General features: G+C 37.4%; 3 pseudogenes; 2 read left to right on the top strand and 1 right to left on the bottom strand.

The window, feature by feature from the left end:
* The first annotated feature begins 6,642 nt into the window (after window positions 1–6,642).
* On the top strand, window positions 6,643–110,165 carry LOC127186445 (vomeronasal type-2 receptor 116-like; annotated as a pseudogene).
* Window positions 9,789–10,591, top strand: LOC127186446 (transcription factor BTF3-like; annotated as a pseudogene).
* On the bottom strand, window positions 60,225–77,912 carry LOC127186444 (vomeronasal type-2 receptor 116-like; annotated as a pseudogene).
* Window positions 110,166–128,284: the final 18,119 nt, after the last annotated feature.

Here is a 128,284-nt window from a genome sequence, read left to right as displayed (position 1 = left end):
CAAAGGATGAAATGTGAAATTCCAACACTGGAAAAGCTTATGGCAGATAATCTTAAGTAGGTAGGCACCCTGAGCTATACAGCCAAGACTGCCATCAATGTGACCCCTTGAGGTTAATACCAGCACTCACATTGCAGAAAAAGAGGACCAAACGACATCATCCAACCAAGTCCAAGTGGCACACATGCAAAAACAGCATACAGACTGGGAAAACACCTTCACCCTCTGTACATCTGACAAATGACTAAAATCCAAAATATAAAGAGCTCAAGAAATTAAACAGCACCAACCAAAGAACCCAAATAAAAATGGGGCCCTATATCTGTGAATTAAAAATATTTTGTGAGTGACAATTGAGACATTAAGTTGAGGAGTAGACTCACTAATCTCTTTTTGTTCTATCTTCCCTGTACATTTATTATTCCCCCTTCTTTCCTTTCAACCACTTTCTCCAAACATGAGGTCAATGTCCAGTATGCTGCAAGGAATGCATCCTGTGAGGTCTGGTCCAGTGTCAGTGTGTAGTTCGTTTGTTCTGAAAGCATATATTTTCTCACAAGAATTATACAGTCCTAAAGTTATAAGTGTATAAAAGGTGTGCATGATGCACAGAACAATTAGGGCTGGATTTCTATTCTTTGTATGAGCAGGAAAAGATGACATCTTTAGATCTTCATTCATGCTACATGAAGAATGGCATATAATATTGAATATAGATATAAAATAAGTTATAGATACAGTGGTATAGAATTCAAATGTAAGAAGATTCTTCACACACACTATATATAATTTAGATTATGTAAATATAACCTAAAATGAGTTATTGTAGCCATGTAAATCAATTATAATACAAGGTTTATTTCCAATGCTTTGAAAGTGATTTCAAGCTGTTTAGGAGAAATAAGTTATACAAATTAAATGTTTAGATTAAATCATGGTCATGTCAACTGCTAGATTACTTTTATCACAAGGATATACATCTTAGGCACAGCAGATAGATATGACTCTATAAAAAGACAAGGTCTTCAAAACCCAGAGACACGCAGAATTTGGCATTTAAAAATGTTATTTTAATTTAAAGATTCATTGACAATGAGACAGGTTCACTCCTGGCAACACCAGCCTACCTCAAAGAAGATGATGAGCATCAAACAGATCCTTATGGAGATGGCTTCAGATGTGCAAACTAGCCATTGAGGAAAGGGTCTTCATTTCTACTACAGAAAGAATTCTGCCAAAAAAAAAAAAAAAAAAAAAAAAAAAAAAAAAAAAAAAAAAAAAGGACAAGCTTGGATACAGGCAGATTCGATGGCCTAATTCTGCCAAGATGGAATAAACAAGTCCTCAATAGTTCCTCCCTCACAAATGTGTCTGTCAGATATATTGAGCCAGAAGGCTGAGTAAGGTGCTCCAACATCATATAGACTTTTGGGTGACTATTCAGGTAGAAAACTATCTCTTTTCACTTAGAAAGCTACTAACATGCATTCCCAGCATACTCAGATGATCAAGTTTACTCCTTCTCAAGTCTCTGAGGGAGCTGGAGACCAGGTAGCTTAGTTTACAATGAACCTTATTTGTTTAGGGGTTAAGATGTTGTTTATGTCTAGATAGGTGTTCTACATTGATAATGAAATTTGTGATGAAGATTGATTTACATTCAGAAATTTAGATGCACCAAGATAGGAAAGATATCTTCTTCAAGACAGTCAAATACAAATAGCCAAAACACTAAGAATAAACATTTATATATTCTTGATTATATCATGGTATTTCTTGTCATAGGTAATCTCTTGTATGTATGTATATATATCTATAAAATAATATAAATGTATATGTATATCTATAAAATAATATAAATGTATATGTACAAAAATAAAATAATTAAAATACATATTAAAAATAAAAAGGAAAATATGGGATTATCATTATCATTTGTAACCAGTCTTTTCAAAAAAATACCATTACATGTTTCCACTATTGTATCTTTCAAAAAAAGAACACCAACAACAAAAGAAATGGAGCTCAAAAGTAAACAGAAAATTCTCAACAGAGGAATATCAAATGTCTCATAACACTTAAAGAAATGTGCAATATCCTTAGTCACCAAAGAAATGCAAATCAAAATGATTCTGAGATGCCATCTTATACCCATCAGAATGGCTAAGATCAAAAACTCAAGTTACAGCACATGATGGCAAGGATGTGGAGAAAAGGGAACTCTTCTTCTTTGTTGGTGGGAATGCAAACTTGTACAACCACTATCTGGCGCTTTCTCAGAAAACTGGGAATAGGGCTACATCAAGAACCAGCCATTCCACTCCTTGGAATATACCCAAAAGTGCTCCACCACACAACAAGGACATATGCTCAACCATGTTCATAACAGCCCTATTTGTAATAACCAAAAGCTGGAAACAACCTACATGTCCCTCAGTTGAAGAATGGCTAAAGAAACTGTAGTACAATTCCACTATGGAATACTACGCAGCTACTAAGAACAAGGAAATCTTGAAATTTGCAGGTCAATGGAGAGAACTAGAGACAATCATGCTGAGTGAGGTAACTCAGACCCAGACAGACACACATGGCATATTCCCACTCATAAGAGGATGTTAGCCACTTAGTTCATGTTAATCACATTACAATACAGAGACTGATGTGGACCTAGATCCCTTGCTAAGATGTAGTAGATAGGCCACAAGTCTTCATGTGGGTCCCACAATATGTGGAGTACAGACTACTTCTACCATGGCAGAGTGACCTTGCCAGGCCACAGATTAAGACTTTACAGGTAGTACAGAGGACACTAGATAAGCTGAGGTCAAAAGATAGAGGAGGAGGGCTAGCCTTGCTAAGAATTATGGGAAGAAGGGAAAGTGGACAATGGAGGAGGTGAGATCAGGAGGGGCTGAAGGAGGGCACGTAAAGAATTCAGTCTGCAAAACAATAAGATAATTAATATTGCTAATCCCACTACATGAGAATAACTCTGAGACTGACTGAGATATGAAAGTTTATGCACAATGTTTCATGTTAGTCACAGGTTCTCTGTGGCTTTTAATTAAAGGTCATTCTTAGTATGGCATGAAGGAAGATTTGCAGATGTCTTACTTCTGCTCATACAATGAGCAGAGAACCATCCTTAATTGCTCTGTTCATCCTGTAAACCTCATATGATTACAATGTTAGAACTATATAATGCTTGTGATATGTTATGTTTTCAGAACAAAAGAACTGGTCACTGACACTGGATCAGATCTGAGATGGTTCATTCCTCTCAGCAAGCTGGATGCTGACACCCTGCCCCCCCCCCCATGTTCCAGTCCCAGGCACCTCAGTTACTGTTACTCATCAGAACAGAACAGTATTGTAAAAAGTTTTTGATCTCAATTGGTCTAGCAGTTCAGACTGTCCCACACAGGACTCCTATTAAGTCTACAATTTCACAACTTTTGAAAATGGCCCACATTTCTATCCCTGGCTTACTTAACCATTTTCCACAGTATAGTTTTGGCGGGGAAGCCTGCAAAGGAACTTTTTGCCCTAAGTCTGTCTGAAGAAACCTTAAGAGAATGAAGTCCCATTTCCTCTAAGGGGGGGGGGGTGGCTGGATAGTTTTCTGTTTACTCTCTTGGTATACAGATGCTTATTTTCATTGGGAGTTGGTTATAAGTATTGTTGATGTTTTACAGAGTGGTAACTAGGTTTGACTCAGGGATGTATCTCCTTTCCTTTATCTTTCTTTTGTAGGTAAGGAGGTAGGAGTTGAAAAGAAAGAAAGTGGGATGTAGAAATATAGAGGGAGGATAGAGCAAAAGGTAGATTATTGACTCTACTCCTCATCTCAAGGCCCTAATTGTTACTCACAAATAAAGTTAATTTTTAATTCAATGTCATTGAATTTTGTGTATTACTGCAAATCATTCTCATGTCAAAAAGTAGTCTAATTTTTTCACAATAATGTATATTCTAGGTCTAATAGATAGATATGATTCTATAGATATATAAGGTAAAATAGTTAAATAAGGTCCTCAAAAACCTCAGAGACCTACAAAATATGGCAATTAAAGTTGATTTTTTTATAATTGTAAAGATTCTCTGACAATAAGACAAGTTAACTCCTGTCAACACCCAGCCTGCCTGAAAGAAAAAGATGAGCATCAAAGAACCTCCTTATGGAGTTGACTTGAAATGTGGCAAACCAGCCATTGGGCAAAATATTCTCTTTTCTGTCAGACAGAATTCTGCCTAAAAATGGGTAAGCTTAGATGTAGGCAGAGTCGATGGCCAAACTCTGACAAGACAGGGTAAGCAAGTCCTCAATAGTTCCTGCCTCACAAATATACTTGTCAGATATATTGGGCCAGAAGGTTGAAGATGATACTCCAACATTATAGAGAGTATTGGATGACTGTTAAGGCAGAAGCTGCTAACCTGTACTCCAAGTTCACTCAGGTAGTTAAGTTTTATCCCTTCTCAAGTCTCTAATGGGTTTTAAGACCAGATAGTTTAGACTTTCAATTAAGCTTAGTAAATTAGGGTTTGGGAGATTTTTAGATCAACATAGATGTTAAAAGTTAACAGAGACGAACTAGGATAGATATTAATCTTCATTCAGAAATTAAGATCCAACAAGATAGGAAAGATGTTTACTTCAAGTTTGCCAAATACAAACAGCCAAGTCACTACGAGTGTAACATTTACATAATTCCTGATTGTCCCATGGTCCTTCCTGCTGTATGTAGTTTATTTTGCTCATGTGTAATAATATAAATGTATATATTAAAAAGATACATAATAAAATATAAAAAAGAAGCTTAAGTTTAAAAAATTAAAATAAATATGTACCTGGAAAATACCAAATTGTCAGAGTCTTACTGTAACAGAGTGTGTCTGTGTAACAGGTATATAAGTGCGTGTGTGTACGTGTGTGTCTGTACATATTAACATATGAATAATACATGAAGTTTTATTTGAGAATAGAAATGCGTAAAGGAATAGGGATGGGGTGACAAGTTTAGCCAGTATGTAGAAAAATACAGAAGAAAATACCAGTTCTTTCAGAAATTTAACACATTAAAACACACAAATAACATAGAACCAAAAGGAGGATGTTTGAAGTGAAGAATGAACCACTAGTAGGATTAATAGCAGATATAGGTGACAGATATAAATGACAACTAAGTACCTGACACATGTGAGTGACTGTTCCATAATAAATCATACTAAATTGTATAAATTTTAAAAAGGGAATAATTGTTATACACTCAAGCTGGATACTATGCTCCACATAAAGTACTTGAAATTTCACTTGCCAACTTAAAAGATGAATTTCTTTTCTGTCTTCCTAGAAAACACCGGTTTTAGCACACCAGGAGAGCTCATCACAGAACCACCGGTCATGTATTAGTTAAATGATGTTTCTTAACTATAAAACAAGACACAGAGAAAAATAAAAACCTCGTGTTCTCATCTCAAATGCTAAATATGATATATTGGCACACAAACCCTAGAATTTTCTGCATTCGTCCTGCTTTTCTTGTAATCCATATGCGCTACAAGAAGCTCATGAGCATGAAATCATCAGTAGATGAGTAGAACAACTACATAAGAGTTTGCAGATTAAACACAGTGTTGCTTCCCAGATGCTATTTGCTTCTAAGATACTCAGGACAATAGTCTTAACAGCCACGACTGGAATGTAAAATGAGAAAAAGCAAGTTAGTGAATAAAGATAATGTGCAAGAAGTGGGTCAGCACATGGTATTAGATGTGAAAAGGGAAGATGTGGGAGGGACATAGCAATTCTGAATTCAGTTATTCAGCTTACATTCTCATGAACAATAATTGGTTGGGAGGAGTGAATAGTATTTACAGTATTTGACAGAAGGTACACAGATCTGATGTTTCTCTAGATCTTGCTGGACCTTATATATCATCCCTTAATTTGTAAACAAACTCTGGTGATGAACTAGATAATTTTGGTTGTAGAAATATGAGTAGATTTCTGTATTTGACCAATTTATTGATGTTCAATACAATGGAAGCAAAGGCTTTGTATGGATAATCTGTATCAGTGCAAAGGGCAACAGAGTCCCCAATATGCTTGCATTTTGAGTCTCAATTGCTGTAAATTGGTACACCCTCTCTTTGATTTTCACTTTACAATACAATTACCAATGAGTCCCCAAAGATCAGAGTGTTGTGAATCCTTCCATAACCATTTCTGCATTTCTGTTGATCATCTGATGCAATACACTGAGATCATTTATAGTATTCACATAATCATTTTGTTAGGACATTCCAAGGAACAAATTTTAACAAAAGACTTTTCTCCCAGGGGCTTTAAATTCTAAAATATGACTGATTTCATGGGAGCTGAGACTGAACGGTTCACATGTCTATTTACCTACCCATGCTTTTCCTACGAACTGTGGACATCAGATACATAACCCCAGGGAAGAGGGTCTTGAAAATTCCTCCAGGAATCAGGATCAATGTGAAAAACAAGGAAAAAAGACCATGCAGATAGAGTCCCTTTGTCCATAGTAATAAAAGCAGGTCAAAAACATAGGTGCTCATTTGATGTGCAGATGGCAGTTCAGATTCCACATTGCCCAGCTTTAAGGCAGGACAAATATGTGTGCTTTGATTTTTCTTTTTATGTTACTGAACGTCCCCCTTCTCCTGGCCACTTTTATTCATCCTAGGTGCTATTGGAGGATGGAGTTAAATGAAGATACAGAAAGAGACTCGGTGAAGAATTGTATCTACATTTTTCAACTAAGTGGTGTTCCAATAGACAAAGAGCATTGGAACAAGTATCTGAATATATTGTAAGTGCTTTTTAAATTTTTCATGTAAATAATCTGAGACATACTTCATGAGGTATCTGATAAGGATTATAGCAATACTTTGAGTCTTCTGTCCTGTATTCACAGCCTTCATACCAAGGGAGAACTCTCACTTCTTTACAGACATATTGCTTTTTTTCTACTTTTCATGAGTGTTCTGATTTTATTTCTGTTAGGCACGTCCTTTAAAGCAGTACTCTGATTGAAAAAACAACTCTCACAATAACCCATAAAAGACAATCCTCCTAATCATAGTTTCCATTGTACCATTACCAGTGATGTATGACTGAAATCAATTCCATATATTTCAACAAGTTTTTCCTAAGTAACCTACAGTAAATGGCTATACAGTCTGCTGTATCTCTAGTGCATGTACTGATTGAAGTGTTTCTGTTAGTAGTGTTTATGGTACACATAGATCTTGAGAGCTTCCACATAGATACATGTGGTTACACTATGGTTACTGAAGATGTATTGAGAATGGAAGTAAGAGGTCAGGTAACAGTGAACTGTGTTCCTGTTGCTCCCATATTTAACTTGTATAGTTGTACAAACACTAGCTTTTATATATAACCAAGGCTAGTTCCATACACTTTACATAGAGTAAAGAAATTATACTTGGACTGTAAAAACATATATTTGGATTCTTTGAAAAGTGTGGCTATCACTCGTGGTGACTGTGTATATCCCTTTTTGCTTGCCTGAGTGACAGTTGTGTCATATGATAGTTCACAACATTTGAGAACAGACAGAGAAATTACCTACAGGTTCAATTTTGCCATTATGTAATAGCCATGCATCTTCCCTTTTATGTCTGAATTGTTTATTTTCTGAGACTTACATCATGTTTATCTCTTTCATTTCTCTTGCAGTAATTTTACTATGCATAGCTGAATGTTTTAGAGATATGGGATTCATACAAAGTTATTGGATTTCCCAGAGTTGTTTTGAAACACAGAACATTGGACAACTAGGCAATTAATAGAACATCAGTAATTGATGTTTCCCAACTTTTTTGTAGGATATAGTGATTGAAAGCACAAGCTCTGAATCTACATTCCTTTTGCTGTTACTGAAATTCTCAATGATAAATATTCTGTGTAGAGGTAAAGAATATTCTAAGAGCCTCTTTATAGATAAAAACACCACAGAGGTGGAATTTCTAAGTGGAACCTGATTGTATTTAACTCTGAGTGAATCATTCAAAAGGATATATTATGTTTGATGTATATTGGTCAGATAGGACTTGACAATGAAGAGAAAGGAGTTATTTTTTCCACTAGACATAGACAAGATATGCTATTATTTTGCCAACTGAAGTGTTGCCTGTTTTTATTAAAAAAATAAAAATTTCACACTTTTTTATATTGTACTTTATAAACATCAATTATTGGCATTTACAAAGCTCACTGCAATTTCTCAATGTTCCTTGCTCTCAGGAGGGAGGTAGAGTTAAGTTAGTGTTACCAGAATGGTGGTTAAAAAGTTTTTTGAGACAGTTTTTCAGTGATGTCTTGGCTGTTCTGGATGCATTTAATAGAAAATGCTGTTTTCAAACTAACAACAATGTGACTGCATCTGCCTCCCTGAATGCTGGCTTTACAAGGCCTGTACTATATCACACCTAGCTAAAGATGTTTTCTTGGAAAAAATTATGTAACCAAGATATACTCAGTGTGAGTAAATCACATATGTGTGTAACCAAAAAATAGTTGAATGACAATGGAGTAGTGGTTTGTGCTCTTAATCTCTGACCTCAGTACCTGAAGCAAGTGTATGCATGTGCATTTGATCAGAATAGTCAAGAGCAAAGTATAATTTTTAAAAACTGTGGATTGAATTATCCTATTATGGCCTAAAAATTTCATTGCTCCTGTCCACACAAACATGTGTATACATACTTATTTTATCAATTATTATTTAGTTATATGGATTAATATAACAATAAAATTTACAAAATGATTTTATTTCTCCAGTAGTCAAACTGGAAAAAAAACCACAGGAGATGGTGATGGAGTTGAGGTTATTTGTTAAATATATTGGCACCAATTAAAAATAAATTTGAGTACAGGAACCCAATGTAGCCTCTGAGAAGGGCTACTGTGCACTCATAATTCCTCCTTTCAATGCCTTGGCTAATTCTATTAATTTTCATGATAAAACTCAAACACCTCACAATCACATATATTTTTATATTTCTCAATAATTTCAAATTAAAGATTTCTTCAGAATTTCTCTTTGGTCAAAGCCGATGCTCATGTCCTTACCTTGTGAGACAGCAAACAAAAACAAGAGATGGAACCAGTATCTGTGGAAGATGTCAATTTCACATATTATATATGAGAGACACACTCTCAGGAGTGTTTAAATCTTTTCTAATTCTCAATTTCTTATATCACTGCAATCTCACAACACGGGGCATCTGTTTCAATCTTTGGAGGTGGCAAGCAATACTGTGCAATAAAGGATATTTTTGTATTCATTACAAATGGATAGTTGTATATCCGTATACATAATAAGCATTGTATCCTTTTACAGCACAACAACAAGAATCCAGCGATTTGCTTTTGCAATGGTTTTTTCCATGGATGAAGTCAACAGGAACCCTGGTCTTTTACCAAATATCTCTCTGTTTGATGACAGTTATTCGGTTGTATGACACTGTCACAATTAAACAGTCACATTCGTATGAACATAAACAATGATAGGTTTTACCATAATATGACTGTAAAAGACAGTCAGTGTGTACAGTAGTACTTACAGGACCAAGCTGGGAAACAACTGCAATATTGCAGATATACATGGACCTCTATGTAAGTTATTAGGTGAGAGTTTTTGAAGTAGAAATTTCAGAAAAAAAAAAAACAAACAAACAAACTCTTTTGGTACCACTCAGAGATTCTAGGAAGAGTTTAAAAAGGACAATGGGCCTTATCTCAGCTGGTCTGCCCGAGACCCCCTGAGCGCGAACCCTAGTCCCCCGCGCGGCCCCATTTCCACTCCGACAAGATGAAAGAAACGATCATGAACCAGGAAAAACTCGCCAAGCTGCAGGCACAAGTGCGCATTGGTGGGAAAGGAACTGCTCGCAGAAAGAAGAAGGTGGTTCACAGAACAGCCACAGCAGATGATAAAAAACTGCAGTTCTCCTTAAAGAAGTTGGGGGTAAACAATATCTCTGGTATTGAAGAGGTGAACATGTTTACAAACCAAGGGACAGTGATCCATTTTAACAACCCTAAAGTTCAGGCATCTCTGGCAGCAAACACCTTCACTATTACGGGCCACGCTGAGACAAAGCAGCTGACAGAAATGCTCCCCAGCATCCTCAACCAGCTTGGTGCAGACAGTCTGACTAGTTTAAGGAGACTGGCTGAAGCTCTGCCCAAACAATCTGTGGATGGAAAAGCACCACTTGCTACTGGAGAGGATGGATGATGAGGTTCCAGATCTGGTGGAGAATTTTGATGAGGCTTCTAAGAACGAGGCAAACTGAATTGAGGCAGCTTCTGAAGAAGGTGACACTTGCAGAAGTTATAGGAGCTGCTATTTTATATCATGACTGCTTTTTAAAATTCTTTTGTTTATGGATCTGATAAAATCTAGATCTCTAATATTTTTAAGCCCAAGCCCCCTGGACACTGCAGCTCTTTTCAGTTTTTGCTTATACACAATTCATTCTTTGCGGCAAACTAAGCTGAAGAAGCCTGGGAATAAAGTTTGGAAAAGGTTAATAAAAAAAAAAAAAAAAAAAATAAAAAAAATAAAAAGGACAATGGCTTCATGATTTTATCAATCTATTTGTTCAAGGGCCTTAATATTAGAGACATCCTAGGTCTTCCACATGTCCTTGTTTAAATTGAGATTATAGAAAACAATAACTAATGGGCTTCTATAGAAATCTTTAAAGAAAAATGTGTTTATAAGTTCTTAGGTATGCATGCTGCCTCATGCTGCTACCTGTGTCCTAGGTCCTTCGGCTTACATTTGGACCTTTCCATCCTGTCCTGAGTGATCATGAACAATTTCCCCATCTATATCAGATGGCCCCTAAGGACATATCTTTATCCCTGGCCATGGTCTCCTTCATACTTTACTTCAGATGGAACTGGGTTGGACTAGTCATCTCAGACAATGATCAGGGTATGTAATTTCTTTCATATTTGAGAAGAGAGATGGAAAAAACACACTCTGCTTTGCCTTTGTAAACATGATCCCTATCAACATGGAGTTATATATGTCAAGAGCAGAAATGTATTACAACCAAATCATGACATCTACAACAAATGCTGTCATCATTTATGGTGATAGTGACAATACAACAGCTTTGAGTTTAAGATTGTGGGGATCTCTAGGAATAAAGAGAATATGATGACCACCTCACAGTGGGATGCCACTATAAGTAAGAGTGACTACACACTTAACTCATTTCATGGGACTCTTACTTTTGCACACCATTGTCCAGATATTTGAATTTTCAAAAATTTTGTCCAGACATTGAACCCTGTAAAATATTCTGACAAATATCTGGCAAGCCTGGAGTGGATGAACTTTAACTGTGAAGTATTGGCATCTAACTGTAACACAATGAAGAACTGCTTGTCCAATGCCACATTGGAATGGCTAATGGAACAGACTATTGACATGGCCTTTAGTGATAGCAGTTATGACATATACAATGCTGTGTATGTCGTGGCCCATGCTACTCATGAATTTTTATTTCAATATGTATATCATCAGCAAATAGGCCCATTGGGTGACTCCAAGCATCTGTGCTTTAAGGTACTGTTTCTTCTATTGCATAATATTTGGTTCAATCATAGACACACTTTTATAAGTCTCTCACATGCACAATCTGAGTCGAGTAGACCTGATATGTAAAGCATGATAGGATGGAAGAGGAAGAGACAGGCTAAGTGGAAGATATAAGTGAGGGGATAAAAATTGGAGATAATCTGAATAAATTATTTAAAGAAAATACAAATAAAAAATGCAAACTGTAAAGGCACTTTGCTTATAATGCCTATTGACTTTGGTACAAAGAACCTTAATATCATCACACTGGTCCAAAAACTAGGAATATAATCAGTGTGTGCTAATTAATCCTCTTCATGATGAGAAGATAAACCCTTCTTCATTGACTGTCAAATATGTTGTAATTATTATACGGGATGATTTCCCAAAGTTTTTAGAAATGATTCACCACCAACCCCCATAGGTACTAGGATCCTTACTTAGATATGTGAGAATTATTATGCAGGCAATAGTACTGGTATTCAATTCAATACATACATGGTTTTTCATATGTGGTATATTATACTTATTATTTTATATATGTATGTGTTTCCTGTTGCTGTAGATCTTCTTGTATATTTGTGTTGCTGTTGCTGTGAACAGATGTTTCTATTCCATCTGCTTATCTTTCCAATTATCTGTGGAAGTGAACATAAAAGTTTGTAGGTAGCAATGTCTTACTGTATGTGTGTTTGTGTCTGTCTTTATCTTTCTGTATATATTTGTCAATGAATGTGTTGTGACGTGACTAAGTGTGTATTTTTGTGTTTTTGTCAATGTGCTTGCATCTAAGTATATCTGTGTTGTTTTGTATGTGCCTGTGTCAACTGATGTGTCTGGCTTTATACCTGCCCCTCTGTGTATGTTAGATGTGACCAAAATTTATCTGTGTGTCAATGTTACTCCATGTAGTAGTTTTCTTAATCTGTTTTTCTTCTCTGAGTACTTGTCAGGGCATATGTTTAAATGCATATGAATATGTTTTGTATTCTTCTATGTCTATAGATCTTTCTACTTGTGTGTACTTGTATGTTTATAAGTTTGGGGGCATTTATGTTTATTTATTTATACATAATTGTGTTCCTGTATTGTGTGTATAATTTGTGTGATTATGAACCTCTCTACAGGTACAAATGTGCGTGTGTGTGTGTGTGTGTGTGTGTGTGTGTGTGTGTGTGTGTGTTCTTCAAGTATGTCTCTGTGTTTGGTAGTATACTCTTGAGAGCTATAAAATTCTAGGAACATTATGGTAATTTTTAAATTCAATAAACTTATTTATTCTCTTTACACCCTGAGGGTAGCCTCTTCCATCGGATCTTCTGAGTCATACTCTCCATCCACACCACCTCACTACTCATCATAAAAGAGGATCCCTCTTAGCCACTCACCCAAGCTCATCAAGTTGCATCAGGACTTCATTTTCTCTTCCCTGTGGCCTGGTTAGGCATCCCCAACAGAGTGTCGTGAAAAAAGAGATGTCAACTGATTCCTAATCTGAGACATCCCTCACTCTCCTTATTATGGCACACACATGAAGCCTGAGCTTCCCGTTTGCTTTATCTGGGTAGTGGTCCTAGGCCCTGTCTATGTATGGTCCTTAGCAGGTGTTTTAATCTCCACAAGCCGCTCAAGGCCCTGGCTAGTAACTATTTTGGCCTACTTGTGGATCTCTGTTACTTCTATATCTATCTTTACACCAACTTTTCCATAAGACTCCATGCACTTTAATCTGTGTTTGCCTGTGAATCTCAGCATCTGTTTCCATCCAATTCTGGGTGTAGGTTCTCAGAGGAGAGCTTTTCTAGGCTCCCCTATGCAAGCATAGCAGAGAATCATTAATAGTTCCAGGGTTTGGCTTTCTCTTAAGGGATGGGTCATCCATGTGTCCAGGTATTGTTTGGAAATCCCCTCAGTCCAACCATTATCTTATCCTTGCATGTTATAGGCAGGTTAAATTTGGGGCTGAAGTTTTGTTGGATTGACTGGTGTTCCGTTCCCTCCAAAAACAGTCCTATCTAGTCTCCATGACCTTTCCTACCAGTATTCTGACCTAGACTCACTCCCATATCCTACCAGAAACACAGTATGTCTTAGGTCTCCATTTTGTCACAGAGATTTTAATTTTATTTATCCAGTTCCTTTCATTTGTTTTTTGCTCCTGGATACTTTTTTTGCATTTGCATTTAAGATAAAGTCATATTATACTGTCTGACTTCAAGAAGGGAATATGCACTACAGTATTCAATTTAAATTTCAGTTTTATGACATTCTGAAGACTATCCACTTCACCAATCCAGTTGGGGACAGAGTAAATATGAACCAAAGAGAAAACTGCAGAAGGAATGTGACATTTTCTATATTTCCAATTTGCAACAAGGTCTTGGAATTAAGGTGATGATTGGAAGTTTCAGCCCATATTTTTCACATGGTCAACAGTTCCACTTATCTGCAGAGATGATGAAGTGGGAAACAGGAAGTACAAAGGTAGGTTTGAAGATAGTGTGCTGATTTACTCTACACAGCAGTAAACACTGTCGAGTATGTACCTTCTAAATTAGTGAAATAGAGTGTCAGATAAAGAATCAAAAGATGTCACCTTATACTATGCTTCTAATTTTTGCTTTGTTGATGTGATATATTTATTAGTTCTTTGAACATTCTATAATTCCATACAGTTACTTGTATCATACCAGAGCTGTTTCTATTTTTAAATATAACTGGAACACTCTATTTTATCACCATTTTATATTACTTGTTCTAAAGTGAGCAATAGTTTGTTTGTATCAGTCTTATCACTATATCATGATTTCTCTACTTATGTTGGATCTCTGGCACAGGTGTAAAAGATATTGAGGTTTTCTTAAGAATGGAGTAAGAGGAATATATAAATCATCCATTTAATATGCAATACTGTTTAACTATTTTTACAATGAGCTTCTAGACACTAAATGTTTCTATATATGAATTAAATTTTCATGACCCATGCTAACTTTTTAACATTCATAACTTTACTCAATTAATTTTTTATTTAATGCATTTATGAATGGTTTGTCTGTATACATGTCTATGCAATACTGGCACATGTAATGCATATGGATTCCAATAAGTGATTCAGATTCCTGGGAACTCAAGCAGATTTTTGCCAGACAATGGGTTTTCAAAGTCAAACTTGAGTCCTCTTCATGAGTAATAATTATTACTGAAAATGAGCTATCTCTCCAACCCTAAGTAATAACACTGAAGAAATTTCTCACCTGAAGAGGGTTGTTTAACACTTTTAATTGTAGCATAGTTCATTCTACCAATAGTGGGCTATCTAGTTTAATTCTCAATATGGGGTGGGTTGATAGTAATATAAATGTAGCTTTAAGAAAAGAAACTTCACATGATGTGTGCTCTGTATATTACAATTATTAATTTTTGATATGGGGGTGTTGTGGTATTTATTTCAAATTACCCTGTTTCAAAGTTCATTGAAATTTAAAAGAGTTTACTTCAGGAATATCTTCAATTTTGACATCAAGTGATATGTAATATTTATCAGAAAATGTAAAACTTACAGTAAATTATTCTCCTCAGTGTGATGAGAAAATTCTATCTAAGGTAAAAGAATAAATATCCCAGGCACAGGTGTACACTGGCATTTTCTCCAAAGCCAGAAACACTCAGCCCTGCACTCTGTATTGCCACACAGTCTCCAACTGAACTGTGGGCTGTAAAACACTAGTGGTCTATGTCTGCTCTCCCATGAGAGACCTCAAGGTGTACACCATTGATTAATTTGTCCTCAGGTCAACAGGCTAATCCAAGGAGTTCCCAGGTTTAAGCAGACACAGGCAAATGAAAGGTTCCTAAACTTTAGCCAAAATCTAGCTTTTTGTCTTTGACCAAGCAGTGGTCTGCAAGGCATCAGTGTTTGGGCCTTCTTGCCCAAAGGACTGTCAACAATGTGGAACATCAGTGAAACTGTCCTCAGACTCTCAGTCCAATCCATAGAGAATTCCTGGATCTGACCTAGGTCAGAAAAAGTATCCCTGATACATGTTGGTGAGGAGTCTCCAAATATAGTCACTCACATATGAGTTGCTCTTAAGGGCTAGTGAAGGAAAACAGAAACCACAGTCATACACCACACAAAGCAAGATGACTCTTTAGCCAGCATGACATCAAAAATTATAAAAGCCAAAATAACATAGCATTTCAAAACCCAGTTATCCCAAAACAATCAGCCCTGGAAACCCTAAATTCACTGAAAAAAAAATGACTTCTGATCCTGAGGCCTATTGAGAGGAAATTAAGACATAACTGAAAGAAATTCAGGAAAATACAAACAATCAGGTGAAGGAAATTAATAAAACAGTCCAGAACGTGAAGATGAAAATGGAAACAATAATAAAAAGCACTAATTGAGGAAAGCCCGGAAAGAGAATTTAGAGAGGAAAAGAGAACCTGCAGAGATAAGCAGCCCCAACACAATACAAGAGAGGGAGGTAAGAATCTCAGGTGTAGAAAATACAATGGAATAATCTGATGAAACCACCAAAGAAAATATTTTAAAATTCCTGACAGAAGACATCCAAGTAATCATGGACACAATAAAAAGATGAAAGCTGAGGATAATAGGGATTGAGGAAAGAGAAGATGCCAGGCTCCAAGCCAGGAAAACATTTTCACAAAATAATAGAAGAAAACTTCCACAATTTAAAGGTAGAGATGCATATAAATATACAAGAAGGCTACATTGTACCTAATAGAGTAGACTCTAAAAGAAAGTCCTGCCACATAACACAAAGTGCATGGAAAAAAGAAAAACATATGAAAAGCACCAAGAGGAAAGGGCCAAATAACCTACAATTTCAAACCTATCAGAATCACATCTTTGTTTTCATCAGAGTTCATAAAAGCCAGAAGGGCCTAGGCAGAGAACTTACAACCCCTAAAAATCTACAGATGACAGTACTGATTACTATACCCAACAAAATTTTCAGTAACTTTAGATGAAGAAAATAAGATATTCCATGACAAAAGTAAACAAAAACTGTGCCTATATAAAAATCCAGTTCTCCAGAAGACAATAGTTGGAAAACTCAAAGTAAAAAAGTCTAACTAAACCAAGGAAAAAATAGGCAATAGATAACTTCACTTTAGCAAAACAGAAACCACACAAACACACTATCACAACCAACATCAAATAAGAAGACATAAAATTCACTGGTCATGAATATCTCTAAACATCAATGGTTTCAATTCTGCACTAAAAGTAACAGACTAATAGAATTGATGCATATAACCAGACCAAATATTCTCCTGCATTCAAGAAACTTATCTCAGGCAAAAATATAGAATTACCTCACAGTAAAGGTTGTAAAAAGTTCTTCCAAGAGAACAGACAGAAGAAAAACGCCGAAGTAGCCATTCTAAATATCTAGTAAAATAGACTTTCAACCAAAATTAATCAAAGGAGATGAAGAAGCACATCTCATACTCATCAAAGGAATACTCAACTAAGATGAAATCAGGATCCAGAACATCTATGCCCTAAGCACAAGTGCACCTACATTTGTAAAAAGAAATAATAAAGCTTAAACCACACATCTATCACCACACACTAATAGTGGGAAACATCAACACCCCTGCTATAACCAAAGGATAAGTCAATGAAACAGAAGCTAAAGCAAGACATAATGTCATTATCTGATGTCATGTATCACATGCACCTAACAGATATCTATAGAACGTCCATCCAAACACAAAAGATTATACCTTTTCTAAAGACCTCATGGAACCTTTTTCATAACTGACCATGCAATAGGTCACAAACAAGCCTCAACAAATACAAGAAGATTGAAATAATACAGGGAATACTATCAGAACGCCATGCACTATAGCTGGACCAGTACCACAACAGAGATATCAAAATGCCTACACACACATGGAAACGGAAGGACATTCTGCTTAATGACAAGTAGGTCATGGAAGCAATAGAGAAATTATGAACTTCTAAAAATTCAATGAAAATAAAAGTACAACCTACTCGATTTGATGGGACACATTGAAAGCATTGCTAAGTAGAAAATTCATAGCACTGAGTACCTTCATAAAGAGATTAGAAACATATCATACAGGCAACATAATTAGACACCTGGAGATCCTAGAAAAATAGAATCAGAAAATCCCAAGATGAGTAGATGGCTGGAAACTATCAAACTTGTGACTGAAATCAATAAACTATCATCAAAGATAACAATTTACAGAATCAACAAAACAAGAATTTGTTCCTTGAGAAAATCAGCAAGGCAGACAAAGTCAATAAAATGCAGAAAGGAGCTATTCAAATCAACAAAATCAGAAATGAAAAGGGAGACATAACTATTGACACTGGAAAAAAATCAAAAGAATTCTTAGGTCTTGCTTCAAAAGCCTATATGCCATGAAATATAAAATATGAATGAAATGTATGTTTTTCTTGAAAGACTCCAATTGCCAATGTTGAATCAAAATCAGGTAAACCAACTAAATAATCCTATTTCTTCTGAAGAAATAAATAAGTACCATATATCTCCCAACAACAACAAAAGAGACCAGGGCCATATGGTCTTAGCAAAGAATTCTATGCGATTTCAAAGAACTATTACCAGTACTCTTCAAACACTCCAGTAAATAGAAATCAAAGGAACATTATCAAACTCATTCTATAAGGTCACAGTCACCTTGATACCTAAGCTCAAAAAGACCCAATAAAGAAAGAGTATTTCAGACCAATTTTTCTCATGAACATCATTGAAAACTACTTAATAAAGTACTCTCAGACCAAATCCAAAACAACACCCAAATGTCATTCTCCATGAACAAATAGGCTTCATCCCAAGCATGGAGGTATGGATATTGATCAATGCAATACATTATATTAACAAGCTGAAAGAAAAAAACACATGATCAGCTCCACAGATACCAAAAAAGCATTTGACAAAATCCAGCATACACACATGTTTAAAATTAAAGAGAGATCATGAATACAAGGCCAACATTTAACTTAATGGTGATAAGCTCAAAGAAATTCTATTAAAATCAAGGACTAGACAAGGCTGTCCACTCTCTCCATATCTTGTCAATATAGTACTTGAAGTTCTAGGTAGAGAAAAAATAAAACAAAATGAGAGCAAGGAGATATACTTTGAAAAAGAAGTTAAGTTATCAATATTTGACAGTAATAATATACTTTACATAATGGACCAGAAAAATCCATGAAGAATACTACTATAGCTGATAAAAAGGTTTAGAAAAATTATTAGATACAAGGTTTATTAAAAAACATCTGTAACCCTTTTGTATATAAATAGCAAAGGGCTGAGAGAGAAACTGGGGAAACGATGTACTTTACAATAGTGACAAAGAACGTAAAGAACCTTTGTGGAATTCTAACCAAGCAATTGAATGAAACTTGTGTTAAAAAATCTTCAAGTCTCTAAGAAAGAAATTAAACAAGTTCTCAGAAGATGGTAAAACCGCCTAAGCTCATGGATCAAGAGGATCAACAAAGCAGAAATTGTCACATGAGAAATAGCAATATACAGATCCACACAGCCCCTATAAAAATATCTACACAATTCTTTACAGATATAGAAATACCAATTCTCAACTTCATGTTCAAAACCAAAAAGACATGAAAGCTAAAACAATAATGTACGATAAAATGTCTTCAGGAGGAAACTCCATCTGTGATATAAAGCTGCACTTCAGAGCAACAATAATAAAAATGGCATGGAACTGGCATAGAAGTGAGATAGTTGATCAAGGATTTGAATTGAAGACACAGGGGGAAAAAAACGCATATACTATGGACACATGGTTTTAGACAAAGAAGCCAAAACAATATAGGAGAAAAATGATAGCATTTTCAAAAAATTTTCCAGGTCTAACTGAATGTCTAGATGTAGAGAAATGTAAATAGGTCCTTATTTATCACCCAGTATGAAAACAAAGTCCAAGTGGATTCAAGACCTCAACATAAAACCAGAAACATTAAATTGTTAAAAAAAAAATGGGGAAGAGCTTAGAAATCATTGGCACAAGAGACAAGTTCCTGGACAGAATACCATGAGCATAGGTTCTAATATCAAAAATTAATAAGTGGAACCTCATGTAAGTCAAAGGATATTGTCAACAGAACAAAACAACATCCAATAATCTGGGAAGATATTTTTACCAACTCTACATCTCACCAAGGGATATTATCTGAAGTATTTAAAGAACTCAAAAAATTAAACACCAGCAAACCAAATAACCAAATTAATAAATGTGTTACACAGTTAAACAGAGAATTGTCAGCCGATGAGATTTGAATGGCTGAGAAACATCTATAAATAATCAATGTTCTTAGTAATCAGGAAGAGGTAAATGTAATCACATCTGCCATTCCATCTTACAATTATCATGATGGGTAAATTAAAAAACTGAAGTGGCAGCACATGCTGGCAAGGATGTGAGGAAATGGAAATGCTCTTCCATTGCTGGTGGAAGTGTAAACATGGACAAACCACCATGAAAATCAATCTGGTCCTTTCTCAGAAAATTTGGAGTAGTTATACTTAAAGGCCTTGCTATACCACTCCTGGGCATATAGGCAAAAGACGATCGTCCATACAACAAAGACATTTGCTCAACTATGTTCATAATAGCTTTAGGGTCTGGAAACAACCTATACGCCCCTCAACCAAAGATTGTATAAAGAAACTGGGGTACATTTACACAATGGAATACTAAGCAGCTATTAAAACCAAGGAAATTTTGAAATTTTTGGGAAAAAGAGATAGAATTGGAAATGATCATCCAAAGTGAGATAACTGAAACCCAGAAAGACAGCCATGGTATAAAAGAAGATATCAGCTCAACATTGATGTCCTCTGAGGGACTCCACCCAGCAGTGGATCAGCACATATGGTTGAACCTGATGCTGAACACCTGGTGGAGTGCAGAAAGTGGTATGTAATTACAGGGAGATGGAAGAACCTACAGGGTTCAGGAACTCCACAAGGAGACCATCAAGGTTCAGGGATTTGGACCCAAGAGGGCCTGTGCAAACTGTTGCACCTACCAAGTAAATGTATGGAGTAAACCTAGACGAGATTCCCCCCACTGTTCAGATATATTCCATGGACAGCAAATTGTCCACAGTCATGTGTATATCAGCATCTGCCTCTGACGTGAACTCTAGTGGCCAGGATTTGAGCACTTCCTTTTGGCGGAGAGGCCCTGCAGCACACAAAGAAAGGGTCAGCAAGTTGTCTGTATGAGATCTGATATGTTGTGCCTATATGGTGATTGAGGCGGTCCCTTTATGTCAGAGGTCTAGGGGAGAGGGAGATTGGAAGAGGGAGTGTGGGAACATGAAGAAATAAGTGATTGATAATATTCAGACAGTCATAGGCGAGGGGAAGAATGGGAAAATGGGGGGAGGGAAGAATGGGAGGATACAAGGGATGCGATAAACATTGAGATGTAACAAGTATAATTAATTTTTAAAAAATTTTTTAAATAAAATAAAGGTATAATTCATGTAAAAATATTCAGTATGTATTCTAAATAAATGTTATCAACTAGCCAATGGTCAGAATATTCTCCACAGTTGAGTGGAGAGTGTGATATGACTTTCTCACGTACTATGGTGCCTCACATTTGACCATGTCCCCTGGAGAGGGAGACCTGGTGGCACTCAGAGGAAGGACAGCAGGTAGCCAAGAAGAGACTTGATACCCTATGAGAATATATAGGGGGAGGTAATCCCCCTCAGGAACAGTCATAGGGGAGGGGAATAATGGGAAAATGGGGTGCGGGAGGAATGGGAGGATACAAGGGATGGGATAAACATTGAGATGTAACAAGAATAAATTAATAAAAAAAAGAAAAATTTAATTTTTTGTAATTTGGCATTAAGGACAACACCTCCTGCATGAATGCTCATCACAGAGCTTCATCCTACATTGAGATATATTTTTAACTACATATGTACTACTGGCAAGATGTATTTCTTTGTATTATTAATTCTTTGGACATCAGTTTAGTTTTACTTGTTTTTGTTTTTGGCAAAATAACATGTTATGTTGAATCTCTTTAATATAACAATAAAATAAAATTTAAACTAGGTAATACAAAAGTAATAATTATAAATGAATTCCCAAAGAACCAAGAACACAAATCACCTCTGTGAGTATAAAATGAGATCTTGAATACTAGGATACAAGAAGACACTGAGTGAATAGTTGAAAGACGAATGCAATGATGATACAACATATTGTTTTTAAAAAACTACAATACATAATGGAACAAAATATATCAAATAAAAACATCAGTATTCTCACCAAGGGAGTATTTCAAGTTGAAGACTGGATGCAAAGGCTTCAAGACAAGATATATGAAGTAGAATACTCAAAGTCTGATGAAAATAAAACAATAAAGAAGAATCAAATAGAAGACAGGAAGGGCATACGATGAACATATCAAATTTACAAACCATGGGCACAATAGAAGAAACAAAACAGACTAAAGGCATCTGCATGATACCCAGTAAAATGTAGCTTTAACTTTCTTAAATAAAACATGATCTCTGACCATATAGAGAGAGCACTTATTTTAACACTAAACCTTTAACACCAGAAAAGAGCCAGCATTTTGTTGTTGTTGTTGTTGTTCTTTGATTGATTGGATTCTTGGTTGGTTTTGTTTTTCTAGAAAGAGTTTCTCTGCATAGCCTTGGTAGTCCAAGTCTCATTTAGTGGAGCATGCTGGTCTCAGACTCAGCAATTGCATTGCCTCTGCCTACCTGAGTTCAAGAATTAAATGCATATACCACCACAAAGAAGAGCCAGCCCTTTGTTTTGTACCAACAAGAGGATATGGAATGCTTCTATATTGAAGCCCTATTTATACAAGAGACCATATGAAGATTTACAGATTCCACTATGGAGGCTCTTAAAGAAGGAGAGTAACAGTAATACATGACAGACATTTAGAGACATAACTGTCAAGCCCAGTTACTATGAACAGTATATTGATATCTCATAAAAGAAGAAAACAGGCCAAAGTTCAATAACGAACACAATTATAGAAATTCATGTCCACTGAAACAGCACAATAAATGACACTTTAATAACTCCTTCATACTTATAAGTAAGATGGATACAAGCTGCCAAAGATACATAAATAAAACACTAGAACAGCAGAAAGAAAAACAGCTATTAGAAATGACTTGAAAGTCTGATAACAACACATAGAAATGATTAAAATAATTGTAAATAATAACTGAATTGTAGTAATCACATTCTCTAATTGAAACACGAAGACAAAAAAAATGACTTATGACAAAGACATGTTTATTGCCTCCATGACAAAGTCAGAAACTCATTCACATACATGAAGAGACGCATTCTAAAGAATAGTGGAAATGCATTGTAATGAAGTGTAATACAAATATTAGAAAATAATCTCTATGACAGATGAGTACGGAATAATTGTGGACTAAACACCTACCAATGAACTCAGCAACAAAAGAAAAAAATCGCTCACTTAGGAGGACTTGAATTCATTCCAGCAATGAAAGCATGGCTCAACATATATAGATCAATTAAAGTTAATCCATCACATAAATCATCTCAATCATAGAATCACATTTTTCCCACAATAAAGAACAAAAGATTCAAAGTGAGAAGACAGAAATGGATCAGTTATCCAATGCAGTCCCCAATTTCAATGTTCATTGTCATGCAAGGGACCTTCAAGTTCAATATTTTAACTTATTTTCTTCGATTTAAATTAAGCAATGTTGATTCAAGTGACCCCTGTTTTTCCAGGCCCTGTGGAGCCTGTTCACCTCAGGAAACACTCCCCCCTCCAGCTCAGTACACAGATTTCAGTACTTCCTCACCACAAATAAATCAGTATTTGTGAACTCAGATTTTTCTTTTTCACACTCAGCTTGTCAAATTTACACTGTTTATTTATTGGAGGTCATGCTTGGTATCTGAGACTCTGGGACAAATTTCCCTTGTTGCATAAGTCTCTTAGTCTTATACTGGTAATCTGGTGTGCGATTAGACACTGACCCTAAGCAAAGTGAGAAAAAACAGTTGATTTGGCTCAGCAATTACTGTCAAGGGAAGACAAGGCAGGAATCTGTGGATTGAAACTAAGTCTAAACCCTGAAAAAACTCTGCACACTGGCATATTCTGCTTTATTTCTCATAGAACTCTACCTAGCAAGAGCACTTCCCACAGTAGGATGGACACTTATGCATAAATTACCACTGAGTTAAATGCCTCACAGATATACAGCCTAGTCTGATGGAAATAATTTCTCAAGTTTGGAAGCAATGTCATTTTTCATCAATTTCTTTCCATATTTGTTTATAGAATAAGTTTATTCATAACTCAACAAGCTAATATAATACATATGGAAGAAGTAGGTAAAAACTCTGACAATGACATGTGTCTAATTTTCCTCAGATATTGCCCTGTGTGTGTAGTGCTGACTGTGGTCCTGGATTCAGAAAATTCTGGAAAAAGGGAATGGCTGCCTGCTGTTTTGAATGCAGTCCATGCCCAGAAAACGTAATTTCTAATTAGACAAGTGAGTATTGGGGTTATGTAGAAACCTTCCAGTTTATCATCATCTCCTACCCATTCTGAGATACTTAACTTGTTGAAAAACCAACTGCCCAAATAATACAGATAACTTTCCTAAGTGGGTTTTTGTAGAAATACAAATACTAACAATTCTCTGAATAACAGCAATCAATATACCCTTATGTTTTTATCAACTCTGTGACCCATTTTCAATTGATGGAAGATCACATTTTCTCAAAGAAAGAATTTTGATAATCAAACTTTAGTTTGAATGAATTTTATAGATTTCTTAGAGATAAATCTGTTCTTAAGCTTTATGTAGGTTAGAATCCAGTCACAGATCTTTAAAAATATTTATTTATTCTCTTTGTGTGTGTGTGTGTGTGTGTGTGTGCGCGCGCGCGCACGCGTGTGTGTCCCTACATGATTTGCACACACCACATATATACAGGATCTCATGTAGAATAGAATAGGCCATCAGACAGACTGGACCCTGCCATGTCACTGTTGGGTACTAAACACAAGTAAGTTGTCTGTTAGATTAATATAGAGGGAAAATATTTCTCTTACAATTATGAGAATCTAAGAATGAGATGTAAAATAATGAGTAATGTTGAAATACTCATTTTCAAGTATCTGATGTTATATAAATCAAAGCATGTGGGGAAAAATCTTCAGATATGATGTAGGAAATATGAGGATTCTTGTAATCAATAATTTATATACAGCATCCAATTAATAGTGTAATGATGTGGTAGGTTAGATAGATTTATACAGAATTAAGTTCAAAATATTAAAATGTTATTGCTACCTACACAGAGTGTATTAGTCTAATAATTATTTGTGTAGAGGTGACTAAATGCAAATAGACAATGGATAATTTTTCATGTCTATTGCCTGTCATCTTATATAACTAAATGAAAGTTCTTAAAGGGAACTAGTGGCAATCTAAATGACCCAGAAGTTAAATATCTTGCCACTATGCTGATAAACTGAATTCATGCCTAGGATCCATGTAGGGAGAGTAAGTAAGTCCTAGAACATGGCTTCTTACATACATGCATTTCAGCACACAATATTCTCTAAAATAAACTATGTGTAGTAAAATTGTTTTAAATGTAAAAACGAGTAATACTAGAGGCTATTTACATTAATGAATAATACAAATGTTACACAAAATTATATTTATGAATTTAATTAGGTTTATGTTTTGGGGGAGGGGATGCATGTAACAAACACAGATGTAGGTGAGAGGTTACAAAAACACAGATGGACAAAGTAACATGAAGATTTGAAACACCTGATGTAAGTGTTGGAATTTGAATGCAGGTTTTCTGAAATATAAGTATATTCTCTTTACGGCAGAGCCAACTAGCTAAGGTGTATAAACACATTAACTAATTACATCTATCTATACATGCATTGCACTAGATAAAACTAATGAACTACATGGAAGCACATCATTATTCTCTGCAATTGTCCAATAATTGGGTGAAATTTTAATCGTATATATTATCGTTGCCATTCGGGATCTTGTAACTTATAAATGAAGTACTATAGGGTAACAAAAAAAATCTTGGTTACAAGTATTGGAATACTTGTGTTATCTTGGTCATGTTGTTTATCAATGTGTATTTTGTCTTGCATACACTTACAGAATCTGGGTTCCATAGAGTTTAAAAGAAGGGAGGAGGAAGGGGATGAGTGCTTCCGAACAAAATGAAATCAAGATGAAAGGTTTGAGTGCTTGGGGAGTATAGAGTTTTCTACTTTCAGTGTTATTGCTGGTGCTTCTCATTAACAGGTATCAGGAGTCTTGGTTCCTAAGGCCAGATAAGCATACAACTGAGTAATTATTTAATATTTTTGCAGTTTTCAATTATTTTCTTTTAATTTTATTTTATTAATTTATTCATATTATATCTCAATGGTTATCCCCTCCCTTGTATCCTCCCATTCCTCCCTCACTCCCATTTTCCCCTTACTCCCCTCCCTTATGACTGTGACTGAGGGGGACTTCCTCCCCCCTGTATATGCTCATAGGGTATCAAGTCTCTTCCTGGTAGCCTGCTATCCTTCCTCTGAGTGCCACCAGGTCTCCCCATCCAGGGGACGTGGTCAAATATGAGGCACCAGAGTATGTGTGAAAGTCATACCCCACTCTCCACTCAACTGTGGAGAATGTCCTGTCCGTTGGCTAGATCTGGGTAGGGGTTAAAATAGGATTTATTCACAACTGACTCAAAATTCCTTTTTAAGGTCTTTTTGAAATTTTACTTTTTTCAACAATCAACATTTAATAATTCTGTAGAATTATTGCTATGGTTGAATAATTATACTTTGGAGTGCCTTGTTCTGAATATCAAAAACTATTTTTTATGTATAATTTACTGTTAATTTTTTATTAGTTTATTCATATTACATCTCGATTGTTAGCCCTTCCCCTGTTTCCTCACATTCTTCCCTCCCTCCCATTTCTCCCCTTCTCCCCTCCCCTATGTCTGTGACTGAGGGAGACCTCCTCCCCCTATATATGCTCTCAGAATATCAAGTCTCTTCTTGGTAACTAGCTATCCTTCCTCTGAGTGCCACCAGGTCTTCCCATCCGGGGGACATGGTCAGAGAAGGGGCAGCAGAGTTCATGTGAGAGTCAGATCTCACTCTCCACTCAACGGTGGAGAGTCGGCTAGGTCTTGGTAGGGGTTCGAAGCTTACTGCCTATATTCTCCTTGGCTGGTGCCTTAGTTTGAGGAGGACCCCAGGATCCAGATCTGCCTGTCATAAAGTTCTTCTTGTAGGTTTCCAGGACCCTGTGGGTCCTACCATTTCCTCTTTTTTCCATTCTACTCTTGCCTAAAGTCTCAATCAGATATCCTCTCCTCTGACCCACTTTCTTGGTAAGTAAAGATTTTCGTGGTACGAATCCCTTGGACTAGTGTTTTAATATAAGTGAGTATATACCGTTTGTCTCTTTTTGCTTCTGGGTGAACTCACTCATTATGATAATTTCTAGTTCAATCCATTTGTCCACAAATTTCGGGAATTCCTCGTTTTTAATAGCTGAGTAGTATTCCATCGTGTAAATATACCACAGTTTCTTAGTCCATTCTTCTACTGAGGGACACTTAGGCTGTTTCCATGTTCTGGCTATTATGTATAGAGCAGCTATGAACATGGTTGAACATATGTCCCAGTTATGTGGTAGGGCATTTTCTGGGTATATTCCAAGGAGTGGGATGGCTGGGTCTTGAGGAAGCCCTATTCCCATTTTTCTGAGAAAGCACCAGATAGCTTTCCAACGTGGTTGTACTAGTTTGCATTCCCACCAGCAATGAAGGAGTGTTCCTCTCTCTCCACATCCTCACCAACATGTGGTGTCATTTGAGTTTTTGATCTTAGCCATTCTGATGGGTGTAAGATCGAATCTCAGTGTCGTTTTGATTTGCATTTCTCTGATGAATAACGAGGACAAACATTTCTTTAAGTGTTTCTCGGCCATTTGATATTCCTCTGTTGAGAATTCTCTGTTAAGTTCCAAGCCCCATTTCACAATTGGGTTGTTTGGTTTTGTGGTGTTTAATTTCTTGAGTTCTTTATATATTTTGGATATTAAACCTTTGTCAGATGAAGGGTTGGTGAAGATCTTTTCCCATTCTGTAGGCTGTTGCTTTGTTCTCTTGCCTTACAGAAGCTTCTCAGCCTCATGAGGTCCCATTTATTAATTGTCGACATTAAGGCCTGGGTTGTTGGTGTTCTGTTCAGGAAGTTGTTTCCTGTGCCTATGTGTCCCAGGCTCTTCCCCACTTTTTCCTCTAACTGAATTAATGTCTCTGGTTTTAAGTTGAGGTTTTTAATCCACTTGGACTTGAGTTTTGTGCACGGTGACAAATAAAGGTCTAATTGCATTTTTCTACATGTAGACATCCAGTTAGACCAGCACCATTTGTTGAAGATGCTATCCTTTTTCCATTGAATAGATTTGGCTTCTTTGTCAAAAATCAAGTGAGCAAATGTGTGTGGATTTATCTCTGGGTCTTCAATTCGATTCCATTGACCCACCAGTCTATTGCTTTGCCAGTACCATGCTGTTTTAATTACTGTTGCTCTGTAGTACAGCTTGAGATCAGATATGGAGATTCCTCCAGAGGATCTTTTGTTGTATTGGATTGTTTTTGTTATTCTGGGTTTTTTATTTCTTCATATAAATTTGAGAATTGATCTTTCAATATCTTCAAAGTATTTTGTAGGTATTTTGATAGGGATTGCGTTGAATCTGTAAATTGCTTTTGGTAAGATGGCCATTTTTACTATGTTGATTCTCCCGATCCACGAACAAGGTAAATCCCTTCATCTTCTCATGTCATCTTCAATCTCTTTCTTCAGAGGTTTGAAGTTTTTTTCGAATAAGTTCTTCACTTGCTTGGTTAGAGTTACTCCTAGATATTTTATATTGTTTGTGGCTATTGTGAAGGGAGTAGTTTTCCTAATTTCTTCCTCTGCCTGTTTGTCATTTCTATACAGGAAAGCTACTGACTTTTTTGAGTTTATTTTGTATTCTGCCAATTTGCTGAAGGTTTTTATCAGCTGTAGGAGTTCTCTGGTGAAATTTTGCGGGTCACTTATATACACTATCATAGCATCTGCAAATAAGGATAATTTGACTTCTTCCTTTACCATTTGGATCCCCTTGATCTCCTTTTGCTGTCTTATTGCTCTGGCTAGAACTTCGAGAACTATGTTGAAGAGATAATGGGACAGGGGGCAGCCTTGTCTGGTTCCCGATTTTAGAGGAATTTCCTTGAGTATCTCTCCATTTAATTTAATGTTGGCTGTTGGTTTGCTGTATATGGCCTTTATTATGTTTAGATAAGTGCCTTGTATTCCCGATCTCTCCAGAACTTTGAACATAAATGGGTGTTGGATTTTGTCAAATGCTTTTTCTGCATCTAAAGAGATGATCTTTTAGTTTCTTTATATGGTGGATTACATTGATGGATTTCCGTATGTTCAACCATCCCTGCAGGCCTGGAATGAAGCCTACCTGTTCATGGTGAATGATGTCTTTGATATGCTGTTGTACTCGCTTTGCGAGAATTTTGTTGAGTATTTTTGCATCAATGTTCATAGAAGAAATTGGTCTGAAATTCTCTTTTTTTGTTGGGTCTTTGTGAGGTTTAGGTATCAATGTGACTGTGGCCTCATAAAAGGAATTTGGTAATATTCCGTCCATTTTCATCTTTTGGAATAGCTTGAATAGTATCGGTATTAGCTCCTCTTTGAAGGTCTGGTAGAATTCTGAACTGAAACCATCTGGCCCTGGGCTTTTTTTGGTTGGGAAATTATCAATGGTTGCTTCTATTTCTATAGGTGAAATAGGGCTATTTAATTTGTTTATCTGGACTTGGTTCAATTTCCGCAAATGGAATCGGTCAAGAAATTTGTCCATTTCTGTTAAATTTTCGAATTTTGTGACATAAATGCCTTTAAAGTAGGTTCTTATAATTCTTTGTATTTCTTCGGTGTCTTTTGTTATGTCTCCCTATTCATTTCTAATTATGTTAATTTGGATAGTGTTTCTCTGTCTTTTAGTTAGATTGGCTAACCCTTTGTCTATCTTGTTAATTTTCTCAAAGAGCCAGCTCTTGGTTTTGTTGATTCTTTGGATTGTTCTCTTTGTTTCTAATTTATTGATTTCAGCCCTGAGTTTGATTATTCTAGGTGTCTACTCCTCCTGGGTGTTTCTGCTTCTTTTTTTCTAGAGCTTCCAGATGTGTTCTTAGGTTGTTTATGTGGGATGATTCCTTTTTCTTTTTGAAGGAGCTTAGTGCTATGAATTTTCCTCTTAGCACTGCTTTCAATGTGTCCCACAAATTTGGGTATGTTGTTCCATCATTTTCATTGAATTTCAGGAAGTCTTTTATTTCTTCTCTTATTTCTTCTGTGACCCATGTGTCATTAAGTAGAAAGTTGTTTAGGTTCCACGTGTTAGTATGCTTTTTATTATTTCTATTGTTGTTGAAGTCCAGCCTTAGACCATGGTGATCTGATAAGATACGAGGTATTATTTCAGTCTTCTTGTATCTGTTGAAGTTTGCTTCGTGACCAACTATGTGATCAATTTTAGAGTATGTTCCATGGGGTGCTGAGAAAAAGGTGTAATCCTTTGCATTTGGATGGAAAGTTCTGTAGATATCTGTTATATCCATTTGATTCATGACATTGGTTAATGAAGTTATTTCCTGGCTTATTTTTTGATTCAAAGACCTATCCTTGAGTGAAAGAGGGGTGTTGAAGTCTCCCACTATTAATGTGTGGGTATCAATGAGTGGGGCAAGCTTTGTTAATAACTCTTTTCAAATATGGGAGCTGTTGTATTCGGAGCATAGATGTTCAAAATTGTGATGTCTTCTTGGTTGACTTTACCTTTGACGAGTACAAAGTGACCATCCTCATCTCGTTTGATTAATTTTGGTTGAAAGTCTATTTTATTAGATATTAGAATGGCTACCCCAGCTTGCTTCTTGTGACCATTTGCTTGGAATATTTTTCCCCAACCTTTTACTCTGAGGCAATGTCTGTCCTTGTGGTTGAGATGTGTTTCTTGAATGCAGAAGAATGTTGGGTCATGTTTATGCATCCACCCCATTAGTCTGTGTCTCTTTATTGGAGAATTGAGACCACAATTATTCCGTACTCATCTGTCATAGAGATTATTTTCTAATATTTTTTCTTTGTTCTGTATATTTTGTGTTGTTATTATTATGTGGTGGGGAGATTTTCTATTCAGATCTATTCTATTTGGTGTTCTGTATGCCTCTTGTATGCTCATATGCATCTCCTTCTTCAAATTGGGGAACTTTTCTTCTATTATTCTATTAAAGATGTTTTCTTGGCTGTGGAGTCGGTTGCCTTCTCTTTCCCCTTCCCCTATTATTCTCAAGTTTCGTCTTTTCATGGTGTCCTTGATTTCTTGAATGCTCTGTGTCAGTCACTTTTCAGATTTAGAATTTCCTGTGATGGGTGTTGCCAGTTCTGCGATTGTATCTTCAAGACCCGATATTCGTTCTTCCATTTCTTGCAATCTGTTAGATAAGGCCACCTCTGAGATGCTTGCTTTATTTTCTAATGCTTTCCAATCACGTTTTTCTTCTGTGTGTTCCTTTATGATAGCTTCCATCCTTATCTTCAGGTCTTGAACTGTTTTAATGATTTCCTTCATCTGGTTATTTGTATTTTTCTGAAATTCTTCAAATGCCTCTTTATATAACTCTTTTAAATCCTCAGCCCTCTTGTTTGCCTCCTCCTGCATTTGTTTACAGATTTTATTTGTTTCTTCCCTTATCATCTTACTTACTAAAGATTTGAGGTCATTTTCTTGTATATCAATTGTTGTTGGGTTTTCCAGGTTGTTTTCCTTGGGATTGCTGGGATCTGTAGATGCCAACCTGTTTTGGTTTTTGTTAGTGTTCTTTTGCTGTCCTCTTGTCATTTTGGTGACTCTGGTGTTGGAGGGTGGTTTGTAGTGACCTTCCCTGTTTGAGAGTGGATAGTTGATGCCTGATTATAGGTAGGATACCCTTGCCTGTGGGTGTCAAGGAGTATTTCCCTGGACAAGGCAGATGATTCAGGTTCTACTCCTGGGGATTTTTCTAAACACCTTAGGCTCCAAGCTGAGTCTTGCAAAGTAGGTTTCTGTTTGGGCCTTTTCACCTTACTGCTGTAATTCAGACGAGATGTGTTTCTTGAATGCAGAATAATGTTGGATCTTGTTTATGTATCCATTCGGTTAGTCTGTGTCTTTTTATTAGAGAATTCAGACCATTGATATTGAGAGATATAAATGACAAGTGACCTTTAAGTCTTTTAATTTTTATGTTTGTTACAGTAGAGAGTTTGTGTGGTTGTGTTTTTATAATGGTGTAGTTATTTATTTCCTGTGTGGTTTTGGTTGTGGGTTGTCCCTTTGGGGTGGAGTTTTCATTCTAGTAACTTTTGTCAAACCGAATTTGTGGATAGGTACTGTTTGAATTTGTTTTTGTCATGGAATATTTTGTTTTCTCCATCAATGTTTATTTATAGTTTTACTGGGTAAAGTAGTCTGGTCTGGCACCTGTGGTCTCTTAGGGTTTGCAGAACTTCTGTCCAAGCCCTCTGGCTTTTATGGTCTCTGCTGAGAAGCCAGGTGTAATTCTGATAGGTTTGCCATTGTATGTTACTTGGCATATTTCCTTGCCACTTTTAATATTTTTCTTATTTCTGTACATTTTGTGGTTTTTTATTATGTGGTGGGAAGATTTTCTTTTCTGGTCTATTCTATTTGGTGTTGTATTTATTTGCCTCATGATTGTTTATATGCATCTCCTTCTTTAAATTGGGGAAATTTCCTTCTATGATATTGTTGAAGATATTTTCTGGGCCTTGGAGTCAGGTGTCTTGTTCCCTCAATGCATATTATTCTTAGATTTCATCTTTTCGTGGTAGCCTTGATTTCTTGAATATTTTGTGTCAGGAATTTTTTAGACTTAGTATTTTCTTTGATGGTTGTTGGAATTCAATGATTTTATCTTCTAGTCCCAAGATTTGTTCCTCCATTTCTTGGATTCTGTTAGATAAGCTTGCCTATGTGTTGCTTATGTCTCTAAGGTCTCTCATTCCCATTTTTCTTCAGTCTGTGCTTTTATCACTGTTTCTATTTTCATCTTCTGATATTGAACTGTTTTTTTATTTCCTTCATCTGATTGTGTTTTCCTGAATATTATCCAGTGCCTCTCTATAGGTCTCTTTTATGTCTTCCACCTATTTGGATGTGTCTTCCTGCATTGATTACAGATTTTGTTCATTTCCTCCATTATCATCTTCATAACTAAGGATTTGAGGTCATTTTCTTGTATTTAACTTGTGTTTGACTTCTCAGGGTGCTTTCTTTGGGATAGCTTGGATCTGGAAATGCCAAGTTATTTTGGTTTTGGTTGTTTGCATTCTTACGTTGTCCTTTAGTCATCTTGCAATCTCTGTTGTTTGGTGGTAGCTTCTGGTGTCCTTCACTGATCATTGAGAGTGGATAGTTGATGAGTGACTATAGGTCACGTGCCCTTGCTTGTAAGAATCAGGGAGTTCTTCCCTGGAACCAGCAGCTGACCTGGTTTCTGCTCTGGGAGACTTTGATCTACACTTTAAGCTCCTGACTAGATAAGAAGAGGTAGGATTCTGCTTGATCCTGTTCATGATACTGAGGGAATTCAGACCAGCTTTGTTGGGGGCCACTGTTTAATTTTCTGTCCTGACTCCTCTGGGCAGTATAGCCTCTCCCAAACACGGGGGAGTCCCTTTTGGGCCATGATGACTCTAAGGGCCAGTTTTATCTGCCCAATTGTCCGGGCCTGGACCGCTGAGTCCTGCAGTCAGATTTCTGCATGATCCAGTCTAGATAGTGGACCAGTCTAGATTGCACATCTTTGGTGGTTCAGTTTCACTGAGCCGTAGCCACAACTCAGACCTCCTTCCAGACACTCAGGGCAGTCCAGCTTCTCCCACGAGTGTGCGAGTCCCTGTCAGGCTGTGAAGACTGTCCTGGCTGAGTTCTATTAGCCCAATTTTTCAGGCTCTGTCCAGTGAGGCTGGTTGCCAGCCTCAAGCTGGACCCACCCAGACCATGCATGCTGTTGCTGGACACATGGGACTCTCCGTGGATTGGCGTGGGATGGGCACGGTATCAGGAGACAGACTCACCTGATTCCCTGAGACTTCTCCAGTCCAGGAGCTCCAGTATTCCACTGTTCCACACACTGTGCCTGGGCTAGAGAAGCCAGACACCATCTGCAGGCCAAGGATCCACATAGAAATCATATTGACTTGCTCTTCCCAGCTTGCTCAGCCTGCTTTCTAATCCTGTAATTGTTTTAAGTGTTCAGCAGAATCAAGCAAGTACGTAAAGATGATTTAATGAACAATTGAATGTAATCTAAGACTCTTCCACCTCTCTCACTAGTCACCTCCATCTTCCAGTTTTATTTTCTTATCCTCAAATTCTAATCCTCCATCAGTCCTCAAAAATGAAAAAATAAAACTGAATATTTCAAAAAAAATATATTTCATTGCATAAAATTTTTACTTAAACCCCTTTTTAAATGTAAATAGGGTTACATGAGGTTAAAGAGATGGCACACGGGTTAATAGCACTGGGTGGACTTCTAGACATCCGGATTTCAATTCCCAGCAAGCTCATGGTGGCTTACAACAATCTGCAATGAGATCTGGTGCCCTCTTCTGGACTGCAGGCGTACTTATAATCAGAACACTATATACATAAAAAAAATAAATCTTTAATAAATATCTGATTAGATTCAGAAGAGTCATTCCAGGATTTAGATTGGAGGGGGTATCAACAATATATACCTGTGGAGATGGCTATCACTCTGGAATACAGCTGGATTCCAAAAGGCACAGAGGAGTGCAGAGGAGAGGTGAGAACAGTTAGGATAGTTCTTCTTCACTTATCAGCTCAATACCAAGTCAGAGGAAAATGATATCCTGGTACTCTAGCTAAGACAACGCACCAGCAAGGGACATGGAGCCTGAAGAGGTCAACCTCCATTTAGAATGCATGCTTAGTAGTGAGTGGGGAACAGAAACAAACCCCAAAATACTTTGAACCAAAATTTACCATTCTTTCATGATGTGAGGGGAAAAGAGCAAGCAGAAATTGCAGGAATGTCCAAGTAATTCATAGCAACACCATGCATGAGAGCCAACCTCTGACACTATTAAGAACACTCTGTTATACTCAAAACAGGAGCCTATCATAGCTGTCCATTAAAGGATCAACCAAAAATCATTTGAAATTAATACTGAGACTTACATTGAAACGTGTGAAAGAGCAGAGTTTGAGGAAAAGTAGAAGGAAAGAAGGCCTTGGAGGGAACACTAGCTCCACAAGAAGAACAACAGAGCCAAATAATATGTGCCAAATGGGGTTTGATGAGACTGCAACATCAAACAGGGCCATGTATGGACTATACTTATGCCTGAAAATGGCTGAAGGTATTGGGATATGGGTGAGAGGTGAAACCAGTATTTAGAAAAACACAGAAGAAAATACCACAGTTATTTCACAAATTGAGCAAGCACAAACTCACAAATGACATAGAATCAAAAGGACGATTTTGAGCTGAAGAATGAAAGCAGTAGAAAGATTAATACTAGATATGGATGACACAGAAAAATACTTGTTAGTTACCTGACATATGTGAATTACTTTTCCAAAAGGTATCCCACTAAATGGTAAGAAGTTTTAAATAAGTAATACACACTGAAACTGGAAATTTCACTTGCCAGCTTAAAAGATTTTTTTTTCTGTCTTCCTAGGAAAGCCTTCTCTGCTCACTTTCCTTTCTATCCATTATCTTAGCTCTCCAGGAGAGTTCACACAGAACTACAGGTCCTGTATGAGTTATGTTTCTTAACTATACAGCAAGACACAGAAAAATACACAAATGTGTTCTCATCTCAAATGCTAAGTATGCTATATCAGCACACAATCCTGACAATTTTTTGCGCTTCTCCTGCTTTTCTTGAACTGCATATGTATTTCAAGAAGCTCATGAGCATGAAATCATGAGCAGATTAATAGAAAAATTACATGAGGGTTTACAGATTAAACACAGTGTTGTTTCACAGATGTTATTTGCTTCTGAGATACTCAAGACAATACTTCTTTAGAGCCATGACTGGAATGAAAAATGAGAAAAGCAATTTAGTAAATCAAAAATAATGTGGAAGAAGTGGGTCAGCATACAGCATTGAGTTTGAAAATGGAGAATCTGGAAAGGAGATAATGATTTAGAACTCAAATATTTAGCTTACATCGTCATGAACAAGGGTTGGTTGGGTGTAGGACTGCTTGGTATTTATTAAGAGTTGGAACAAGGTAAACCCGCTCTGATTCTATGAGGAACTGGATAATTTTAGATATAGCAATACTGAGTAGATTTCTATATTTGACATGTTTATTGTTTTTCAAGACAATGGAAGCAAAGATTTTGCTTTGATAATCTGTACGGGTGGGAAGTATAGCATAGTCCCCAATATGCTTGCTTTTTTGAGTCTCAATTGCTCTAAATATGTTCAGACTCTTTCTGGATTGGATTTTACAATACAATTCCCAGTGTGTCCACATAAATTGGAGTGTTGTGAGCCCTTCTTTAGCCATTTCTGCATGGCTCACTGCTGACCATCTGACACAATACACTGGGATCATTTATAATTGTATTCACACAATCATCATCTTAGGACATTCCAAGGAACAAATTTGAACAAAAGACTTTTGTCCCAGTGGTTTTCAATTTAAAAGCAAGAGTGATTTCATGGAACCTGTGACTGAACTATTCATATATTTATTTACTTACACATGCTCAAACTATGGTCTGTGCACATCAGTTGCACCCCAGGGAGAAGGGTTTTGAAAATTTCTCCAGGAATCAGGATCAAAGTGAAAAACAATTAAAGAAGAACATACAGCTAAGTCTCTTTGACCAGAGAAATCAAAGCAAATCGAAAAACAAAGGTGGATTCCATATTGCCCAGCTTTAAGGCAGGACAAATATGTATGGTTAGATTTTCCTTTCTTGCTATTGAACATCCCTTTTCTTCTGGCCAGTTTCATTCATCCTAGGTGCTATTGGAGAATGAAGTTGAAGGAAGATAAAGAACTGGACTTGGGAGCAAATTGTGTCGTCTTCCTTCAACCCACCTCTGAGACAATAGGCAGAGAGCATTGGAACAAATATATAAATAACTTGTAAGTGCTTTTAAAATCTTCCATGTAAATATCCTGACACATTTCTAGTGGGGTATTTGATGAGGATCATAGCAATACTTTGAGTCTTCAGTCCTATTCTCACAGCCTGCATACCAAGAGTGAATTATCACTTCTTTACAGACACTTTGCTCTTTTTCTACTTTTAACTCTTTTCAGGAGCATTCTGATTTCATTTCTGTCAGGCACCTCATTTAAAGCTGTAGGCTGACTGAAAAAATCCCTCACAGTGACCCAACATATATAGTCCTCCATAGTTTCCAGTTTACCATAGCCAGGGATGTATGACTGAAAGCAATCCCATATATTTCAACAAGTTTTATCCTAAGTACATTACAGTAGATGACTATACATTCTGCTGTATCTCCTAGTACATGTAGTGTTTGTAGTGTTTGTGTTAGTAGTGTTTGTGCTACACGTAGCTCTTGAGAGCTTCCACATAGATACAAAGACACTCTCTCCAATTCCTTGTATGTGCTCACACTATGGTTTCTGAAGCTGTATTGAAAATGGAAGTAAGAGATCAAGTTAATGGGAACTATGTTCCTGTTGCTCCGTACTTCATTTATATAGATGTACAAACACTAGCTTTTATAAATAACCAAAGTAAGTTCTTCACACTCTTGGACTGTAAGGATATATTTGGATTCTTTGAAAAGTGAGGCTATCACTCATACTGTTTACAGTTTACATTCCTTTTTTGTTTGCCTGAGTGGCAGTTGTGTCATGTGATAGGTGGCAACACTTGAGAACAGACAGAGAAACTACTTATTAATTCAATTTTGCCATTATTTAATAGCCATACATCTTCTCGCTTTATGCATGAATTGCTTATTTACTGAGACTTATGTCGTATTTATCTCTTTCATTTCTCTTTCAGTAATTTTGCTATGCATAGCTGAATGTTTTAGAAATACAGGATTCATGAAAAGTTTCTGGATTTCTCAGTTGTTTCAAACACAGAATATTGGACAACTAGGCTACACATACACCTTAAATAATTGATGTTTCCCAACATTTGTTGTAGGATATAGTGATTGAAAGCAAAAATCCTTAATCTGAATTTCTTTTTCTGTTACTGAAATTGCCAAAGATATGTGCTCTGTATAAGTAAAGAATATTCTAACAGAGATTATTTAAAAAAAAAACACCATAGAGATACAATTTTTAAATGACAACTGACTGTATTTAATTCTGAGTGAATCATTCATAATGATGTAGTAAGTTTAATGTATATTGGTCAGATAGGACTTGACATGGAAGAGACAGGAATTATTTTTTCTCATAAACAAAACTACAATATGCTATGTTTTTACACCAATCAATGTGTTGCCTGTTCTATTTTAAAATTAACATTCTCACACATTTTTGTATTTTATTTTATAAACATAAATTATGGCATTTACAAAGCTACTGGAATATCTGAATGTTCCTTGCTCTCAGTAGGGAGATAGAGTTATGTTAGCGTTACCAGAGAGTTGGTCAAAATAATGTTTTTTGAGTATTTTTTGGCAATGTCTTGGCTGTTCTGCATTCATTTAATAGAAAATGATGTCTTCAATCTAACAGTATTCTGACTGCATATGCCTTCCTGAGTGCTGCCATTACAAGGCATGTACCACAACACCTAGCTAAGGATGTCTTCTAGGAGAAAAATTACGTTACGAGGATATGCTCAGTGTATGTCACATGTGTGTATAAACAGAAAATAGGTGAACTATAATTGGATGGATGGCTTGTGATCTTATTCTCTGATTTCAGTATCTGACACAAGTGTGTGCATGTGCATTTGAGTCAGAATAGTCTAGAGCAATGTATAAATTTTTAAAATCATGGATACTTTGTATCTTATTAGATCACCATGGTTTAAGGCTGGACTTCCACAACAGAAATAACAAAAACCCTACAAGCACATGGAAACTAAACAACTCACTACTTAATGACACCAGGGTCAGGGAATAAATGAAGAAGAAATAAAGGACTTCCTGAAACTCAATGGAAATGAAGAAACAACATTCCCAAATTTGTGTGATACATTGAAGACAGTGCTAAGAGGAAAATTCATAGTACTAAGTGCCTTTAGAAAGAAAGTGGGAACATCCCACATAAACAACTTAACTACACATCTGGAAGCCCTAGAATATAAAGAAGCAGGAACACCCAAGAGGAGCAGATGTCTTGAAAAAAATCAAACTAGTGTCTGAAATCAATAAATTAGAAACAAAGAGAACAATTCAAAGAATCAAGAAAACCAGGATCTGGTTCTTTGAGAAAAATCAACAAGATAAACAAACCATTAGCAAAACTAACTAAAAGAGAAACACTATCCAAATCCACAAAATCAGAAATGAAAAGAGAGACATAATAACAGACACTGAAGATATACAAAGAATCATATGATCCTACTTTAAAGGCATATATGCCAATTTTCAAAATCTAAGGGAAATGGACAATTTTCTTGAATGATTCCATTTGCAAAAATTAAATAGCCCTATTTAGCCTATAGAAATAAAAGCAACATTGATAGTCTCCCAACCAAAAAAAAAAGCCCAGGGCCAGATGGTTTTAGTGCAAAATTCTACAAGTCCTTTAAAGAGAAGATGATACTGATATTCTTCAAGCTACTGCAAAAGATAGACAGATGGAACAAAATTTTTTCTATGGCCACAGTCATGTTGATACCTAAACGTCACAAAGACCCAACAAAAAAAGAGAATTTCAGACCAATTATGATAATTGACACAAAAATACTCAATAAAATACCTGCAAAATGAATACAAGAATGTTTCAAAGATGTCACGCACCATGACCAAGTAGGCTTCATTCTAAGCATGCAGGGATAGTTTAACATATGGAAATCCATCAACATAACCCACCATATAAACAAACTTAAAGAGAAAAACCACATGAAAATCTTCTTAGATTTAGAGAAACATTTGACAAAATCCAACACCCATTCTTGTTTAAATTTTTGGAGAGATTGGGGATACAAGGCACATACCTAAACATAATAAAGGCTATATACATTAAGCCAACATCAAATTAAATGTAGGGATGCTCAAGGAAATTCCTCTAAAATTGGGGACCAGACAAGCTGCCCACTATCTCCATATCTCTTCAGTATAATTCTTGAAGTTCTAGCCAGAGTAATAAGACAACACAGGGAGATCAAGGTCATTCAAATGGGAAAGGAGGAAGTCAAATTAGCCCTCCTGCAGATGATAATATACTGTACATAAGTGAGGCTCAGAACTCCACCAGAGAACTCCTACAGCTGATAAACACCTTCAGTAAATTGGCTGGATATAAAATTAACTGAAAAAAAGTCAGTAGCCTTCCTATATACAAATGACAATCATGAAGAGGAAGAAATTAGGAAAACCACACCATTCACATTAGCCACAAGCAATATAAAATATCTAGCAGTTAATCCAAGCAAGTAAGTGAAGGACTTGTTTGAAAAAAAACTTTAAATCCCTGAAGAAAGAGATTGAAGATGACATGAAAAGATGGAGGGATCTCCCTTGTTCATGGATAGGGAGAATTAACATAGTATAAATTATAATAGCCATCTTACCAAAAGCAATTTAAAGATTCAATGCAATCCCTATCAAAATATCGATACAATATTTTAAAGACCTTGAAAGATCAATTCTCAACTTCATATTGAAAAACAAAAAATCTGAATAGCTAAAACAATCAAGTAGAATAAAAGATCCTCCATAGAAATCTGCATTCCTGATCTCAAGCTGTACTATAGAGAAACAGCATGATACTTGCACAGCATTAGGCTACTTGATCAATGGAATTGAATGAAAGATCCAGAAATGAATCTGCACCCATGTGGTCGCTTGATTTTTGACAAAAAAGCCAAATCTATTCAATTGAAAAGTGATAGCATCTTCAAGAAATGGTGCTGATCTAACTGGATGTCTACATGTAAAACAATTCAATTACACCCATGTCTGTCAACATGCACAAAACTCAAGTCCAAGTAGATTAAAGAACTCAACGTAAAGCCAGAAACACTAAATCTGTTAGAGGAAAAATTGTGGAAGAGCCTGGAACACACTGACACAGAAGACATCTTCTTGAACATAACACCAATAGCCTAGGCCTTAAGGTCAACAATTAACAAATGGGATCTTATGAGGCTGAGAAGTTTCTGTAAGGCAGGAGACAATGTCAACAGTACGAAGAGACAGTCTGCACATCGGATAAAGATCTTCACCCACCCAACATCTGATGAAAGTCTAATTTCCAAAATGTATAAAGAACTCAAGAATTTAACACCACCAAACCAAATAACCCAATTAAGAAGTTGAACTCAGAACTAAATAGAAAATTCTGAATGGAGGAATATCGAATGGCTGAGAAACACTTAAAGAAATGCTCAACATCTTTAGTCATCAGAGAAATGCAAATCAAAATGACTCTGAAATTCCATGTTACATCCATCAGAATGGCTAAGATCAAAAATTCTAAGTGACACTTCATGCTGACAAGGATGTGGAGAAAGAGGAATACTCCTTCATTGCTGATGGGAATGTATACATCTTCAAACACCTTGGAAGTCTATCTGGCATTTTCTCAGAAAACTGGGAATAGGGCTTCCTCAAGACCCAGCTATTCTACTCCTTGGAATATACCCAGACGTTACTCCACCTCACAACCGGGACATATGCTCAACCATGTTCATAGCAGCCTTATTCATAATAACCAGAATCTTGAAACAGTCCAAAAGCCCATCAGTGGAAGAATTAATAAAGAAATTGTGGTACATTTACACTATGGAATACTACTCAGCTATAAAAAACAAGGAAATCCAGAAATTTTTGGAGAAATGGAGGAAATTAGAAATGATCATATGGCTTCTTCTTCCTCGGGAAACACCAAATGGTGGATGATGCTGGTGCAGCGGGAGGGCCCAGAAGACCCAGGGGCCCAAGATTAGGAGAACATGTGGTTTCTGCAGAGGATCTGCAGTGGTCTTAGTGGCTCCGGTCATGACAAAGGCCGTGGCCATGGTCGAGGCCATGGGGCTCGTGGAGGTAAAGCCGAAGACAAGAAGTGGATCCCCATCACCATGCTGGGCCGCCTGGTTAACGACATGAAGAGCAAGTTCTTGGAGGAGATTTATCTGGTCTCCCTGCCCATTAATGAATCCAAGATTATTGATTTTTTTCCTGGGTGCATCCCTAAAGGATGAGGTTCTCAAGATCATGCCAGTGAGGAAGCAGACACGGGTTGCCCAGCAGACCAGGTTCAAGGCCTTTGGCACTGTTGCGGACTACAATGATCAAGTTGGTCTTGGTGTCAAGTGCTCCAAGGAGGTAGCCACTGCTCTCCAAGGGGTCATCATCTTGGCCAAGCTCTCCATCATTCCTGTACAGAGATGTTACTTGTGGAACAAGATTGGCAAGCCACATACTGTTCCATGCAAGATGAAAGGCCTCTATGGCTCTGTTTTGGTGTGTCTCATCCCTGCTCCTAGAGGAACTGGCATTGTCGCAGCTCCTATGCCCAAGAAGCTACTGATGAAGGCCAGTATTGATGACTGCTACACATCATCCAGGGGCTGTACTGCCACCCTGGACAACTTTGCCAAGGCCACTTTTCATGCAATTTCCAGGACCTACAGCTACGTGACAGCCAATCCCTGGAAAAAACTATGTTTACCAACTCTCCTTATCAGGAATTCACTGATCATCTTGTGAAAACCCACACCAGTGTGTCTGTTCAGAGGACCCAGGCTCCAACTGTAGCTACCACATAAAGGTTTTTACAAGAAAATAAAGTGAATTAATTCTGTTAAAAAGAAAGAGAAATGATCATACTGAGTGAGTTAACCCAAAAACAGAAAGACTCACATAGTATATGCTCACTTATAATTGCATTCTAGACCAAAGTGTCCCATAAATGTCTTCACTTACCAGGAGATTGGGACAGATATGAGGACATCCTTCTGGGACTCTAGGTAAGTGAAACATAGGAGATGGTGAAATAGAAGGATCCAGAGGATCTGAGAAACCCACAAGAAAAACATCGTAATGGGTGGATCAGGACCCAGGGGTGTCTGCTCAAACTATTGTACTAACCAAGGACAATACACGTAGTAGCCCTGAACCCCTACTCTGATCTAGCCAATGGACAGGACATCTTCCACAGTTATGTGGAGAGCAGGGACTAACTCTGACATGATCTCTGGTGCCCCATATTTGCTGACCTCCCCTTGGTGGGGTGGCATTCAAAAAAAGAATAAGCAGACTACCAAAATGAGACATGTTAGCCTGCAACCATAAAGTGGGAGAGGATATCCCCATCGAACACTGACCTAAGGGAGGGTATTAAGGTGAGGGTGGAAGGGTAGGAGGAATGGGAGGATAAGAGATGGGTGAACAATTGAATTGTAATCTGAATAAAATTTTTAAAAAAGAAAAGAATAAAGAAAAGAAAAATGTTCTACTTGTAGGTTTCTAGGACCCTCTGGATCCTTCTACTTTGCTATTCTCCCATGCTTCTCTCATCTAGAGTCCCAATAGGATGTTCTCCCCTCTGTCCCAGTTTCCTGGTAAGTGAAGGCTTTCGTGGGACTTGCCCCTTGGGCTAGTATGCAGATATAAGTGAGTATATACCATTTGAGTCTTTCTGCTTCTGGGTTACCTCACTCATTATGATCATTTCTAGCTCAATCCATTTATCCACAAATTTCGGGAATTCCTTGTTTTTAATAGCTGAGTAGTATTCCATAGCATATATGTACCACAGTTTCTTTATCCATTCTTCTACTGATGGACACTTAGGCTGTTTCCATGTTCTGGCTATTATGAAAAAGGCTGCTATGAACATGGTTGAGCAAATTTTCCTGTTGTGTGCTGCAGCGCTTCTGGGTATATTCCAAGGAGTGGAATAGCTGGGTCTTGAGGAAGCCCTATTCCCATTTTTCTGAGATAGCACCAGATAGTTTTCCAAAGTGGCTGTACTAGTTTGCATTCCCACCAGCAAAGAAGGAGTGTTCCTCTCTCCCCACATTATGATAGACAGATTTGGGCCCAGGAGTCTCACTCAAATTAAGGGACCAGCCAAGGACAATACCCAGATCTAACCAATGGTCAGAACATTCTCCACAGTTGAGTGGAGAGTGGGATATGACTTTCTCACATACTCTGGTGCCTCACATTTGACCATGTCTCCTGGAGGGGGAGACCTGGTGGCACTCAGAGGAAGGACAGCAGGTTACGAAGAAGAGACTTGATACCCTATGAGCATATACACGGGGAAGTAATCCCCCTCAGGAACAGTCATAGGGGAGGGAAATAATCGGAAAATGGGAGGGAACGAAGAATGATAGGATACAAGGGATGGGATAACCATTGAGATGTAACAAGAATAAATTAATTATAAAAATTTTTTAAAAGGAAAAGAAAAATGGACAAAGTCTCTATAACAATTGAGTTCTTCTACCCACTGTGTACCACTAAACTCTCTCCAGCTCCCAATGTTCTTATGCACCACATATACAAGTGTTGCATGAACATGCATGCAGACAAAAGACCCATACAGATATAAAAGAAAATACATAGTTATAATTCAAAGAATATCTAATATGTATAACAAAATGGGAATTGATTATTAGAGGTGATGACAATTTAGGGTTTCTTTGTAAAATGGTATACACAAAATTATAAAATAAAAATTATTTACTGTTTTTAAATGACTTTGTATTTGTCTTTACTCCATCCTTACAATCAGGCTGAGGCTCCTGAACATCTCTTTCATAGGTTCTCCGTAAGTGAGGAAATCGCTATATAGTAATAATAATGGTAACTCAGGAATATTGCATTTTTATAGCAAATAATATCAATGTATGTTCAGACATCGTATTTTAGTCATATTCAAAACAAAACTTGCTCTGATAAAATACTGTTTGCATCGCCTGTTTAAAATCCTTAGGGAATTAATAAAAATGTCACATCAAAATAGGGAAAAAAAGAAACATGGTATAGGAGGCTAGAAACAGGTTCTTTATATGACAGTTCATTTCATTTCACCACATTACAAGAGAGCATAAATGCAAGTCAGTACATTATGTCAAACTTACTTGCTATGAATTTTACTCTTAGCACTGCCTTCAATGGGTGCCACAAATTTGGACATGTTGTTCCTTCATTTTCATTGAATTGCAGTAAGTCTTCTATTTCTTTCTTTATTTCTTCTCTGACCCAGGTGTCATCAATTAGAGAGTTGTTAATTTCCATATGCGTGGAGGCTTTTTATTGTTTCTGTTGTTGTTAAAGTCCAGTCTCAGACCATGGTGATCTGATAGGATACAAGGTATTATTTCAATCTTCTTGAATCTGTTGAGGCTTGCTTTGTGATCTATTATGTGGTTAATTTTGGAGAAGGTTCTGCGGGGTGCTGAGAAGGAGAAATAATCCTTTGTGGTTGGGTGAAAAGTTCTGTAGATATCTGTTAGATCCATTTGATTCATGACATTGGTTAATGTGGTTACTTCTCAGTTTAGTTTTTGTTTCAATGACCTATGCTTCAGTGAAAGTGGGGCGTTGGAGTCTCCCAATACTAATGTGGGGGGACGACGTGTGGTTTGAGCTTTATTAATAGGTCTTTTATAAATGTGGGTGCCCTTGTATTGGGAGCATAGATGTTCAGAATTGTGATGTCGTGATGTCATCTTCTTTGACTTTACCTTTGATGAGTATAAAGTGTCCTTCTTCATCATTTTTGATTAATTTTGTTCTAAAGTCTAATTTGTTAGATATTAAAATGGCTACACCAGCTAGCTTCTTGTGTCCATTTGTTTGGAATACTTTTCCTCAGCCTTTTACCCAGAGGTAATACCTATCCTTGTGGCTGAGATGTGTTTGTAGGATGCAGAAGAATATTGGGTCTTGGCTTATACATCCATTCGATTAGTCTGTGTCTTTTTATGGAAGAAGTGAGACCATTAATATTAAGAGATATTAGTGACCAGTGACTGTTAAGTCCCATGACTTTGATGCTGGTTGCAGTACAGTACTTATGTGGTAGTTTTTGCAACAGTATAGTTATCTAAATCCCATATAGTTTCGGTTGTAGTTGGTCACTTTGGTTTGGAATTGTCTTTCTATTAACTTCTGTAAGGCCGCATTAGTGGTTAGGAACTGTTTGAATTTGTTTTTATCATGGAAAATCTTGTTTTCTCCATCAATATTTATTGAGAGTTTTGCTGGGTAGAGTAGTCTTGCCTGGAACCTATGGTCTCTTAGGGTTTGCAGGACCTCTGTCCAGGTCTTTCTGGCGTTTATGGTTTCTGTTGAGAAGTCAGGTGTAATTCTGATAGGTTTGCCATTAAATGTTAATTGGCCCTTTTCCCTTGCTGCTTTTAATATTTTTCTTTATTATGTATATTTTGTGTCTTGAATATTATTTGGTGGGAGGATTTTCTTTTCTGGTCTATTTTATTTGGTGTTCTATAGGCCTCTTGTACATTTATTTGCACCTGCTTCCTTAGATTGGGGAAATTTTCTTCTATGATTTTGTTGAAGATATTTTCAAGTCCTTGGTGCTGGACATCTTCTCTTTCCTCAACTCCTATTATCCTCAGATTTTGTCTTTTCATGCAGTCCTTTATTTCTTGGATGTTTTGTGTCTGAACTTCATATGGAAAAACAAAAAACCCAGAATAGCTAAAACAATCTTGTACAATAAAAGGTGCTCCGGAGGAATCTCCATACCTGATCTCAAACTGTACTATAAAGCAATAGTAATTAAAACAGCATGGTACTGGCACAGCAACAGGCTGGTTGATCAGTGGAATCGAATAGAAGACCCAGATATGAATCCACACACATATGGTCACTTGATTTTTGACAAAGAAGCCAAATCCATTCAATGGAAAAAGGATAGCATCTTCAACAAATGGTGCTGGTCTAACTGGAGGTCTATGTGTAAAAAAAAATGAAACTGGACCCATATTTGTCACCTTGCACAAAACTCAAATCCAAGTGGATTAAAGACCTCAACATAAAACCAGAGACACTAAGTCACTTAGAAAAAAAAGTGGGAAAGAGCGTGGAACATATTGGCACAGGAGACAACTTCCTGAACAGAACACCAACGGCCCAGGCCTTAATGTCAACCATTAATAAATGGGACCTCATGAGGCTGAGAAGCTTCTGTAAGGCAGGAGACACTGTCAAGAGAACAAAGTGACAGCCTACAGACTGGGAAAAAATCTTCACCAACCCTACATCTGACAAAGGTCTAATATCCAAAATATATAAAGAACTCAAGAAATTAAACACCACCAAACCGAATAACCCAATTGAGAAATGGGGCTTGGAACTAAACAGAGAATTCTCAACAGAGGAGTATCAAATGGCTGAGAAACACTTAAAGAAATGCTCAACCTCCTTAATCATCAGGGAAATGCAAATCAAAACAACTCTGAGATTCCATCTTACACCCATCAGCATGACTAAGATAAAAAATTCAAGCGACACCATATGCTGTGGAGGATGTGGGGAGAGAGTAACACTTCTTCATTGCTGGTGGGAATGCAAACTAGTACAGCCACTTTGGAAATCTATCTGGTGCTATCTCAGAAAACTGTGTCAGGAACTTTTCAAATTTAGCATTTTCTTCAATGTTTATTTCAAGTTCTGCCATAGAATCTTACACTGCCAAGATTCGTTCCTCCATCTCTTGAATTCTGTTAGAGAAGCTTAGGTCTGTATTACTTGCATGCTTCTCTGAGTTTGTTTGTTCCCGTCTTTCTTCTGTCTGTGTTTTTATCATTGTTTCCATTTTCATCTTCAGATCTTGAACCGCTTTTTTGATTTCCTTCATCTGATGATTGTGTTTTCTTGAATTTCTTCCAGTGACTTTCTCTGGGCTTTCAGATCTTGAATTGTTTTATTGATTTCAATCATCTGGCTGTTTGTCTTTTCCTGGGTTTCTTCCACTTCCTCTCTATACGCCTTTTATTGTCTTTAATTTGTTTGGTTGCATCTTCCTGCATTTGTTTCCGATATTATTCGTTTGCTCCGTTATCATCTTCATTACTATGGATTGGAGGTCATTTTCTTGTATTTCAATTGTTTTTTAATTCTTAGGGTTGTTTTTATTGGGATAGTTGGGCTCTGGAGATGCCATATTTTTTTTTGTTTGTTTTGTTTTTGTTGTTTAAGGTTTTGCGTTGACCTCTAGTCATTTTGATGTCTCTGAAGTTGGGGCCCTGATCCATCCTCTCTTTTCCTCCTGGGCCAACAGGCCCACTGCGCATCCAGAGAGGGAGACAGAGGGTGGGCACGTGTGACATGCCCACAGGCATGCCAGCTTGGCAGTGGAAAGCCTTAAAGCTGTGGCTGGAGGTGTGACTGCAGCTGCCTGTGACCTTGTGTGTGCCCTGGGTCTCTCCGAGGTCTGGTGTGCTTGATCTACATTGTCCGTTCCACATGGGCCAGCGTGCCAGCAGTTGGTCAGGGAGAAAGACAGGGGACGCAATTGATGCAAACACCTTTGTCTCAGAGTTGTGGTTTTGTGCTCACATTGCAGTGGTTTCCAGACCCTGAGGCTTTCTCAGGACTTGCAGGGTTTTCCAAGATCAAAACCACCTGTTTTCTTGTGTTTTTCCTGGGCTAGTAGGCCCAGTCTGGAGTTACACTGCCCACAGTTCAGTCTCAGATACCTAGTTCCTGGTTATCACTGACAGGAAGCTGTTCAGATTTTGGGCAGTGTGCACCCTTCCTCCAGGTTCTTAGAATAGACCATCTGTGTGTACCATTTTAGCGCTGTATCTGGGGGGGGGGATATCCACAGCTGCTTGGTCCCCTGTGATGGGCCTCGGTTTCTCTGTGGACTGGTAGGCTCAGATCCACATTCCTTGTTCCCCCTGGGGCAACGGGCCCACAAATGGTCTAAGAGGAAAACAGGGGGCACAGGTGAGGGTAACACCCTCGGCTCTGGTTTTAGGTTTTGCATTCCTGCTCACCTGTACACTGGCCCCTGGAAATTTCTCGGGAATAGTGAGTTGGTCTTGCATCAGATTTCCCCTTTGTCTTGATTTTTTTCCCAGGCCAGTAGTTCCAACCAGGAGATACATGGCCCACAATTCAGTCTCAGATACAAAGCTCCCGTTTAACAATGGCAGGCACACGTCCCACTGCTGGGAAGAATGCACCCTTCCTCTAAATTCTTAGAACAGACCAGACAAGCTGTAGGCACATCTTTAGAACTACAGCTGGTGGGTGTATCCCCACCTGCCTGGTCTCCTGTCGAGCTCTGGTACTCTTTGCAGACTGGTGAGCCCAGAAACATATTCTCTGATCCCCCTGGACTTAGTATGGTTCAGATCTTCCAGACACCGTGCCAATCACACCTACAGGCAGGCCACCACACTAATCACCTCAGTAGGCAGGGCCTTGTCTTTGCTTCTGTTTACCCACTTGGGTGGCTGCAGGCCTGGCGCCTGCTCCTCAGGACAATCCATGCTCTCTGCACGGGCTCTGCAACTTTCTGTGGGTTCCCAGAAATACGCTCTGTTCCACTGGGCCTAATATTGTCCAGATTTTCCAGGCACCACTCCAATCACCTCAGCCAGCAGGACCTTCCATGCTCTAAGCTACCCACTTGAGAGTCTGCAGCCACAGCGGCTGCTCGCCAGTCCTGGGTCTCACTGTGAACCCCCAGAAGCATGCTGTCTGTTTCTCCTGGACCTGTCACTGTCCAGATCTTCAAGACTCTACGGTAAACACCTCAGTAGGTAAGGGCCTTGCCAGCGATCTCTGTTACGCCTTTGAGTGTCTGCAGGCACGGTGAGTGCTCTCTAGGTGGTCCGTGCTTGACGCAGGTTATGGTCACACTGTGGACCCCCAGAAGTTTGCTTTCTGTTCCCCCTAGACCTATTTCTGTCCAGCTCTTCTGGAATCCCCGGCAATCGCCTCAGTAGGTGGGGTCTTGCCAGAGATCTGCACTACCCGTTTGAGTGTCAGCAGGCCTGGCAGCTGCTCTCTAAGGGGTCTATGTGCAGGTTCAGGGTCACACTGTGGACCCCCAGAAGTTCGCTTTCTGATCCCCCTGGACCTGATACTGTCCAGTTCTTGCAGACACTGTGCTAAACCCCTCTGCAGGCTGGATCTTGCCTGTATCCCCTGCTACCTGTTTGTGCAGCTGCCGCTGCTGCAGCAGCTCCTTACCAGTTGGTCCGTGCTCTCTGTGCATTCTGGGATGTGCAGGATTTCTGTAGTTTATTTATGTTGGACAGTGGAATTCTCCCACTGTGGTGGAGTCAGAAGCTTAGTGTTCCTGGTTTAGAAAATAGTCCAAATCTCTGACTCGATTACTCCGGTTTCTAAACAAGGTCCACCCAGCTTGCCACCGTCTTGGATCTCTCCCATATTTTCAATATGGCTAATTTGATTGTTTTTATTTTATTTTTTTAGTCCTTAATGTATTAGATATTAGTACTCTCCCAGATGTTGGATTGGTGAATATCTTTCTCAATCTGTTGACTGCTGTTTCAGTCTGTTGATAGTGTCCTTTGCATTAGAGAAAATTTGCATTTTTAAGAAGTCCCATTCATGTATTATTGATATTACAGCCTGGTATTCTTATCAAGAAGTTTTCTCCTGTGTCAGGGAGTTCAAAGCTCTTCCCCACTTTCAATTCTAATAGATTTAATGTCTCTGTTATTAGATTGAAGTCTTTGATCCAAACAGGCCTTGAGTTTTGTATAAAGTGATATGTATGGATCTATTTCAATATTTTTTACACGTAAACATCCAGTTAAACCAGCACGATTTGTTGAGGATGCTTTCTTTGTTCAATTGTATGGTTTTGGCTTCTTTGTCAAAAAACCAACTGCCTTTAGTTTTGTAGATTTATTTCTGGGTCTTCAGTCTTATTCCATGGATCAACCAGTCTGTTTCTGTGCTGGTATCATTGCAGTTTTTATGACTATTTCTCTGTAGTATAGCCTGAAGTCAGGGATAGAGGTACTTCCAGAAGTTCTTATATTTTATAGGATTTTTGGCTATTCCGGATTTTTTCTTTTTCCATATGAAGTTTAAGATACTTGTTTCAAGGTCTGTAAACAATGGTAATTTCATTGAATCTGTAGATTGTTTTTGGTAAGATAGCCATTTGGTATGGATCCTTCCAATCCATGTGCATGGGACATCGTTCCATCTTCTGATATCTTCTTCAGGATTTCCTTCAGGGTTTCGACATTCTTATTATACAGCCCTTTGACTTTCTTGGTTAGTGTTACACCAAGATATTTTTTAGTATTTGTGGCTCTTGTGAATGGTGTAATTTTTTAAAAATTTCTTTCTCATCCCTTTTTTTCATTTGTGTACAGGGGGGGGGATATTGATACTTTTGAAATAATCTTGCCTACAGCCACTTTGATGATGGTGCTTGTCAGACTTAGGAGTTTTCTGGTGGTACTTTTGGGTCACTTATGCATACTATCCTATCTACAGTGAATAAAAATGTGTTGACTTTTCCCTATGTGATTTGTATTCCCCTGATATCCTTTAGCTGTCTTACTGCTCTAGCTAGAACTTTAGGTACTATATTGAAGACATATGGTAAGAGTAGACACTCTTGTCATTGATTTTACTGAATTTGCTTGGAGTTTCTCTTCATTTAATTTGAGGCTTCCTGTATGTAGCCTTCATTATGTTTATGTATGGGCTCTTTATTCCCCATATCTCTAAAACTTTAATCAAGAAGTGGTGTTGGATTTTATTAAATCCCTTTAATGCATCTAATGAAATGATTGTGTGGGTTTTTTCTTTCAATTGGTTATATGGTGAATTACATAGATATACTTCAGTATGATGAACCATACCTCTATCACTGAGGTGAAACCTACTTGATCATGGTGAATGGTGTATTTGGTGTGTTCTTCAGTTTAGTTTAAGGGTATTTTACTGATTATTTTGTGTGAAAATGCTCATGAGTGAAATTAGTGTGAAGTTCTCCTTTCTTGAATCTTCTTGTGCTTTAGGTATTATGGTGACAGTAACTCATTAGAATGATTTTGGCAATGCTGCTTCTGTTTCTGTTTCATGGAATCATTTGAGGAGTACTGGTATTAGCTCTTCTTTGAATGTCAGGTAGAATTCTGCACTAAAATCATCTGGCCTTGGGCTTTTTTTGAGGGGGTAAGAGAATTTTAATGACTGCCTCTATTTCCTTAAGGGTTGTTGGACTGTTTAAACTGTTTACCTGATTTTGATTCAACTTTAGTACATGAAATTTATCCAGAAAAGAATCTATTTCCTTTAGATTTTCCAGTGTTATGGAATACAGGCGTTTGAACTGACACTTCATAATTCTTAGTGTTTTCTTAGTGTTTGATTTTATGTCTACCTTTTCATTTCCAAGTTTTTTAATTTGGATACTCTCCCTCTACCTTTTAGCTAGTTTGGGTAAGGGTTTTGTCTATCTTGCTGATTTCATCAAAAAACACGTTCTTGATTTCACTGATTCTTTGTATTGTTTTATTTTTTCTAATTCATTGACTCCAGCCCTGAGTTTGATTATTTCCAGTCTCCTCCTCCTCTTTTCTGTGTCTCATTCTATTTCCTTTAGGGCTTTCAGGTGTGCTGTTAATTTGATAATATGGGTTCTCTCCCTTCTTTATGTAGGTGCTTAGTGCGATGAACTTTCCTTTTTATCAATGCTTTCATTGTTTCTGATGGCTTTGGGTATGTTGTGACTTCAATTTTAATTGAATTTGAGAAAGTCTTTAATTTCTTTATTCCCTCCTGGACCCAGTGTTCATGAATTAGAGTTTTACAGATTCCATGGGTCTTTTGGTTTTCTGTTGTTTCTATTGTTGGGTTCCAGCTGTAATTCATGGCGTTCTGATAACATGCAATTAGTCATTTCAATTTTCTTGTATCTGCTGAAGCTTGTTTATGAGAAAGTATATAGTTGATTTTGGAGAAAGTTCCATTGGGGGTGCAAAAGGGAAGGTATATTCTTTTGTTTTTAGGTAATTCATGCCATCTGTTAGTTTCCTTATTTCTTAGTTTAGTTTCTGTCTTGATCTGTGTATTGGTGAGAGTGAGGTGTTTAAGTCTCCCAGTATTCAGTTTGTTTTTTTGATTAAGCCTCATTAATGTTTCTTTCATGAATGTGGGTAGCCTTGCCTTTAGTGCATAGATGTTTTGAATTGAGACATCATCTTGGTGCATTTTTCTGTTGATGAGAATGAAGTGTCCCCCTCATCTCTTTTGATTAATTTTGGTTGAAAATGTCTTTTATTAGATATTAGAATGTCCACTCCAGCTTACATCTTGGGTTTGTTTGCTTGGAAAGCCTTTTTCCAGCCCTTTCCTCTGAGGTAATGTCCATTTGTTTTGCTGAGGTGTGTTTGGAGAGTTGAGGCCATTGATGCTGAGTGATATTAATAACCAGTAGTTATTAATTCCTGTTATTTTGATGATGCTGATAGGATATGTGTAAGTGCTTCCTTTCTTTTGGTTTTGTGGATGTGGTGTCATTTATTTTGTGTGTGTGTGTTTTCCTGGTTGTCTTTAGCCTCCTTGAGTTGGAGTTTTCCTTATAGTATTCTGTGGGGCTTAATTTGTGGCTATGTACTGCTTAAACTTTGTGTTTTTCATGAAATACCCTGTGTTCTCCATTTCTGGTGATTGAAAGTTTTGTTGGGAATAGCAGTCTAGGTTAGCATCCATGGGCTGCAAGATTTCTGTTCGAACCTTTCTAGCTTTTAGAGTCTCTGTCGACAAATTGAGTGTAATTTTCACAGGTATGCCATTGTAAGTTACTTGTTCCCTTGTAGATTTTAATATCATTTATTTGTTCCATAGATTTAGCATTTTATTATTACGCCATGGAAGGGTATTATTATCTGTTCCAATCTATGTGGTCTTCTTTAAGCATCTTGTATGTTTCTAGGCATTTATTTCTTTAGGTTGACAAAATTTTCTTCTATGCTTTTGTTGAAAATTTTTTCTGGGATTTGGAGCTGGGAGTCTTCTCCTTCTTCTAATACTATCATTCTTAGGTTTGGTCTTTTCATAATGTTCCAGCTTTCTTGGATGATTTTTGTCATGACCTTTTTAGATTTAACATTGTCTTTTACTGATGTTTCGATTTCTTCAATTGTACATTCTACATCTGAGAATTTTTTTTTATCCACGTCATGTGTTATGTTGGTGATACATGGATCTGTTGTTCCTGTTCTCTTCCCTAGGTATTCCTTCCTCAGATTACCTTTGATTGTGGTTTTTTTTATTGCTTTTTAGGTTCATTTCTGGATCTTGACCTGTTATACTTATTTCTTTCTCCCTTTTGATTGTATTTTCCTGCATTTCTTTATGGGTTTATTCTGCTCCCTCATCTGTTCAATGCATTTTCCTGTATTTCTTCTCCTCCTTTAAAAGTTCTTTTCATTTTCATAAGCTCAGATTTGCAGTCATTTTCTTGTGCTTCAGGTGTAACAGTATCTTCTGGGCTTGTTGTGGTATGGAAGCTTGTTTCCTGTGGTGTCACATCACCTTGGGTTTTGTTGATTTTGTTATTATGCTGACCTCTAGCCATCAGGTTGTCTCTAGTGTTAGCAGCCCTGGTGTTCCCTGTGTTGTTCTTGTCCCAGGTATGTTTGGCAGGTCGTGAGTCATGAGCAGAGAGAGCTCGAAGGTACATATTCCTTGGCATGATAGGCTTTCTCATGATGACAGAAAATGGAGGTTGGGTCCATATGCTGCTCACATTTACTGGCTCAGATGTCTCACTGCTATTTGTATTCCTGTTGGGTCAGGCAGATGGAATCACCAGAGAGGGTTGTAACCTGAATGTTGCTAGGGCCAGACACAAGTCTCCTTGGTATGAGGGACAATGTAGCCTTGATCTCAAAAACAGATCACCTCTGCTGGCTCTATTTGCTCTCTGCTCTCTGTGTCCCGGTGGGTCAAGCAAATGAAGTCAGCATTAGAGAGGGCTTTGTGGTGCCTCTTGCTCACTTGACACCGGCCTCCTCTGGATGTATGGCAAAGGGGTACGTGTCCTGCCAACAGCTCTGCTCTGCTGGCTCTGGTGGTTAACTGCTGTCTATGTCCTAGGTGGGTCAGAAAGATGGAGTCAGTAGCAAGGAGGGCTCTAAGCTGAGTGTTGCTCAGGCTAGACACAGGCCTCTTTGGGATCTCTGTCCAATTTCTTTTTTAAAAAAGATTTATTTATTTGTCATTATGAATACAGTCCTCGGCACCTTCAGGCAGGAAAAGTGTATCAGATCACATGATAGATGGCTGTGAGCTACAATATGATTGATAGGCATTGAATTCAGGACTTGTGGAAGAATAGTCAGTGCTCTTAACCTCTGAGCCATCTCTTAGCTCTCTCTCCAATTTCTTCAGGAGGGCACTTAGTGCTATGAACTTTCCCTGTAGCATTGCTTTCATGTTGTCCTATAAGTTTGTGGATGTTCTTTTTTATTTTAATATAATTATAGAAGTCTTTAATTTCTTTATTTCTTCCATGACTCAGAGGTCATTCAGCCAGGTGTTGTTCAGTTTCCATGAGTGTGCAGTCTTTTCATTATTTCTGTTATTGTTGATGCCTACCATTAATCCATGGTGATCTGATAAAGAATAGGTCAATTCAATTTTCTTGTATTAGTTATAGTTTGTATTGTGACTGACTATATGGTTGATTTTGGAGAAGATTTTGTGTGATGCTGAGAAAAAAATATTCTCTTTTGTGTGTGGGTGAGACATTCTATAGACATTTACTAGGCCCATATGACTCATGACTTCTGTTAGTTTTATTATTTCTCTATTTAGTTTCTGTTTCTTTTTTAAAATTTTATTTGTGTATTTTTTGTACAGTATCCTGGCTGTATTTATGTCTGCCTGACAGAAGAGGATATGAGATTTCATTATAGATGGTTGTGAGCCACTATGTGGTTGCTGGGAATTGAACTCAGGACCATTGGAAGAACAGACAATGCTCTTGATCTCTTAACCATCGCTACAAAATCTTAGTTTCTGTTTCAATGATCTGTCTATTGGTATAAATGGGATATTGAATCTCCCACTATTGATGTGTGGGGAACAGTGTGTGATTTAAACTTTAATAATATTTCTTTTACAACTGTGGGTATGCTTGTATTGGGGAGCATAGATGTTCAGGATTGATATTCTCTCTTGGTGAATTTTTCCTCTCATAAGGATGAAGTGTCCTTTCCCATTTTTTTTATTATTATTTTGGTTCACGTCTTCTTTATTAGCTATCAACATGGCTATTTTAGCTGCTTCTTTGGTTTGTTTGCTTGGAAAACCTTTTCCCAACTCCTTACTTTGACGTAATTCCTCTCTTTGTTGATGGCATATATTTCTTATATGCTCACAATGACAGATCCTGTTTAAATATCCATTCTTTTGTCCCTTGTCTTTTTATTGGAGACTTGTGTCTATTGATGTTGATAGATTTCATTGTGCAATGGTTGTTAGTTCCTTTTACTCTGGTGTTGATGGTGATAGTATGTTTATGTGCTTGTCTTCTTTTGGTTTTGCTGTTAGGAAGTTATTTCTATCCTCTGTTTTCTTGGATCAAGTTGACCTTGTTGGGTTGGAGCTTTTCTTCTATTATCTTCTGTAGGAAGGGTTTGTGCAAAGATATGGTTTAAAGTTTGTTTGGTCATGGAATAAGTGATTTTTCCCCTCTATCATGATTGAAAGCTTGGCTGGTAATAGTAGTATGTGATAACATGTATGGTCTCTTAGTTTCTGTGTAACATCTTTCAGGCCCCTTCTGGCTTTCATAGTCTCTGTTGAGAAGTCAGGTTTGAGTCTGATAGGCCTGCCTTTATATGCTACTTTGTCTTTTTCCCTTGCCAACTTGAATATTTTTTCTTTGTTCCCTAGATTTAATATTTTGATTATTATGTGGCAATTGTAATTTTCTTTGTGTCTAGTATACTTGGTATTTTGTAAGCCTCTTATATGTTTAATGATATCTCTTTATTTAAATTGGGTAAGTTTTCTTCTATGGTGTTCTTGGAAAATTTTCTGGTCCTTGGTGTGTAGAATATTTCTTCTATTCCAATTATTCTTATATTTCATCTTTTGCTGCTGTCTTTTTTTTTGGAGTTTTTCTTGTGAGGATTTTTTGTATTTAATATTTTCTTTGACAGATGTCTCACTTTTTTCAATTGTATCTTCCATGCTTGAGATTCTGTCCTTCATCTGCTTTATTCTGTTGTTCATGCTTACCCCTGTGACTGCTGTTCTCTTCTTAAAATTTCCATCTCCAGGATTTTCAGATTTGTGCTTGCTTTATTGGTTCTATTTCCATTTTCTTGTCTTGAGCCATTTTATTCATTTCCTTCACCTGTCTGATTGTATTTTCCTGTAGGTCTTTGATGGCCTCTATTTATTTGATTGTATTTTCCTGCATTTCTTTGAGATTTTTATTCATTAAGTCTTTAAATGCCTCTAACAACTTCACAAGCATAGATTTAAGGTCACTTTCTTATGTTTCAGCTACATTATGATATCCAGTGTCTCTCTCTTTTTTTTGTTCCTGTCAAGCCATATTGACCTGGTTTTGTTGATTCTGTTCCTACACTAGACTTTGCCATCTGGTTGTCCATGGCATTGGCTGTGTTCCTAGAACCTGCTGTGTTTCTCAGGCCTTTGTGCTTCATTGGTGTTCTGATGGTCTCAAGATAGGTAGTAGAACCATCATATGTGTGTTGGGAATCAAATTCTACTATTGCTGAAGATCAGCCAGTGCTCTTAACTACTAAATCATCTCACTCGCTCCTCTAGAAGATCTTTGAAAAGAATGTGAACCAGTTATTCTCAATTTATTCTATAATTAGACCATTTTTATCCAAAGCTAGTATTAAACTGATAAGAAAGCAAGAAAGATATACAATAAGGAAGAATATTATAGATTTGATTTCCTAATGGACATCGGCAAATAAATAAAATAAAACACTTTTAATGTATTTTAGAAACACATCACCATATACCAGTTTCAAAAAGGTAATGGACTGTGAAGGAGTTAAAGGTAAAGATGGCTTAGATGTTTAGAATAAAAATGAGAAATAAGCACATAGTCACTAGAATTAGCTACATCTGCACATTTGATATCACCATAATTCCAAGAGTGGTTTTATATACTGATAGAAAATTGGTTTTTCCTGCTGACATTTGGCATTGGGTTATAAAATGGGGTCCTATGTTCTTAACAACTTTGTATGTAGCTCATTATGCCTTGACCAGGTATAGAATAATCTTTATAAAAAGTCATATCAAATGCAAAGAAATCAGATTCCTTGAGAATAAAAACATATACGAAAAGAAAGCATGACACTATTATGAAATTCCTTTAAGGACACCAGAAAAGTGTATATATTGACACAAAATTTCTATATTAAATATCAAATCTTGTCATTAACACACATAATTGATATAGGAAATACTGTTTTTGGATACTGTTGTAAAATTAATCAAATATTTGAATGAACTAAGTGGAGGAACGTATATATTAAGATTTCATCATCAAACTAAACTAGTAACACAAAAGTAATAGTGGAGAACAAAAAAGTGTAGCATAAATTTCCACATGAAAACAGGATGGATTAGAATCAGTAATTTCTCTCTTTTCTCCCCATTTTACATTCTTAGGTTTGGAGATAGGGGTTGAAAAGAAAGAAGGGTGAATACAGAAATATACAGAGAAGACAGAACAATAAGATTAGTGAATCTACTCTTCAACTTAATGCCTCTATTGTCACTCAAAAGGTTATTCTTAATTCTCTTGTATAGAATTTTGTAGATAGATACAAAATAAGATTAATTCTAGATATAGTTGTATAGAATTCAAATGTAAGTTTATTCTTCACACATTATATTTAAATATTTCTACTCTAATATAAGGTATTGTCCCCATATAACTCAATTATAATACCAGGTTTACTTTCATAATTTGAAAGTGCTAATTCAAGCTGTTTAGGACAAATCAGTTATACAAGTTAATTGTTAGCTGACCACATCATGGTCATATAAATCACTAATCAACTTTTATCACAAGAATATACATTTTAGGTGTAACAGATAGATATGATTCTATAGAAATATAACATAAGATAGTTAGATAAGGTCTTCAAAAACCTCAGACACATGCAGAATATGGTATTTAAAATGTGTTTGTTATTTTAAAGATTCACTGACAATAAGACATGTTAACTCCTGGCAAAACTCAGCCTACTTCACAGAGGATGTTGAGCATCAAAGAACCTTATGGAGATGGCTTCAAATGTGGCAAACAAGCCACTGAGCAAAATGTTGTCATTTCTACCATAGACAGAATTATGCTTTAAAAACAGGTAAACTTAGATGCAGGTAGAGTTGCCTGCCCAACTCTGCCAGGACAGGGTAAACAAGTCCTCAATAGTCCCTGCCTCACAAATATGTATGTCAGATATATTCAGCCAGAAGGTTGAAAAAGATGCTCCAATGTAGTAGAGTTTGGGTGACTATTCAAGTATAAAACTATCTCTGTCATCTTAACATTTGGAAATCTACTAACATGCACTCCCGATATACTCAGGTAATCAAGTTTATTCCTTTTCAAGTCTCTGATGGAATTCAAGAGCAAATAGCTTAGTTTTAAAATGAAGTTTAGTTGTTTAGGGGTTAAGATGTTTTTATGTCTAGATAGAGGTTTTAAGTTGATAATGACAAGATGTAATGGAGATTGATTTACACTCAAAATTTTAGATGCACCAAGATAGGAAAGATGTTTTCTTCAAAGCTGTCAAATACAAATAGCGAAAACACCAAGAATGTAACATTTGTATAATTCCTGATTGTTTCACGATTCTTCTTGCTCTAGGTATTTTAATGTGTATCTGTGTAATAATATGAATGTATATGTGAAATATAATAAGTAAATAAAAAATCAAAAAAAGAAACAAAGAAAAAACCAGGAAGGTTGCAAAATCCAATTATCCTAAATGATTACCTAAATAAACCCATGCTATAAAACGGATAATTCTAAATTTATTTTTTATTATTCAGAGGGTGAAAATCAATTTGCTTTTGAAGATGTTATGTAAGAAACACAGGAGGTAGAATTTAAAAAGGTCTTTCTTCCTAGCATGTTTTGTCCCTGATGTGACAAAGTGAGTTCCTTTCTGGCCTTAATAATATGATGTAGCATTTAGGGGCAAAGATGATGCCCAAGAGTGATGCACTGGAAGCCAAGATAGAGAAGACTTCCATAGCCACCTTGACCTTTCCCTTGGTGCTGTGGTAGACAGGGAGGAAGATGATCCAGACACTGCAGAACATCAGCATGCTGAAAGCCAGGAACTTGGCTTCATTGAATGTATCGGGCAGATCTCTGGACAAGAAAGCCATAAGGTAGCTCCCTAGGGCAAGTGCTCCCAGGTATCCAAGGATGCAGTGGAAGGTAATAGCTGATCCTTTCTTGCAAATGATGATGATATGTTTGTGTTCTGAGTAAGCATCTTTATCAATAAAGGAAAGAGAAGTTGACAGCCAAATTTCACAGGGGACAATTTGGATCAAGGTGCAGATGGCAATAATAATATTAGGGGCCCTTGATATCAGCAACCATCTCCTAACTCTTCCTGGAGCAGTGATCTTGAAAGCTATAAGTACAGTGATAGTTTTGGCCAACACAGTAGAAAGAGCCACACTGAAGAGGAGTCCAAAAATGTATTGCTGCAGCATACAGGTGGCTGTGGTAGGATGGCCAATGAAGAGGAAGGGACAGAGAAAACAGAGTCAAAGTGATGAGCAGGATGTAACTGAGATGCCGCTTGTTGGCCTTGACAATGGGAGTGTGTCTGTGTTTCAGAAACACACAAAGAACAATAGTGGTGAGTGAGGAGAAGCTCAGGGATATGAAGCTGAGTGTCTTCCCCAAGGCCTCATCATAGCAAGAAATATCACAGTTTTCTGTAAGCATTGGTGCCTCTCTTTAGTTGTATAGTGAGTTTCTGGACACTTCACACACTGATTCATATCTGCCAAAATTGAAATTGATAGTGATTTTACATTCAGCTTTCTCGTTTTATGTAATGCCACTTGCCAGGTGTATTATACTGCACTGTTATTTGAACCATCTTGGTTTGTGTGAATAAAATACACACAGTAGGAAATCACACTATACCCAGAATACTTTCTATTCCATACCTCTATAGCAAGAAAAGCTTTCCATCATCATAGATGGAAAGAACAAGATATTTCATGACAAAGTCAAATTTAAACAATATCTGTATACAAATATATGCCTACACAGAGGATCCTAGCAGAATACTAAATTAAAGGAAAAGTTCAATAAGAATAAGAGAATAGCCAGAAGAAAAGGTATAGGTGACAACAATCACAAGAACAGAGACCCCATGCTGCACCGAAGGCCAAGTTTGTCACCTGAAGACTTGCCCCCAACCTGAGCACACACTCTCAAATCAGTTGTCAGGCATTCAGGCCTTAAAAACTTGAAGACCAAAAGAGAAACAAAAGCCAAGGACAAAAACACCATGTAATAATGGCAAACTCAGAAATCAGCACTGAGACCTACAATCACCTCAAACCTAGATTTCTTATTTGCAGTGTGAGAACACTATCAACAAATAGCCAAAGACATATGGCACCACCGGGTCCCAACTATCCTATAACAACAAGACTTCAATATTTCAGTGCAGGTGAAGCACAAGAAAATAACCTTAAGATCAACTTTACAAATATGATTCAGGCTCATAAAGAAGGAAAAAAACACTCTCTTAAATAAGTTAAGGAAAGAGAAAGAAAAAATTGGAGGAAATCAATAAATTCCTTAAAGAAAGCCATGGAATCCAACAAACACACAAACAAACAAAGAAACAAACAGGTGAATGAAACTGTTCCCCGCCTGAAAATTGAAATAGAAGCCCTGAAAACACAAACTGAATGAATTCTGGAATGGAAAATCTCGGTATGCAAAAAGGAGCTACATATGCAATCATCAGGAACAGAATTCTAGAGATAGAAGAAAGAATCTCCGAGGCTGATAATACAATGATAGAAGATTCATTGATCAAAGAAAATGGTACATCTAAAAAGTTCTTTACACAAAACCATCCAGGACATTTGGTTCATTATGGGAGACCAACCTATAAATAATAGATGTAGGAGACTTACAATAATTCCAGCTAGATAGTCTGAAAATATATTTGATAAAATTAAAGAAAAAATTTCCAAACTTAAAAAGGACATGCCTATAAAGGTAGAAGTTTATAGAATACCAAATATATAGAACCAGAAATGGAAGACTTCAGGCAAAATAATAACCAAAACACTAAATGTACAGAACAAAGAAAGAATATTAAAAGCAACAAGAGAAGAAGGCCAAGCTACATATAAAGGAAGATCTATTAGAATTATACTCAACCTTTCAACAGAGATTCTGAACCAGAAGTACCTGGACAGATATCTTTAAGGCTCTAAGAGTCCACAGATGCCAACGTAGACTACTATACCTAGCAAAACTTTCAATCACCACAGAGAAAGAACATGAGATATTTCATGACAAAGTCAAATTTAAGCAATATCTATGTACAAATCCAGTCTTACAGAAGATAGTAAAGGATACACGCCAACACAAGGAGTAAATTGCACCCTAACAAAACCCAAAGAAGGGAAACCCACACACACACACGCACGCGCACACACACACACCACCACCACCACCACCACCACCACCACCACCATCACCACCACCACAACCACCAGCAGTAGCAGCAGCAACAACAGCAACACTACCAAAATAACAGGAATTAATCATAATGGACCATTAACATCCACTATCAATGGACTGAATTTCCCAATAAAAAGCATAGGCTAACATAATGGATACAAAAATATTACCCATCCTTCCACTGCAGGGAAGAAAGAGACCTCAACATCAAAGACAGATGTTACCTCAGAGTAAAGGGTTGGAAAATTTTTTCCAAGAAAATGGACCTAAGATACAGGCCGGTGTTGCTATTCTAATATCTAACAACATAGACTTCAAACAAAATTTAATCAAAGAGATGGCGGACATTCCACAAACATTAAAGAGAATTTTCACCAATGTGGTGTCTCAAATCTGAACATATATTTCTCAAATGAAAGGGCACTCATATTTGTAAATTAAACCCTACTATAGGTTAAAGCACACATTAAACTTCACACACATAGGGGAGGGGAATAAGTGGAAAATGGGAAGGAGGAAAGAATGGGAGGATACAAGGGATGGGATAACTATTGAGATATAACAAGAACAAATTAATACAAATTAAAAAGAAACTTCACACACATTAATATTGGAAGACTGATATATGCCATTCTCACCAATGGGTAGGTCACCTTGACTGATGACTTTCTGAATAGAACATTGAGAGTCAGCAGTGGCACAAACTTTGACAATGGGATCTCATGACAATGAAAGGTTTCCATAAGGCAAAGGACATGACTAATAAGACATAATGATAGCCCGTGGAATGGGGAAAAGATTTTCACCAACTTCTCAGTCAATAGAGGGTGAATATCCAAGCTATATGATGAAATAAAGAAAACTAGACATCAGCCAACCAAATAATCCGATTAAAAGTTAGGGTCAGGAACCTGAAAGTGAATAGCTCAGAGACTTAAGGTAGCACCAAACCCTTCTGATAAAAATCAAATGAAATGATTCTGAATGATATTCTGCTGTACTCATAGATTCAAGCCTAGTTCAATCATCATCACAGAGACTTCCTCCATCAGCTGATGGGAGCAGAGGCAGAAACTCCCAACCAACATTATGGGGAAGTTGGGGAATTGCACATTAGAAGAAGAGGAAATTATTCTGACCATTGGCTAGATCTGGGAAGGGGTTTAAAGTTTACCTCCTGTATTGTCCTTGGCTGGTGCCTTAGTTTGAGCGGGACCCCTGGGCCCAAATCTGCCTATCATATTGTTCTACTTGTAGATTTCTAGGACCCTCTGGATCCTTTTATTTTGCTGTTCTCCCATGTCACGTACTCTGGTGCCTCACATTTGACCATGTCCCCTGGAGGGGGAGACCTGGTGGCACTCAGAGGAAGGACAGCAAGTAGCCAAGAAGAGACTTGATACCCTATGAGAATATATAGGGGGACGTAATCCCCCTCAGGAACAGTCATAGGGGAGGGGAATAATGGGAAAATGGGGGGGGGGGGAGGAATGGGAGGATACAAGGGATGGGATAAACATTGAGATGTAACAAGAATAAATTAATAAAAAAAAAAGATAAAAAAAAGAAGAAGAAGAGGAAATACTATAGGATCCAGAGGGCTGAGGTCACCAGGTGAACATGACTCCCAGAATCAACTAAACAGGGCTCATAGAGACTCACTGGAACTGAAGCAGCAATCTTGGTGCCTGCATGGTCTGTGCTACACCCTCTCCATACATGCTGTAGTATTTTTAAATTTTGGGTTTTTATGGGATTTCGAACAGTGGAAGTGGCAGTGACCTTGACTCTTCTGCCTGCTTGTGAACCCTTTTTTACTCTAGAGGGTTGCCTTGGTGAGCCTTGATATGACAGTTTGTGTCTAGCCTTAGTGCATCTAACTTGGTTGACATCACTGGAAAATCTGCCATTTTCTGAAAGGAACCAGAAGTCCAGTGGATTTGGAGAAGAGGGGAGGTAGGTATGGTGACTGGGATGAGGGGATGGTGAGGAGACTATGTTGGGGATATATTGTATAACACAGAGAATTATTATTAAACTAAAGTATAAAAATAAAATCATGACATGCTCACAAGAGTATGTTTATCAGGACATAAAATGTGAATGCTTAAATAAGAATGTACTCCTTTTACAGCCCATATATTTATACTTTGCCTTCCATTTGTGGAAGTATTTGGAAGTAGTGGAAAAGTAGTTGTGACTTTTTTGGGACATTTGTGTCTATGGAAGGGCTTTTAAGGATCTTTCTAGTCACAGTATGTATTTTCTGTCTCCTGTGTTTGCATCAGCATGTGAGCTCTGAACTGCTCCAATCATCATGCTTTATTAGTTAATTTCCATGTGAAGAACCATCATGACCAACACAACTTATTGATGAAAGGCTATAACTCACAGGAGTATAGTTCTAGATGAAGTTCATGGAGAGATGAAGGAATTAAAGGACATGAGAAAATAGCTGAGTTTATATATGATCTATAAACATGAGTTAGAGGAGAGAGAGAGAGAGAGAGAGAGAGAGAGAGAGAGAGAGAGAGAGAGAGAAACAGAAACAGAGAGAGAGAACAAAGTCACATCTCCTATTTATTACAAATTTCTCCACTACTGTAGAGCAAGTATTCAAACAGTTAAGCCAACAGTTGAGCATATGGGGTCTGGTCTCATTCAAGGTATCAACATGTACTCTAACTGTATGAAACTGTAAGCCAACTAAATGCTTTCTTTTACAAGTTTCTTGGTCAAAGTACTTTGTCATAGCAATAGAAAATAAACTAAGGTAAAATGCATGCTGAAATGAAGCATACCTCTCTGGTAATCTAGTGTGGTTTTCTGTAGGCAGACACATCCACATGTATAGTGGTTAAAGAATATAAAGCAGGTATGAATCTCAATGTCAAGAGTGTATTATTTCTCTGGGAAGAATGAACTTTATGTAACCTATGATTTTCTAAAAGATGGAAGGAAGAGGACTATCTTCACTGAAGTGAGCTGGTTGCAGGTCACTTACAGATGTTTTCCATATGCTTAGGCATTACAGATGATTAACAGGTGGGGATACTTTCTGTATGACTGACAATTACCTGTCTCATTGGATATCTCATTCTCTGGGCAAGGAGTGCAGTCAAAGCAGCAGGCAGTCTTCCCCTCCTTGTGGGTTTTCCTGAGTCCAGGATGATAGCTCTCAGTGCATAGAGACCGCGGAATCTGAGAATAAAGTGAGTGATAACAAACGGTCAGGTATTTATGGGATTTGCCACAGAATGTTCACAAGCATTATACAATTCTAACATTATAATTGTATGATGTGTGTGAGATGTACAGAGCAATTGAGTCTGGTTCCCTTCTCATTGTATGAGCAGAAGTAAGATATCTGCATATGTTCTTTCATGCCATACTAAGAATAGTGTCTAATGATAAGTCATAGAGAATCTATCACCAACATGAGGCTTTGTCTATGCACAGACATTTTTATCTCAGCCAGTCTCAGAGTTATTCTCATGTAGTGGGTTTAGCAATATATGTTTCTTGCTTTTTCTTCAGTTTGAATTCTTTTTATCCCAACTGCAGGCTAATCCCTCATCACCTCCTGATCCCACCCCCTCCATACTCCCATCATGCTGTTTTGTTTTGACAGGGTCCTCAAGCCATAAGATCAATGCACCATTAATTAAAACCTTCCAAGCTGGGGTAAAAATAAATCCTCTGTCAGATGATCTGTGAAAATGATTAAAGTCATTCTGAAAAAGGTATGGTATTATGATATTAAAGAAATGAAAAGCTTGGAAAATAAATAGTTCATCCATAAAAATTAGGTAGTAAGACAATTTTTCATATTGGTGGTCATTATGTGTCTATGAGTGGGTCCTGTATAAGCAAGCAATGGTCACAACTTGCTGGCTATAAATTTCAAATTTATATACTGGTGAAAATACTGAGGTGAGATGCAACTCACCTTTGTTAATCCTGTGGCCCACTGTATCATATGATTAGATAAGGACAATTTTTGGCCATCTGGAGCATTTGGAGAAAATGTTCCTACTTTCACATTTAGCCCAAGACATTTTGGGAAATTCCAGAAGTTGATAATGTCATACTCTGCATGTGACTTCTTTTTCCAACCCATGACTACATGGTCCCCTGCATGACTGATGAGTTGTGTGTTCTTTATAAAAGGATGAAGCTAAAAGAGATACATGTACTTATGTTACACAACCTCCAGAGAAGTATAACAGAGATAGAATCAGGGAGGGTCTCTTCTTGGTTTTAATCTTGATATGAAAAGCACCTTTAATATAGATATTAATTGCTTTCAACAAATGATACCAAAAGATAACGGGAGCATCACTGTCCTTCTGAAATGTTCAAATCAGTTTAATTAGAAATGGTAGGAGCAAACACTATTAAATCATGAATATGTATGGAGAAAACTCTCAGCATCTTTAAAAATATAGTTATATACAATTAAAATTTGAAAATATTTAATGTTTCACTCTGTAAAATGAATGATTTCGTGAGTGATCATTTACATAACATAAGCATTTAGAAGAGTTCAGGTGCATTGTGATAATTCTTTGTCTCTCGTCTCTTGTGTAATTGAAATTTTCATATTGAATATTTTACACAGAATATATTGTATGACCCATTGTAATACAACTCTCTATTGAATTGAACATATTTCTCCTTACAGTCTCTCTTGAAGATTTTCAACAAAATAATCTAAAATATGTATGGCCTAGTTTGAGTGAATTTTTAAACCTGTAGAACGTCATGTTGCCAATGTCACAATTGAGCTGAAGTGACGTTACCTGCCAGGGGAAGAATACCATCTCTTTTCCTTTTCCATGTGTTTGAAATTGTACTTGATTGAGAGTCATCTCATGCACACTGTGGGCCACGGCATACAGAGCATTGTACACATTGTAACTCTCCTCACTCATGGCCATGTCAAACATGTTCCCAGGTAAGAATCCCAAAGAGGCATTAGGCAGACAGTTGTCTACAATTTTACAACCTTTCCTAAAAAACAAGCAATTGAAGAATGAGTGCCATAATGCATGAAGATAAATGTCTTCTGGGAATTTGGAAGGATTGGCTGTCTGTATAAAATCTCTAAAATGAATAATCCCCTCACTATGGTGTGAAAAAATAAGGGCCCCATGTAATGAATATAATATGAAATGTTCATCAAATTTTGAATGATCCCAGTGTGAGTTCAGGACCCAGACTTTCCATATAAGTAGCTTCTGTTTTATATTTACTATTAAGCTTAAAAGAGACTCAGAGTCCCCATAAATAATAATTACATTTTCTGATGATTCCAGTATCTGAACCTGATTTTTCCAGGGTTTGGTAAGATATGAGCCCCTGTTGACTAGGATCATTTCCACAAATGCTATGCAGATTTAATTTTTATCCATATCGCTTCTCAAATCTGAGAGAGTCTGGGCACCTTTGTGATCATCTATGATAAAGAGCCCCACCCAGAACCATTGGAAATGAAGCATCAGAGATACAAAGCCAAGTGTCAGCGATGTCTCCTTAGGGGCCACCTGGTACAGAGAAGAAAACTGTCTTTTTTCACTCACGGTGCTATCAAAAGGCCCAAAAGTAAGCTGTAGAGAAAAAAACAATGAAAAAGAACATAGTCACAAAATTAAACTATATTCTACAGCAATGGTTTGAAGCATTTAGGAAAATCTTGCTTTGAAGGTAAAAATCTACCTTCCTATGGGTTTTAAAGAAATGTACAGAAAGCATTCAGAGGTTCAACCTTGTTCTGTGTCTACTCTACATTTCCCTTTTCTCTCTATTCTATGCTACATAAATATAGATGTATCATCAGCTGTCTGCATCATTTTCCTATCTATTAAGAGTGATTAAAATTTCCATTCTTTTCTGTCATAGTCACCTAAAATGTAATCAAGTAGATCTGCCATCAAGTCGTATACCATCACCTCCTCTCACCTGTGGAAACTTGTGTAGATCCAGCAGTGTCCCCGTGTATTCAGAAATTGCCCATGATGGTCCTGTAAGTACAGCAGCAGAATTACTCTCTTTTACATATCTGTAGTTAGGAATGCTATGACCATGCCCTGAAAGTGAGGCAAAAAGACTGCTTAGAGTGTTCCTTTGAGCATGTGAAACGTGATGTACTTCAAATCCCAGGGATGTGTTGGGTAAAATGTAGGGGCTGCTGTTGATCTTTTCAATGGTGAACATCATCGCCAAAATACATTGGTAGGTCTTCAACTTAAACCTGGATAGAAGGTAGAACAATATTTAGCAGGAAGATCTGTACCACATAACACATAATATATGTGAATGTTTACTACAATGGCTTTATTAGATTGAATGCTCCTGCTTTTAAAAATCCATGTTTTACTCTATTTCCAGTATTTTCTGAAATAAGAAGAGCAGTGTTGTTTTGAACTTTTTTTCTTTTTTAAGTTGAATACATTCTTTATTATACAATGTATTGTAATTATACTCCACCAACTTCTCCCAGGTCTTGCTCAAATACCCTCTTATGCAAAGTCTACATTCTTTCGTTCTCTCTGGTATTAGAAAATAAAAAGGTATCTATGTACAATAAATGAATTAAAAACAAACAGTTCAGAAAAAGAGAAAACAAACAAACAAAGGAACCAAAAAAAATCCACCATAAAAACAAAACAAAACAAAAAAACAGAATAAAAAGGGCAAAGAAAATGGACAGGAAACACAGAAATACATGGAGATGCATGAAGCATCATGATATTGTATAATTCAAATACTGATTTCTGTATTCCCCATATCTGGTTGCAATTCATGTTCTGGGAATCTCTCTTTGGAATATTCTATAATCTCTACTCCCCAATTTTTCCTTGATATCTCAATAAAGCAGCTTACATCTAATCAGTGAACAAGGAAGAAAATAGGGCTGGACTTCTTCCCAACCAGGGAAAGAGGATTTAGATTAGAAAGCAGGGGATCCAGTCAAGAAATTCAGCCAGAGCAGGATAGGGGAGCTGGATTAAGAAAGCTATAAAGTGCAAGTATCACTGAGAGGAAATAGGATTAGTTTAGAGAGTTCAGAATAAGTAATTGCTTAGCTCTTGTCCTGTGAAGCTTATTATTAAACAAATATAAAGAGTCACAGTTATTTCTGTGATATCTGTATTTACAGAGGAACCCAGCCGAAAACACTGTTTTTATTTTTAAAATGGTAATAAATACATAGACACATGTGTTCATATACAGAAAATCATAACAAAACCATAATATTACACAAATAAATGTAAAATTAAAAGTATTAATTTCCCAAATGTTGTTGATTTTGTTTATCTTGTTTTCCATCTACTACTGGGCATAGGACTCGCCTTAAGAATAGTCTGTATACCCAAGATGATTGCCTTGCTGAAGACTAATTCTTGTGTTTGCCACTGGGTTAGAGACGAATGCTTCTGATAGCTTGGAGAGAGCTTCCGAATTAAAGATGGGGGCTCATGTCCACTTTTCCTCTCAGCAGTGGCAAACCATATATCTTAGACTAGTGCAAGCCCTGTTCAGGCTTCTACAGTGCCTGTGAGTTCATTTGTGTGCCAACCTTGCTATACTTAGAAGGCCCTGCTTCCTTAGTATCTTCCGACTTCTATGGCTCTTACAATTTTTCCATCTCCTTTTCTGCAGCCTTCCCTGACCCCTAAATGAGTTTTATGGGTATATTCCATTTTGGAGTGAGTGTGATAATGCTGCAAGGAACTTCTCTGATGATGGCTGAGTGAGACACTGATCTATGAATATAGAAGAATGCCTGAAGAAGTAATTTTCTTGCTACATTACTTTAGAAGAACAATAGTATTTGGATGTCCTGTAGGTCCATAGCCTATCTATTTTTAGGTTCTTGGCAATCCAGCAGTGCTGGGCTCCATCTCATGGAGCAGTCCTTAAATCCAATCAGATATTGCTTGGCTCATCCCACATGCTTTGTGAAAATCTTCCATTATTTGCACGCTGGCATCTTGTAGGCAGGGAACTAATGTTGATTAGAGCACATGTAGCTTGGCTTGTACTTACCTTTTTCCTTTGATAGTATGCAGAGTACCTTCCAGTGCCATGAATACTAGTTCATAGTTGTAAAGTCTTTAGCTTGGCAAGAGCTCAACTTTTCCATGCTCAGTAAGTCCTATAGTTGTTATCTTCAGCAATAGGGCCTTATCTTTATTTCTGGGTGCAGACTCTTAGAGGACATTCATGTTGTGCTAATGTCCACTTCCAAGTGAGCATATACCATGTGTACATTAGCCCTTTGTTGGCTGTAGTGTTGGGTCCAAATCAGCCAGAAGAAACCATAAGAGAAAAATGCCCCATTTCCCTTAAGGGGTGGGTGTGGGTAGATTTTTGGTTGCTGTCTTGGGCTATAGATGTTATTGTCATTGGGAGTTGGTGATTATTTATTCTTGGTCTTATTCAGAGAGAAAACAAGGCTAGACTTAGAGATATCTCTCTTTTCCTTTATTTTTCTTTCTTAGGTATGGAGACAGGGGCTGAAAAGAAAGAAAGGGATATATAGAAATATATAGGGATGATAGGAGAAAAAGTAGATTATTGAATCTACTCCTCAAATTATGGCCTTAATAGTTACTCACAAGAAAGGTTATTTCAATTAATTGATATAGAATTTTGTGTATTGATACAAAATAAGTTTAAATTTGATACATTGAAATAGAATTAAAAATTAATATTATTCTTCACATATTATATTTCTACTCTAATATGAGGTTTTTACACATACAACTTAATTAATACATGATTTACTTCCAATACACTGATAGTGCTATTGCAGCCTGTTTAGGATAATTAAGTGATACAAGTCAATTGTTAGTTGATCAGCTCATGGTCATGTCAAGTGCAGGAATCTACATCCTAGGTTTAACTGACAGATATAATTCTATAAATAGAAAAGGTTTTAAAAATCCTCAGAGACCTACAGAATATGGCATTTAAAGTTGTTTTTATTATTTTAAATTTTCTTTGACGATAAGACAGGTTAACTCCTGGCAACACCCTGCCTACCTGAGAGAAGATGATGAGCATTGAAGAACCTCCTCATGGAGATGGCTTCAAATGTGTCAAAACAGCCACTGGGCAAAATGTCCTTGTAGCTACCAGAGACAGATTTCTACTTAAAATGGAAAAGTTGGATACATGTAGAATCAACAGCCAAACTCTGCAAAGATAGGTTAAACAAGGCCTGGATAGTTCCTGCTTTACAAATATGTCTGTCAAATATACTGGGCCAGAAGGCTGAAGATAATGCTACAATATTAGGGAGAATTCGGGTGTCTGTTCAAGCAGAAAACTGTCTCTGTCATTTTTTTCATTTTGGAAGCTGTTAACCTGAACTTCCTGTTTACTCTCAGATGCAGAGAGACCAATAGCCAAACAGGACGAGAGAGCCCAAGTTGGAGATCACAGTCGAGTCCCTCCCCTTGGAACTTTATAAACCATGTGAAGAGAGGAGGAACACTTTTTGGGCCAGAGTGTTTACAAACACCAAGAGAGTATGATTCCCAGAATCAAAAAGGAGTGATCATCGGCTCTTACAGAGATTGAAACAGCAAACATGGACTCGTCATTTGTCTGCATTAGGTCCTCTGCATATATGTTAGGGTTGTTAGGTTGTTTTTTTGTGGGACTACTAAGAGTGGTCGTGTGGTGGTGGTGATTTTGAGTCTTTCAAGTGTTCTTGAGACCCTTTTCTTCCTACCAAGTTGTCTCACCCAGCATTAATATGAGTGTCTGCATCAAGTCTTGTTGTAGCTCTTCGTGACATGTTTGGCTGATATCCCTGAGAGGCCTGCTCTTTTCTGAAGGGAAATGGACTCGTGGATCAGGTGGAGAAGGTAGTGATGTGGGGAAGCAGTGGTGGAAGGTAGAATGGAGATAGGGCTAAGAGGAGTGGAAGGAGGGAAAGCTGAGATTGGGATGTTGAAAAAATAAGAAAAAGAAATCTAAGGAGGCATACCTATGCTAAGATGTGACAAAATAGACATTAAACAAAACCTATTCAGAAAATATAGTAAAGCATACTTTATATTCATTAAAGGAAAACTCCAACAAGACGTTATTACAATCCTAAATTTGTACATATGTTTAGTCTCAATTTTTTAAACAAATATATTTTATTACAAGCTTATTAACTGAAAGTACCTCACTTATAACTGAACTAACCTAAACAATAGGAAAATGAGATTAAAGAATACAATAATGAAAGCATAAGGATATCAGTTCCGAGGATATATTCTAGTGTAATCAGCAAGATTTCTTCTGCTAGAACATGAAGCAACCAGAACCGGGAACCTCAGCCATATCCAGGATCCCCGAGCCCTTCCCTCGAGTGATTCTATCAAGGAGCATCTCAAAGTGGAGCAATGAATAGCCAAAACTATTCCAAGTCTCCAAAGGCCCCGCCCCTTGTTTTTGGCTTACTTTTGTATCTTTTCTCAGAATTTGTTCAAGGAAGTTTTTCAGCTGGTTACCAACCAATCTCCTTCACATGGTCATTTGACTTCTAAGGGGATAAACATTACCTGCTCATAAGTCTTTTTCTCATTCCCCACTTGTAATCTAAACAAAAACACATGTTTATCTCACCTTCACACATCAAACACAGCAGTATCCATCTTCAATAGTGAAACAGTATTCGATTTAAAAGCAGATCAACCCTGCTGTAGAGATGGTGGTGATTTTAATACCTCACTTTCAGTAATAGAAAGGTAATATGGAAAAAAAACTAAATAGAGAAACTCTAAAGTTAAATAAGTCAGTTCTATCACTGCCTTTAAAACACATTTTGCCCTTGGAGACCTCTGTATTGATGACATGGTTATAGAAAGTATTGTTTGCCAGCTATGCACTCAGAAGTGTTCAATGACCAGCCCAGATAGAACAGTAATTTCAAATTGTACTCAAAATATGAACCTTCTGTCTCAGAACCCTTCTGTTTTCTAATAACCAATGGACTATGATGTTTGAAAACCTGAAAAGGCAACTTTAACACAAACTGTATTAATTTAAAGCCTTTTTTTATATCCATAGAGACAAGATGATGTAGATAATGACTCTCTTATATTTTCTATACACTATGTACACTGAAATGCGAAGCTAAATACGACAGTGGGTCTTAGTGAGCATACAGGCTTAGAGCTTTGCATTTTGATCTTCTGAGAACCAAGACACAAACACACTGTGGGAAACACAAGAGAAGTTCATGTCTTTCACAAAAAGTATTATATATGAATTTTCAGCAAAAGTTTTTTACAATCTGTGTTGTCTTACTAGTTATAAAGTATTTTATGGTACTTAAGAGCATCTAAAAAGATATTTCTAAAAGAGTACTCAGTATAGTTATTTGGGTATTCCAGCATTTCTGTGTAGACCATACTTGCCTTGAGAACATAGGTCTATAAAATCATATCAACCTTTCAAAGACGGCACTGTACAAAATGTCCTCATTTCTACCACAGACAGAATTCTTCCTAAAGTGGGCAAGCATGGATGCAACCAAATCAATGGCCAAACTCAGCCAAGACAGGGTAAGGAAGCCTTCAATAGTTCCTCCTTACAAATATGTCTGGCTTAGATATATTGGGCCAAAGGGCTGAAGATGATGCTGAATGTTATAGCGAATTTTGGATGACTGTTTAGGCAGCAAACCGTCTTTGTCATCTTCTCTTTTGGGAAGGTGCTAAGCGGGACTCCCGTATCCTCAGGTAACTAATTTATTCATTCTTCAGCCTCTGATGGAGTTGAAGACCAGATAGTTTAGTTTGACAATTAAGAATAGTTGTTTAGGGGTTAAGATGTTTTTAAGTCTAGATTGATGCTTTAAGTTGATAATGACAAGATATGATAGATATTATTGATTTACATTCAGAATCTTAGACTCACCATGATAGGAAAGATGTTTTCTTCAAGGCTGCCAGATACAAATAGTCAAAACATATGGTTGTAACATATATATAATTCCTGACTGCTTCATGGCCATTCTTGCTGTGTGAAGTTTATTGTATATATGTAGTATAATACAAATGTATGTTTTAAAATATTTAATAAAAATTGTAAAAAAGTTCACACTATAACACAAAGAAAAGAAAGAAAAACATATGTCTATAAGTCTGCATCTCAGAAATGTCCAGATTAAAATCATGAACCACCATAGGCCAGCAAGATACTTGGTTTTGATAGCATATTGGTTTTTTTTTATAAAATGTACCATTAGTATGAAAGTTGAAAAGAATATTTTTTAAAATTCCATAACTTAACCAGTATACATTGCACTTAGTAGGAATTACCATCTTCTACCTCAGAAATAGATTTTGATGTCATGATGATAAAAGAACATGTATAAACATTAGTGACAACTATGATAATGCAAAACTTAAAGAAATAATTGAAAATAATTTTTAGAATAATACAAGATGCCATTCCTGAACAATATAGTTTTTAACTGATAAATATACCTTGTACAACTCATTTATGTTATTTCATACCTTCAAAATAAAATACCATAAATATTGAAAATAAATCGTTCATTATTAAATGTTTTAAAATATCCAGTAAACAGATACTTATGTTCATTAATTTCAAAAATAGTAAAACAGGAAAAATCCTCAAAAAGAAGAAACCTTTAAAATCTGCCTTTTCATATTATTCTACTATTTAAATCATTTAAGTGATTAATATACAAATACACACATGACTGCTAAAATGCCACTTGAGCAGTCAAGTCAAACATATTTTTAAGTTAGTGCGAAGGAAAATCTCTCTCATACACAGTGAGAGAAACTGTCATTATTGCTTTGCAGGGAAGTTAACCACCATGCTTCAAGATCCCATAGTATGCATACATGTACTCCTGTAAATTAATCTCCTTTAATCAGGATATCGTTTGTACGTCCTGAACTTATCAACTGTTCCTTTACCATCTTCCTAATTTTGACAAGAAAGTAAAATCCTAATATAAACGTAGAACAAAAAAAATTAGTGTCATATAAGTTAATGCCAGCTGCACAACTTACAATCATTTGATGCTATGGCAATTAAGATAGGTATACTTATGCAGCTACAATTAGAACATGAGGATATCAAACTGAAGCAAGACAGATCAATTCCTCTTTCAAATTATATATGCATTCTTTTCTATATATGTGATAAACTTTTTGAAGATTAGGAAAGAATTTGTGAACCTTGAAGAGTATATGCTTGCAGGTGCCCCACACTCTATGAAAAGTACATTTGGAAATGTGTTGTCTTCATCAAATATGTTACTTGTTTATAGTTTATCTAGTTGGAAGTTTATTTTAGTTTTATTTCTAACTTCAAAAGATATTAAATCACACACTGCAGTCTCTTCTTGTACATAGTAGACAAGGAAGCCACAGTGAGCTCATGTAATTACATTTGTGATCTTTACAGAAATGGGGTTGCTGTGGTACAATATGAAGAGGGACTCAAGCTGATAAACAGTGGGTGCTGAACTGTTGAGATTGGAAAGCAGAGGAGGAGACAAAAAAAATAAGGATAACATCTGCTGTAAAGCAGAACCTTTTTCTTTTTAGCACGCAAGGTAGACCATACAGATTTGCAATCTTACTTGAAGTAAGCCATGATCCCTATGGCCAGCAGACTCTTTTAGAGAATATTTTGTTTAGAAACCTATTTTTAAATTTCTCGTGCTGCCTTTGGTATGTCCATTTGAGACTAAGCCTATTACATTATCTTTAAAGTCTAACAACATTTCAACTTAAACTTTTTTCTCTTCCACTGTTGAATTGGTTACTTATTCCACGGCCACATTTCAACAGACACAGTAATGCCACATTAACGATAATCCATTCTCAACCTTATGTTTAATGTAGGTGATTTTCTGCTCACTTTCTTCAGTTATTCCTGAATATGTATTTTTATGTTCCCTTTTGAGTTCAGACTTGAGTACCATCTGCATTTCTTATTTTCAAATGCTTAGTGTGTGGTTACCTACCGCTATGGATATATTTGCCAAGGATAAAACATACCTGACTTCCCTTAAACACTAACATGCATGATCGTTTCTCTTTGGCAGGACTTAGGAAACTGAAGCCAACTTGCCTGACATTTTGTCTTAATCTTGCACTGTTGAGAATGCCTAGAAACATCTTTCTGAGACCTCATCACAAAGAATGTGTGCTCAGAAACATACTCATGAAGAAACAAATATTCATTAGAGATCTACCTCTACCTATATCTATAAATGCCACAGACATGTAAACATGGTGAGTTGCAGAGAATATGAAATTGAAAGTCAGATAAAATAACCTGAGACAGATGAATGTATTTCTATAGCAGAGATTATGTCTCAATGTCTAATTCTGGCATTCCTGCTCCTAAATTATCATCAACAAATACACATTATTTGTCACTCCAGTCTCACAGAAGGAAATCTGTGGTCACTAACCTCAGTGGCATTGTCTCTTTACACAAGAGCACAGCTAGACTTAAGGATTCTCTCAAATACTCTATAAATTTTATATTATATAATATTTTCCCCACAAAGGTAATATTGCAAACATGCAAACACTGTGGAATTACAGGCATGGCCTAGAATATGGGGAAATTTCCAGTGTCTACTGTGGAAAAGATAATGATTAAAACCTCCAAACCTTCTTTTCCCTTAAAAGTACCAGAAGAGTCACTAAGAAGGCAGCACTGCAGAAAGATCTAGGAATGGAAGATAGGAAATGGCTTAATGGGGCATAGAGTTGGAATAGTGACCTTTGAAGCTGCACATCCCTCAGGGCATATGAATGCCAAATGTTGAAAAGGAGTAATAGATAAAGGACTTATTCGACCATAATATCTCTGTTAAATTTCATCATCTTCCAGTCAGTTGTTTTGTTGAGTGGGTAAATAGCAAAAGCAGGGAAAAATCCAGCAATCACCACATCTCCTTTACCATATAAATGGTAATCTATTCTGACTAAGCAGTCGCTGCTGCTGTAGGGGCACACAAGAACTGGAAGCTGTAGAATGCAAGATATAAGAATGCAAGAGAACAGCATGTTAACAAAGTATCTGCCATCTGTGAGTATGATAAGGTGAAGTCTGCAGTGTCCAGTACATATACGCAAGGCTCATGTGTGTTCATGTTACTTTATAAGTTTACTGGTAAATGAAATTACCTCTTGAATCATCATTGCCAGTTCTTTCTGACATGCTATTCACCCCCTGTGGAATTGTCTGACACTTTCTTCCCACAGGCTTTGAATCTGAGGCCCTGTATTCAGAATAACACAATTTATGGATTCAAAATATTTTTAGTCTCTTCTCCAGGCTCAGGCAGTATGATTTTATCCAAGACTACAGAGATCTAGTCCCATGACATGAAATTCATAGTGGATTTGGCCACAAATGTGCACCAAGAAACAACTCACGGAAAAGCCATTTATGATGATATGAACATGTTATACTAGATGATGACGTGGTAGATTAAAGGGAACAGGACCAAAAAGGCCCATGCCAGACCTGACCAAATCATAATAGCAGACACCATGAACTGTAGAACTGGAGGCTATCAATCCCGGTTTTGATTTCCCGTGTCTCTGCGAGTCATAGAATATTCTCTTTTTCCATAGATGCATGCCTGAATTCCAAAATTATGTCTATGCCCTACTAAAAACGGTTTTTGTCTCTTTCTAATAAAACCTACAGTTCTGCTCAATTGATTTCCTTATGATCTATTAGACCTCATTGCAGAAATCAGGTTTCTTATTTGAATGTGAACTTTGACTTTATATAATATTCTTTTATCCACCATGAATCACTGAGTTGACATTTTGTCATGTTACCCCAAGTGCTAGAATACTGTGTCTTCCCACAATTTATTCATATCTGAGATCATAGTGTCATTAAGAAATATAATGCCATAGAAATATATCCAGGTTTTTCTCTTCCAAAAAAATGAGTAAAGTTTTCTGGGTAGAAGGACTCCATTCCTAAAGGCACAGAGATGAATTAAGTCAGCTACTCTACCACGTTAGGCACTATAGCCATGACATATGTTGATGCAAAAGTGCTCAGGGTGGAAACTATACCCAGCACAGAGTGTCAATCATTGTGTAATAATGGCTTTTCTTTGATAGTAATGAATCAATATTCCTGGGCTAGAAAACAGGTGAGTTTCATTATCATATCTGCCCTAATCTATCTTAAAAATCTGGGTGCAGAAGCCCCTCCTCTCACCCTACCTCCACTTTCTGGGCTTCCATGGCATGAGAGGATGATACTGCCCTTAACATTTTTATCCTTTTTTTTTGTTAATCTTTGCCATTCTCACTGAGGTAAAACAAATTATCAAACTTCTTTTGATTTGAATTTCCCTAGTAGATAAGTATGATGACCTTTTTTAAGGGATTTCTTAGTTCTTTCTTTATTTATAACTCTTTGTACAAGTCCCCAACCTACTCTTTTTTGAATTGATCATTTGTTATTTTGACTCATTTTTTTTCTTGAGTTCTTTTTATATTCTTGATAGTAATTCTTCTGTTAGATGTAGAGCTGCCAAAGATTCACTGCCATTCTGTGGGCTTTCTTTTTACCTGGTTGCTGGATTATTTAGCTATGCTGAACCATTACCTTTTATAGAATGCCACTTGTACATTATTGGCTATAATTCTGGGACAAACTGAGGCCTATCCAGAAATCATTTTCTACACCAGTATCATGTGAAGTACTGCCCATGCTCTTTCTTGCACTTTCAGTGTTTCATGTTTAAGTGTCTATAATCAATTTCAAGTTTGTTTTTTGTGTAAGGTGATAGACATTGTTCTAATTTCATTCGTCTGTGTATGGATATCCATTTTCATCGGCACCATTATTTGAAGATGTTTTCTTTTCTCTAGCATGTTTTTGGCACCATTGTTCAATTTGTCCGTTTTGTGCCAGTGCCACAATGTTTTTCCTTCTAAGGCTCTGTAATTTACCTTTATATCTGGAGCAGTAATCACTTTAGAATTGTTCTCTTTGCTCACAATTGTTTTGGCTATCTGTCATATTTTCTTATTCCATATGAATTTTAGGATAATATTCCTATTAATTTGAAGGAGGAGATGGGTATTTAGTTGGGATTAAAGTGACAAAATAGCTTTTATGATAGTGGTGATTTCATAACATTAACTCTACCAATCCATGGGCATAGAATATCTTTCTATTTTCTACTGTGTTTCTCAGTCTCTTTCCTTTAGAGTTTTAAAGTTTTCATTTATAAAGTTCCTTCAATTCTTTGGTTAGGTTTTTTCCTAGATAGTTTTTGAGAGTATCTGGAATGACAGTGTGTTTATGAATTTTGTCTGTATATTTATTATTGATATATACAAAAAATTTATTTGTGCAAATTGATTATTTATCTGCTCCAATTGCTGAATTAATTACTCATTTCTTGAGTTTTTCTGCAGAATTTCTAGAACTTCTAGTTTGTGTTAATGTGATTGTATTGTATAATCTACAAATAGTGATAGTTTGACTTGTTCTTGCTCTCTTTCTATCCCTTTAATTTTCTTGTCTTGTCTTACTGCTGCAGCTAGTGCTTTAAGCACAGTATCAAAGAGGGCATAGTGTGCCTCCCTGCCTTGTTCCCCACTGCAGTGGCTGTGCTTTATGCTGTTTTCCACTTGGCATGAAGTTTGTCTGTAGGATTTCTGTATTGTCCTGTATTGTGCTGTGCTATGTTTCCTCAAGTATTATGGTCTCTAGGACTTTTCTTATGAAGGCATGTAGGCTTTTGTCAGAGAATATTCTTTTAAAAACTTTATGTATTCATTTATTTATTTATTCATTCCACTTACATCCTGATTATAGCCCCTGCACTCTTCTCCAGGTTCCATTCTCTCTCCCTCTTCCCCCACCATCCTACTCCAGCTCATCAACTCATATCAGGCCTGAGCACATCTTTTCATTCTGTGGCCTGCCGAGGCAGCCCTACAAAATGGAATGATCAAAAAAAGCAGGCAGCACAGTCCTTGTTAGAAACAGCCTGTACTCCCTTTACGGTGGTCCCCACATGAAGTCTTAGCTTCCCTTTGGCTACATATATTAGGCAATCTAGGTCCAGTCTATAAATGGTACTTGGTTGGTGCTTCAGTCTTTGCAAGCCCCTCTGGGTGCTCTGGGTTACTTCGATTTGTTGTCTTTCTTGTGTATGGTCTGTAAAATCTAGGTGTTTCAATTTACCCTTCCCTTCACATTTCCACAAGACTACCTAGAGATAGGATGGGGGCTAGAGACCACAAGACTTGGAGAGCCCTAGGTGAGAGGCATTGACATGGTGCAGAGCACACATGGGTAGGGCCTCTGGTCATCCAAATGTTCCAGGGATGATGTATTCCAAGTCCCCATAGACTGGCTGCATACCAGACTGTCAGCTGTAGCTGTGCTCTATATCTTGGACTGTGTACCAGGGACTGAACTCTGAGTGATGAAACACCATCATTTAGATTTTGTGGCCTCAGGGAGAACCCAGGAAATGGATGCGTCTGACCCCAAATCACACACCTGCAGTTCTGTGTCTATAGGCTGGGTCTCCAAAGCCCAGCATAGCCATGTTGGTGGTACCTGCACTCTCTCTTGCTGAACTGTGGGTTAAAGACTACTAACCCCAGTATCAACTAGCCCAGAGGGGAGCACAGAGTGTGTATCCGGGATAGAGGTGACTTCAGATCACCCTGCCAGTTCACAGAGGAACCCAGGGCCACATAGGGGCCCAGGTGGCTGCCGACAGGTTCTTGGCTAGGGCGTGGCTCCCACTCTCTGTGTTTAACTGAATCTAGGTTCCATGGCAGGAGCAAGAGTGGGCAGACAGAAGTTCAAGCCAGCAGGCAGCTTCTGCACTCTCCGGTATATTGAACCTAGTTCCCACGGCCAGGGCTGGAGCAAGAAGAGGCAGGCCAGAGAAAGAATGGGCAAATGCCTAAGACAACTAGAGGCTCTGCACTCTTTGGCATACTGATGTGAGGTCCCAAGGACCCTGTGGCCAATTGCAGAATATCCAAAGCCCAGCCAAAGGCAGATATTACCTACATTATCTCCTACTGAACCTTGGCCTGCAGAGCACTAGCAACAGCCTCTGTTGTCCCAGTGCGCAGCCCAGCGTGTGAGGCAAAGTCCCCTGTAGCTGAAACCAAGTCACCTGCCTGATCTACAGAAGGGTACACTGATCCCCTTAGGTGAAGTGTCTAGCTTTATAGACACTCACCAACGAACTACTCTCAATGACCAGTAAAGGACACCAAAAGTACCTCCTAACATCAGAAATAACAAGATGGCAAAAGACCAGTGTAAAAACACAAAACAACAAAACCCAAAACAATGCAACATCTGCAGAACATAGTTATCCAAAATAATTAAACCCTTGGATTGCAAACAGAACTGAAGAACCAGAAAATGACCTCAAATCTTTAGTATTGAAGATGATAATGGAGGAAACAAACAAAATTTGTAAACAAATACAGGAAGATATGGACAAACAGATTGAGGACCTTAGAGAGGCCATGACAGAAGCCTACAGAATGGAAATGCAAAAGTCACTAGAAAAATTTCAGGAAAATGTGAACAATCAGATGAAGAAAATCAATAAAACAGTTCAATATCTGAAGATGAAAATGGGAAAAATGATACAAAGCACAGACAGAAGAAAGCCATGAACAAGAGAAATTAAAGAAGAAAATAGGAAATGAAGAGGTTAGCTTCACTGACAGAATTCAAGAGATGGAGTAAAGAATCTCAGGTGAAGAAGATACAATAGAAGAATTTGATGCAACCATCAAAGAAAATGTTATGTCTCAAAAATTCCTGACACAAAACATGCAAAAAATCAAGGACATCATGAAAAGATAAAATCAAAGATAATAGGAATTGAGGAAAAAAGAAGAATTCCTGCTCCAAAGCCCAGAATAAAACTTCAGCAAATTATAGAAGAAAATTTGCCCAACTTAAATAAAGAGATGCATATACAAATAAAAGAGGACTACAGAACACCTCCTGCTCCAAAGCTCAGAAGAAAACTTCAGCAAATTCATAGAAGAAAATTTGCCCCAACTTAAATAAAGAGATGCATATACAAATAAAAGAGGACTACAGAACACCAAATAGAATGGACCAAAAAACAAATTTCTCCCATTGCATAATAATCAAAACACAAAATATATAGAACAAAGAAAAAACTATTAAAGTCGGCAAAGGATAAAGGCCAAATGGCAAACCTATCAGAATTACACCAGACTTCTAGTCAGAGATGATAAAAGCCAGAAGGGCCTGGACACAGGTCCTGCAAACCCTAAGAGACCACAGATGCCAGGCCAGACAACTAGATCCAGTGAAACTTCCAATAACCATTGATGGAGAAAACAAGATATTCCATGACAAAAAGAAATTCAAACAGTACCGATCCTAAATCTGGCCCTACAGAAGTTACTAGAAGGAACATTCTAACAAAAAATGGCAAACTACAACCAAGATAACACAGGAAATAGATAAATTCACTGTAGCAAAACAACCACACAAACACTCTACCACAACCAACATCAAAAGCATGGGACTTAACAGTCACTGGTCATATCTCTCAACATCAATGGTCTCAATTCTCTAATAAAAAGACATAGACTAACAGAATGGAAGCATAAACAAAACACAACATTCTTCTGCATTCAAGAAACACATCTCAGGCACACTGATAAACCTTACTTCAGGATCAAAGTCTGGAAAAGTATTTCAAGCCAACAGACACAAGAAGTAAGCTGGTGTAGCCATTTTAATATAAAATAAAATAGAGTTTTATTAAGTTAATCAAAAGAGATAAGGAAGGAAATTTCGTATTCATCAAAGAAAAATTCAACCAAGATGACATCACAATTCTGAGCATCTATACACACAGTGAAAGGGCATCCACATTTGTAAAAGAAATATTAACAAAGCTTAAATCACACATTGATCTGAACACATTAATAATGGGAGACTTCAACACCCCACTTTCACCAAAGGATATGTCCATGAAAAAGAAACTAAACTGAGAAATAATAAGGCTAACCAATGTCATGAATCAAATGGATCTAGCAGATATCTACAGCATATTCACCTAAACACAAAAAATTATACCTTCCTCCTAACACCTAATGGAACCTTCTCCAAAAATGACCATATAGTAGGTCACAAAGTAAGCCTCAAACCATACAAGAATATTGAATAATTCCTTTTATCCTATCCCATCAACATGGTCTAAAACTGGACTTCAATAACAACAGAAATAGCAAAAAGCCTACACACACTAAAAAACTGAAAAACTCTCTACTTAACAACTGGATCAGTGAAGAAATAAAGAAATTAAGAACTTCTTAAAATTCAATGAAAATGAAGGTACAACATACTCAAATTTTTGGGAAACATTGAAAGCAGTGCTAAGAGGAAAATTCATAACACTAAGAGACTTCATAATGAGATTGGAAGTATCTCATATAGGCAACTTCAGGATATATCTGGAAGCCCTAGAAAAAAAGAAGCAGAAACACGCACAAGTAGTAGATGGCTGGAAATAATCAAACTCATGGCTGAAATCAATAAATTACACACAAACAGAACAATTCAAATATCAACATAACCAGAAGCTGGTTCTTTGAGTAAATCAACAAGATAGATGAACTGTTTGCCAAACTAACTAAAAAGCAGAGAGACACTATCCAAATCAACCAAATCAGAAAAGAAGAGGGAGACATAACAACAGACACCAAAGAAATACAAAGAATCATTAGATCCTACTTCAAAAGCTTATAGTCGACAAAATTTGAAAACCTGAAGGAAATGGACATTTTCTGGATGGAAACCATCAAAGTTTGAGTCAATATCAGTTAAACAAATTAAATAGTTCCATTTCTCCTATAAAAATAGAAGCAGTCATCAAAAGTCTCCCAAACAACAACAATAACAACAACAACAACAACAACAACAACGACAAAAAGCCCAGGGCCAGATGGTTTCAGTGCAGAATTCTACCAGGCCTTCAAAGAAGAGCTAATACCAATACTTTTCAAACTACTCTACAAAATAAAAATGGATGGAACATTAACTAACTTATGCTATGATGTCACAGTCATATTGATACCTCAATCTCAGAAAAACCCAACAGAGAAAGAGAATTTCAGACCAATTTCTCTTGTGAACATAGATATAAAAATACTTACTAATATCTTCGCAAACCAAATCCAAGAACACACCAAAGATATCACTCACCATAACCAAGCAGTTTTCATCCTAGGCATGCAGGGATGGTTCAATATATGGAAATCCATCAATCTTTTCCACCATATAGACAAACTGAAATAAATAAAACCACATGATCATCTCCTTAGATGCCAAAAAAAAAAAAAAAGCATTTGTCAAAATCTAACACCCATTAAAGTTTAAAGACTTGGAGTATCAGAGATATAAGGCACATACATAAATGTAAAAAAGATACATACAACAAGCCAATAGCCAACATAAAATAAAATGGAGAGAAACTCAAGGAAATTCCACTAAAATCAGGGTCTAGATAAAGCTGCCCACTCTCTCAATATTTCTTCAATGTAGTACTTGGTGTTTTAGTAGAGACATAAGACCACAAAAGGAGATCAAAAGGATCCAGATTGGAAAGGAAGAATTCGAATTATCCCTGTTTGCAGATAATATGATAGTGTATGTAGGTGACCACCAAAATCCCACCAAAGAACTCCGACAGCTAATAAACACCTTTAGAAAATAACTGGATACAAAATTAACTCAATGATTGGGAGAATAAACATAGTAAAATTGACCATCTTACCAAAAGCAATTTACAAATTCAGTGCAATCCCTATCAAAATACCTATACAATTTTTAAAAGACATTGAAAGAACAGTTCTCAAATTCATATGAAAAAACAAATAACCCAGAGTAGCTAAAACAATTCTGTACAATAAAATATTATCTGGAGGAATCTGTATACTGATCTCAAGCTGTAGTATAGAGCAACAGTAATTAAAACAGTATGGTACTGGCATAACAATAGGCTGGTTGATCAATGGAATTGAATCGAAGACCCAGAAAAGAATCCACACACATTTGGTCACTTGATTTTTGACAGAGAAGCCAAATATATTAAATGGAAAAAGGACAGCATCTTCAACAAATGGTGCTGGTCTAAGTGGATGTCTACATGTAGAAAAATGCAATTAGACTCATATTTATAACCATGTACAAAACTCAAGTCCAGATGAATTTAAGACCTCTATGTAAAACCAGATACACTAAATTGGTTAGAGGTAAAAGTGGGGAAGAGTCTGGAACATATTGACACAGGAGACAACTTCCTGAACAAAACACCAACAGCCCAGGCCTTAACATCAATAATCAATAAATGGGACCTCGTGAGTCTCAGAAGCTTTTGTATGGCAGAAGACACTGTCAACAGAACAAAGTGACAGCCCACAGAATGGTAAAAGATCTACACCAACTCTACATCTTAGAAAGGTCTAATATCCAAAATATATAAAGAACTCAAGAAATTACACACCACCAAACCCAATAAGCCAATTAAGAAATGGGGCTCAGAACTAAACAGAGAATTCTCAACAGAGGAATATCGAATGTCTGAGAAACACTTAAAGAAATGCTCAATGTCTGTAGTCATCAGATAAATGCAAATCAAGATGGCTCTGAGATTCCATTTTACACCCATCAGAATGGCTAAGATCAAAACTCAAGTGACAGCACATGCTGGCAGGGATGTGGCATGAAAGGGGAACATTCCTACATTGTTGGTGGGAATGCAAACTGTTACAACCACTTTGGAAATCAATCAGACACTATCTCAGAAAACTAAGAATAGGGCTTCCTCAAGACCCAGCTATTCCACTCCTTAGAATATACCCAGCAGATGCTCCAGCACACAACAAGGACATATGCTCAACTATGTTCATAGCGGCCTCATTCATAATATCCAGTACCTGGAAACAACCAAAATGTCCCTCAGTTGAAGAATGGATAAAGAAACAGTGGTAAATTTACACTATGGAATACTACTCAATTAACAAAACAAGGACATCCCAAAATTTGTGGACTCAGACTGAGAAAGACTCATATGGTGTATACTCCCTTATAATTGAACACTAGCCCAAGAGGCATGTTCTATGAATGTCTTCACTTACCAGGAGATTGGGATAGATGTGAGAACATTCTAATGGCACTCTAGGTGAGAGAAGTATGGGAGGATGGGGAAATAGAAGGATCCAGCGGGTCCTAGAAACCTACAAGAAGAGCATCAGGATGGGTGGATCTGGCCCCAGGCGTTCTGCTCAAATTACTGCACCAACCAAGTACAATACATGCAGTAAACATCAAACCCCTACTCAGTTCTAGGCAATGGACAGGACATTCTCCACAGTTGAGTGGAAAGCAGGGACTAACAGCCACGAACTCTGGTGCTGCATATTTGACCACTTCCTCTTGGTGGGGAGGCCTGTGGGCATTCAGAGAAAGGAAAAGCAGGCTACCAAGATGAGACTTGATAGCTTATGATCATATAGTGGGGGAGGAAGTCCCCCTCAGTCACAGACATACAGGAGGGGAATAGGGTGAAAAAGAGAGGAAGGGAGGGAGGAAGGGGAGGATACAAGGGGTGGGATAACAATTGAGATGTAATCTGTATAAATTCACTAAATAAAAAAACAAAAAGTTAACTCAAAAAAATCAGTAGCCCTCCTGTATATAAATAAAAATTGTGCTGAGAAAGAAATTAGGGATACTACGCCATTCAGTATAGCCACCAGTAATATAAAGTATCTATGTGTAACTCTAACCAAGCAAGTGAAAGTCTTACCTGGAAAAAATTCAAGTCTATGAGGAACTAAATTGAAGATGATATCAGAAGATGAAAAGATCTTCCTTATTTGTGGATTCGGAGAATTAACATGGAAAAAATGAGCATCTTACACAAAACAATTTACAGATTCAGTGCAATCCCTATCAAAATACCTACACAGTTTTTTAAAGACCTTGAAAGATCAATTCTCAACTTCATATGGAGAAACAAACAAACAAAAAAGAATACCTAAAATATTACTGTAAAATAAAACATCTTGTGAAGAAAACTCTACCCAGGATCTCAAGCTGTGCTTTAGAGAAACAGTAATTGAAACAGTGTGCTACTGGCACAGCAATAGGCTCTTTTATCAATGGAATCGAATGAAAGACCGAGAAAGACTCAAACGCCCATGGACACTTGATTTATGACAAAGAAGCCAAATCTATACAATGAAAAAGGATAGTACCTTCAATAAATGGGGCTGTTCTAACTGGATGTCTACATGAAGAAAGACGCAACTAGATGCATATTTATCACCATGTACAAAACTCAAGTCCAAGTAAATTAAAAACTTCATAATAAAACCAGAGACACTAAATCTGTTAGAAGAAAAGTTGGGAAGGAGCCTTAAACCCATTGGCCCAGGAGAGAACTTCCTGAATTGAAACTCAACAGCCCAGGCCTTAAGGGCAACAATTAATAAATGGAACCTTGTGAGCCTGAGAAGTTTGGCAGAAAACACTGTCAACAGAAAAAAACAACAGCCTACAGATTGGGAAAAGTTCTTCACCAACCCTATGTCTGACAAAGGTCTAATATCCTAAACTAAATACCACCAAACCAAATAATTCAACTTAGTTATGGGGTACAGAGATGAACAGAGAATTCTCAACAGATGCATCTAGTATAACTGAGAAACACTTAAAGAAATGCTTAATGTCCTTAGTCATCAGAGAAATGAAACTCAAAATGGCTCTGAGATTCCATCTTACATCAATCAGAATGGCTAAGATAAAAACCTCAAGTGACAGCACATGTTGCTGAGGGTGGGGAGAAAGAAAAATAGGCTTCCATTGTTAGTGGGAGTACAAACTTGTGCAATTCCTTTGAAAATTAATCTGGCAATTTCTCAGAAAACTGGGAACAGGGCTACTTCAAGACTCAGCTATTCCACTCCTCAGAATAAACTGGAAAGATCCTCCACCACACAAGGACATTTGCTTTAACATTGTTCATAACAGCTTTTTCATAATAACCAGAATATGGAAACCTAGATGCCTTTCAGTCGAAAAATGGATAAAAAATACTGTGGTACAGTCACACTGTGGAATACTACTCAGCTATAAAAAAACAAAGTAATCTTGAAATTTGCAGGCAAGTGGATGGAACATGAAATGATCATCCTGAGTGAGTTAAACCAGACCCAGAAAGATACACATGGTATATTCTCACTCATAACTGGACACTAGCCCCACAGCAATGTCCTCTGAGGGTCTTCATTCAGCAGGAGATTGGGAGAGATGCTGAGAATACCTACTGGGCATCTAGGTGATAGAGGCATGGGAGCATGGGGAAATAGTAGGACCCATAGGGTCCAGAAACCTTACAAGAAGACTATCAAGGATGGTGGATTAGGACCTAGTGGTGTCTGCTCAAACTGCTGTACCAACAAAGGAAAATGCATGTAATTAACTTAGGCCCCTACTCAGATCTAGCCAATGGACAACACATTCTCCTCAGCTGTGTGGAGAGCGGGACTAACCTTGACATGAACTCTGCTAGCCCCTATTTGAACACTTCCCCTTGGTGGGGAGGCCTGGTGGCACACAGATGAAAAGTAAGTAGGCTATCCAGATGAGACCTGATAGGCCATGTTCATATGGTAGGTAAGGAAGTTCCCTTCTGTCCCATGCCTAGTGGAAGAGAACATAGTAAAAGAGTGAGTGAGGAAAGAACGAGAAGATACAAGCAAAGAAATAAAAATTGAGATGTAATATGAATGAATTATTTAAATAAAATTAAATATATATTATCTCTTATATTTTAACTATATACAATGTTATTTTTAACTAAATGATAAACCAGACAGATATTTAAAATTAGCTTGTATATAACTCATAAATGACCAAAACCACAGATCAAAGATGAAACTAAACAAATACAATTATTGGGTCCATACTTCTCTTAGACCTATTTGAATTCAGAGGCAAAGCACATGGTGGCCTATATGTAAATAATGCATTTGACCTCAACCTGGAAAAAAATAATGATATTATCAGCAGGAATTTGGAATGGAACAGAAGGTCATTATGCTAAGCTAAACATGCAGACTTAGGAAATTCTGAATTTTCATAGACTCTAGTTTAACAGTGTATGTCTTGTATCTATGTGTGTAGAAGTGTTTGTTGGTGTTTGTGTGTGTGTGTGTGTGTGTGTGTGTGTGTGTGTAACACATCTTTACACAAAAACTTAGGTCAGGCATTATTTGAGAAGTGCAAAGGCCTACAGGAATTAGGGATGGAATATCTTGTGAAGCTAGTGGAAAGAAAATATCATCACTATACTCTTATACTAGCAATGCAGATTCTACACTGCAACGAAGAATAGATTACTCTGCAATTTGTATTGGAAGAGTTTAAACATTAAAACCACAGTTGTTTCCCAGTTATTATTCGCTTCTAAGATACTCAGCACAAGAATTCCTTACAGGTATTACTTTTATAGGAATGAGTATAAAACAATACTGAAAAGCAAAGATGAAGTACAAGAAATGGGTTAAGGCATTTTATTGATCTGTGTTGGTTGAGGGATAAGTCTCATTTAATATTGAAATGATACACAGGTCATGAATTTCTTTGGATATTGTTGAACTTTTAAAAATCAACATTTTAAGGTATACATAAGCTGCTATTTTGTGAGGATCTGGAAGGTTTTTGTTACAACAGGACTCAAGAAATTTCTGGATTTCACCTGATTATTGGTTCTCCAAAACTAGAAAACTTAGGCTTTGGGTAGAAATTCTTTATTTGTCACTGGTGTGACATATTTCACAGTGTGTGTGCTATGAGGTTCTCTGCTGGCCCAGACAAGTGGCTACCTCTGCATCATATAGATTTGGTGATACAGTGCTCAACATGTAGTCATGAGCTGTTTTGTATGCCCTTTCTGAATCAATAATTTATATTGCACTATGCATAATCTAAAAAATCTACTGACTTAATTTTTATTGGTGTACACATAAACAAATATAAAAGATAGTACTGAAACAAAACTTTCACTAAACAGCCTCTGCTCGGGGATTTTAGTATCCATAAACCTGAATGATGTCATGGAACCAGAGACAGAACTATTATCAAATATATTTCTCAACTCATGTTTACCACATGGACTGTGGACCTCAGATGAAAAGTCCCAGGGAATATTCCTCCAGGCATGAAGAAGGGCCTAAGGGAAAAAGGAATCATGAATGTGCAAGTAAACTTTCCATTGTCCAGAAAAATAAAAGAAGATAAAAACACATGGGTGCTCATTTGTTAGGCTGATAGGCATGACACCTCACAATCCACAATACCGAGGATTATAGTAGGACAAAGATGTTCACTTTGATTTTGTTCTACTTGCTTCTGAAAAGTCCACTTCCAGGTGCTTTTGGGGAATGAAGAATGAAGAAAAGGATGGAGAGTTAATGGAAGCGTGTATTTTCTTCCTTCGTGCAGTGCAATGGTCTGTGGAGAAAGACTATTTTAGCATCATTGTGGATACGCTGTAAGTGCTTTATAAATTTTCATCACAAGTATTTCTGGAGAGGTCTGAAAATGAGAAAAGAAACAATGCTTTGAATGTTGTCATTTTCTTCCAATGTGCACACAAAGAAACAATACCACATTCTTTTATAAACTCAATGCTTCTTTATGAATTAAAATTGACCCATAAAGTATTTTGTTTCTCCCATTTAGCCTCCTGATTTCAGGCCAAAAGTTGAGTGAACAAAGCAATCTCTACCCAAATAATAAGGATTAGCCCGCTTGTTGACAGTTTTCATTGCACAGTACGCAGTGATTTATTATCAAATGATACCCCATACTATTTCAATAAGTTTCATCCTGAGAAGGTAAAATTAAATGGCCATAGAGTGGCTTTCTGTCAGTGTGTAACTATCAGTTCCTGTGTGGGGGCACCTAATATTTGGAGTACCCCTAGGTACAGAATGCTTTCACATAAATGCTCATTTACTTTTTAAAATGATCTTGATGTGGTCACTCTATGACTTTTGAACCTGCATGAAAAATGTAAGTAGGATTTCTGTCCAATGTGAACTTTAAACCTGTCCTTATATCTTCATCTTAACTTGTATATATACACAACCATTGGCTTTTAAGTATTACCAAGCCCAGTTCTTCATTTTCTATTTAGCATAAAGAAGGAATGCTTAGACTATAAATTTTATGTTTGAAAATTAAGGGTATTTCTAACAGTGGTGAGTACTTACTTTCTTTGTCATCTGACTGGATTATATTTGTAGCTTGTGTAGGTAGTTGGCAGTACTTGAGAAGATGATTAGAAGAATTTCCTAGTAGCTCATCTCTTCAATTATTTAAGAAATATGTACATTATGATGGGCAGATCTGGGCCCAGGGGTTCTGCTCAAACTATGGCACCAACCAAGGACAATACATGTAGTAAACTTCAAAATCCTACCCAGATCTAGCCAATGGACAGGACATTTTAAACAGATGAGTGAAGAGAGGGGATTGACTTTCACATGAATTCTGGTGCCCCATATTTGACCACCTCCCCATGTTGTGAAGGCTCGGTGGCACTCAGGGGAAGGATAGCAGGCTACTAAGAATAGACTTCATACCCTATGATCAAATAAAGGGGGAGGAGGTCCTTCTTAGTCACAGTCATAGGGGAGGGGTGTAGAATTAAAGTGGGAGAAAGGAATGGGAGGAAACAAGGGGTGGGATAATAATTGAGATGTAATATGAATGAATGAATAAACAATAAAAAGAAAAAGAGAATTATATGTCTTCCTTTTTAAGTCTAAGTTGCTTATTTTCTGACAATTCTATCACATTTGCCAATTATGTTTCCATTTCATTAATTTTACTAAGTATAATGCATATTTTACCATATGGTTACTGGACACATTTTGACTTTATGGATTTCTGAGAGTTGTATTTAAGAACATCACTTCATACTTCTAGGCTCCTCTGACAGCTCAAGTAACTGGTGTTTCTAACATTTAGCATTCATAAGTCAATGTTTGCATCACACAAATTCTAGCCTCAAATTCCTATTGTGTGGTACTGAAATTTTCGATGGCAATTTTCTGTGTGGTAATAAAGGGCATTTTAAAAGGGGCTATTTTGTAGACAAAGATTACACAATGGCACAATTTCTAAGTGGAAAATTAATTATATTTAAACCTGAGTGACTCATTCAGAATGAAGGAGTATGTCTGATGTTTGTTGTTCAGATGATATGAAATGACTAGGAAGAGACGAGAGATTATTCTTCCCATAAAGAGGAACCAAAAAATCTTATACTGCAACTTAATTTTTGCCCTATTTTATTAAAAGGGTATCATAAAGATATCCCATATGCTTTACTCTTTACATTCTATTTTAGAAACATGTAATATTGGCACAAACAAATCTCATTGTAGTTTCTAGATGTTTTTTATTCTCAGTAAGATGCTAGGGTTCTGCTAGTATAACTGGAAGTGTGGTCAAAATATGTTTTAGCACAAAGAGGGAATGTTTAGATTGTAAATTTTATGTTGAAGAAGCAGGGTATCACGAATAGTGGTGACTCCTTGTTCCCTTGTCAGTTGACTGAGTTACATTTGTGGCATATATAGTTGATAGTGCTTGAGAACAGAAATAGAGAAGTTTCCTAGAAGCTCATCTCTGCAGTTCTTTAAGAAATATGTGACTTCTTTTTATGTCTAAGTTATTTCTTCTCCTACACTTTTATCACAGTTACTACTTACATTTCTCTTTCAGTAATCCTATTAAGTATAATTGCGTATTTTATCATGTTGTTACTGTACACATTTTTATTTTGTGGATTTTTGATTGTTGTTTCCAAACACAGCAAGCCCTTTATACTTAGGCCACTCTGGTAGCTCAAGTATTGATGCTGTTTATGTTTAGTATGCAAGAGTTAGTGTTTGTGTGACACAAGTTCTAGTCTCAACTTTCTATTATGTTTTACTGAAGTTTCCAATGGCAATTCTTCTGGGCTGTAATAAAGGGTATTCTAAAAGGAGCTATTTGTATAGACAAAGATAACTCAAAGGTATAATTTCTAAATGGAAATGTAATTATATTTAAATATAAGTGAATCATTCTGAGTGAAGGATTATATTTGATGCTTATTTTTCAGATGATAGGAAATAACTAGCAAGAGACAGTAGTGAAATTTTCCCATAAAGAGAATAAAAAACTCTCAATTTAATTTTTGTCCATAACATAAAAAAGTATTGATTAGGTCCATACATCCAAACGCATACAGGCATACATCATTTTTAAGTAATATATTTGTTTATGTATTTTACCAACTCATCATTGCCCCCTCCCTCCTCTATTCCTGGTCCTATGCTCTCTCCATCTACACCATCTGCATTTTCTGTTATTCAAAGAAGGGGAGCCCCCGACCGAATCACCTCAACTCATCAATCACATCAGGACTGAGTGTGTACTCTTCCTATGTGGCCTGAAATAGAATCCCCACCAAGGGAAAGAGAGTAAAAAGAAATACAGGCAACAGGGTCCATGTCAGAGACAGTCGCAGCTCCTCTTACTAGGTAACCCAGAGTAAGCCTGAACTACACATCACCTATATCTGTGTAGGGGTCCTAGGTCCAGTCTTTTGTGGGTCCTTGGTTGGTGTTTTCATCTCCACAACCCTCTCTGTGCCCTGAAAATTTGACTGTTGGTTTTTCTTCTTTAGTTCATGTTAGTTCTTCATTCTTTTATACTTTCCCCTACTTTTCTACAAGAATCTGAACACTTTGGCTAATATTTGGTTTTGATTCTTAGCATCTGTTTTGATTCACTGATGGCTGGAACACGCAGGGAACAGCTATGCCAGGCTCCTGTCTGAAAGCACAGCAGGGTATCAATAATAGTGTCAGAGGTTGTCTCTCTCCTGTGTTCTGAGTCTCAGTTTGGGCCAGGCATTTCTTGGACATGCCCTAAATCTCTGCTCTATATTTATCCCTGCATATCTTGTAGGAAAGGTAAATTTCAAGTCATAGTTCTTGTGAGTTGGTTGGTATTCCCCTCCCTCCATCAGGAGTTCTGTCTAGTTAGAGGGTGTCCTCTCATCTCAGTCATCACCATATATTCACAGAACTCTCTTATTTTTCCATCTTTCAAAGAGATATCTCCACCCATGCCTTATTCTTACTGTTCAGGCCCTCTGACCTGCTGCATCAGCTCTCCCCATGTCTGATATCGACCCTCATTTCTATCTGAGCTCTCTCTTCTACCTTGTTCCATATCTTCATCTTCTTCTGCTATCTATTGTATTTCCCTTTCTGAGGTAGAATGAAGCATCCTCTCTGGGTTCCTCCTTCTTACTCTTTTTCTTTGGGTCAGTAAATTCTAGTACTTTTATCCTGTATTATATGGCTAAGGAAGTACATCCATGTCTGTTCTTGTTTAGTCTTGGTTATCACACTCAGTAGATGTTTTCTACTCTACTTGCCTGAAATATTCATGATTTTCTTTGTTTTTATATCTGAGTAGTGTTTCATTGTTTATTCTCCATTGTTTGTTTGAGTGACATCAATTTTTTCTGGATTCTAGCTATTATGAATAAAGCTGTTATGAGCATATTTGAGCAAGTGTCCTAGGGTATATGTCAATGTACGGTATATCTATGTCTGGAGGTTAAACTTGTACCAGTTTTCTGATAAAGTAACAGATTGATTTCCAAAGTCAGACATACATCTATTTAAATATGCATCTCCTGTATGTGAATTTATTTGAAAATAAACCAGTAAACAGATGCTCTCCCTGAAAAATAATCGAAAAAGATAAACAATAATATGAAGATGGATAGAAGATAATATAATACATTTCCAACTAATTATAATTTATTGTTAGTACAGGTATCAAATATTGCCCCAGAAACACTTCTGTGCACTCATCAGTCATTCTTTCACTTCCTTAGCCAATTCAGTTAATTTCAATTGGAAATACCAGAAGCTCAGAGGCTCAAACATCATGTGTAATTTTCATATTTCTCTATAATTAATAAATTAATGCATGATCAGGTTTACAGCTTGGTCAAAACCTGTGGCCTTGTCTTTACCTTCTGAGCAAGTACTCAATAACCACAGATGAAAATGTTTTCCATGGAATATGCATGTTTTGTGTAGATGAACTCACATGAAATTTTATAGGTGTTCCAAGATTCCATATTTTTATTTTTTCAAATCTTATTACGTGGGATTATTGTACCAAACATAGGGATAAAGACAATATCTTCAAGTCCAGAATAGTCTTTGTATTGAATGCAAATGATTATGCGCATACTTCTGTACATAATAAATATTGTACCATTTTACAGAACAACAGCAGAAAGTCAGTTTCCTCTGGTTTTGCCTTTTTCTTTGGATGAAATAAACAATAACCCTGATCTTCTACCAAATATCTCTTTAGTATTTCGAGTACCATATTTTATAAATGTGTCAGAAGTAAAAGATCTCATTCATGTTTCTCGACCAACTCAGGTGTTTAATCCTAATTATGACTGTACCAATGTAGTCAGTTGTACAGTAATTGTTACAGGACCAAGCTGGGAAGCATCTGTACTATATCACACATTCACGTACAGCCATGAATCTCAGCAGGTGAGAGTTTGTGGGGTTAAAATTTAATTAATTTGTGTCTCCATTTGTGGCTTTGATAAGATGCAAAAAGAATGTAAAGAGGAGACTCGTCTTACTGGCCTTATGTCAATCTGAGTAATTCAATGATATTATTCAGATACTTGATGGGTATCTGGAATTTCTTTGTGTGAAATGGGGATAAGAGGAGAATTAACAGGTAAGGGGGATTTCTAGAGCTTCTTACAGGTAAAATGTGCTTACAAGGTCTTAAAAGTACATGCTATCTCATGTTGCTCCTTGTGTCCTAGGTTCTTCATCTTACTTATGGGCCTTTCCATCTCTCCTGAATGACCATGTAAAATTTTCCTATATTTATCAGATGGTGCATGAGGATACATCTCTTGCCATGGCCCTTGTCTCCTTCTTACTTTATTTAAACTGCAACTGGGTAGGGTTGGCCATCTCTGACAATGAGCAGGGTACACAATTTCTCTCCGATTTGAAAAGAGAAATTCAAAAGAATACAGTCTGCTTTGCCTTTGTGAACATGATCCCAGTGAACATGGATGTATACATGTCAAAAGCTGAAATGTATTACAACCTAATCATGACATCATATACAAATGTTGTTTATCCTTTATGGTGACACAGACAGTACTCTTGCTGTGGCCTTTAGAATGTGGGAATATCTAGGTATACAAAGAACATGGATCACCACCTCACAGTGGGATGTTCCTACAAGGAAGAGAGATCTCACACTTGACCCATTCCATGGGAATCTTGCTTTTGCACACCACCATGGTAAGATTTCAGGTTTTAAAAATTTTGTTCAGACATTGAACCCTCTGAGATACTCAGATAAATATCTGGCAAGACTGAAGTGGATGAACTTTAACTGTGAAGCCTCAGGATCTAACTGTAAGACAATGAAGAACTGTTCAACCAATTCCTCATTAGAATGTCATTCATGAGATTCTTCTTCAACAGGTAGAAAATCAGCCAATTCACAATGAAAATAACATGACCATAGCTGCTCAAAGGTAGTGTTTTTTCTATTGGATTATACATGACCTTATCAATGCCATAATTTTTCAGAGTCTTTCAGATGCTTAATTGAGTGAACTAGGAAATGTTTCCCCAACCTAGGTTTCTAAATGTTTTAATGCATACAGAATAGATCTAGAGCTTTGTATAGAATTTAATACAAAGGTACTGGAATGAAAGACACAATTTATCAGTGAAAATAAGTGACTCTGTAACAGAGCAACTGAGTATAATCATACCTGTTCTAATACTAGAAAGATAATTAGTCTCTTTTCATTAATTGTCACCATAATGAAGAGATGAGTGTTTGTTCATTAATTGAGAAAATTGAGGTAATAAGCTCAGGGGATTGTTTTCTCAATTGATTCTCCCCAAATGTAGTCTCTGTTCACCTTCCTCAAAGGCTTAGTGTAATTACACAGAAATAGTTAGGTGAATCAGTTTATTACACACACACACACACACACACACACACACACTCATTTGTTTGAATATATATTTCTCACTGTATTTGTGTTTCTAAGTGTGTTTCTGTGTGTCTGTGTGTATATCTGTGTTTATGTATGTGTGCACAGATATGTGTGCACTTGTGTGTGTGTGTGTGTGTGTGTGTGTGTGTTTCTGTCCATCTGACTATCTGTCTCTTTGTATAAGTGAGCATAAATTGTCTGTGTTTCAATGCCCTTGTGTATGTTTGTTTCTGATTTTGTGTATGTTTTTGGTTGTATTTGTCAGTGCATGTTTCTGTGTGTTCTGTATATTGGATTGCACATGTGTATATCTCTTGCTGTGTGTGTGTGTATGTTTTTGTCTGTCTCTCCTTTGATAGTGTGAGCATAAATGTTTTTTTTTTTGTTTCAATGTCTCTCTTTGTGAATGTTTGTATCTCATTATTTCTCCCTGTGTGTATTTGTCTGTGCATGTGTGTGTCTATGTGTTTGTTTGGTATATTTCTTTACTTGTGTGTGTGTTTGGGTGTATATGTCTTTCTGTGCCTGTATGCTCATATGTGTGTCTGGACATGTATGTTAATGTGTGTGTCAACAAATATGCAGCTATATTATGTGTGTATCTCTATATACGTGTGTGTCTCTCTGTGTGCAGATGCGTGTGTGTGTGGTGTGTGTGGTTGTGAGTTGTACATCTATGTTTGGTGTGTAAGTGCTTGTATATGCTTGTGTTTCTTAGTTTCCTTTCAGTAAACTAAAATTCTGCAAACATTATGACAAATTAATATATCATTTTGATTTCATTGCAAATCTCCACCTGATACCTTCAATAAAATTGCATTTCAGATGAAATCGTCATACATTTCTGGCATCAAGAAAGGGCGTACGGATTATATAATACTGTATGTTTTTCAGATGCACTCTTTGATGAGAAAGACCCACTTCACTAGTCCTAATGGAGACAAAGTGAACATGAACCAGAAAGAAAAACTTCAGAAAGATTATGACATTTTCTACATTTGGAATCTCCCACATGATTTTGAACTTAAGGTGAAGATAGGAAAGTTTAGCCTAGATTTTCCACATGGTCAACAGCTGCATTTATCTGAAGACATGCAAGAGTCGGCCATAGAAAGTCAACAGGTGGGTTTAAAGTATTGTACTGATTTCCATTACATACAAGTAAACACTATGCGTTTAGTTGGTCAATTTATGCTTTTATATAAATTAGTAAATGAAATAATTGTCACATAAGGAATGTACTTCTGGTCTCCTGTTACGTTTCTCATTTTCACTATTTTTTATGTGACTCTGATTAGTCCTTTGAGGAGTTCATGCAATAGTTACACTGTATTTTATTATAAAAGAACTGTGTTTTTGTTTTTTAATATGAATATGAAACAACTTTTGACCACTCATTTATAATACTTTCAGTAAAGTGAGCAATATACTCATGGTACCATTCTTATTACTATATAGTGATTTCCTCACTTATTATGAATCTCTGATAAAATAAAGTTAAAGAGACTGAGGCTAAGTGTAATGATGCAATAAATTAAAATTTCAAAGGCATTAGAAAACAAACTCATCATTTCTTTTACTTTTATTTATTTTTAAATTTAATTTTTTATTTTATTCATTTTACATCCCAACCTTAGTCCCCTCTCTCATATCCTTCCAGGCACATCCACTCTCCTCCTTCCCTATATGCCCGTTCCCTAGTCCTCAGGTAGAAGAACCCTTCTCCCCTACTCACTGACCCCAGCCTATCAAGTATCATAAGGACTACCTGCATACTCTTCCTCTGTGATTTGGTAAGGTACCCCATCAGGGGGAAGTGATCAAAGAGAGGGCAACACTATTATTTTATATGTTTGATTAAGCCTTCTGACAAAGAATCCTTAAATTGTCAACCCCTCTGATCATAAATTAATAATTTTGTGATGCATATTAAATAGTCTATGAATGTATTTTTTCACTTTTATGTGCATATGGGTTTTCTGTCTGGATATATGACCATGCTACACTGGAGTATGTGGTGTATATAGACATTAGAAGGGTGATGCAGATTCCTGGGAATGTGAGACAGCTTAGATGTGCAAAATGGGTGCAAGAAATCAATTGTTATTCACAGTTTGTCCATGCCTCAGCTCTGAATTATGCCATGTAAGGAAACTGCTCACTCCAGTACCCTTGTTTGGCTCTCTTAATTGTTGTATAGTTCATTCAAACTAATGAAGTGGTGTCTGGTTTCCTTCTGTGTATTTGGAGGTATTGGTAGTAATACATTGTTGATATACAGAAATTTGTGAATAAAAAATTCCATCATAGCTCCAGGGTATGTCATAGGTATGATTTCTGATGTTGTTTAATTTAAGGTAATTCTATTCGAACTATACAACTACAAAGTTGTTTAAATTTTAAAAAGGTTAAGTCCTTGGCTGATGCCTTAGTTTGAGCACCCCTGGGCCCAAATCTGCCTATCATAATGTTCTACTTGTAGGTTTCTAGGACCCTCTGGACCCTTCTACTTTGCTATTCTCCCATGCTTCTCTCATTTAGAGTCCCAATAGGATGTCCTCCCCTCTGTCCCAGTTTTCTGGTAAGAGAAGGCTTTCATGAGACATGCCCCTTGGGCTAGTATGCAGATACAAGTGAGTATATACCATTTGAGTCTTTCTGCTTCTGGGTTAACTCACTCATTATGATCATTTCTAGCTCCATCCATTTATCCACAAACTTCGGGAATTCCTTGTTTTTAATGGCTGAGTAGTATACCATAGTGTAGATGTACCACAGTTTCTTTATCAATTCTTCTACTGAGGAACACTTAGGCTTTTTCCAGGTTCTGGCTATTATGAATAAGGCTGCTATGAACATGGTTGAGCAAATTTTCTTGTTGTGTGCTGGAGCATCTTCTGGGTATATTCCAAGGAGTGGAATAGCTGGGTCTTGAGGAAGCCCTTGTCCCTGTTTTCTGAGATAGCACCAGATAGATTTCCAAAGTGGCTGTACTAGTTTGCATTCCCACCAGCAATGAAGGAGTGTTCTTCTCTCCCCACATCCTTGCCAGCATGAGGTGTCGCTTGAATTTTTGATCCTAGCCATTCTGATGGGTGTAAGATGGAATCTCAGAGTTGTTTTGATTTGCATTTCCTGATGACTAAGGAGGTTGAGCATTTCTTTAAGTGTTTCTCAGCCATTTGATATTCCTCTGTTGAAAATTCTCTGTTTAGTTCCAAGCCCCATTTCTCAATTGGGTTATTTGGTTTGGTGGTGTTTAATTTCTTGAGCTCTTTATATATTTTGGATATTAGACCTTTGTCAGATATAGGGTTGGTGAAGAAAGATTACCCATTGTTTCCAATTACATATATAATTGGAACATATATAAACAAATACAATGTATTCATTATATATTAATGATGATTATAATCCATTAGTTTTTTTTTACAAAGTTTAAATAAAACAGAGCACCGGGGGGAGGATATATTACTATATATAAAATCAGTTCATCACAAATATGTTATGATGATGGTTAAGAAAAAAATACAGGAAATATTCTTCTAGTGCTCAGCTAAATTAATCTAAATGGACAACACACAGCCAGCACTATGTAAAGTGGACTGGTGAACATTGCCACACTTAGACACTACTGTTAGAGGTCACCAACAATGTATTGCCTCTGTCCTTGCCTGCACTTTTATTGTATGAAGCTTCATATTGATGTCATCCATTAAAATGCAACATTTTTTCCAAGCAGCAGTAAAAAAAAGAAAAAGTTAAGTCCAGAAGTTCTTCTAGCCTTAAAACTATATTTAAATGATTCTCAGGTTACTTATGTACTGTGACATTTGCAGTTAATAGTCTTTCTCAGAGTGTTGAGGGGGAATCATTGTTATATAAAGGAACACAGATTCTGAAGTTTAGTTATGGGGATACATTTCCATTCAACGGCAGCAATGAAATCTCATGTGTGTCTAAACACAGATTAATTGAGGATTATAAAAACTTTCACTGGAAAAATACTCAATATAAAAAAAAATAGAACTATTGCTCTGCTTCCAGATATGCATATCAGGATACATGTAGAAACAAACAAATATAAAAATGATGATATCAAATCTACCTAGTTAAAATGTTACAGTCATAGTATTAAATAAGAGTATGATCAATGATACGCTAAATACATAATTCAAAGAATAATTATTAGAATGCTCTATGAAAAGTGAGGAGACATTAATTACCTCAGGAAGGATAAGAGGGACCACAAAAACTAACATAAAATAGGCCACTGAAAAAGCATAAGAAAAAGGAATCCCATGAAGGTACAAAATAATAAAAACATTCCAACAGAAAATATGTAAAGCAAAAACAAAATAAATGAAATAAAATTCTAAGTAAAAAGTCTCACCAAGACAATAGTTCAAGATAAAGACAGGATGACAAAGCGTGAATATTATGCATAAGTATTAGAAAACTCAAACTATAACAAAAACAAAACAAAACAAAATAAAATAAAACAAAAGATTCAAAATATAAGAGACTTGAGGGTTCCTGATAAAAAGATCAGATTTACAGTCTAGAGTCACAAGGGGAAAAGAAGGATACACTCAACTCATCAACACTATATCCAGTATAATGTAATCATAAATTTCAAGTGAGATGTGTGCCCATGATATGCAACAGTCATTTATATAGCAAACATTCAAAATCAGTAAAGAAACAACCCTTGACATATGTAAATTAAAAACTATTTTGTAACAAAGACATAAAGCTGAAGGCTGCAGTACAGATGACTCTGTCATAGCAAGTTCCAATCTGTATATCAGTCAATGTTACTATGGATGTTCTTACAGGGGGAGAATAATAGTGATGTATTTCAAACATTTAACAGCCAACCACAGTAACTAAAACAGAAAAGTTGCTCCTCATAATAGAAGGATACAGAAAAGAGTTCAATAATAGACACAATCACAGAAATTTATAAGCACTGAAAAATCACTATGAAAGTCAATAGTTGAATCACTTCACATGATGAATGCAAGAATCAAAGGAACACATAGGAAGCACTAAACTCCAGAGAAAAACAACTACCAGGAAACTATAAAATACTACAATATCAACAAATAGACAATATTCACCAAATAATTTACAACAATAATTTATTGGTAATGAGCACATTCTCTAATAAAAATCTATAGACAAAAGGCTGGTTCAATAAAACAACAACAACCCAACATTTTTTGTTACTTCCATGGGGAAAGTGTTGTTTTTAATCTGAACAGAATCCTTCCATAAAAATGTGGGGGATACATCATTATGAAGTGGAAAGAAACAAACAGACAGACAAAATCCATGAATACATTCACTTTGATGGACATGGATGGAATAAATCTTAAATAAACATCTATCAAGACAATTCAACAACACATCAGAATGTTCGTTCTCTACACCCAAGTTTATTTCACTAAAGAAATGCGAGCATGATCTAGCCAATGGTCAGAATATTCTCCACAGTTGAGTGGAGAGTGTGATACGACTTTCTCACATACTCTGGTGCCTCACATTTGACCATGTCCCCTGGAGGGGGAGACCTGGTGGCACTCAGAGGAAGGACAGCAAGTAGCCAAGAAGAGACTTGATACCCTATGAGAATATATAGGGGGACGTAATCCCCCTCAGGAACAGTCATAGGGGAGGGGAATAATGGGAAAATGGGGGGGGGGGGAGGAATGGGAGGATACAAGGGATGGGATAAACATTGAGATGTAACAAGAATAAATTAATAAAAAAAAAAAATAATAAAAAAAAAAAAAAAAAAAGAAATGCAACCATGATTCAAAAATACAGATCAGTTAAATGAGATACATCATTTAAATACATTCTAAAATGCAATTTTATGATTATACAAAAATATACATAAATGTATTTATAAAGAAGTCCATCACCCATTCAGAGTAAAAAAAGACACATGTCAGAATACAAAGAACAGGTAATATCTTGACAGAGTAGGATTTTTATGGCAAACAGACTGAAAGCATTGTACTAGATGGAGAGATAAATATAAAAAGATTCAATCAAAATAAGAATGAAGCCAGGTATGTGTGGTTCATGTTTTAATCCAAACAGTTTGTAGGCAGATTTAGAAAATTCTCTGTTGATATGTGGCCAGTTTGACCAATATAGCTAATCCAAAGTAGGCAGTTTGACAGAGATCATGCCTTAAAATAATGAAGCAAAATTGGTTAGCAATATGCACTTTCTCAACTCTTCCTCCAAATGGTCATTAAAATCTTACCAAGTGCCTAGCTGGAGATTAGGATAGATACTGGGACTTCCTACTGGTATTCTAGGTGAGAGAGGTAAGGGTGAATGGGGAAATAGAAGGACCCAGAGGTACCTAGAAACCTACAAGAAAACAATTAAGTTTGGCACATCTGGACCCAGGCGGGTCAGCTAAAATTATTGTGCCAACCAAGGACAATGCATGTAGTAAAACTAGAACCACTATCCAGATCTAGCCAATGGACACCACCTTCTCCCCAATTGTGTGGATAGCAGGGACTGACTTGAAAATGAACTCTGATAACCCCTACTTGACCACTTCCTCTTGGTGGGGAGACCTGTTAATGCTCAGAGGAAAAGTAAGCAGGCTCCCGGAAAGAGACCTGATAGGCTGTGACCTTATAATGAGGGAGAAGGTTCTTTTCTGTCACAGACCTAGGGTACAGGTATAGGAAGAAAGTAGGAGGGATGGGGAATTGGACGATATAAGTGAGGGGGTAAAAATGAGATTTAATCTGAATAAATTACTTAAATAATGAAACATTGTACCATGTGCCAAAATAACTGTGAAAATATATTTTAAAAAGAGAGAAAATGTATATACCATTTGAGTGTTTCTACTTCTGGGTTAACTCACTCAGAATGATCATTTCTAGTTCCACCCATTTGTCCACAAATTACAGGAATTCCTTGTTTTTAATAGCTGAGTAGTATACCATAGTGTAGATGTACCACAGTTTCTTTATCCATTCTTCTACTGAGGAACACTTAGGCTTTTTCCAGGTTCTGGCTATTATGATGAAGGCTGCTTTCAACCTGGTTGAGCATATGCCCTTGTTGTGTCCTAGAGCATCTTCTAGATATATTCCAAGGAGTGGAATTGCTGGGTCTCAGTTTTCTGAGCTAGATTTCCAAAGTGGTTGATCCAGTTTGCATTCCCACCAGCAATGAAGGAATGTTCCTCTCTCTCCATGTCCTCGCCAGCATGTGATATCACTTGAATTTTTTATCTTAGCCATTCTGATGGTTGTAAGATGGAATCTCTGAGTTGTTTTCATTTGCATTTCCCTGATGACTAAAGGCATATATACTCACATATAATTGGACACTAGTCCAAGGGTCATGTCCCATGAAACTCTTCACTTACCAGGAAAATGGGATAGATGTGAAGACATCCTCTTTGGGCTCTAAATGAGAGATGTATGGGACAATGGGAAATAGAAGGACCCACAGGGTCCTAGAAACCTTCAAGAAGAACATTATGATGGGCGGATCTGGGCCCAGGGGTTCTGCTCAAACTATGGCACCAAGCATGGACAATATGTGCAGTAATCATCAAACCCCAACCCAGACCTAGATAATGGACAGGACATTTTCCACAGATGAGTAGAGAGTGGTGACTAACTTTCACATGAACTCTGGTGCCCCGTATTTGACCATGTCCCTTTGATGGGGAGGCCTGGTGGTACTCAGGAAGGATAACAAGGTATCAAGAAGAGACTTGATGGCCTATGATCATGTAGAGGGGTAGGAGGTCCCCCTCAGTCACAGACATAGGGGAGGGGACTAGGGTGAAAGTGGGAGGGATGGAGGAATGGAGGATACAAGGGATGGGATAACAATTTGGACTTGAGGAGATATTTCCTGTTTTAGATGTGCTTTAGCCATATCTTGCTAAGTCATTGCTTTAAGTAGACTTTGGCCAGGGAGAAAGTAAGGAAGAAAGATTGTTTTGGCTCATGGGTTATAGACAAGGGAAGACAAGGAAGGAACTTGGAGACTGAAGCTAAAGCAGAGGCCCTTCAAAGAACACTGCTTACTGCCTTGCTCTGTGTCATTTCTCACACATCCTTGCCTAGCAAGAGCATTGCCTTTAGTAGACTTGGCATGCCTACAATGAATACCAAGTAGTAAAATGCATTAGTGTTAGAAAGACGGGCTATTCTGATAGAGAGAATTTCTCAGGTAAGGTGCAGTCCATGTTCTCTATCTTTTTACTGTACTTTGTGTCAGCTTGATGAAAATCAACAAGGAAATGGCACTCAGAGGAAGGACAGCAGGTTACCGAGAAGAGACTTGATACCCTATGAGCATATACAGGGGGAGGTAATCCCCCTCAGGAACAGTCATAGCGGAGGGGAATAAGGGGAAAAGGGGAGGGAGGGAAGAATGGGAGGACACAAGGGATGGGATAACCATGGTCAAATGTGAGGCACCAGAGTACGTGAGAAAGTCATATCACACTCTCCACTCAACTGTGGAGAATATTCTGACCATTGGCTAGATCTGGGAAGGGGTTTAAAGTTTACCTCCTATATTGTCCTTGGCTGGTGCTTTAGTTTGAGCGGGACCCCTGGGCCCAAATCTGCCTATCATATTGTTCTACTTGTAGATTTCTAGGACCCTCTGTATCCTTTTATTTTGCTATTCTCCCATGCGTCTCTCATTTAGAGTCCCAATAGGATGCCTTTCCCTCTGTCCCAGTTTCCTGGTAAGTGAAGGCTTTCATGGGACATGCCCCTTGGGCTAGTATGCAGATATAAGTGAGTATATATCATTTGAAAGAAAAAAAAACAAAAAAAAGGAAAAGAAAAGAAAATCAGGTAACAAGGTCTGTAGTGTTTGCACAAAGTACACTAATATTCTGCTTCCATAATGTCTAAGATTTGGTAAAGAGTTCAACTTTTCATCAACTTGTTTTAGTATGTTCATCTGTTTGGCATTATACAAAGTGCTAAGTGACATGTGGTTCCTTAGCTTCTGTATATAAAATAAGCTTATTGATATCTCAACATGCTAATATAATATAGTTATGGATGAAGTAGGTAAAACTCAAAATGTATTTTATTTCCTCACATGCTGCCCTCTGTATGCAGTGCTGACTGTCGTCCTGGATTCAGAAAATTCAGGCAGGAGGGAATGCCAGTCTGCTGTTTTATTTGTATCTACTGCCCAGAAAATTAAATTTCTAATGGAACAAGTGAGTGTTTGCCGATGTGATAAACTTTACATTGATAAGCCTCTCCACCAAGAAAAGAATGCTGAAGGAGCCTAAAAGGCAACTACAAAAAAAAAATATACCATTTTCTCCATTAGCAATCATAGGAATGCAAACACTAAAAATGTCATAACAACAAAAATCCTTTCCCCTAGATGTCCATTTTTATTCAATTTCTGTCACAACATATTTTCCCAAAGAAACATAATCACACTGCAGTGTGAGCACATTCTGCATGTTATTAAATTCCCCTATAACTAAATGCATAGCAGATTCCAGTCAGAAATTTTTTATATGTGTATTTCTTTTTGCATGTACCTGTGTGTCCCTACACATGTTTATGTACACTATATATGCAGAGAATAGAACAGATGACAGAATATGGCACCAGAACTGATGGACTGTGGAATGGAGGTCCTAGAAACCAAGTCTGTATGCTTAGAAAAATTTGTTTCTATGAAGGTGAGGGTAATTGTTGACACATGGTGTCCAAAATATAAGGAGTCTTATGTCAAATATTTTATAACTAGCACCCAATTAATAATTCCATGAAATGATAAATTAGAATGGTTTTGTATTGAAAAGAATTAGGCACAACCTAAAAAGCCAGTTTAGTAAAATGATTATATATTGTTTGGTTAAATTATATATACATATATATGGCTAAATGCAAATGGACAATGGACAGTGAATAGATTTTCCACATTTGCCTGTCATACTATGCAATGAAATTAAGTTCTTAAAAGATATTTCTGACCAATAAGGTGGCTCAACATTTAAATCATTTGCCTCTAAGACTCATAGATGGAGTTCATCCCCAGGTCCCATAGAGTAAGAGGAGGCAAAGAACTCTCAGAAATGGCTTCTGACATCTATGCACTCAAATCACATCCATAATTATTAAACATACTGTAATAAAATTGTTTTAAATGTAAAAATGAATAAGAACTAATGGTATTTGCATCAATAAATAGAAAAATGTTAATATTATTTATAGGTATGTGTACATAAGGGCAGATGCAGGTGAGAGGCAACTAGTACCTCTACAATTAAAATGCAGGCAGCTGTTTAACACCTCACACGGGTTCTGGGAACTGAACTCAGGTTTTTTTGCAAGAGCAGAACATTTGCTGGGCATGGTGGCACATGCCTTTAATCCCAGCACTCGGGAGACATAGGCAGATGGATATGTGTGAGTTCGAGGCCAGCCTGGTCTACAAAGTGAGTCTAGGACAGCGAAGGCTATACAGGAAAACCTTGACTCGAAAAACAAAACAAAACAAAAAATAAAAAAAATCTAGGTTATTTTTGTATGTGGGTTTTGTTTTACTTTTCCCACGCTGCTTTATAATATATATATATAATATATATATTATATATATATACTTATATATATATAGTTACAAAGTCTAGGTCTCAAGAGATTAAAATGAGGGAAGTAGGAATGTGCTGGATGCTTCCCATGAAGGTGGAGTCAAGATGAAGGGCTTTGCAGTGATCAGTCTGTAGAAAGATTTCTGTTCTCATGATCAAGACTCAGGAGTTCTTTCTCAATACTGCCAGGTTTTAACATAAATAAGGACTTATTATTCACTATTTTTTTATTTTCTACAGTTTTCAAATCTTTATATTACATTTATATACCAGTAAGCTTTACTTCTCATACTGACATTCCTACTTCTTCCAAATGATTACTAAATTTTTCAGCACATCTGCTACATTTATTTAGACACACAAATATAAGTAATAAGAAGTAATAAATAGAAACATTGTGTACAGCAATGTCCCTCAATTATATTATCAGCAATAAAATAGAGGTATAGCAAAACTTTTCCAACAGACTTATTGAAACATCTTGTGAATAAACTGCTGAGGCTGCATTGACAATTCTTTCCTTTCTCAATCAGATATAGATCAGTGTGTGAAGTGTCCAGAGAACCAGTATGGCAACACAGAGCAGAATCACTGCATCCACAAAGCTGTGATCTTTCTGAGCTATGAAGACCCCTTGGGGATGGCTCTGGCCTTAATGGCCTTGGGCTTCTCTGCCTTCACAGCTCTGGTTCTTGGGGTATTTTTGAAGCACAATGACACAGCCATCGTGAAAGCCAATAACCGCGTTCTCAGCTACACCTTACTCATGTCACTCATGTTCTGTTTCTTCTCCTCCTTGCTCTTCACTGGTCATCCAAACTCAGTCTCCTGCATCCTGCAGCAAATCACTTTTGGAATTGTATTCACTGTGGCTATTTCCACTGTATTGGCAAAAACAATCACAGTGGTTATGGCTTTCAAAGTCACAGCTTCTCCAAGAAGGATGAGGTACATTCTGGTTTCAGGGAAATTAATTACATCATTCCTCTCTGTACACTCATCCAAATTATTCTCTGTTTAATCTGGCTAGGAACTTCCCCTCCAGCTGTTGATATTGATGCAGACTCTGAATATGGCCACATCATCATTGTCTGCCACAAGGGTTCAGTTATAACATTTTACTGTGTCCTAGGTTACTTAGGCTTCCTGGCCCTGGGAAGCTTCACTGTGGCTTTCTTGGCCAGGAACCTGCCTGACACATTCAATGAAGCCAAGTTCTTGACATTCAGCATGCTGGTGTTTTGCACTGTGTGGATCACTTTCCTCCCTGTCTACCATAGCACCAAGGGCAAGGTCATGGTGGCTTTGGAGATTTTTCCCATCTTGGCTTCCAGTGCAGGCATGCTGGGATGCATCTTTGTTCTCAAGTACTACATAATTTTATTAAGACCAGACAAAAATTCTCTGTCAAAGATCAGGGAGAAATCATATTCCTAAGGTCATATTTCATGAATACTTTGTGTTAAATTACTTTATTTATTCAATTTACATTGTGATTGTAGACACCATTCTTTCTCTACTTCCAGTGCCACCCTTCCTTCCCCTCTCCATCCCCTCTCCCCTATGCCTCTGATTATTGGAGACCACCTTCCCATGCACCCCACCTCACTAAGTGCATCAGGACTGAGCATGACCTTTCCCCTGTGGCCTAGAAAGAGTCCCACAAGGAGAAAGTGATCAAAAATCTGGCACCAAAATCCTTGTCAGTAACATCCCCCATACTTCTTACTAGAGGACACATATGAAGCCTGAGCTGCCCATCATCTACATCTGTGTAGAAGGCATAGGTCCAGTTCATGCATGGTCCTTGACTGTTGCCTCTGAAAGAGCAGACAGTGCTCTTAACCACTGAGCCATCTCTCCAGCCCAAAGCCAGAATTCTTAAACTCTGAACTATCTCCTCCATTTAAAAAAACAAAACAAAAACCAATGGCTCCCTAAGCCCTACCCCAGGTGCACACTGCTCAAATATCAGTCCGTACAATCATGGTGGTGTGCAGTGGTATGCTTCTTGATTCCCGTGGTGACTTAAAGGGACACACTCATCTACTTTCAAAAGACCTCGATGCCCTACAGATGGAAAAGGACGTCCTCAAACTACTTGCAGCATTCAACTTTGGCTTTCAGTGAAAACAATAGTCTACATTATAAATCTGAAGAGGGCTGGGGGGAAGGTAGTGCTCACAGCTGAAGCTATTGTTGCTGTTGAGAGCCCTGCTATTGTCAGCATCTCCTTCAGGGACACTGTACCAGTAAGTTGTTCTGAAGTTTGCTACTGCCACAGGAGCCACTCCAATTGCTGGCTGCTTCATACCTTGGATTGGATTCAAACAGGCCTCAGGGAGCCAGGGCATCTGTGGCTGAAAACAAGTCCCTCACAGAGGCATCTTATGCCAACCTGCCCAACATTGCTTTGTGGAGTACGGCCTCTCCTATGGCCTATGTGAACATTGTTATCCCTACGTAACAACACTCAGGGGAAATTCTCTGCATGCTTAGCACTGTTTCCCATGAGCATCCACAGGTTATGCCTGGTCTCTACTCCTATGGAGACCTGGAGGAAATAGAGAAGGAAGAGCAGACTGCTGACCAAGGACCAGGTGGCTCCTGAGTTCACTGCTGTACAGTGGAAGGCTGGTCTGGAAGTGTGCACATGTCTTTCGTGCCTTCCCAGCAGGCCCTTACTGAAGACTTCAGTATTCAGCAAGTAACCCAGGTAGGGCTGGCAGCTCCCACAGCACAGGCCTATATGAGTGATTTGGTTGGAGCGACCACTGAGTGGCCATGGGTGGCTCTTGCTCTGAAGACACCTGAACAAAGAAGATGAAAAGAAAATAAAGTACCTGAAAGCTGTGAGAAAAAAATGTAAATGGGTGTTTTTCTCTGTAAATGTGTAAACCACATAGGTGTCCAGTGCCCTCAGAGGTAATAAAATGGGAGGGTTTTGTTTGTTTGTTGTTTTTGTTATTTTTAAACAGTGTTTCTCTTGTAGACTCAACTGGCCTCCAACTCACAGAGAATTGCTCACCTGCCTCTGCCTCCCACATGCTGGGAATAAAGGCCTGTGCCACCACCACAGGGCCCCCTGGATTCTCTTAACTATTAAGCCATCTCTCCATCACCTAGGTCAAAAAGGCTTGGGAGTCAAATCTTTAATGGTATTTGCCTTTAATTCTAGTACACAGGAGGCAGAGGCAGATTTCTACGAATCTGAAGCCAGCCTTGTGTATATAATGAGTTCCAGGCCAGCCAGGGATACGTGGTAAGACTGTGACTCAAAACAAAACAAAACAAAACAAAAAGCCAAGGGATTTTAGATGAAATTTTTAAGTCAAACTCCAGCTGTTGAAGGTTGTGATTCAAACCCAGGGTGGCAGATAAAACAGTTTTCTGGACTTGTCATGGTTTCCAAGAAATTATAAATCTGAAAACACCTTTATTTCATTCCTACCTTCTATAGTTTTTATTTTTAGTAGGATCTGTAACTCCAAGAGAAGGGGTCTAGGGTCTGGTATAGCTGTGAATTCCAAGTGAGCCCGGATCACATAGCAAGCTGTCAATAAATACAGCTGAATAGCTAATGCACTGCCCTGTAAGCCTAGTATATGTGAGGTGGAGGCAGAAGGGTCAGAGTTCAATGTCATCTTATTTCCAAACAAAATCACATCCTTATCTTTTCTCATTCTTTCTACTCTTCCCTCCTCCTCCTCCTCCTCCTCTTCCCCCCCTCTCTCTTCCTGCAGGGAAGGAGGCTGGTCTTGAACAGGCGATATATTCAAAGATAATCTTGAACCTCTGACCCTTCAGAGTAAAGCTTCAAGCGTGTTGGGGTAACAGGTTTTGCCACTACTTCTGTGTCTTTAGCAATTAGATTTTATTTGTTTGGGTATGTTGTTGTTGTTGTTTTGTTTTGCTTTTGAGACTCGGTTTCTCTGTGTAGCCTTGGCTGTCCTGGACTCCCTTTGTAGACCACCTGCCTCTTCCTCTCGAGTGCTGGGGTTAAAGGCGTGCACCACCACCACCCGGCAAGAGTTGGATTTTAAATCCAATGCCTTCTGAATGTTAGGCTACATGTTAGGCAAGCGCTACATCCATGAAGTCATTGTCTTTCCTGCTTCCCATTCTTAGATACCTGTTTACTTATTTGTCTATTTGTAGTGTTCCTCCCTAGCCAACTTTGCCCTATGAAGGCATAGGACTGGAACTTTGTGGTTTTATGTTACTCCAGAGGCCCAAGTCTGTGTTGCTAGCTTTATTTTATTGTTATTATTTTGTTTTGTTTTTCTGTGCTTTTTTTGTTTTTGTTTGGGGGGGTAGCTATTTATGTGTATCCTTGGCTTTCCTGGACTCACTTTGTAGACCAGACTGGCCTCAAACTTACAGTGATCCGGCTGCCTCTGCCTCCCGAATGCTGGGATTAAAGGTGTGTGCCATGACACCTGGCAAATTAAGGTTCTTTTTAAGCCAAAAGCCTAAGTCATAGAACTACAGGACAATGGAACCCAGAGAAAGGATCTACTAACACCTAAGGCTTTGAGGACTCCTCTAAAATATACACTTCACCCTTGGGTATTTTACTTTATTTTTTCCTAGTGCTAGGGAGGAAACCAAGGGTCTTACAAGTGATCAACAATATTTTATTCTGTTTTATCTATCCCATATTGGGTTGACTGGTCTTGAGTACCTGATTCACCAGTTCCCATAACTCAAGGGATGGCAATACGGGGCTGTGTGCCAGGGGACCTGGTACTCTAATTATAGATTTATAGACTGGTTATGGAGCCTTCACTGGCCTCACTCTTGAAGTAGTCTTCCTGTCCCCACCATGTCAATGATGGAATTATTGGTATGTTGCTCCCATGAACACCTAAGAGTTTAAACTCATATTATACGTAGTTGTGTGTATATGACTGCATGTGGAGAGGTCAGAGGACAACTGGGAATTGGTTCTTTGTATGTGGCTAACAGGGAGTGAATTCAGGTCATTATCAAGTGGAGCTAGAAGCCCCTTTACCCTCTGAGGCACCATTATACTGGGAGCCATTTAGCAACTCTCTAATATGGAGGACAGAATTGACTTATCCCCTGGGGTTCGTCTCCACAATACCGGGAGAATCCCAGCACTCAGGAGGCAGAGGCAGGCAGATCCCGGTGCATTCGAGGCCAGCCTAGTCTACAATGTGAATCTAGGACAGCTAAGGCTACACTGAGAAACCCTTTCTCGAAAAACTAAAAAAAAAAAAGAATGTTTATAGTATCCACAAGTATGCTTTCCTCAACAAACAAACAAACAAACAAACACCAAACAAACAACCCAATGAGAGCTGTACAGTAGTGGCTCAGGTCTTTTACCAGAGGCTTCAGAAAGAGGCAGAAGCAGGAATTTCTCCAAGGCCAGTATCTGTCTGCCTTGTAAAGCCAGATTTGGACTACCTAGCCAAAATGACATGAGAGACACTGTCTCCAAAAGCCAAAATAAAATAAATGTGAAAAGAATGAACTGTTGACAGTAAAATTCATGAAGTTGAGGGTGTGAGGCATTGGGGGCAGCTCAGCAATATAGCCTAGGTCTACCTCATGTTCTTTCTGAGGTTCTGAGTTAATATCAACACCGAAGTTAAGAAAGGTTTTATGTCCCAGGGTGGGATAGGATTCAGCCTCCAAAGGGGTCTTTCCCCACCACGTTAGAGGAATTTGGTGTTCCAGTGACAAGGTTTATGAAGTCCTCTACTTTAAGAAGGAAAGTAGTACCAGCTTACACACCCAGGCCGGTAAGAAATATTAGCAGATTGTGCGGTGTACCATGGTGAGGCTGCAGGATCATAGCATGAAAGCCACCTGGGTTCACTCAGGAGCACTGGGTTGGAAATTCTGTCCAGAAGTGGTGGTAAATTTCTGTGCTCTCTAGATAGTGTCTTAACAACAATGTGCTTGCCATTGACAGGTACTGGAGTCATGGGTGCCAGGAGCTCAGCCAGGGACACACTCAGCTTTGGGTGCACTGTCTGTTGTGAGAACCCAGAAGTGCCATGTCAGCTGAGTGCCCCTGGCTGGAAGAAGCCTTCCAAGAACATGGAGATGTGCGTCCCCTGCCGGGAATCCAGGACATTGCTGGTATCACTGCCTCAGAGGCAGGAGGCAGCTGTGGGAGGTAGGTGGCCCTGAGGTGTACTGTGGGTTCTAGAGTCACAAAAGCCATGAGGAGCTCAGTGGTGTGGCTCTACACAAGGGCCAGCAGTCACTCACTCCTTGGGATCATTTTCAAAAATCCTTGGGTACAACCAGGTTAAACTAGGCTGGGCTGCAGTGTTCTCTTAGCCAAGCCTACAATTTGCAGGGACCCTAAAGACCACGGTGGAGACTTTATTCTCTTGATAAGCACTTTAAAACATTAGTCTTGGTGTCACATGGAAATCAGATCTTCATGTCCTAGTGTGGCTTAGTGTCCCTCCTGAACTGTTGTGCACAGGAGGAAGTGAGGCACTCCTGTTGGTCAGCTTAGTGGGACCCGCATGAGGACTTGGGGTAGCGCTCTGCTCTGAGTCACTTGCCGAAGGCACTTGGCTGCCAAGGCCTGTGCTGAGCATGGATCCTGCCTCAGGCTGTGATGTCAAGCTGAGGGGATGTTTCTGTGGCCCCAAGAGTCATCTATGAGGCTTGGACTTCACCATCTGACACAAAATGTCGTTGTTCAAGATCTCTGAACTTTATTCACTACTGGACAAAGTTCTTTGCTCAAGCAGCTATGCCTGACAGGAGGCCCCTGTCAGAGTGTGCCCCTTACTTGGGAAGTGCCCTGTGTGCTTCCAAAGGAGGAAGTGCTTCCTGGAACCTAGGACAAGTAGTCACTGTGCTGCTGGACATGTCTGTGCCCACACAGTTACAAGTCTTCTCCATCTTTCACCTTTCAGAACCGGGAAGGTAGTGGGGATGAAGAAAAAACACAATTGGTGTGTGTTAGATTTTCTTGTGTGGCTTTCTGTGTTGTTATTGTTGTTGTTGTTGTTACTATGGTGGATTTACTAATTTATCCAGACTAATATTGAGACATAAGAGACATGTACCTGGGATTTCAGTTGACAATTTTGCAGCTATTTACAGAAACTTCAAGAGATTAAACTCAGGTCAGCAGACAGGTGTCAAGACCCTCTTAGCATTGTTGCTGTTAGGATAAAAATTGTCATGGCTGGGCCAGATGTAGGGAACTGCAGTTGTGCTGGTACTGACCATTACTTGTTTTTCTGTGCAGTTGAAACTTTATTTGTTTTTGTCTGCAGTTGAAACATTACTTGTTTTTCACTGCAGTTGAAACATTGTGCTCCACTGGTTGCCTTCATTTTCCTTGTTTTGAGTCCACAGTGCTGTTTTATTGCTGATTCCCCCCCCCCTCCATATAAGCAGTTATTGCAACAACAAGGATTCTGCCCTGGCCAAGGCTTGGGAAAGCATCTCCAGGGTAGTATCACCTGGAGAAATGATGACCCTGTTTGGGTGGAGCAATGGCTTCTTTCTAAAGATAATGTGGAGGCTGCTAATGCCTTGGTCCAAGAACAACTAGCTACTGGTCATATTATACCTTCTACACCACCTTGGAATACACCTATTTTGTGATTAAGAAGAAATCTGGTAAATGGAGGTTATTGCAAGACCTCCATGCAGTTAATCTCTCCATGGTAGTAATGGGGCCTACTCAACCTGGATTGCCTCTTCCAGTTGCCATTCCAAAGGACTGGCATATGAAAGTGATTGACATCAAGGATTGCTTTTTTACAATCCCTTTGCGTTCTAAGGATTCCCATAGGTTTGCTTTTAGTGTCCCATCCATATACTTCAAGGAACCTTATAAGAGATACCAATGGGTAGTCTTACCTCAAGATATGGCCAATAGTTCCACCATGTGTCAAATGTATGCTTCTGCTGCCATAGAACCAGTGAGAAAGGTGTATCCCAAAATACATCTCATTCATTACATGGTTGATATTTTGATAGAAGCCCAACAAGAATCTGAGAGTTTGAATGCCTTAGCATCTTTAGAAGGGGTGCTGAAACAAGCCAAGTTGCAAATAGCTCCAAAGAAAATTCAACAACAGCACCCCTACCAATATTTAGGTCATCAGCCTCTTCAAAATGGCATGAAGCCTCGTAAGATTGCCCTTTGATTAGATTCATTTAACACTTTAAATGATTTTCAAAAACTCCTAGGAGACACTAATTGGAGTCGACCTAGTGTGGGAATTTCCTCTGGTCAACTAAAGCCTCTGTTTCACGTATTGCAAAGTGATCCAGATCTCTCCTCTGTCCGTGTCTTGATTCCCGAGGGACACACATGCATCCAGATAGTACAGGAAGCACTGACCAAGGCACACATTACCTATGATCAGCCATTCCAGCTATTGGTCTTTTGTATGGTCCATGCCCCTACAGGAGTGTTTTGGCAAATGTGACCCATCTTATGGGTTCATTCACAAACATCTCCTGCAAAAATTGTTATGTCTTACCCAAAGGCCATAGTATCACTTCTTTTCAAGGCCTATAAAAGAGGTATGCAAACCTTTGGCAAATGTCCAGACCGTACAATTACACATCTTTCTGCAAAACAATTATGGTTGCAAAATAATGATGGTGACTGGGCCATATTTTTGTCCTCTAGCTCTAGTCAGTTTGATAATCACTATCCCCCTAATAAATTGAGCGATTTTTTAAAAGCTGCATCCTGTAGTTTTCCTAAAATAATTAAGCAGCAACCTATTCCTGAAGCTAGAGTGGTGTATACTGATGGTACCTCTAAGGGCATCGCTCTTCTAGTATCAGGATCAATAAGCAGGTCAGTAACTGTACCCACTCAGTCCGTGCAAATAGATGAATTGCAGGCAGTCATTTTAGCCTTGCAATTCTTTTCGGATCAGATGCTTAATATTTTCTCAGAAAACAAAAATGTAACTCAATTTTAGCCCCTTTGGAAACTTGCCCATATGTATCCTCTATCTCTACTATACAGGCCTTGTTATTAGAACTCCAAAGGTTCATTTGGTGCTGACCTTGCCCATTTTCATTGGATATTTATGGTTTCATTCTTTCTTACCTGGCCCCTTAGCTGAAGGAAACCGCCAGACAGATCAGTTAACTCACATGCCCATGCTTTGTTGTCAAGCAACCAATGTGGACCGCGCTCACCAACTCTATGCCAAATTCCATCTTAATGTACAGTCCTTGCAGCATCATACTGCAATCTCTAGGGATCAAGCTGTTCAAATAGTAAAGGATTGCCCATCATGTGCTGAATTCCTTCCCATTTTACATTCTGGAGTTAATCCCAAGGGACTCATGCCCAATCATATTTGGCATATGGATCTCCCTCCTGTTCCTAGTTTTGGCAAGTTACAATTTGTGCATATTCTATTGACACTTTTTCTGGGCTTCTCTTTGCATCCGCCCATTCAGGACTCCCAAACTGTTGAACTGATAATGGGTCGGCCTATACTAGTACAGGTCTTGAATCCTTCCTCTCATCTTTTGAGATATTGCATAAGACTGGCATCCCCTATAATCCACAGGGTCAGGCCATTATAGAACAGGCAAACCAAATGCTTAAAATGTATTTGTATAAAATAAAGAAAGAGGAATATGGAGGGAAAATTACACCACACTCACAATTAGCTTATATACTATATTTTTTGAATTTTTTGACTGTTGATGCTTCTGGAGCATCTGCTGCAGATAGGCATTGGAGACCTCCTACAAGACATAAAGGTATGGTAAATGGAAAAAATCTGTCCACTGGTGTTTGAAAGGGTCCAGATCCTCTCTTGGTGTAGTCCAAGGATCTGCTTGTGACTTCCCTCAAGACAATGAGGTGCCCATTTGTGTTCTTGGGCATTATGTGCATCCTGTATCTCTTCCATCTGCCCAGCAGCCATCAGGAGACAGTGTGGGCACTGGTGAAGAACCCCCTGATCTTGATGCAGGTAGGTCTGTCAAGTCATGTAGGCCTTCCTTGTAAGCACTAATCGCAGCCTAGGAAGGGCTGCCATGCCAAAGAACATTCAACAGAGTGATGTTTCCTCTATTTTTAACCTTAAGGATTCTTTATGCTTTACTTTGGTAACAAATCATTCTGAGCTTGTCGGACCTTGTACCCCCCCCTCCAGGGCCCAGATGTTGGCCAGGGTCACTAACCTTCCAGTGAGAACTTCCTCTCCATTGGGGGGGTCTGTGTTACTGGACCTCCTTGGCTTCTAAAATGGAGGTCCAATGTCTGGTGGGACAGGCATTGCCCTCCTTTTAAAAATCAAACTAAGGATGCCTATGTTTTTCATTATCACAATCCTCTCCAGACTGGAATTCAGCCTACGTTTTCAGGCATGTATGTGTGTGGGGGCAAAACCTGCATGGATGTGGTCCCTTTAGTAATTAGAGATGTTGTGTATTTAAATGCTATAGGCAGCTGGGATACTTCACATGTCTTTGAAATGTCTCTTCATTTTAATTATGGAACAAAAAAGAAAAACATCTCTATTTAGTCCTTTGTATGTGTCATGGCCCCTTTTTTCTCTATTTTTACTAATGACTTCTTGGAGGAGGATTGTTTGAATTGTTCCCTTAAGGTTTGTCATTTATGAAGTTGCTGGAGTAAAGAAAAGACTGCTGTGGTGGTACAAGTGCCTAGTGTAGCCCCATTTCTGATGAAACATTCAGAAGAAAGCGGATTGATCCTCTTTCAAATGAAGAGAGATTTTGACATTACTGCCACCATTATCAGAGCCATTGGGTTAGCTGCCACCGCTGCAACATCTGCTGGAATTGCCATCTCCCAGAACGTAGCTACTGCCAGTACTTTGGACAAACTTTCTGGGTAGGTGGCCAGTACCTTATCCACTCAGAATGCAGGGAACTCCATGGTTCAATTTGCCGTACAGAATCTTAATCAGCAGATGGCCTTGTTGCAAGAACAGATTGATATTTTGTGGGATGTTCATATGATTACTTGTTCTCCTATGCATCATCATACTTGTGTTACCCAAGTTAGGGTTACTAAAGATTCTATTGTTTTAAAAGCACTCAGTGAGTATTTGCAGGGTCCTTGGAACACCAATTTCACTTATTACACCGTGCATTTAGCACAGCAATCTATTAAAATCAATGAGACATGGGTGCCACCAATTTCAGGGGACACGTTTTTAAGGGGCACTATGGTCTTTGGAAATCTGCTTAAGGGATAGAGTGGTGCCATTGTTCTTGGATTCCTCATTTGAGGGATGATAGTTGTCTTGATTCAGAGTCTCTGCAGCATCAAATGAGCACAGGCCATTCAGCAGTTCCATACAAAACAGGTCCTTTTGTAGATGGCAGCGGATAATCCCACTGCACAAATCTGGCTCAATCTGGATAAATGAGTCTTCAATGACGGGTAAGATCCAGGGGATGTATGATCAACCTAAGACAGGAAGTTCATGATATACATGGGCTTTCCCATGATGGGTAAGACATACATTGACATCCCAGACCACCTAAGACAGGAGCTCATTTTATATATAGAAGAAGGACCTGTAGGGAACTGCAGCTGTGCTGGTACTGACCATAACTTGCTTTTGTCTTCAGTTGAAACTTTACTTGTTTTCCTCTGCAGTGGAAACATTGTGCTCCACTGGCTGCCTCCATTTTCCTTGTTTTGAGTCCACAGTGCTGTTTGATTGCTGGTTCCTCCCCTATATAAGCAGTTCTGTTACTCCCAATAAATGGCATTCTCTTAGCATGAATGACCGCTGTCATGAGTGTTCTTCAATCCATAGTTGCTCCCTGGATAATTTGGGGTACTTGCAATGCGGGTGTTGTATAGGACCGTTTGGGCTGTTCTGGTTTTTTTCTTTTTCCATATGAAGTTTAGAATTGTTGTTTCAGGGTCTGCAAAAATGGTGCTGGTATTTTGATGGTAATTTTATTCAATCTTTAGATTGCTTTTGGTAAAATGGCCATTTTTACTAGGTTGATCCTACCAATCCATGTGCATGGGACATCTTTCCATCTTCTGATATATTCTTCAGTTTTTTCTTCAGGGTCTTGACATTCTTGTTATACAGATCTTTGACTTGCTTGGTTAGAGTTACACCAAGATATTTTATAGTATTTGTGGCTATTGTGAATTGTGTAGTTTTCCTTATTTCTTTCTCAGCCCCTTTTATCATTTGTGTACAGGAGAGCTATTGATTCTTTTGAATTAATCTTGTATACAGTCACTTTTATGATGATGTTTTTCAGCATTAGGAGTTTTCTGCTGGTACTTTTGGGGTCACTTATGCATACAATCCTATCATCAGTGAATAACAATACTTTGACTTCTCCCTTTCTGATTTGTATCCCCCTGCTCTCCTTTAGCAGTCTTAGTGCTCTAGCTAGAACTTCAGGTACTATATTGAAGAGATGTGGTGAGAGTAGACAGCCTTGTCTTTTCTGTGATTTTAGTGGATTTGCTTTGAGTTTCTATTTAATTTGATGTTGGCTATTCGCTTCCTGTATGTAACCTTTATTATGTTTATGTTTGGGCATTATATTCCCAATATTTCCAACACTTTCATCATAAAGTGCTGCTGGATTTTGTCAAAAGCCTTTTTAGCATCTAAGAGATGATCATGTGATTTTTTTCTTTCAATGTCTTTATATGGTAAATTACATTGATGAATTTTTGTACGTTGGAGCATACCTACATCACTGAGACAAAGCCTATTTGATTTGGTGTGTTCTTTGATTTAGTTTGAGGGTATTTTATTGATTATTTTTTGCACCAATGTTCATGAGTGAAATTGGTCTGACATTCTCTTTCTTGAACCTTTCTGTAGTTTAGGTATGAGTGTGACTGTGACTTCATGGAATGATTTTGGCAATGCTCCTTCTGTTTCTATATCATGGGATCTTTTGAGAAGTACTGGTGTTAGCTCTTATGTGAATGTCGGGTAGAATTCTGCAGTAAAATCATCTGGTCCTGGCATTTTTTTTTTTGGGAGAATTTTGATGACTGCCTCTATTACCTTAGGGGATATAAGGCTGTTTAAACTGTTTAGCTGATTTTAATTCACTTTGGTACATGAAATTTATCAAGAAAAGTATCTATTTCCTTTAAATTTTCCAGCTTTATGAAATACAGGCTTTTGAAATAACAGTTCATCATTCTTTCTGTTTTCTTAGTGTTTGTTTTTCTTTGTCTTCCTTCTCATTTCTGATTTTTTTTGGACTTTTAAAAATTTATTCTTGTTACATCTCAATGGTTATCCCATCCCTTGTATCCTCCCATTCTTTCCTCCCTCCCATTTTCCCCTTATTCCCCTTCCCCTATGACTGTTCCTGAGGGGGATTACCTCTCCCTGTATATGCTCATAGGGTATCAAGTCTCTTCAGGACAGCAGGTTACCAAGGAGAGGCTTGATATTATTTCTGATTTTAATCTGGATACTGTCCCTCTGCCTTTTACTTAATTTGGGTAGGGGTTTGTCTATCTTGTTGATTTTTTCAAAGAACCAGTTCTTGATTTCATTGATTATTTATTTCTAATTCATTGACTTCAGCCCTGAGTTTGATTATTTTCTGTATCCTCCTCCTCTCTGCTGTGTCTGCTTCTTTCTGCACTAGGGCTTTCAGGTGTGCTGTTAATTTACTAATATGGGATCTCTCCTTTCTTTACACAGGTGCTTAGTGCTATGAACTTTTCTCTTAGCAATGCTTTCATTGTTTCTGATAGGTTTGGGTATGTTGTGCCTTCAATTTTAATTGAATTTGAGAAAACCTTTAATTTCCTTATTCCTTCTGGGACCCAGAGTTTATCAACTAGGGAGTTTTACAGATTCCATGGGTCTTTAGGCTTTCTGTTGTTTCTGTTGTTGGGTTCCAGCTGTGATCCACGGTGTTCTGGTAAAATGCAAGTGGTCATTTCAGTCTTCTTGTATCTGTTGAAGCTTGCTTTGTGAGTAAGTATATGGTAGATTTTGGAGAAGGCTCCATTGGCAGTGCTGAAAGGAAGGTATATTCTTTTGTTTTTAGGTGATTCACGCTATCTGTTAGTTTCCTTATTTCTTCGTTTAGTTTCTGTCTTGACCTGTACATTGGTGAGTGTGAGATTTAAGTCTCCCAGTATTAATGTGTTCAGTTCAGTGTTTGATTAAGCCTCATTAACATTTCCTTTATAAATGTGGGTGGCCTTGCATTTGGTGCTTAGATGTTTCAAATTGAGACATCATCTTGGTGAATTTTTCTGTTGATGAGAGTGAAATGTCCTCCTCATCTCTTTTGATTAATTTTGGTTGAAAATCTCTTTTATGAGATACTAGAATGTTCACTCCCACTTTCTTCTTAGGTCTGTTGCATGGAAAACTTTTTCCAGCCATTTATCTAAGGTAATGTCTATTTGTTTTGCTGAGATGTGTTTGGAGAATTAAGGCCACTGATGTTCTATGACATTAATAACCAATAGTAATTAATTCCTATTATTTTGATGATGCTGGTAGACTATGTGTGAGTGCTTCCTTTTTTTTTTTTTTTTGGTTTTGTGGATGAGGGGTCATTTATGTTTTGTGTTTTCTTGGTTGTCTTTAGCGTCTTTGGGTTGGAATTTTCCTTTTAGTATCTTCTATAGGGCTGGATTTGTGGCTACGTACTGTTTAAACTTTGTATTTTTCATGGAATATCCTGTTTTTTCCATGTCTGGTGATTGAAAGTTTTGCTGGGTAAAGCAGTCTAGGTTGGCATCTGTGGGCTGCAAGATATCTGTTCAAACCTTTCTAGCTTTTAGAGTCTCTGTTGAGAAGTCGATAAAATTTTGATAGGTATGCCATTGCATGTCACTTGTTCCCTTGCCGCTTTTAATATTATTTATAAGTTCCTTAGATTTAGCATTTTTATTATTATGCCATAAGAGGATACTATTATCTGTTCCAATCTACGTGGACTTCTTTAAGCATTTTGTATGCTTCTAGGCATTTATTTCTCTATGTTGGTGAAGTTTTCTTCTATGACTTTGTTGAAAAAAATTTCTGGGTTTTGGAGCTGGGAGTCGTCTCCTTCTTCTAATAATTTCATTCTTAGGCTTGATCATTTTCATAGTGTTTCATATTTCTTGGATTTTTTTCCTGAACTTTTTATATTTAAAACTTTCTTTCACTGATGTTTCAATTTCTTCAACTGTACGTTCTACACCTGAGATTTTTTTCTTCCATGTCATGTGTTATGTTGATGATGCATGGATATATTATTCCTGTTCTCTTCCCTAGATATTCCATGCCCAGATTGCCTTTGATTCTTTATTGACTCTGGTTTCATTTTTAGATCTTGACGTGCTTTATTTCTTTCTTTCTCCTTTTTGATTGTATTTTCTTGCATTTCTTTAAGGATTTATCCAGGCCTTCATCTATTTGAATGTATTTCCTCTATTTCTTTTCTTCCTTTAAGTTCTTATCATTTTCATAAGGTCAGATTTACACTCATTTTCTTGTGCTTCTTCAGGATGGAGGGCAAAGGGGTATGTGTCCTGCAAACAGCTCAACTCCACTGTGTCTGGTGGCCAACTGTTGTTTATGTCCCAGGTGGGACAGGTAGATGGAGTCAGTAGCAAGGAGGGCTCATAACTGAGTGTTGCTCAGGCTAGACACAGGCCTTCTTGTGATCTCTGTCCAATTTCTTTAAAAAAGTGATTTATATTTGTTATAATGAATATAGTGCTCTGCAACTTCAGGATAGAAAAGTGCATCAGATCACATTATAGATGGTTGTGAGCTACCATATGATTGATAGGCATTGAAATCAGGACTTGTGGAAGAACACCCAGTGCTCTTAACCTCTGAGCCATCCCTCAGCTCTCTTTCCAATTGCTTCATAAAGGCACTTGGTGCTATGAACATTCCCTGTAGCATTGCTTTCATGATGTCCTATAAGTTTGTGTATTTTCTTCCTTTATTTTTATATAATTTTAGAAGTCTTTACTTTCTTTATTCCTTCCATGACTCAGTGATCATTGAGCCAGGTGTTGTTCAGTTTCCATGAGTATGTAGTCTTTTCATTTTTTCTGTTGTTGTTGAGGTCTACCACTAATATATGGTGATCTGATAAAGAAGAATGGGTTAATTCAATTTTCTTGTATTAGTTATAGTTTTTATTGTGATTGACTATATCCCTGATTTTGGAGAAGATTTAGTGGGGTGCTGAGAACAAAGTATTCTCTTGTGTGTTTGGGTGAAATATTCTATAGACGTCTAATAGGCCCATATGATTCATGATCTCTGTTAGTTTTATTATTTCTCTATTTAGTTTCTGTTTCTTTTTTAAAAATTATTTATTTATTGTTTGTATAGTATTCTGGCTGTATGTGTGCCTATCTGCCAGAAGAGGATACTAGATCTCATTATAGATGGTTGTGAGCCACTATTTGTTTGTTGGAAATTGAACTCAGGACCTTTGGAAGAACAGACAGTGCTCTTAACATCTTAACCATCTCTCCAACCTCTTAGTTTCTGTATAAACAATCTGTCTATTGGTATAAATGGGATGTTAAAGTCTCCCACTATTGATGTGTGGGGATCAGTGTGTGAGTTAAACTTTAATAATATTTCTTTTATAACTGCATGTGCCCTTGTATTTGGGGCATAGATGTTTAGGATTGAGATTCCCTCTTGGTGGATTTTTCCTCTTATGAGAATGAAGTGCCCTTCCCCATTTTTTTTGTTTATTTTTGGTTGGACGTCTACATTATTAGCTATCAGCCTGACCATTCCAGCTTGATACTTGGGTGTGTTTGTTTGGAAAACATTTTTCCATCTCTTTACTTTGAGGTAATGTCTATCTTTGTTGATGGCATATATTTTCTGTATGCATCAAAATGACAGATCCTGTTGACACATCCATTCTGTTATCCTGTGTCTTTTTATTGAAAACCTGTTTCCATTGATACTGATAGATTTTACTGTCCAATGGTTATTAGTTCTTTTTACTGTGGTATTGATGGTGATAGTATGTTTATGTGTTTGTCTTCTTTTGGTTTTGCTGTTATGAAGTTATTTCTATCCTCTGTTTTCTTGGATGAAGTCGACTTTGTTGGGTTGGAGTTTTCCTTCTATTATCTTTTGTAGGACAGGTTTCGTGCATAGATATTGTTTAAAGTTTGTTTTGTCATGGAATAGGTGATTTTATCCCTCTATCATGATTGAAAGATATGCTGAAAATAGTAGTCTGGGATGACATGTATGGTCTCTTAGTTTCTGTGTGACATCTTTCAGGACCCTTCTGGCTTTCATAGTCTCTGTTGAGAAGTCAGATTTGAGACTGATAGGTCTGCCTTTATATGCTACTTTGTCTTTTTCCCTTGCCAACCTGAATATTTTCTCTTTGTTCTCTAGATTTAATATTTTGATTATTATGTGACGATTGGAATTTCTTTTCTGGTCTAGTATATTTTGTATTTTGTAAGCTTCTTGTATGTTTAAAGATATCTCTTGCTTTAAGTTGGGTAAATGTTCTTCTTTGGTTTTCTTGAAAAAATTTCTGGTTCATGGTGTCTAGAATCTTTCGTGTACCCAATTATTCTTAAATTTCACCTTTTCATGATGTCCTTTATTTCTTAGAGGTTTTCTTGTAAGGGTTTTTTTTCTATTTAATATTTTCTTTGACAGATGTATCACTTTCTTCAATTGTGTATTCCATGCCTGAGATTCTCTCCTCCATCTCTTTTATTCTGTTGTTCATGCTTACCTCTGTGACTCCTGTTCTCGCCTTCAAATTTCCATCTCCAGGATTTTCAAAATTGTGTTTTCTTTATTGATTGATTCTATTTACTTCTTTATATCTTGACCCATTTTATTCATTTCCTTCACCTGTTTGATTGTATATTCCTGCATATCTTTGATGGCCTCTATGTATTGTGTTTTCCTCTATTTCTTTGAGACTTTTATTCATTTAGTCTTTAAATGCCTCTAAAAACTTCATAAGCATAGATTTAAGGTCATTTTCCTGTGTTTCAGCTACATTAGGATATCCAGTGGTTTGTTTTTTTTTGTTAATCTGGTTGAGCCATGTTGACCTGGTTTTGATTGATTGTGTTCCTACACTAGCCTTTGCCATCTGGTTGTCCATGGCATTGGCTGTGTGTTCCCAGAACCTGATGTGTTTCTCAGGTCTTTCTGCTTCATTGGTGTTCTGCTGGTCTCAAGATAGGTAGTAGAATCACAATATGTGTGTTTGGAATTAAATTCTACTATTGTTGAAGATCAGCCAGTGCTCTTAACTACTAAGTCATCTCACTAGCTCCTCTAGAAGATCTTTGAAAAGAATGAGAAACAGTTATTCTCAAGTTATTCTATAATTAGAGAACTTTTTTTCCAAAGCTAGCATTACACTGATAACAAAGCACAAAAGATATACAATAAAGAAGAAAATTATAGATTTGATTTTCTAATGCACATAGGCAAATAATTAAAATAAAACACTTTTAATGTATTTTAGAAACACATCAATATATACCAGTTTTAAAAAGGTGATGGACTGTAAAGGAATGAAAGGATAAAGGTTGCTTAGATGTTTATAGTAAAACAGAGAAATACACACAGAGTCAGTAGAATTAGATACATCTGCACATTTTATATCACCATAATTCTAAGAGTGGTTTTATATATTGATAGAAAATTCGTTTTTCTTGCTGACATTTGGCATTGGGTTATAAAATGAGGTCTTATGTTCTTAGTAACTGAGTACGTAGCTCATTATGCCTTGACCAGGTATAGAATCATTTTCATGAAAAGTTATATCAAATCAAAGATTTCAGATTTCTTGAGAATAAAAACATATACCAAAAGAAAGCATGACACTATTATGAAATTCCTTTAAGGAGACCAGAAATGAGTATATATTTACATAAATTTCTATATTAAATATCTTGTCATTAACACGCATAGTTGATATAGGAAATACTGTTTTTGGATACTCTTGTAAAATTAATCAAATATGTGAATGAACTAAGTGGAAAAACTCATATATTAAGATTTCATCAACAAACTAAACAAGTAACACAAAGTAATAGTGGAGGACAAAAAAAAAAAGTAGCATAAATTCCAATATGAAAACAGGATGGCTTAGACTAAGTGACATCTCTCTTTTCCCTTATTTTACATTCTTAGTTTTGGAGATGGGGCTTGAAAAGAAAGTGGGATGAATATAGAAATATATAGAGAAGAAAGAACAAAAAGTAGATTAGTGAATCTACACTTTAACTTAAAACCTCAGTTGTCACTCACAAGGTTATTTTTCTTTCTCTAGTATAGAATTTTGTAGATAGATACAATATAAGATTAATTCTAGATATAGTTATATAGAATTCAAAGGTAAGCTTATTCTTCACACACATTATGTATAAGTATTTCTACTCTAATATGAGGTATTGTACTTATATAACTCAATTATAATACAAGGTTTACTTTCATAATTTGAAAGTGCTAATGCAGGCTGTTTAGGACAAAAAAGTTATACAAGTTAATTGTTAGCTGACCAAATCATGGCCATATAAATCACTAACCAAATTTTATCACAAGAAGATACTTTTTAGG

The sequence above is a fragment of the Acomys russatus genome, unplaced genomic scaffold, assembly GCF_903995435.1.
Source record: "Acomys russatus unplaced genomic scaffold, mAcoRus1.1, whole genome shotgun sequence".
NCBI classification, from domain to species: domain Eukaryota; kingdom Metazoa; phylum Chordata; class Mammalia; order Rodentia; family Muridae; genus Acomys; species Acomys russatus.
Note: the sequence above shows the minus strand (reverse complement) of the source record. Positions and strands in the feature narration are given on the sequence as shown.